The sequence below is a fragment of the Monodelphis domestica genome, chromosome 5, assembly GCF_027887165.1.
Source record: "Monodelphis domestica isolate mMonDom1 chromosome 5, mMonDom1.pri, whole genome shotgun sequence".
Classification (NCBI taxonomy): Eukaryota; Metazoa; Chordata; class Mammalia; order Didelphimorphia; family Didelphidae; genus Monodelphis; species Monodelphis domestica.
Window position 1 is genome coordinate 278826426 of NC_077231.1, and position 105573 is coordinate 278931998.

Consider the following 105573-nt stretch of genomic DNA (forward strand, 5'->3'; position numbering starts at 1 on the left):
ATCATTGTTACTTGGGAAACTTTTGTACAGTATTTTTTTAAAAACTGTGGTCAACCTTATACTTTTGACATGCAATTCATTTAAATTATGCTTGAGTATTAAGAGATTGTTAATAAAGGAAAGAAAATTAAAAAAAAACACACACATTTAGGCTCAGAAGTTGGTCATCTACTCCTCATCCCCATCATAGCCAAGCCAATGGCTTCCCTTTCCAGTGAGTAAGGGCCTCCTCTGCCTCTCCTACCAATGCTGGGCCACTTCTCACTCCTTACTGATTCATTCATTTCCTTTCTTTCTCTCCAGATTCCTCCTGAGGTTTCCCCTTCCCTAGTCCAAAATCAAATCTTTTTTTGTCTCCATCATGCATTACAGAACCTCTTGCATAGTAAGCACTATGTAAACATATATTAATCAAAGGCATGTCCAAACTTGAAAACATTAAAATCAAAACAAAATAAAATGAACTCAAACAATAAAAAGATGTCATGGAGTTTTACCAAGCACCCATCCTACCTGTAAATCAATGACAATTGTGGGTGGGAACTGGGAGGAATTGGGAAAGTGGATTTCTTCACACACATACAAATACAAAAAAAAAACACAAAAAACTTTGTTCAGTGAACCCACTAAAGCCAAGAGAAATATTGGGTCAGGAGAGAGCAAAAGCTGCAATTAATGGAGGCTGCTGTCCATCTCTGGAGCTTCTTAAGAACACAGGAATTTAGCCAAGTTAAAACACCAATACTCTCAAGTATCTTAGAAGCTCCAGATACTTAGAGCCATAACTTAGAAGTGTGTTTTGTGGAGGGGGGCAGGACAGCAGCAGGGGCTCCTATTTCTCCTGAACAGAGCCATGGCTACTGCTACTTCCCAGATGGTGATACCTCTGGACCCCAACACACCTAACAAGGGGCAGAATTGGAAGCACTCAGACCTTTCCTATTCTGTGTCAGACCTACCTTTTGGACTTAGGATATGGGATTTCCTGTGCAGGTCCATGATGTACAAGTTGCCCTTCAGGATGCCATATCTAAGTCAGAGGTGAACAAAGGATACTACCTCCAGAATCTTGAGGGAGAGATTTCTAACTCCAATGGCACTCAGTCAGTTGTTGCTTTTGGGAAGGCACCAGTGATCAATGACATGCTCCCCCAATTGGTTCAGACCAGCCCTCACTACAAACAGAAGATCCTCCCTTTTGTTCCTTCTGGAGAACAAGAGAATGCAAAGAAGGAGAGAGGTGTCCATATAGAATGAGAAACCTCAAGACCTAAAAGATCCTTTTGCTCCTCAGAATATAAGAGATTGCCAATTGTGGGCTTCAGGATCCAAGTGGCAGAGAAGCTTCTAAAATGGGCTCCAACAACGCTTTGTCTGAAGGTATAATTTGCCAGATACTGAAGGAACTAAGTCAACTTTACAAAAAAATCAAGCCATTCCCCAATAAACAAATGGTCAAGGGACATGAATAGGCAGTTTTCACAGAATGAGATCAAAACTATCAATAAGCACATGAAAAGGTGTTCTAAATCTCTTATAATTAGAGAAATGCAAATTAAAATGTTGAAGTACAATGTTGAAGTACCACCTCACATCTAGCAGACCGGCTAATATGGCAGCAAAGAAAAGTGACATATGTTGGAGGGGATGTGGTAAAATTGAGACACCAATGCACTGCTGGTAGAGTTGTGAAGTAATCCAACCATTCTGGAGGGCAATTTGGAATCATGCCCAAAGGGCTTTAAAAGAATGGCTGACCTTTGATCCAGCCATACCACTGCTTGATTTGTTCCTTAAAGAGATGAGGGAAAAAAGACTTGTACAAAAGCATTCATAGCCACACTCTTTGTGATGGCAAAAAATTGGAAAATGGGGGTGTGTCCATCAATTGAGGAATGTAATGGACTTCTCTATTAGCAGCAATGCAATGACCCAGAGCAATGCAGAGCAACTTATGAGAAAGAACACTATTCATGTCCAGAGAAAAACTATGGGAACAGAAATGCAGAAGAAAAACATAAGATCATCACATGGTTAAATGGGGATATGATTGGGGTTTTGGCATTAAAAGATTGCTCTACTTTCTAGATAAGTCCAGCGGTCTCTGAAGGTCTGGGCTTACTGTGTCCAAATGTGATGATTCCAGTCAGATAATGGAGATGAGGAGCGCTATGTGTTCAGTCTCACATGCGTAGGCCTCACATAGACTTCTGCCATTGCACGGAGGCTTGTTTATTATATAGGTTTATGATTTCATATGTCTTTGGCACCCAATCAATTTTCTACATGCATGGTCTTCTCCATTTAATTGGATATATCACACATTAACAAATCAGTCAACAATCTTGTGATGTTACTACAACAAAGGATTCTGTTTGTGATGGAGATGAATAACAAAACATTTCATATCTATGTTACCTTTTGAACTCTGTACTTAAAGCAGAATAGATTTGGGGTTTTCCTCAATTTACAAGTTGTGTTTTTCTTGTTACTTTAAAGCACCTGTCAGTGTTGCCTGGTTTCAGTCCACCAAACAAATTCAGTGTGGTAACCGTAAGGAAAGATTTACTATAATGCTCAAACATTTGGCCAGTGTTGACTGTGGGGCCTTCAAGCTTATCTGTGCTTAAAAATAAAGGAAAACCAATGGCCAGTCTTCCCACAAAACAAAGGATGACTCCATTCCAGAAGGTTCTTCCTGAGTTTTCCCCTACCTAGAACCTCAGCCAAAGCAAGTGAGACAGTGATTTCTCACAGGAGGGTGGTCCCAACAGCAAGGTTTAGGATAGGAATCTTGGAGCAAATAGTATTGCTTGAACCTAGTCCTGAAAGAAACTAGATTTTCTACAGGGCAGAGGTGAGGAATTAGTGCATTCCAGGTCAGTGCAAAGATACTAAGATAGAAAGTAGAAGAAAACAGGACTAGAAAGTGGGTCCAGTTGACTGGAATGTAAAGGACATGAAGAAAGGAAATGTAACAAGAGCCTGGAAAACCAGGCTGGAGGTCCAATTGTGAAGGCCCTGAAAAGTGAAATGGCGGCAAGAAAGAGAGAGGCTACCACTTGAGAAAGCTCATTCTTTTTATGAATTATTGGAAATTCCCCCTCTTCATTTACATGGATCTTAGGAGAAGCAGAAATTGGCTTCCTTGTCATTTGTGCCCATTGGTCCTAATTTTACACTCAATCCAGACTCCTTTCCAAGCTCCAACAATTCCCTAAAAGGCAAGAGATTTATGTAGGAACTGACCAAACATCAAGAGAAACCTTTGGAGAAGATAAGAGAATAATAAAAGAAATGGGCACTGATCTAATTGCTTTTTACTATTATATGAAAATTATTTTATTCATGGTGCAAAATCTTTTTTGCCAGTCTCTCTAATAAAGGGTTCATTTCTCAAAGACACTGAGAAATAATACACATATATAAGAATATAAGTCATTCCTCAATTGATAAGTGGGCAAAGGATATGAGCAGGCATTTCTCAGGCACAGTAATTAAAGCTCTCTTATAGTCACACCCAAAATGCTCTCAATCACTGTTAATTTGAGAAAAGAAACTGAAAACAACGCTTAGATCTCCCCATACCTATCAGATGGGCTGTTAGAAAAGGCAAAGGACAGAACTTGGAAGGGATGTGGGAACCTTGGGAGACTGAATCATTTCACAACTTCAACAATGAATCAGTCATTCTGAAGAGCAATTTGGACTGATTTGCAAAGAGCTGTAAAACTCAAACATTTGACTCAGCAATACCAGTAATAGGGCTGTATCCCAAAGTGCTAAACAACAGAAAGGAGAAGGACCCATGGGTACAAAAATATGTCAAGCTGCACTTTTTTGGGGGGACAAAGAATTAGAAAATGAAGGGATACCAATGAGATGATGGCTGAGTGAGTTATAGTATATAATTGTAATGGAAAAGTATAGTGCTTTTAGAAATAACAAGTGGGGAGTGGGGGGGGGCTGGGTAGATCAGTGGGTTCAGAGCCAGGCCTAGAGATGGGAGGTCCCAGGTTCAAATCTGGCCTCAGGCACTTCCTAGCTGTGTGACCCTGGGTAAGTCACTTAACCCCCAATTGCCTAGCCCTTACCGCTCTTCTGCCTTGGAGCCAATACACAGAATTGACTCCACGACAGAAGGTAAGGGTTAAAAAAAAAAAAGAAACAAGCAGGGTGTTATGGGTAAATAATAGCTGGTACATTGAAACCCAAATTATTGATAAGCTGTTATAAATATAATTGAACTGACAATACATTGATTGCTGGTAAAAGTCACAAACACTTTCTTTGACCAAAAATCCCTGCTCCTACTGAGACAGGATAAATTCAATAAAATCCTTAGCAAAAGGGGGAACTCAGGAAATCTGGAAAGCCTTACATGAACTGAAATGGAATGAAGTAATCAGAACCAGGAGAATATTGTACACAGTGACAAGAATATGGTACAATGAACAATTGCAAATCACTTAGCTATTCTTAGCAATACAATGATACAAAATTATCCCAAAGGACACACAGTAAATTATTTTAAAATTTTACAGGCTTTCAAGTTGCTACATTTATTATGGGTCTGCAGTATGGCCCTTCTCCCATCTTGGGAACTCTGAGCTCTCCCTCAGATTATTACTCCCATGGAGGTTGCAGGGGGTATTACAGGGGAAAGGGCAGGGAAAGAGTACAATGATCCCCAGGGCCTCTAAGTGATGTTCCCTCCCATGTCCTGTTTGTAGGACATTCAAGGTTGTTTTGGGTGCTTGTTTGTCATTTTTCATCTTGCAAACCAAGGAAAGAAAGCCATAACATGCTACAGCTGAGCTCAGGTGCTCCCTACTCCCCTAATTTCAGACAAGTCCTTGTCAGCTAGAAGTAGCTAAGAAAGCACAGACTTACATAATACTTTTCTAGATTCTAGATACAAGGTTCCAAAGCACCAGAGAATTTGGAGGACTAATATACTGTTTAAGGGACTGAGGACAGGGGAGTATAGTTGATTGGCTTTACAATGGCTACAAAGATGAGGAGTCCTAGACAGGATTATCAGGGGGAGACAGATGCTTTACAAAGGATTCTGGGCTACCATGGTAAAGGGCTTTGACACAATGGGAGAAACTACTGGGACCAAACAGGTTACTTAACACCTCCTGATAGGATTTGCTAGCTCCCCTAAACTACTTTAAGGTCTATTGTTAAACCAAAACTTGTGAAGTTGGGATTTCCATCAGGGCAAAACTCATGTGACAAGGTCAAACTTGAGGTCTTCAAGCTAAACTGAATTTGGGGGGCTTTCAGATTCCACATGGCTACAAGTTGGGGTGTCTAGGTTCCACATTGATACCCTTTACCACCACCAATGTACATTACAACCTCTTTAATATATTTAATAATCACTTCCAGTGAATGTCATTGAAATTACATTTTCCATGAGCTTAGAGGAAAGTTCAGATGCACCAGTGTCTCTCTGCCATACTGGGAGGTTAGGGTTTTAAGTCAGAGATGCAGTAAATGTTTGTGTTTGGGATTCTACCAGATAGTATACCAGTAGAAGGTAAGAACTTTGTTTCAGTGTCCCAGTTTTCCCTGCCTCCATTGGTTGTAGCTCTCTGAACTTTAGAAGAGATGGTTGGTGAAGGATTTTAACTTGCTTCTTGGCAAGTAACCGCTCTCCATGATTCAAGGGGACTCCAAGTCTGGGCTCCTGGAGTTACCAGGTTGATCTGAAGAGGCTAGAAATTTGGAGCTGGGGAAAAGTGATTTTGGAACTAATTTTCAGACTACATTACTGAGTGTAATATGAATAATGGCACACTGCTGACCATCCCTTTAAGTGGTCAGGCTATTTTTTCACATTTTTATGTGTGCAACTTTATTTTCTTTCTAAAGGAAGTTGAATTAATTGTTTAAAAAAAAGGAGAAAGCAAGATGGGGAGATTTGGCTAAATGGCAGTTAGAGAAAGACCTTGGGGTTTCAGTGGTTGTTGAAGTCAGATTCAACATGATTTGGCTAATATAATCTTAGGTGACATTAACAGAAGCATCGTTCAGGAATGAGGACAAGTCAGAACAAAGAATCTTTAGTATAGTTTACATGGGACATTCCTAGTACACAAAAGCAACCTTAGAAGTCGTTGGTTTTACATTCTATCTGCTGCTAATTAGGTGAGAATCACACCTCCCTATTGACTTGTGTTTTGGAGTTTAAAAAAACAAAGGAGGGTGAAAATTCACAACCCATCTCTCTTTCAGCTGATGGGAGTTGTAAAGAGCTTACTACCTAGTGTCCAAAGTGACTTTCCCAAAGGTCACAGGTGACCACTTGTGAACTCCCTCCCACTGGTGAACTCCAGTGGTCTCTTACTACCTCCAGGATCCAGTATAAAAAGAGGCATGTGGCAGTTCCAGTTTAGAGTTGTCTGGGGTTTCTGAGCTAACCAGAGACTACTGGAAGCAGTTTCCCTGGGATTCAGGGGACAGAACCAGCAGATTGGGGCCAGCTCTGAAGGAGTTATAATCCCTCAAGATTAAGCCTTGAGTTTGAGAAAGCCCAAGATGGGAGAGATCTGGCTAAATGGCTGTTAGAGAAAATCTTGGGGTTTCAGTGGTTGTTGAAGTCAGATTCAAAATGACCTGGTTTACATAATCTTGGGCAACATTATCAGAGGCATAATGATCAGGATCAGGGACAGCTCAGAAAAAAAGAATTTTTAGTGGAGTTTACATGGTATATTCCTAGTACACAAAAGCAACTGTGAAGATAGAATTAACTCTCCCTTTGTCTATTTGAAGTTAATGAAATCAAGAACTTAAAGTACCCCTGTTTAGCACCTAGCTAACCATTAGGAAAGAGTTCACACCTCCAAAGATCACTGCCCTCCCCTGGACAGTGCTAGGCAATTTGGGAGGCTGTGATTGGTTTATGTGAAGAAGGGGAGAGATAAGAAATGATGTAGGAAAAGGGGGTACAAAAAGAGACCAACATGGTCTGGTCTCTTTCCTTCCTTGGATTTTGAAGAAACTCTTCCCTTAGATTCTGTGTTGGTGAGTAGAGCTGAAGATACACTCTCTTCCTTGGAGTCTTGCTGCCATTGGTGGAACTTTGGCTGAAGACACCATCAAGATTTCTGGCAGAAGACTTCCCCAGCACTTCCACCTGGAGATTGGGACTTGAGGGAGCCCCTGCTGGGGGCTAAGCCTGACTTCACAAGAGCAGCACTTAGGCCAGTAGGCTAGACAAGGCTCTGTATCCTTCCTACATTTCCCACTTTGAAAATCTCTACCTTGTTGTAAATAAAAGCTGCAAACAGTCATTTTGACTTGGGGCCTAATATCTTATAAACGGTGACCACTTTTATAACTCTCATATTGAGCCAAACCTAATTTACTTTTGTTGTGTATAGATTTGTGTACAACTCTATAAGAAGTAATTGACTTTACACCATAGCTGCTGGGCTTTGGGTGAGAATCACACCTCCCTATTGACTTGTGTTTTGAACTTTCTAAAAAGGAAGGTTGGAATCTCTCTCTCTCCTCTCTCTCTCTCTCTGTCCCCTCTTCCTCCTCTCCCTACACCCCTTTCCTCTACCCCTTCTCTCCTCTGTTTCAGCTTACAGATATTGTAAGGAGTGTACTGCCTAGTATTCAAAGCTAATTTCCCAAAGTTCACAAGTGTGAACTCCTACTTGTTCACAACTTGTTCACAAGTGTGAACTCCTACTTGTTCACAACTTGTTCACAAGTGTGAACTCCTACTTGTTCACAACTTGTTCACAAGTGTGAACTCCTACTTGTTCACAACTTGTTCACAAGTGTGAACTCCTACTTGTTCACAACTTGTTCACAAGTGTGAACTCTTACTTGTGAACTCCAGTGGTCTCTTACTACCTCCAGGATCCAGTATAAAAAGAGGCATGTGGCAGTTCCAGTTTAGAATTGTCTGGGGTTTCTGAGCTAACCAGAGACTACTGGAAGCAGTTTCCCTGGGATTTAGGGGACAGAACCAGCAGATTGGGGCCAGCTCTGAAGGAGTTATAATCCCATCTTGGAAAACATGGCAGCCTCTGCTTTGACCAGAAAACAATGGATCCCCAAAGTGGCTAAGGTGAAAAACAAAGCCCCTGCTGAAGTGCAGATCACAGCAGAACAGCTTTTAAGGGAAGCTAAAGAAAGAGAGCTTGAGCTTCTTCCACCCCCTCCTCAACAGAAGATCACAGATGAAGAAGAATTGAATGATTATAAACTAAGGAAGAGAAAGGCTTTTGAGGACAATATAAGGAAGAACAGAAATGTGATGAGTAACTGGATCAAATATGCACAGTGGGAAGAGAGAGTAAAAGAAGTTCAAAGGGCCCGTTCCATATATGAGCGTGCCTTAGATGTAGACTACCGCAATATCACTCTCTGGCTAAAATATGCAGAAATGGAAATGACGAATCGCCAAGTCAATCATGCCCGGAATATCTGGGATCGGGCCATCACAACTCTTCCCCGGGTCAATCAGTTCTGGTACAAATATACTTATATGGAGGAGATGTTGGGAAATGTTGCTGGAAGCCGGCAAATATTTGAACGCTGGATGGAGTGGCAGCCTGAGGAACAAGCCTGGCACTCTTATATCAACTTTGAACTGAGATATCAAGAAGTAGATCGGGCACGTAGCATTCATGAGAGATTTGTCCTTGTGCATCCTCATGTGAAGAACTGGATCAAATATGCTCGCTTTGAAGAAAAACATGGCTATTTGGCTTGTGCAAGAAGAGTGTATGAAAGAGCTGTGGAATTCTTTGGAGATGAGCATATGGACCAACATCTCTATGTGGCCTTTGCAAAGTTTGAGGAAAAGCAGAAAGAATTTGAACGGGTGCGGGTGATCTACAAACATGCCCTCGACAGGCTTTCACAGCAACAAGCCCAAGAACTCTTGAAACATTATACAACCTTTGAAAAAAAATTTGGGGATAGGCAAGCTATTGAAGATATTATTGTGAGCAAAAGGCGATTCCAATATGAAGAGCAAGTAAAGGCCAATCCATACAATTATGATACCTGGTTCGATTACTTGCGCCTGGTGGAAAGTGATGGGGAACCAAACACTGTGAGAGAGGTGTACGAAAGAGCCATTGCCAGTGTGCCACCCATCCCAGAGAAGAGATACTGGAAGCGCTATATATACCTCTGGATCAACTATGCACTTTATGAGGAGTTGGAGGCAAAGGATCCAGAGAGGACCAGACAGGTATATCAAGCCTGTTTAAAACTGATTCCACACAAAAAGTTTACATTTGCCAAAATGTGGCTACTCTATGCCCAATTTGAAATAAGACAGAAAAATCTCCCATTAGCCAGAAGAACTTTGGGAACTTCTATTGGCAAGTGTCCCAAAAACAAACTGTTCAAAGTCTACATCGAATTGGAGCTGCAGCTTCGAGAATTTGATAGATGCCGGAAACTTTATGAAAAGTTCCTGGAATTTGCGCCAGAAAATTGCACTTCATGGATCAAATTTGCTGAGTTAGAGACAATTCTCGGAGATATGGAGAGAGCTCGGGCAATATATGAGTTGGCCGTTAGCCAGCCATGCTTAGATATGCCAGAGGTGCTTTGGAAATCGTATATTGACTTTGAAATTCAACAAGAAGAATATGAAAAAACCAGAAGTCTTTACCGCAGATTGCTGCAACGAACTCAGCATGTTAAGGTATGGATCAGTTTTGCCCAGTTTGAGCTGTGTGCAGGAACTGAAGAAAGCTTAACTCAATGCAGACACATATATGAAGAAGCCAACCAAAGGATGAGAAACTGTGAAGAGAAGGAAGAAAGGCTCCTGTTATTAAAATCCTGGAGAAACTTTGAATATGAATTTGGGACAGAATCTCAAAAGGAGAGAGTAGACAAACTAATGCCAGAGCAAGTGAAGAAGAGGAGAAAAGTTCAGGCAGAAGATGGCTCTGATGCTGGCTGGGAAGAGTACCACCATTACATCTTTCCAGAGGATGCTGCTGACCAGCCCAACCTCAAATTGCTGGCAATGGCCAAACGATGGAAGAAAGAACAGCAAGAAAAGGATGCTACAGAGCAGGACCCAGGCAGAGGCAGGGAAGAAGAGTGAAACTTGACTGTCTCCATGTTGGTGAATTTTGATGTTTTTATTTATACAAAATTTCTACTCTGCAATCATTGTGACTTGGGAAACTTTTGTGTGATATATTTAAAAAAATATCTGTGGGGAACTTTGTGCCTATGATATGCTATTCATTTAAATTTTGCCTGAATATTAAGAGATTGCCAATAAAGGACATAATTTTTTTAAATGTATTTGGGCTCAGAAGTTAGTCATTTACTCCCTATGCCCATCACAGCCAAACCAATAACTTCCCCTTTTTTTCAGTAAGAGCCTCGTCTGCCTCTCCTACTAACATGTGGCCACTTCCCACTGAATCATTACTTTCCTTTCCAGCCCTCCAGATCTCTCCTGAGATTTCCTTTCTCCTATTCCAAAACCCAAATCTGTTGTGTCTCCACCATCTAGGACAGAACATCCTACACAGCAAACACTTTGTAAATATATTTGTTAACCAACAAAGGCATGCTCAAACTAGAAAAAAATAATAAAATAAAATTAGCTGAAGGGATAAAATGATGTCACTGAGACTTACCAAGCACCCATCCTGCCCTTAACCAATGACCAGAATGGCTGGGAACTGGGAGGAGTCGGGAAAGTAGATTTGTTCAAAAAGATGGAAAAGTCTTTTTTCAGTGAGCCCACTAAAGCCAAGAGGAATGTTGGGACAGGAGCATGACCAAAAGCCGCAGTTAAAGGAGGCTGTGTTCTGTGGAGCTTCATAAGAACATGGGCATCTAGCTGAGGTAAGGCTCCAATTCTCAGGTATCTCAGGAACCAGCAGCAGGGGCTCCTACAGCTCCTGAACAGCACCAAGGCCACTGCTGCTACTTTTGAGATGGTAACTTCTCTGGGCTCTGACACCTACAGGAGACAGAACTGGGAGGATGAGGACTTCCCTATTCCGTGTCAGACATACCTGGAACCAAATTCCTACACCGGAATGACTAAAGAAAAGTGTGGAAAAGAATGCAGAATTTGTGCCAGGCCCTTCATAGTCTTTTGCTGGTGCCCCAATGTTGGTGTACGTTTCAAGAAGCCTCAAGTGAGTGGGCCAAGCCCGCAGTCCACTCAAAAATTTGTGTCAGTCCTGCCTTTTGGACCCAGAATGTGGCTTACCCATGTAGTTCCATGATACACAAGTGGCCCTTCAGGATGCCATACCCAAGTTGGAGGTGAACAGAGACCACTACCTCCAGAACACTGAGCCAGGGATTTCCAACTCCCATGGCCCTTGGCCATTTGGCACTCTTGGGAAGACTCTAGTGACCAGTGACATGCTGCTCCAATTGGCCCAGACCAGCCATACCAAAGGAATCGTCCTCACCTTTGTTCCTTCTGGGGGAAAGGAGGATGCCAAAGAGGAGAGAGGTGTCCATACCTCTCAAGAAACCCCCCAGATCCCATGGCAGAGAAGCTTTTAAAATGGGCTTCAACAATGCTTCATCTGGACCCACCAGCTGATGAGACCATCACCACACTCTATATTGGGGGGCTGCAAGATACCAGTGACACTGATCTCAGAAATCACTGGGAGCAGTTTGGTGAGATCCTAAAGGTAATAATTGGACAGCAGCAACAGTGGACTTTCATCCAGTTTTGTTGCCAGGCAAGCTGCAGAGATGACTGCTGAGAAGTCCTTCAACAAACTAGTTGTAAAGGGGAGAAAGCTTCCTGTGAAATGGGCAAGATCACAGATAGCCAGAGGAAAAGGAAAGGAAAAAGAAGGAACCACAGACTCTGGAGGAAGCTGGAGCTGGTTCCAGGACTTCCTGGAGTTCTTCCTTCTCCTCTAGTAGAGGCTAGTTATTTTCATCTCCCATCCACTTTATCTCCAGCAGGAGTTCATGTTGCCCTGCCCCTCCTCCTCAGATTGCACCCCCAATCCCACTAGATTTTAGATCACACATATTCCTCCCAATGGGACCATCACCTCCCTTCATGCCAGCTCCAGGACCCTGCCCCCCCACTGTCCTTCTCAGGATTGTAAGAGGGAAGATTATGAGACTGGCTATAAATTAATTATTAAACAAAAGGTAGTAGATGGAAAAATTGGAGAGATATACAGGTTACTTTGCTGTTTGCTCCATTTAGCTTGCTATTCTGTGACCAACATTAGGACCCCCTAGCAATGCTCACAGGAAAGTCCAGCTAGCAAGAAACAAGGAAGAGAAGAGTGAAAATCAGCTCAATTTATTAACCTTTTTCTGCACCCATTAACTCTCCCATATCAAGTCTTGGGAGCCAACTGGCTTTCTAGTTTGCCTGGGCTGCCCAGAGGGGACATTCCAGGGGGCATCACCTTGTCCCCATCTCATGATCTCTTGACTATTGCTGTCTTTTTCCAGCTGCCATTCTATCCTCACGACTCAATCCACTCAGTGATTTCCTTTACATAATCCTCCCTTCTGGGTCAATTTCAGGCCCATGCCAGACATGCAGGTAGCTGGGAAACCCCAGGAAGTGGGGAAGGTAAATTTCCTTGTCACAGAGTCTCCAGAGGATGGGGACTCATACAGGAAAGCTAAAGAATCCCTAATATCTTGCTATAGTGGTTAGGCTCTGAGGCAGAAAGGTGTTTTAGAAATGGAATGTTCAAAACTTGGAGCAAATATATTTTTCTCTTTTTAAAGATTTTATTTTACCAACTACATGTAATAATCCAAATTTTCTCCTTTGCCCTCCCTTCCCTGAGATGGTAAGCAATGGGATATGGGTTATATATGCATCATCATGTAAAACGTTTCCATATGATTTATTTTTAAGAGAATACTAAAAAACCAAAACTCCAAAATAAAAACTGAAATAAACTAAAGTGAAAAACAGTGTGCTTGGGTCTGCATTCCATCTCCAACAGTCCTCTCTGGAGGTGGAGAGCATTCTTTGTGATAAGTCCTTCAGAACTGTCCTGGATTACTGGATTGCTGAGAGTAGTTAAGTCTTTCACATTTGATCATCCATTGACTCTGTGCAATGTTTTCCTGTTTCTTCTTATTTCACTCTTCATCAGTTGATGTAGGTCTTTCCAGATCTTTCTGAAACCATCCTGTTCATCAGGTGAAAGGGAATTCTTTAATCTCTTTGTCTATTTTGAGTCAATCAAGAACTTAAAGAACCCCAACTTCCCACTAAGTAAGAGAGTTCACAAGTCACTGACCAGAAAAAGTTCACACCTCCAAAGGCCACAAGTAGTAATAAGTACATATTATTTAACAAATGCATTAACAATTTATTATTATCAAAGTCAGCAGTGTAGCCATATGTTTCTCTTCTTTACCATGAAGCAAAAAAGAGGGTCAGGGTGAGTTTGGAGCTTTGAGGAATCCTTGGGAAAAGTGCAATTCTAATTGTATGTATTTCTTTGTGTGTCTGGGGTTGGACAAACTTTGACCTGGGAGCCAGCAAACATTTGACAATATTTTTAAAGTAATTCTTTGACTAGTACTGGTCATTCGGGAGAATCATTAAGAATGCTTTTCCTGTTATCATCTATTGAAAACTAACTCCTAGATACCTTCTTTGCTTTCTTATCTTTCCCTTATTAAAGGAACCTCTGCCAACAACAACTTCTCTTTGGTCTTCAGAAAGCTCCTACTTGTAGTCTACCCTCCAAAAGGGATTGATCTCTTCACTAAACTGTTGTGCCTGCATGACAAACTCATTCCTCCTTTTTGATGGAGACCATTTTCATTGTGAAATGGATGAAACCATTGTTTGTAGGGGGAAAGTTGACTTAAGGAAGGGTCTTTGTTTCAGTAGCCCCTTCATGTGTTTCTATCTAGTTTTCTACTGGGGCATGGGAAGCTATTATGCTCCTCATTATAGAAATGTTGCTTACAAGTAACTGAACTGTAGACAATTGAAACATGTAAAGGAGATGAGAACCATTCTAAATTTTAGAATTTCTTAAAGAGTAACTAAGAATCTATCCACATCCTCCCTTCAAAAAAAAAAATTGGAAGTGAGGTTGTCCAGAGTTTTAAGTTCTAAAAGGTAACAGAGTAGCTTCTGGTTGCCTTAAAACTCATTCAAGCAATGCCCCTGGCACCTAAGCAGTACAGCAGGAACCACATAAGCTCAAGGCCAGTGGTGTCCAAAGAACCATGACTGAGGTTCCCTGAAAGGACAATCTGGGCAAGAAGGTCCTGAGAAGATTGGATTTGGCTCTCCTCTGATTGCAACAAAGAAGCTATTTAGCTCTTCTTTTATATTGTGTGAAGATTAAGTTGTAATCCCCTGTCTATTTTTAGATTTTAATCCCTAAAGTGTTAACTCAGTATTTAAAGTAGATCTACCCATTTTAACCACTAAAGGTGTGAACTAACAACTAAAGGTGTGAACTAACCACTAAAGGTGTGAACACCAATTTCCTACATTAAGTGGGAGGTCTCTGACCCATGTGTGAAAGAGTGGGCAGTCCTTGAGAGGAGTGTCTGCTGTGATTGGTAGATGCAAAGTTTAGAGGAGGTGACACGAGAGGAAAAGGTCTTTAAATAGTGGAAACAGACAGACATAGATTCAGTCACTCGGAACTGGAGTAAAGACAGACACTTGAAGAGAGACTGGGAGAAGATCCAGATTTGGGTAGATACTGGAAGACAGACACTCAGAGTGAAGACACTTGGCTGTGGAACTGGACCCCAGGAGCAACTTATACAGGATAACAGACCTCAGACTGCTTTCCTTTTAGGTGGTCACAGTGGTGAGTGTAAAGGCTGACTTCCTTGCCCTTTCTGGAGGTATGAACCTCTGAGAAATAAAAAAAAGTCATCGACTTGAGACTCCTTTCCCCTGACTGGTGTCTTAGAATTTCTAACTGGTTCAGAGGAAGCCAGAGCTTTTTCTCTCTCTCTTTCTCTTCCTTAATATCTTCTCTCAATTGTAAAAATAAACTACCACAATTCCATTTACTTGAGTAATTCATTTTGGGATTTAGAAATTAAATCCCTGGGGACCACCAATTAAATATTAAATCCAACCATAAAGTTAACATTTTGGTGACCAGGATGGGACCAAATTTTAATGAATCATATGGCCCTGGAGCACAAGGTTTTGCAAATTCACTTAACAGAGCATCTGGACATTATTTTGATGAAAAGAATCTTCGGGGTCCATGGTTGGGAAACTTTGGTAATCTGCCCACACCAATTGCAGTGGGAAATATTCAGTCATCTCAACAGGTTCTCTCTGGTGTTACTCAGCCTGTAGCTTTTGGACAAGCACAACAGTTTTTACCAGTTCATCCACAGAATCCTGGTACTTTTGTTCAGAATCCAGCAGGCACTCTTCCACAAGCATATCCTGATAATCACCTCAGTCAGGTTGATGTCAATGAACTGTTTTCTAATCTGCTAAAAGCAGGAATACTTAAATTATCTCAACCCCATTCAGCAACAACTCAAGTAAATGAAGGTACTGCACAGCCTCCCCCTAAGGAAGAAGACCAAGGTGTTCCTGACCTCACTAATTTCAAAGTTGAAGAACTGAAACAGCATTATGATAGTGTTATAGATAGACTATATACTGGTATCCAGTGTTCTTCTTGTGGAATGAGGTTTACAACATCACAGAATAATGTCTATGCAGACCATTTGGACTGGCATTATCGACAAAATAGAACTCAAAAGGATCTTAGCAGAAAAGTTACTCATAGGAGGTGGTACTACAGTTTAACTGACTGGATAGAATTTGAGGAAATCGCTGATTTGGAGGAATGTGCAAAGAGCCAGTTCTGTCAAAAGGGACATGAAGAGGTTGTGTTGAAAACCCAAGAAGCTGCTAAAGAAAAGGAGTTTTGGAGTGTCCCTGCTGGACCAGCTGGGGTGGTAGAGAGCTGTGAAATATGTCAGGAGCAATTTGAACAATACTGGGATGAAGAGGAGGAAGAATGGCATCTAGAAAATGCTATCCAAGTAGGTGGATATATTTACCATCCATCATGTTATGAACATCAAAATACATCTTCATTTGATTGTACACCATCTCCCAGTGATCATCAGGGGAGACTGTGAAGAGTGGATTTGGCTCTCCCCTATAACAGTGAAGGTACTTAGCTCTTCCTTGATTGTGAAGATTAGATTAGGGGATTACAAAGTGTTAACTGAGTATTGTGATAAAGGATGAAAAGGTTAATTGTATTATAGTGTATGTTCATATGTAAACCATGCATAAATATGAAGTGTATGTGAGTGCATATATGTGCACATGTATAGCTTACATGTAGATATGTACTATGTGTATATATGTGTGTAAATTATGTACATAGCTCACTAATATTACATGTATTTGCATAAGTGAGTTTAAAGTTTGGTTTGATTCTCATTGTAAACCTTATGCAGTGTTGTGTTTATTGTATTTTTCAAAACATTTTTCTCTAAGATGAATGTTAATGTTTTGCAATGACAGTACAGCTACAATGACAGTAGCATGTGACCAAGGCTCACATGGGGGAGCCTGCACCTTGGGATCTGGCAAGATTCTATGCCCAACAGTTTGTGTTCTCAGTGGCTGCTCTCCTGGAAGGACCTTGAAGAGGATTTTGCCTGTGATCAATGGAGGAAGGAGTTATTCTGGATCTGGCTGCTGGCAGCATCAGTCTGGACTTACTTGGACATCTAACAACATAAGATCCTGGCCCTATTTGATTTGGACTCCTGGTGTGAGATTGGGATATTTGGGAAGCTAATGTTTTAGTTTAGTAATATAGCTTACTTAGTTATAATCTTTTAAATTAAGCATAAGAATATTCCTAAACCTTTATTCCTTTCCTACCCTTTCCAAACAATAAATCAGAACATATATGTTTTCCTCTTGTGTTTCCCTTACCCCAAATCCTACCTTAACAGTTTGGCTGAGCCAGCTAGGCTAAAGAGTGTTTATTATATAATAATTTTTTTTAAGTATAAGGCAACATTCTACTCTGTATTTAGCTAGCTAGGAGATTAGGGATTAGCTACATAAAATTCTATGGACTTGGCTTGTGGAAGGGGGTTAGTGAAGCTGCACCACAGACCCCCAGAAGCCATATTGGAGCAGTCATCCTTAGTAAACCTTTTTGAATTTTGAAATTTATTTTTGTTTTCTTTGTTATATGTATAAGTCACACTGTAATATTATTTCTAATAATTTTACCATGCAAGCTGGCGTGTCAGTAGACATGTTTAGCAATATGCTAGTGATATTTTTCAACTATGATGTATTTTCCATATTTTATATTTGTGTCATTCCCTAGTTACTGCCATTATGTTTTTACTATGGATTGTATGAAGCCATTGATGGATTTAAAGCTCTGTGACATTATGGCATATGTACCCCTTGCTATGATCTGTGGATGTATTATTCAGGAGTCATCAGATTTAGTTTTGGGATGTCCATTGACAGTATTTTGTTCACATAAAATAGAAGCACTAATGAGGAAATTTCGTACTCAAGCATATTCAGACCAACGGATATCTAAGTATGAAATTATACTTCTAGGTAGTGAAAACATCCCGTTGAAAAGGTGTAGTGTATTAAACCCAGCTATACTTCTTCCTCATTTGCCAAAGCAGGGCGAACCATTACATAACTGTGAAATTTGCGGCCAGAAATGCCCCAGTGTATATTATGAACTTATCAACTATAGAATCTAATGATCTAGAAAAAGCTCATGTAGACTCAGAAATACAAAAATGGAAAGAAGTTTGGAGCAAGAAAAAAACGTGTTATATAGTTAGTTAACAGATACAGGAAAGCCACTGATACCAAAGACCTGCATACCTATTTGTATCAAGCCATTCACACAAAAGGTCATTTTGGTACTCAAGCTGTAATTGACACCATAGAGAGAAAATGGGTTGCTCCTGGAATAAGTACTATAGCAAATAAGATCTGCTCAAGTTGTTTTGTTTGCCAAAAATTCAATCAAGGAGCATTCAGACAGAAGGGTTTAGGTGGTAGACCTTTAGCATATTAACCATTTGAGAGTCTGCATATTGATTACATCAGCATGCTGGAAGATACAAGTTTTCCTTGGTAATTGTTGAGAGATTAACCAAATGGCCTGAAGCTTTTCCATCAAATACAAATACAGCTAACTTTGCTGTGAAAGTGTTGATTAAGGAAATTATACCTAGATTTGGAGTACCTTTAACAATAGACTCCAACAAAGGATCCCATTTCACTCAAGACATACTGAAAAGAGTCTATGAAAATCTAAGAATAACACCCAATATCATGTGCCTTATCCCCAAAGTTCAGGGCAAGGGGAGTGCATGAATAAGGAAATAAAGACTATGGTGGGGAAGCTCTGTGCTTAAACTCATCTCAAATGGCCAAAGATTCTTCCCATAGCTTTGTTTTACTTACATATGAGGCCATGAGCAGATTTACATATATCATCCTATGAAATGCTCTTTGGACATGCTCCACTATAAGCAATAACTTGTAAAATAGTCTATACATCTCTCTTAGGAGATTGTCAACTTACTTCTTACTTAAGTGCTTTACAACAAATACTAGAAGAATTACATGATATGGGAGGTATTAATTCAAACTGGCCCTTTGGATTATTCTCTTTATAATTATGAACCAGGAGATATGGCATATGTAAAAAATTTTGCTAAAACATCAGCAACACAGGAAAATTGGTTAGGTCCTTATACTATTGTGTTGGTTTCTCCATCTTCAGTAAAAGTTTTGGGTAGAGATTCCTGGTATCATTGTTCACATATAAAATTAGCACATGGTATAATGAAAATGTACAAATCATTGAAGAAGAAGAGATTGCAGGAAGATAGAATCATCAGTCAAATTGAGTCTGCAATCAAAAAGATCAGTAAGGAGAGGACCATTCCTGCAGAAAAGGATAGAACAGGACAAGGCAGATGAAGAGGAGAATTCAGGAATTAATGGACATTGTTAAAAGACTGAAAACATAAATTTAAAAGACTTTGTAAAATTTGCAGTGAAGAAGATTACAGGATAAATGGACTAATTAATTTATACTTTGGGTAATGTATTATAATATGTAATGACATAGCATTTATTTACATACACACACAAATACATTTACTACTATGGAATTGCCGAAAAATATTCAAGGAGGAGGTGAGAAGAGAAAGAAAGATTTGAAGTAGGGGTATGTTGCATATACCAGTAACATAACTCATATAACAGTAACACTGACATTTAAATAGCAAAACAACGTGACACAGCAAAAGTAACAACATAAAACAAAACAGACATGGTTAGGTTATATTGAATCATTTCTTAAATAAGGGAAACAATGTATAGTTAGGCTACTAACAGTGTTATGATTAGCTATAGATGTTATTTACTAACAAAACATAGTTACACATTTAGATTTAGTTTAGGTACAGACATTTAGTTAGAAGTATTTTGAAGATACAGATTATTAGTTAGGTAAAATTAAGATAAGAAAATTAGATACTGATACACTAACTCATACATTACACAACACAAACACATGATATCACATATCAATCAAAATTATAAATATGTAAAGAGGGTGTATAATAGGATTGTAAATTGATTGTATTATAGTGTTTATATGTAAGCTATGTGTAAATATGAAGTGTACATAAGAGTATATATGTGCATATGTATAGCATAGCTGTATATATTACATATACATATAGTACATATATACACGTAAATTATGTACATAGCAAATATTACATGTATTTGCATAAATGAATTTAATGTTTGGTTTGATTTTCATTGTAAAACTTATGCAATGTTGTGTTTATTATAATTTTCAAACATTTTTCTCTAAGTTTAATGTTGATGTTTTGCAATGGTAGTACAATGTTCTGTTCTAGCTGATAAGCGTATTTTAAGTTTGATATTTGCATGGAAGTTATGTTCACCTTTTGTTTGATGTTATTTGCTGTTTTGATTTTGCTTCTGTTTGACTTTTGCACTTGTTCTTTATTCACTTTGTTTTCCTTTTCCTTTTTCCTTGTTAAGATTCCTAGAATAGGTTAGTGTTAGAGTAAGATAGTTGAGCGAAGTTTGTTTGATATTTTGGGCAGATTTCTGGGTTTAGGTAACTGGTAAGTATTTTAGATTGTGCACAAATTCAAAAATAGTGTTTCCAACACGATTTTTTATTTGTGCAAAAGGGGGGAATGTGATAAAGGATGAAAAGTTTGCCATTTGCAAAACTGTTGCAAAAACTGAGAAATGCAAATCTGAGTGAATGATTGAGAGTAGCATGTGACCAAGGGTCAAATGGGAGCCTGAGCCCTGGGATCTGGCAAGATTCTATGCCCAATTGTTTGTCTTCTCAGTGTCTTCTCCCCTAGAATGACCTGGTCTGCTCTCCTGGAAGGACCTTGAAGAGGGTTTTGCCTGTGATCAATGGAGGAAGGAATTTTTCTGGATCTGGCTGCGGGCAGCATCAGTCTGGACTTACTTGGACATCTAGCAACATAAGATCCTGGCCCTATTTGATTTGGACTCCTGGTGTGAGATTGGGATATTTGGGAAGCTAATGTTTTAGTTTAGTAATATAGCTTACTTAGTTATAATCTTTTAAATTAAGTATAAGAATATTCCTAAACCCTTATTCCTTTCCAAACAATAAATCAGAATTTATGTTTTCCTCTTGTGTTTCCCTTACCTCAAATTCTACATTAAAATATTTAAAGTAGATCTCCTCATTTTCACTACAAAAGGTAACTAACTACAAAAGGTGCGAATACCCATTTCACACATTGAGTGGGCAGTCCTGGAGAGGAGTGTTTGCTGTGATTGGTAGACATAAAATTTAGGGGAGGTGACAAGAGAAAAAAGTATTTAAATAGAGGAAACAGAGACACTGGATATTCAGTCACCCGGGCTTGGACTGGAAGATCACTCACTTGGAGTTGGACTGTCCATATGAAGTGTAACCTCAAAGACTGTCAATCAGGAACCTGAAGAAACTGATTGGGGATTTGATATAATATATGAGCTTCAAGGACCATCTCCCCCATGGATTGAACCTGCAGTTTTATTACTATTAAAGAATTACTAACACCTCTTCTCCCAAATTTGAACCTCGCCTGTACCCTTTTCTAAAATATCTAATAAAATTTTGCCGAAGTAAAATAAAATCTAATAGAGTGGCTTCTGGTTTCTAGAGACCATAGAATCAGTATAAATCAAGACATCATGGTTACAGAAAATCTGGGAAAGACTTGTATGGACTGATGCAATGACAAATGAGTAGAACCAGAAGGAGTGGTAGTGACAAACTACCACTATAAGAAACATATAAGAAACTTCTCTGAAGGACTTAGAAACTTTGATCAATGTCATGACCAACCAGGATTCCAGAGGACTCAGCAGAAAACATACTCCTCATCTCCACAAAGAGAGGTGATAGACTCAGGATGGTGATAGAGGCAGAGATCTTTTGTTGAACATGATTAATACAGAAATATATTTGGCCTGACTATACATGTTTGTGAACTGTTTTGTTTTCTTTGGTTTCTCAAGGATGGAGAGAGGGAGGGATGGGAGATAGTGACAAGGCAAGTGCTCAGAGCTAAAAAGAAAATAAAACAGAAATAAACCCATTCTTGATTGTTTATTGTATATACTGTATGCTGTGCACTAAGGATACCTGCTGGGAGCCATAGGCCACGACGCCTTGAGAATCACGTGTGGTAACTAAGGAGGCCACAGAGAGGCATTTGGCAAGATGTGTTGGCCCACTCAGTCCCCCTTGAATGACCTCTCTCATCAATATCCCTTACCTAACGAATTGACATGATTATTATTGCCCCTAGTCTCAGAAGGAATAATGCAAGAGCAAAATACCTATACCTTAATTCTCTAAAACATCACCAAAAGATCAGACCCTCGAACCCAATCCCAAAGACTATCATGGGTTAACTTTTATTTGGGTACGTAATTCCCAGCAAAACTGCAGCTACAAGTCAAGCCCAGAACTTTACAACTCACAGAAACTTATTCTCATGAAGCCAACACACAAATCATAAAGGTCCATACAAACTGTACAGGTACACTAAGTTTCAACATGCCTCTGTGATTCGATTTCAGAAACCAGTAACTCACCAGTGGGGAAACTCCCTAGTAAACCCTGAAAAATGATCAGTCTAATATTAAATCTGAGTTATGTTCCCACTACCCCTCAACCTCAATGATGATTGTTCAATTGTCTTTTAAGAACTTCTGATTAATTATTCCATTTTGTTAAAAGTAATAAGTAAATTTCCTTGATTGTAAACTCAAAACTCCTCATAGGGTAAGAAAATTCAGCCATCTGTGACACAATCATTCATCTTGTGTGGAAGCTTTATGCTGTCAAGAATCTGTAATCACAATACAAGAATATAGAATGTTAATTAACTGATTTGTTAAAAGTTAATATATCACTTTTCCAATTATCTCCATGTAGACATGTGTTTAGGTAATGTATCTGTGTGCCAAGAAAATGGGCATAAAAATAAACATCAAGCCTGGGGATGGCAGAGCAGGTATCAGATGCAAAGCATTCCCATGACCATAAAGATACAGCTGTCTTTGGTTTGTTATTTTTTTTGACTGATCCTTCTCCACCTGTCAGGAACCCCTGGAGTCGGGAGAGAGGCTGGACCTTGCCCATGGCAGATACCCATGGAAACCAATGGCCCAACTTACTACCAAAGGAAGACACCATCCCAGAAATTTCTTGCCTGTTTTTTCCCTCCCCAAGAACATCAGCCAGGGCAAATGATGGTGATTTATCACAGGAGGGTAGTCCCAAGAGCAAAGATCAGAATAGGAATCTTGGAGCAAGTATTGCTTGAACACAGACCTGAATGAAGCTAGACTTTCTACAGGGCAGAGGTGAGGAACAAGTGTCTTCCAGGCCAGTGCAAATATATCAAAAAGGGAAATAGAAGATTTATGCCAGGCAGAGAAAGTCATCCTCTTGGCTAGAATATAATGAAGGAATAAGGTGTGCCTCCAGCCTGGCCAAACAAGCTGGAGGTTCAATTGTGAAGGCCCTGAAAGGAAACTCATGTGTATGGTTTCCAAGATGTAAGAAAGTTTAGGAGGCAGTTAGGTAGCTCAGTGGATTGAGAGCCAGGGCCTAGAGATGGGAGGTCCTAGGCTCAAATCTGACCTCAGACATTTCCTAGCTATGTGATCCTAGGCAAGTCACTTAGCTCCCATTGCCTAGTTCTTATCACTCTTCAGTCCTGGAACCTGGAACCAATACACTGTATTGATCCCAAGATGAAAGGTAGGGGTTTAAAAGAAAAAGAGTTTAAGTTTTTGAACAGGAAAGGACTCCCTTCTGAGAAAGCTCATTTCATTTATCAGCAGCATTAATTGTTGAGAACTTTTTCCTTTGTTTATAGGGAATTTAGGAGTAACAAATTTGCTTCCTGGTCATTTGGATCCATTAGTCTGATTTCTGCCCTCAATCAATCAACAAATATTTATGAAGCACTTTGTGTCAGAGTTTTTTCTAAGCTCCAGCAAAATCCCACAAAGGCACTGTGCTCAGTGATGTTTATGAATATTGTCTAAAGACAAAATAGTCAATTTTGATCAAGTGTAAACCTTAAAATTTCTTAGACTTATGAATGTTGGAAATTTCCCCCATATGGGAAATTTCATGCTTGAGAAATTACCTATTGATAGTGGGAACTCTGTTGGAATGTGAAACTCCTTGGCATGGGAGGATCCTTCTCCTCCCTACTAAAGACTACTTTAGGACAGAAACCTTTTGCTAAACAATGGAAAGGGCTTTGACCTATGCTCAAGCATAGAACAGGAAGTTCTTTGAGTCATGATTGATTTTAGAATTGATACAATAGAGATACTTGGAATGATAGAACCAGGTCTTGGAACTTCCAATCTCCACCCTACTCAGGGTAACAGGATTTAGGAAGGGCTGCAGCAAAGCTCAAGATTTAATTATTTGAGAATATGACCTTCAACAGACATATGCAAAGAGGACAGACCCCTGGGCAGTCCTGGGTTAAGCTAGAGCCACCATTGGCACAGGGGAGAGAGCAACAGTGATTGGTAGATGTGAGAACTGAGGGGAGGGAACTTAGATTTTTCCTTAAAGATAGAGGGTCTGAGGACTCAGGGGATTCTTGCTTTCTGAAGATTCTCTTGGATGGCTTTTCTCTGAAGGAGGCTGGGGACTTCCTGTGTGGAGGAAAGGTGGTTGGAGCCTGGTGCTTTGGAGTGAAGGATCCCTGAGACTGTTTCTCCATTTTGGTCACGTGAGTGATAGGACTGATCTCTTTTCTTTGCCTCAGCTATCTAAGGGCTTGGGCCTTTGGCCAAGCCTAAGCTTGGGAGGAGGTTCTTGAGGATTCTCTGGAAGGGACTGAGGTTGGAGATGCTCTGGAAGGATTCTCTTGGGAGGAGGCTCTCTTGAAGGTTCTTGGGAGGAGATTCTCTTGGGGACTCAGGAGGAGATTCTTGTGGAGACTGAGGTTGGAGGTTCTCTTGGAGACTGAGGTAGTCTTGGGAGAAGGATTTGGGGAGACTCTCTCTTTGAGGAAGGACGCTGGCCTGGTGTTATTAGAAGCCTTACCTAGACAGATCTTGGGTGAGTGATAAAACAAACTGATTTCTCTCTTAGGACTGAGGTCTAGGCCTTATTGGCTTGAGGCCCTTCATACTTATTCCTTTCTTACTTTCTCTCTTTTTCTATTGATTAATCAGTGTATTATAAATTAAATTTCTCTTTAAACCCAGTTGGCTTGGGCATATTCATAATTGGGGAATATATTCCCTGGCGACCATCTTATATTGATAAACACAAGACACTGTAGGAAACATTTCAGCGGTCATAATTGTTTCTCTTTTCCCTGTCTCTACAGTTTATGACTCCCACTCTCTTATCTACAACAATTTAACCCCTCCAAACTAATTTAATTCCTACACAAGTAAACAGGGGAAAAAGCTTGGTTCAAACAAAACCAATCCTTTTAATATCAGAAAGGAAACAACTCACTGGGGGAAAGATCTTTGCATCAAGTTGCTCTGATAAAGGTCTAATACATCAGATTTGTAAAAAGCAGATTCACTTCTCAACAAGGGTCATTCTCTAAAACTGAAATGATCAAAGCATATGAACAGAGGAGGAGGATTGGGGCATGGATGCTGGCAGAGGCTGTGTCTAGTGAGCTCCATCCTCTTTTCTCTTCAACTTTCTGCCTCAGACTGAAGAAGCAAATTGGGCAGATTCCAAAACCAAAAGTGCTGCCCATGAGGGAAAGCCAGGGACTCTGCCCCCACTTCCATGCCCAAGGATCTTATCTTGATTTGGGTTGATAAATAAAATTCTCCTGAACCAAATAAAGGAAAGCAAATGGACTTATAAAACAGTGAATACAAGCAAAGGAAAGTTGCAATCTAAATCACCCAGAAGCAGCCTTTGGAAAGCTACTTAAGAGGGAGGAAGGAAGGTCTAAAGTTTAGGGAAAGGCTTCCCCACTTTGCCTCATATTAGAGAATCTACCTGCCTGCTTTGTGACCAATCACTTCAAAGTCAGATCTTGTCAAAACCCACAAAGACACAGCCCATATTCCTAGGGTTGGAGGTGTGTAGGCATGGGGTCATGGACAGTGAACCCCTCTATCTACTGAAAGAAGCTCACAAATATGGAGCTCAGAAGCTAAAGTAGAAGACAGCAATTTATTCTTTCAGGAAAGGGACATTTGCCAGCTTCTGGTGCCTAAAGAATGTCAAAGTATTGGGGACAACTGGGCAGCTAGGTAGCTCAGTGGATGGAGAGCCAGGCCTAGAGATGGGAGGTCCTAGGGTCAAATTTGGTCTCAGATACTTCCTAGCTGTGTGACCCTGGGCAAGTCACTTAACCTCTATTGCCTAGCCCTTACCACTCTTCTGTCTTGGAGCCAATATACAGTATTGGCTCCAAGACAGAAGATAAGGGTTTTTAAATTAAAAAAAAAATTAAAGTATTGAGTCCAAAGATCCAATTTATAGGCTCTCCAATCAAAAGACTCCTCCCCCTCCCACCTTTTGAAAGGTGTCAAAGATAACTGGAACAAAAGATGAGTGAACAAAAAACTGGGTTGTAGACATGCTGGATTGTAGAAAACAAGATTTGACAGATTGCTAGTTACTCTCCCCCTCAGGGCTTTTGGGGTATATGGGGTGTTCAGGGAGGGGTACTATCTCTGGTATGGAGGACTTGTCTTGCCCTTTTAGAGCAGCTCTCCAGCCTCTGACCCCCACCTGACACCCAGCTTTCACTTGTGGCTCCTAGTAGCTGCTAGCATGCGGCAGCGGCCACACCCCGGGCAACGGCTTCGACAGGCCGGCTAAACCTTGTGAGGGTAGCCATCGGGTCGTAGACCCCTGGTGAACCAAGGCTTTGCTCACCCAGCATGTGAAGACTGCTTCAGCTGAACCAACGGAGGAAACCAATAAGAAGGTTCAACGGCTGAGATGGCGACGCAGCAAGGCACTGTGGAGTGCTTAGGGCATGTTGGAGCCCAAAAGACAACACGGCCATCCAATGCAGCTGAGGAAGTCTCCAGGTGTAACGACTTTTTGTGCCACTGGACCCAGGCTTCCAACACTGAGAGAGTGGGACTGTCTGTGCATCGACTTTTCCACTTAAATCTCCTTCACGCACAAGTGTCTTTGTGCACACTCATCTATCATAGATGAAAATGCACAAAGTCAATCGTCATTATCGGTTACCGAGAGACTACTACAGGGCTTTTGACTATGACTGGCCAAGGTTTTTGTTTTTAGAGGAGGAGCTGTGTTCTAAAAGGAAGGGAAAGTACTAGAATCTCTTTGGTACTTAGCACTTCTTAGGAGAGACAGATTTGATCCCATTCAGAGGGAACAACAACATATCAAATCCAATCCCCTCATTTTCCAGGAAAAGCAGGGATTTTCAAGGGAATATTCCTTTTGAAGTCCTTTTTCAGTCATATTTGACGTGACCCCATTTGGGATTTTCCAATTTGTTATTTCATTTTCCAGCTCATTTTACAGATAAGGAGACTGAGGCAAACAGGGTTAAGTGATTTGCCCAGGGTCCTATAGCTAGTGAACGGGGCCAGATTTAAACTCAGGAAGATCCATCTTCCTGACTTCAGGCACACTATCCCCTTTGCACTCGGTGCCCAGTGCGAGAACTGCCTCTTCCCTTATGTATAAACACACCCACTGCATGTGCCCACTCTAGAGGAAGATATGCCCCAGCGTTCCCTGTGCCCTGCATGCATCTCTCCACGTGAGTCCCTATGTGCCTACTCACTACTGATGCTGTGTGTTTGAGAGAATGCACCACAGGCTCGTGGAGGCTACATTTTGTTGCTTCTATTCCTATGTCATTTCATTCAGTGCCTTTGGGGAGTTTATGTGGTTTTCGGAGACTGGAGCCTCTGGTGGGAGGGGCAGTATTAGGTGCGCATTAGCGCCATCTGGTGGCCCAGTGAGGACTAGCATCTCTTGTGGAAAGGCCAGCATTGTATGCACTATGGTGCCACCTAGCTGTCTAAGGAGGACTAACATCTCTGGTGGAGGGCTGGTGTGTGCACTATGGCGCCACCTAGCTGTCTAGGTTGGACTAGCACTCCTGGTGGGAAGACCAGTGTTGTGTGCACCATGATTTCCTTCAACTCCCCCCAGTGGCTCCAAGAAACTGTAGCATGTGTACCAGGCACACTAAAAAAAATCTCCGGGGATGAGCTAAAACAAGTGGAGGGTAACTGATAAGCCTCAAAGTGTCAGTTAAGGAACATCTACTCCAAATATGTGAAGACTTCTATCAGAAGGGGGTGGAGGAGGAGAACAATTTTTTCCAATGGCTATGAAGGTGTCTGAAGCAGGCACTGTGGAGGGCTTAGAGCTTGGTCTGACATGGAAGACATCAAGTTAATCCACTACATCCTAAGCCATCACCAGTTGCCCTGACTTTTGTCTTGCCACTGGACTTGGATGCCTGGAAGAGACAGTGAGGCTGATGACATTGTGCAACTCTGCCTCACTTAAATCCAATTCACTCAGAAGTCAAGACACCATCCCATAATGTCATTAGTCTTCTTCTAGGAAGGATGAACAGCAACAATGATTACAAACCCTAAAGCACTGGGGTTCTTAAATTGAAGGTCCATGAACTTGATCTTTTTATTATTTTGATAACCATATCCTTTATTCCTTTGCAATCTAAGGGAGTTTATTTCATGACTCAAAAATATTTTTTCAGAAAGGCTCCACGAACTGCATTAGACTTTCAGGGGGGTCCAAAAGGTTAGGAACTCTGGCATGGTGTAGGTGGAAAGTGGAAGCTTAGATTTGAATACTAACTCTGCCTCTTTACTACCCTTTTTCCCCTATGTTTCTTTCCCCAATTTGGTTTCCCTAAGAATAAGATTAAGAGGTATGGGGGGCAGCTAGATGGTTCAGTGGATAGAGAGCCATGCCTAGACCTGGGTTTAAATCTTGCCTCATAACTTCCCAGCTGTGTGACCCTGGGCAAATCACTTGGCCCCCATTGCTTAGACTTTACTACTCTTCTGCCTTGGAACCAATGCACAGTATTGATTCTAAGAGGGTTAAAAAGAAGGTTGAGGGTTGGTTGGTTTAATCTTTAAGGCCTCTTACAGCTAAAACTTAAGAAAATAGAGCTTTGTTTCCCTCCTCCCCCAGAGAAGTTTATTACCGTGGTTGCACTTCTCAATTTTGCCCACAGGTGTCACTGTGAGCAAGGATTAATCAGCCTCTGCTCCGCTGCAGCACTAAAGCTAACCCCGGAAGCAGATCATGTCTGTCTTTTCTCCACCCATTAAAAAAAAAAATGTGGCGGTTCTAATCTGCCGCTACGTGACCCGGGGACCAGGGGAGTAACCCGCCCGACTCAGAGATTTGCGCTGGGGACCAGGAAGAGCCTACAGAGGGCCAACGTCTTGGAGGGCATTCTGGGATCAGCCAGACCTAGCACCGCCGGCGCCCGAGTAGACGCGAGACTGGGGGTTTGATTGCTGGAAGAGGACAGATTTGCAAGGTAGAGGCCACAAAAGCGGATTTTGGGGGGAGGGAGGGCCGGGGTTCCCTGGAACCTCACTGTCTTTCAGCAGCAGCGGCCCGGGGGGAAGACAAGAGAAAGTTGGAAGATGGAGGGAGAAGAGCAGCCGTATCTGGGTAGCCGGTGAAAAGAACCTCTCGGTCGGTTACCTATCAAAGGTAAACAAGCACAGCTCACGTGACCTCGCCCCTCTCTCTCCCTGGCAACCCTGGACGCTGGGGTAGGGCTTGTAGTAGCAATGCCCCCATATCCCAGAGGAGAAAACTGAGGCTTCGAGAATTTAAAGGACGGACCCGGGGCTACCCACGGTAGGAAGTGTCTGTTTCCTAGAAGTTTGTCTCTTCCAAGTCTAGTGAGCAGAACGCGACCCTGGGAGTCCCTTCGGAAATAGTCTGAGCTGGAATTCCATTTGTTTTGTAAAAACCCTCACTCTCCGTCTTAGAAGCAATACTGAGTATTGATTCTAAGGCAGAAGAGCAGTTAGGGCTAGGCAATGGGGGTGAAGTGACTTGCCCAGGATCACACAGCCGGGAAGTTATGTGAGGCAAGATTTGATCCCAGAACCTCCGGTTCCTAGGCCTGGCTCTCAATCCACAGAGCCACGTAGCAATGCCAGCATTTATTAAGCGCCTACTGTGTGCCAGGCTCTAGTGAATATATAGTGGCTATGAAGACAGCAGCGTAAACCGACCGTGCACCTTGGAGTGTTTGTGTTCCCCTTAGGGAAACCACGTGGAATCAGATAAGTAAAATCTCCCTGAGGAAGATACAAAGTAAACTCTGAGCCGAGGAGAAAAGTAACCATTTAGCCCTTAGTCATTTCCTCCTCTTTGCAGCAGCGGCTGCCTGCTGGGATTCCTCCTTCCTCCCTGCTCCTGGGTCCCACGGATCGAGCCCTCGGGGGCTCTGCCCGCCTTCCCCCCGAAATCTGCCTGCCTCCGCTGGACGCAGCTGAGCGCCTTCTCTTCAATGATCCAAAAATCCCGAACCCCGTTACTGCAGACTCAAGATGTTGGAGACCGAGTGGAAACCCTCATGGTAACGCTGGGGGGACGGACGGGAGGGAGCTGTCCCAGGAGCCCTGGGGGAGGAGAGCGGCTCTCCCCATGGTCTTCCCCTGGGCGGGCAGATGCCGCTGCGGTGTGGGTGGGGCAGGGCCGTTCGGGTAGATTGAGCTGGAAGTGGATGTTTTCCCGAGATCTGGCTCGAAGCCCTGGGGTGGGTGGTTTGTCGGGGCTTTGAGAGTCGTCTGCGCGGATCCTTTGTGCGTGACTTGCCAGAGCAACTCTGAAAAGTGGCTTTTCTGCCCTTGCTGCTTTGGGGCAGGTTGTTAACCTGGTAATAAGGCAGAACTACTAAAGTTGTCAGCAAAGCCATGTCTTGAATCAGGAGAGGGATAGGTCCAACTTCTCCCGGGTCTACAGGGGCAAGGATAGCTTCCGGGAACCAGGGAACTAGGACGGGAAATTGACATTACCATGGCAACAAGGAAATGGGCGTGACCGAGATACACTGGCCAGATACAATCCTGCCTGGGAAAGGAGAGGACTACCTACAATGGCTACTAAAGGGAAATAGACAGGGCCTGGGCTGCCTGGGAAAGGGACTTTGATACAAGGGGGGGGGGGGGGAAGGGTACTTAGTATTTGCTTAGGTGGGCTAGCCCCATCTAACTTGGGCCATTAGGTATCCGAAGGTCTATTATTCAGTCTGAAATAGCTGTTTGAAACTTCCTTTGGGGTGTATTCTCACGGGAACAGGGACCCACTTGGGGTTTCCAGCTTTCAAGGAGACCAAGCTTGGGGGTCTCCAGATTCCAGGTTGACACCCTAGTTTTCCCCCATAGAAGGGGAGGGAGGAGACTGAGAAAACCAGTACTGGCTTTCAAACAGAGCTAGTCATTAATATTTAGGAAGGGGGTCATAGGAAGGAATAAATATTTACAGAGTGCCTACAATGTATCTGGCCCTGGGCTCAGCATCTGTTTTTTTTTTTAACCCTTACCTTCTGTCTTGGAGTCAATACTGTGTATTGGCTCCAAGGCAGAAGAGTGGTAAAGGCTAGGCAATGGGGTCAAGTGACTTGCCCAGGGTCACACAGCTGGGAAGTGTCTGAGGCTAGATTTGAACCTAGGACCTCTCATCTCTAGGCCTGGTTCTCAATCCACTGAGGTACCCAGCTGCCCCCTCAGTATCTGTTTTACAAATAGCTCACGGGATCCTCATGCCAGTCTTGGGAGGTAGTTGGTGTTATTCTTAGCCTTATTTTTCATTTGGAGAAACTGAGGCATACAGAGGTGAAGTGTGATGCCCATCGGGAAATTTCCAAGCCTTGATTTGAATTGCTGTCTCCCTGATTCCACCTGCAGGGCTTTATCCCCTGTCTCTGTCTAACCACAAAGTCCTGAGTAAATAAAAAGGTGTGCCTTGGAGTTTCCTGGCCAGAAGCTTAGCTTGTTGGTTTAGACTCTTCCTATGGAGTTGGGGTCTACCACTTGACTAATAGTTTTAGAGAATTGCCCAGGGGCACATAAGATAAAAGGATTTGCCTATGGAAATGAGAGGATCCTAGGGTTTTCTTTTTTTAAACCTTTACTTTCTGTTTTAGAATCTGTACTAGGCAAACTGGGTTAAATGACTTGCTCAGGCTCACACAGCTAGAAGTGTCTTGAGGTCATGCAGTAGTCCCCAAGGGGAGGAGAGGAAAATTGAAGTAAAGTAGATAAATGCCTGTCAGCATTTTTTAGGAAATAGACCTGACTTCCCTCCCCCACCCCCCCCACCCCCAGGTCGAGCTGCTTATGCAGACAGCCGACCAGTCTCTACTTAGCTTGGGGAGGTGAATTAGAAAGGGCAGGAGACAAAGGAATTTCAGAACTATCAAAGAGGTCAGGATGGAAGCAAGATAACATATGGCTGACTAGGGCTAAGTGTCTAAGTGCATGTGAAAATAAACAACCCCTAAATAAATCTGAGGATTGTCCCCCCATCACTGACTTCACATTCCTGTATCAACGTTTGTTTTATTGTCATCGAAGAACCTATATGTGAAAGGAAATAACTCTATCTTGTATCCTATATAAGCTATCCTGTAATGTCAGTCTGATGCAGCTTCCACTAGGGAAGTCTGTCCCAGCTGGTAGATTCTTTATTCTTTATTAATAAATCACAGTTCCAATAATTGAAATTCTGGGTGTTTGGACTCACTTTATGAAATGCCCCACTTCAGTCAGATTTGAACCTGAGGTCCTCCCAGCCTCAGACCTGGTGCTCTCTTCTCTGCTTCAATCATGGAGTTTTTGGTAAGAGCTGGGAAAGACTGTAGAACCCATTCTGGCCAACTTTATCCCTTCCTCCTCCTTCTTTTTGTAGAGGAGGCTAAAGGGTTAATTGAGTTGTCCCGTTTCACACAGGCTGGGCAGTAATGGAGGAAGGTTTGAACTCAGGTCCTTTAACTGGTAGGTGGCACAGTGATTTCTGGAGTCAGGAAGACTCAAGCTCAATTTGGCTTCATTCGCTTACCACATGTGTGACCCTGAGCAAGTCATTGCACCCCTACCTCAGTTTCCACATCTGTAAAATGAGCTGGAGAATGTCGAACCAGCCCAGTATCTCTGCTAAGACTCCAAATGGGGCCATGAAGAGTCAGATACAACTGAGCAACAACATAACTTTTATATTCACTGGGAAACCAAAAAAGTTCTTGTAAATCACTAAAGAGGTGATCTGGAACTGAACCCACACTATCCTCAAGGTATGCCTGTGATTTTGAAGTGCTCTATAAAGCCGTGAGACCCTGAACAAGTCTCTTAAGAATCCACTTGCCTCAGTTTCCTAATCTATAAAATGGGGATAATAATCACATCTGTCTCCCAGGGTTGGTGTCAGAATCAAATGAGATTTTTTCAAAAGTGCTCCACACATCTTTGTGACTTTCGTCAAGTCACCCTCTGCCTCAGTTTCCTCATCTACAAAATGGGGATAAAAAATAGCACCCACCTACCAGGGTGGTTGTGAGTTTGTAGACCCTGTAGTACACAGTAAGCACCAAATAAATGTTAGCTATAAATGCTATTAAAATGATGCCAGAAGGACTTGAACTCGGGATTTGTGCCTTTTCCTAGTTCATCTGGGAGACTTGAGTACACAGCCTGACGCTCCCATCCCCCATTTCATCAGTTTACATCCCTTCCCCGTCCAGGTCTTAGGCCACGCCCCCCGGGCCACCCCTTGCCCTCGGATTGGCCGGTTTGGCTTCTGTCTCCTTATTGGCTAGGGCAGAGGTGGGTCTGGCCACTGCGTGCTGGGCCGAAGATGGTTCTGGAGCTCTTGGCTGGGGTGGGTGTGAAGGACTGGGACCCCAGGTGTGGTGGTAATGGTGGGGGGAGTGGGAAGGTACCCCCCCACCCCTATTTCCCTCTCAGAGAGGCCGGGGGAAGGTCCAGCTGTGAGCACAGGCTCTGCGTGGGGGAGGAGCACACTGAGGAGAGGCCGCTATATAACTGGCTTATCTATACCGGAACTAGATGTGTTGGTTACTTTGGCCGCTAGGTGGCGCCACATTGCCCAGAGCGCCGACCTGAAGGCTACACAACTCAAATTCAAACAAATCCTGCCTCAGACTAGCTGACTGGGCAAATCACTTTGCCTCTGCCTCAGTACCTCCTCTGTGAAGGACCGGAAGTGACAGACCACTGCAGTATCGTTACCAAGGAAACCCCAAATGGGGTCACCACGAGTCCTCCACAAACAAACTAGCAGAATCCAGAGCAGCCCCAGCCCTCCGGGCCCCTCACTCTCTTCAAGACCTAGCTCTAGGCCCTCTACCTCGGGAAAGACTTTTACTCTTCCCCCAACATCGGAACCTTGTATCTTGGAACCAAACTGACCGTTCCAAGGCAGAAGAGCAGTAAGGGCCAGGTGACTGGGGCCGGGACTTGCCCAGGGTCACACAGCTAGAGTCCAACCCAGGACCTCCTAGCTTGGGACCTGGCTCACTATCCTCTGATCCACCTATCTGCCCCCCTCCCCCCATCTCTATAGTGCTTTGACGTCTTGCTAGGAGTTTCTCATTTTATCCTCTCCACCATCCTGGGAAGTAGGTGCTATTTTACAGATGGGGAAACTGAGGTACAAGGTAAGTGATTTGCCCCCGGTTACATAACTAGTGAATGTTTGAAGCCCCATTTGAACTCGGGTGCTCTTGGCCCCAGATCTGGGACTTTGTCCATTAAGTCTCTTCCTAAATCACTTGTAAGAATTCCCATTCATTGAGGTTTTGGTTTAGTGAAGATTCACTGCAGTGAGGCTACCTAAGGCTTTTGCCTCTGAAACCTTTGATAACCTTTTTTTAAGCATCAAAATAGGAATAAAAATCTTAAAGGTCTATATAAAACATGTTATGGTTATAAACTATTAAAGGAGGCAGTGGCTGATTTGGAGGCTGCAGCTGAAGCCACTGGAAATCAATGAGGAGGAGCTGGCCTTTTATTTTTTTTAAACCCTTACCTTCCCTCTTTGAGTCAATACTGTGTATTGGCTCCAAGGCAGAAGAGTGGTAAGGGCTAGGCAATGGGGGTCAAGGACTTGCCCAGGGTCACATAGCTGGGAAGTGGCTGAGGTCAGATTTGAACCCAGGACCTCCTGTCTTAGGCCTGACTCTCAATCCTCTGAGCTACCCAGCTGCCCCTATTCTATACCTTTAAAAAGTGAGGAAGGCTCAGCCTGACTGACTTGCCTCTGATTACAAAGATTTATTCCATTCCTATATGATCAGGCCATTGGTGCAGATTCAAATGTGTCACAAGGCCTTCTGAACAGACTTCAAAGAGAATGACCTGGTCCAATAGGTCTTTGGATACAATCTCCACACCATTAGTCAGTCCCCTGAAGACAAAAGACCTCAATACTATTACTGGTTCCAAGACAGAAGGGCATGGGAGTTAAGTGACTTGCCTAGGGTCCCACAGTTAGGAAGTGTCTGAGGCCAGGTTTGACCCTGGGATCTTCCATCTCTGGGCTGGCTCTCAATCTACTGAGCCACCTAGCTGCCCCCTGTAACAATACTTTCATAGACTTCCAGAAATACCATCATCTCTTTCAATTGGCTTAGCATTTAGCTGCATAAGAAGCCAACACTCTTAAATCTTTTGTCATGATCATATGCACTTTTCAGAATATTTTTCAACATAGTAAGGCATACATTTGCATGAGAAGTGACACTAGGTGTCTAGGACACTTCTACCTGGGAATCTATAATGTCTTGAGGCAAAAACTGTTGCCCAGAATCACCCAGGTACTGAAGAAGCAGAAGGGTTACTCTGCGGTACTGGGTGGACCTCGATGAAACTGGATCTTCATCTCTCATCTCATCCTATTGGGATTGAGTTGTAGTGAGCATAACAGGCTCATTTCATCCCTCAATGTCTGCACTCATCTTTGAATTTCACCAAAAGGGAGCCATCCTGGACCTCCAGATTCTCAGCCACCAGCTTCCGACCTGAGCTGTCACCAGGGTGGAAAGAATAAGGCTTTGTCCCAGAGTACCGAAAAGAAGATGTTAACAGCACTTGTTATTCAGAAGCATAGAAACAGCAGAGCTTAGCCCTCATTTAAGCAAAAAAAAATTTTTTTTTGAACTGGACTAGTATATGGAATTCCCAGTAAACCAACAGTAAGTGTAAGTTCTAATCCTGAGAATTTAGCATCATGTCTGTCCCACGGTAGACATTACTTAGTAAATACTTGTTAATTGGCCAATTGAGGGTCATGAAGCTCCCACTACCTGCCCAGTGCCTTACAATTTAAGGAGCCTAAGATCACAAATCCAGTATGTCAGGAGAACTCGAACTCAGGTCTTCATGACTCCAAGGTAAGCCCTCTCTCTGTCATGCTATATTTCTCCATTCAACAAAAATAATTGGTTAAATTAGGAAACTACGACATGGAGCTTTGGGGTATGTCTCACTCCTCTCATTTCCCCCTACCATGAGAGTGTTCATCACCATCCCTACAAGTGAGAGAATGCCCTTCACCACTTATCCTGGGCACAGGAGGTAAAAACTCCCAGCTAAAGCTCTGATTTCAACGTTAAATTTCTTCCTTACTCTACAACTCCCAGTAGGTTGTAGTAATCCCTTCTGAGTGATGATCCCAGGGCAAGAGAACCAATTAAGCCCACCCACCCAGGAAGAAAAGAGAAGAGGCCAGCTTGCCTCCCACACTCCCTGGAGGATCTCTCTGCCAGCTGTAATGAAGGATATTTCTCAGGAGTTGCCACTAAGTGAAAAGTCATAAAAAATGCAAAAAGCAATGTGTACACAATCCTTAAGTGCAGTTATTCATCTCTTCCTTCTCAGGCTCAGGAGATATTTAAAAGTTACATTTTATCTTCACCACAACCCTGGGAGGTGGGTGCTATTCCTGTTTCACAGATGAAGAAAGTGAAGGTTAAGTGACTTGCCCAGGGTCACACAGGTAAACTCTGAGGTGACATCTGAATTTAGTTTTTATGGCAATTTTAGCCACCACCTGAGCTCCCTCTGTAAACAGCTGATGGAAAAGATGTTTCAGAGCTCAAATAAAATGTTTTTTTCCCCCATCCAAGTTCACACACACACCCTGAAATATGTGTGGACCCCAGAGTTAAGAGCCTCTGGTGTAGTGCCTTGCACACAGCAGGTGACTGCTAAATGGTTGGGAAATTTAATGTAATCTCAGTGTTGGGAAGAGGAGTGATTTAGGAAGAGACTTAATGGACAAAGTCCCAGACCTGGAGTCAAGAGCACCAGAGTTCAAATGCGGCTTCAAACATTCACTAGTTACCTCTCTTCTGCCTTGGAACCAAGGCACAGCATTGACTCCAAGACAGAAGGTAAGAGTTTACAAATAAATAAATAAATGTATAGAATAGTTAGTAATGCCTATAGTAGCTACACAATTATCATAAGATTCAATAGACATTACAGAAAGCATAGGAATGTTTGAGAGGCAATACAGCATAGTGTAGCCAGTTGTCTGGACCTGAAATTAGGAAGATTGGAGTTCAAATCCTACCTCATACATTTATTGGCTGTGTGACCCTGGGTGAGTCATTTAAGCCTCTGCTTCATTTTTCTTAGTTGTAAAATGGGGATAAAATAGCCTCTGCCTCTCAGGGTTGTTGTGAAAGTATTTGTGAAGCACTCTGGCTGCCTTAAAGCCAATACGTGACTGCTAGCCAGATTTAAAGACTTTTGCCTGTGTTCAAGTTCTCACTTGGGTTTTTATTAGTTGTGTGATGATGGATGTCATTTAATTTCTCTGAACCTGTAAAATGATACGCAGATGGCATTGTGCACCAATGACTTGACTACTGAAGGAAGGAGCCCCAAGTACACTTCTCTGCTTAGGTTAAAAACAGCTTTAATTTGTCATTTTTGAGCATTAATACAGAAGTCTCATCCATAGTTCTCACGATTAAGCTGGATTAAGCTCAATCATGTGTAGCCTCATTTGTTCCTGCAAGAGTGAGTGTTCCTAGCCCATTATATTAGAGCGAATAGCTGATCAGAAGAGTAAAACATGTTGTGGTCCCCCTTATCATGATGGGTCAAAAAAGTATCCTTTGCAAGCCTAAAGACAGGAGGTCCCGGGTTCAAATGTGGCCTCAGATGCTTTCTAGCTGTGTGACCCTAGTGGGCAAGTCACTTGACTCCCATTGCCCAACCCTTACCAGCTCTTTTGCTTTGAAACCAATATACAGTATTGATTCCAAGATGGAAGGTAAAGGGTTTTTTGTTTTTAAAGAGTTTCCTTTGAAGGAGGGTTGACCTGGCTTTGGTAGCTGGAGCTAGGGGGTTGGCAATGTTAGAAATAGTTAACTCATAGAATGACTTGACTATAGGGGGTGACTGATCTAATTTAGTACTTGTGATGGGAGAAGGGCGGAGATTTTTTGGTGGGGTTATTATCGAAGCAAGAAGTAATGACGATGAAGGGTCTGTTGCTTACATTGAGATGGATTTTTTTATGATCTCAAAAAGTGATTGTGGGAGAGGGTATAAGAATGAATCTTACGTACTTTGGGGGGAGTAATAGAACACAGCAGACTGGCCCTCAGGAAACAAAGTTCTGATCTTCTATTCCTATTTAAGTTCTTGAAATAACATAGGTAATGTTTTTGGAAGAAGATTCAGACATTAGTTTTGGGGGAAAGATGAGATTGAGTTCCTCTGGATTTGCCTGCTGACTTGGTTGGTCATTTGTATCCTGATGTTAAATTGTCTTTCAGTTGCATCCGGTGATAAAGGCCTTTCTGTGTGGTTCTATCAGTGGAACCTGCTCCACTCTTCTCTTCCAACCTCTGGATCTGCTTAAAACCAGACTGCAGATTGTCCAAACAACACAACCTGGGTAGGTGCCCCCCTGCTAACTGCCTTTGGTGTTAATTATAGACAGTTCTTGCTTTAGGTTGCCTGGCCCTGTCTTCTTCCTCCTGCTCTCACTTCTGTCACCAGCCCTCTTCCTCCTTCCATGGTCAAGGAGTCCCCTTCCTGCTTCTCTCCATTCCTCATCCTCATTTCCTCAAGTTGGTCAGTTATGTGGAAATCGCTTTATGTCTGCCAAAAGATCCACGTAAGTAAAAGTGAGAACTGCCTATATCTATAGAAAGAAAAGACTGATGAGTTTTAAAACCTCTCCTGTTCCAGAAGAGTGGTGAAGGCTAGGCAGTGGGGGTAAGTGACTTGCCCAGGTAGCCCAGCTAGGAAATGAAAGCTGTACATTTTCTAGAACTTTTTGCTGACTGGAAGTCAGCTGGACTTTGATACCTTTGAGCGAACTCTTTCCTTTTGAGTTCGTTATAGCTCTTTTATATCAAGGTGAATTGTTTTTCTTAGTCTCTCACTCTTTAGATCAACAATGGGAACATTTTAATGTCTTTCCATCTTATTCCTTAGCTTAAATTTCCAGTTTCTTTGTCAGCTGAGCTACTTCACATTCAAGGTTTTTTTTAATCTGGCTCCCAGTAAATATTTAGTAAATGCTCTTGGCTCTGTTGAGCACTAAAAGCTTTTCAGCAAAACTCTGCAACCTCGCTTTCATGTCTTGAGAAAACACTTGGGGGCTCCTATCATTGTTTGTTTTTCGATGTGGGTTCTTTGAACACTAGTTTTCTTCACTCTGTGCCTGATTCCATTTACTCCAAATAGTTCTGTGTTTTTCTCCTCATCTTTGATGTTGGTATCCTTGGTTCGGATTGTCACGATCTTGTTTTCTGTCTTTTTGTCTCATCCTTCAGGTCAAAACACATCGGGATGCTCTCTTTGTTAATCAGAGTTGTTCGCACAGAGAGTCTGCTGGGACTGTGGAAAGGAATGTCTCCAGTAAGCTCCCTATTGGCTTGGATCTGAACTCTCGTTTTTAATAATTAGACTTCTCTACTAAGCTCGTTGAATGTGCCTGTGAGCCAGAGGTTGGGCAGAGGTGGGTGGGAGCCCCTCTGGCCTCTTGGGGGAATCCCAGTTAACTGCTCTGCTGAAAAGCTGGCTTTTCCCCCGAGTTTGTAAACGTTGGTGCTGTGGGGTAGGCGCAGGACCTCCGATATCCTGGGTGTTGGGAACTGGCCGAGGAGCATCTCTTCTCTTCATTGAGATGGGCACCAGCTCTGCAGCATGAATTTGTCTGGCCTTCAAGGCCAGCTCTTTCCTTAAGGTGCTCTGGGTGTGTGATAATGCACGTGAATGTATGTGTGGGCACCACGGACCCATCCGGGGCAGCATCCAACCTGGCTGTCCCTCCTCCCCTGCAGTCCATTGTAAGATGCGTTCCTGGCGTGGGCATCTACTTCGGGACTCTCTACTTCGTGAAGGAGCACTTTCTCCTGGGGCAGTCCCCTACCGCCTTCCAGTCAGTCATGCTGGGCATCGGCTCCCGGGCTTTCGCAGGGGTCTGCTTGTTACCTGTCACTGTGGTCAAGACTCGGTATGAGGTGAGCCTTGGGCTTTTGAACCGTCTAAATGTTCCTGTGGATGACTGGGAAGAGGCCCGGGCACAGAGCGGGCCGGGCCGTCCCTCTCTCCGCCTCAGGTGCCCTTAGCTAGAACCCAGCCCAGGATGACAGGATTGGGAGAAAGTGAAGAGGACCGGGGTTTGAATGGAAGCTCTGCCTCTTAAGGCCTGGATGACCCCGGGCAAGTCACTACACCTTACTGGGCCCTCCATTCTCCTCTCTGTAAATGAGGGGGCTAGACTAGATGACTCATCTACCCATCATCAGGCATTATTTAAAACCCTTACCTTCTGTCTTAGAATCAATATTGTGTATCAGTTCCAAGGCAGAAGAGAGAGCAGGAAGGGCTAGGCAGTGGGGGTTAATTGACTTGCCCAAGGTCACACAGTTAGGAAATAGGAGGCCTGATTTGAACCCAGGACCTTCTGTCTCTACCCCTGGCTTTCCATCCATTGAACCATCTAGCTTCTCCCATCAGGTATTCATTATTAAGTGTCTACTGTGTGCTGAGCATTATGAATACAGACAGGAAATCATTCCTGCCCCTCAGGTCCGTGATGGGGAGACAACAGGCAGGCCTATGAGTGTATTCAAAATAAACACGAGGGTCTTTTGGTGAGGAAGGGGGGAGGAGGGGAGGGGGCAAGACCTGTGGCTAGCCAGCTTAACTCAGAACACAAGGCTGGTGATGTGGGTCTCCAAACCCTGTGATGCCGCCAGCAGTGAAGTCTAAGTAGAGGACCTCCTGTGTGCTCTGTAGAGTGGGAAATACGGCTACCCCAGCATTTACGGCGCTCTGAAGAGCATCTACCGCACCGAGGGGCACAAGGGCTTGTTCAGTGGAATGGCAGCCACTCTCCTCCGAGACGCCCCCTTCTCTGGGATCTACCTGATGTTTTACAACCAGACCAAAGGCCTCGTGATGAAAGGTAAGGCGCAGGGGGGCTTCCTCTCCTCCGGGGCCTTTTGTTCAGCCTCGCTTTAGAGTCTCCATTCTCGGGGTCACTTGAAGAGCCCTCTGGGTGGGACCTTTTAGTTCCTCTCAAGCTTGCTGGGGAGGTGGAGGCTGAAGCAAAGGCTGAGGGTGAGGGTGTGACAGGTGACTAAAAGTGGCCGTGAAGGATTCGTCTGGTTCTGCTCGTCCCAGCGGGCCGGCCTGGGTGGTGGGCAGAGGGACGTGCTCCTTATTGCCGAGGAAAGCATCCAAATCAGAGCCATCTCTGGGCGGAACAAGCCGCTCACTGTACCCTCTAGGCGAAGGTTTAGCGAGCCCTTCACCCAGGGGCTGAGGTCAGGCAGGGCTAAGAGTCTCCTCTGGACGCTCCCGGCTCTAGGATTCCTGGGGAACCGGAAGGGACCTGCGGCTTTGAGGAGGACAGAAAAGGGGGAGGCTCGTCTCTAGCCAAGGTCTCTGTAGTCATAGGAGTCTGTCTGGCCTGCTGTGGATTTGGAGCACCAACGTCTGCAGCAAAATGCCTTGATTGCATTTCCAGTAGCTGGTGTTGGGGCTCCCCTGAGGGGACCCCCTCACCCAGGACACACATGCTTGTTCCCCAGGGCCCAGAAGAGGGGGAAGGAAGGAAGGAAGCCTTGGATGGTGCTTATCTGTGTCGAGCAGGATTTGGAGCTAAAGGCTGTGTCCCTGGACCAGGCCTACTTGGGAACTCCTAACGCACAGCTCCTCACCTAGTGGTGTTTCAGGGCCAGTGTGGGAAGCAGTTTTTGTAAACCGCTCCTTTCCTCCCTAGAATGGATGCTGGTTCCGTTCTAAAGCCGAGGAGCCAGAAGGGCTGGCAAGGGGGGTGAAGGGACTGGCCCAGGGTCACACAGCTGGGAAGTGTCTGAGGCTAGCCCTGCCCCCAGGACTGTGGTCTCTAGGCCTGGCAATCTATCCACCCAGCTCGCTCCCTCTGTCTGTCTGTCTGTCCATCCGTCCCTCCTTAGGAAGCATTTGTTAAGGCTTACATTCTGTCAAGGGATACACAGCATTTCCCCAGAGGAGCAACTGCAGGGAGCTTTGAGCTTCCGACTAGGGGATTGCTGGCCGTCAGGAGGGCTCCGATTTTGAGGGATCACAGAATTTCAGGGCTGGCAGGCCCCTCCGTGGCCCTCTAGTTGAAGCCGTGCCTCAACAAGAATGCTGCCTCCAGCTGGATCCTCACTTGGCCCTCCAGAGTTTCCTGGGAGACTGAGGCAGCCGCCCCACTGCGTTCAGCTTCCGGGAAGTCTGGGCTTACTTTTGAGCAGCTTTACCCTTGGCTCCCAAGTCTGCCCTCAGGGACCAAAAGAGTCTGATCCCATCACCCTGCCCAGCGGCCCCTCCCTCTGCCCTTCCCGCCCTCCTTGGCCCCCAAGGCAAGCTTTCCTGACCGCCTGTGCCCTAACTTGACTCCTTGCCTTCTTGTGGATGCTCCTAAAACTGATACCTGCAGTATTACTCCAGGCTAGCCTGACCGGGATAGAGCTCAGCGGGTGGGGGGCCGGGATCAGAGACTGAAAGAAGGAACAAAGGAAGGCGAGTGCTCAGAGATGGGCCAAGCGAAGAGGCCGCGAGCAGGCAATATATACCCGCGGCGCCCCTCCCCGCCCCTCCCCCCCCCAGGCTTTGACCCTCAAATCCAAACACCTGAGCTTCCAACCCAGCTCAGCTGAGGCAGGGCAAGGGCCGCTGCTCACTGCCCCCCTGCCCTGCATCAGCCTCCCACCCACGCCCGGCCCGGAGTCCTCCCCCAACCCAGAGGTAACAAACCCGCTTTTATGAGCTAAGCGCTCCGCCTGAGAAGAGCACCGTCACTTCTGCGCCCCCCAAATGGGAATTCCAAATAGGAAGCTCCACCCCTTAGCACATTGCGCTAAGCTTCCTGGACTACTGAACACATTGTTGGCTCAGAAGGAGTGTGTTCAAAGTGCAGCCATTTTCAGTTGTGTTCAGCCCTTTATGACCCCTTTTGGGGGTTTCTTGGCCAGGCTCCTGGAGCCATTTGCCACTTCCTTCCCAGCAGCTTTTCAGATGAGGAAACGGAGGCCAGCAGGATGAAGTGACTTGCTCAGGGTCACAAAGCTAGGAAGTGACTGAAGCCAGATTTGAACTTGGGAAGAGGAGTCTTCCTGACTCCAGGCCCAGTGCTTTACCACCTAAGGAGTTTGGGGGTTCGCTAAACTCTCCCAAAGGTTTTTCACAGGGAGGTCCCTCTTCAGGGTGTCCTAAGAGTCTTGGTGCGGCTCAAACTCAAGTGCAGGTCCATAAGTGGATCTCTATGAAATGATCCCTCATCGGACGTGTATCAACATTCTGGCCTTTTGAAAGATTTTGGGCGTTCAGTTCTGTGATCCAGTTTGTCAGCTCTGCTCCCTCCCCCCAGGCTTATAGAAAGTTGTGGAGCATTCCAGCTGTGCCTTTATTGAAGCCTTCGGCCCAAATGTTTCCTAGTCCTGGCCGGTGCTGACCCAGTTCGGAACCTGTCTCATCAGCCCAGCATCCAGCCAGCTTTCTCGGTCTTTTCTGCAAGGTTAGATGAAGGGTCTTCACGAGAGAGTTGAATGCTCTTCTCAAATCTAGCTACAGTCTAGGTGTGACATTCCCATGACACCAAACCCCAAAGTAAAAGGGAATGAAGTCTGAGGAAACCAGGCTGTATCCTACAGGGATTGTGGGACTAGCAAAGGGTTATGATGAGGAGCCAGCATTGGGCAGTGAGAAGGAAGGACTGTTGTGTTGAGAGAAAAATGAGGCTTTGGAAAGTGGGCTCTGGCCTTCTCTGTTCTCCAGTCATAAAGCACAGCATATGAATGCTAGCTAGTACGTGGGGAGCTTGGGGTTCTGAGCTGAAGAAAACCTTAGAGATGTGGTGCAATTCCTCCCCTCAGTTTATAGATGAGGAAACTGGGCCCCCAAGAACAGTGACCTGCCCAAGGTCACATGGGAAGTAAGGGGCAGAGGTGGGGTTCGGACCGATGTCCTCCAGTTCCAAGTCCAGCCCATTTTTCAGGACATCCTGTTACCTCTCTGCGTCTTCATTTTATAGTTAGGAAACTGAGACTCGGTGACTTTAGGAAAGATATCTTGGCCTCAAGGGACCTCATCTGCCCTCTCTTTTTTGAGTGAAATAAAATCTAAGAATGGCTTTTGAGCCTTTGTAGTAAAAGATAATAATTTATTCTTTGAACTAGTGCTCCTACCTAGTAAGTTTTTTGGTGAACACAAGGAAAGGCAAGACTTCTCATGCTGTTGCTTTTTAAAAAATCCTTCATTTGTTTTATTTTGTCTCAGGACAAAAATACAGATCCTTCATACTAGTCAATACCTTCAAAGGTTCAGCCTTTGGGATTTTCTTTTTCCTTGATGCCTTCTCTGTCCCCATCCTCTTTAGCCGGTTACCAGTGGTCTCACCTTTCCCCATCTACTTTGTGTTAGATTTATTTGTGTCCACCTTTAGTTCCTCTAATGGAGTAAAAGTTCCTCGAGATCAGGGATTTGTGTGTTTTTGTCCTTGTACTCTGCTTGGATAGTGGATGACATGGCAGGTACTTAATAGTTCTTTGAATTAAATTTTCTGGATTGCTAATCAAGAACTTTACAGAATAAGCAGAAATGCCTCATTTTTCTGTCACTAATCAAAGAGTAAACTTTCTTTTGATGGCTTTATGAATTCCAAGGGCACCATATCGGTAGTAAATTTACTTTGGGGGGCTGGTTGAGAAATTTTCAGGGAGGTTACTAGTAGAGAATATATCTCTGTTCTTACAGGATCAGAGACTTTAGAGAGCCTCTGGTCAAACTCCTCATTTTACAAATACGGAAACTGAGGCCCAAGGAAGCTCTAACTTGTCGATGCCATATGTGTTAGAGGTGGGATTTGGACCCAGATCCTTTTACTCCAGAGTCAGCACTCTTGCTGTGATGAACACTTGAAAGACTAACAGTGCAGTAGAAATAGCCGGTTATCACAATATTGTGAGGGAAAATCAATTCATAAAAGAAACAGCTTTTGAGAGATCTTCTTCCAAAGTCCTTGAAGACTTTTTGGTTTCAGAGTCAAGGTACATACTGAGCTTCTCAATATAGCCTAAACCTACTGAAATTTAATTTCTTTCATTGGCATAAAGAGGTGCCCATTAGGCAAGTTCCTTTAGAAACAAGAATCAGTGTGTTCTTGCAGGGAATGGGCAAATTATACATGACCAGCAAATCCTCTACCCGCTTAGGAACTGAATATCTAGCTGAATTTCCAATTTAAAAAATCCTAATTTAGCCAATTATATGGACCAAATCATAGCTTTGGATGAGTTAATTGGGGAAGAAATTGTGACACGTGCTGCTGTTGTTGGGGGCAGGAGTGATGGCTCTTTATAAGGAGGGAGACATGATTTGGTGCTATTAAAAAACCCTCAGTGCCATTGACCTAGCTCAAACCAGTTGGTGACAGAGGGAATACATGGGTTTCATTGTGTTTTGTTGTTTTTTTTAATAACAGGCCATGTTTCTAATTTGCTTCTGAAATTAATCACAATTACAGTCTCTGGTTGACTTGGAATCCATAGTTTGTAGTGCATCGAAAGAAGTGGTAGGAATGGGAAGGTTGGTGCATCCTTAGTTGGTGAGACCTTTTCCAGTGAATTTTGCTTTTGTCCTATTTCAGATGACATGGATGCCACCCTCGTTCCCTTCATGAACTTCAGTTGTGGGATCTTTGCTGGCATCCTGGCATCATTGGCCACGCAACCTGCAGATGTTATCAAAACCTACATGCAGTCGTCACCGGAGAAATTCCGGAGGATTGACCAAACTGTCATTCTCATCCTCAAAGTAAGGCTGTTGTGGCTCGTCATTGGGCATTGCTTTGTGTCTCCATCTGACCTCCAATCTGGGGAAGTCTTGGTTTGCTCCTATAAAAAGGAGAAGAGGAATTCTTGTGTCCCACACCTCAAGAGCTATGAGAGGCAGGGCTTTGCAAACTAAAGTTCCCCAAAACGGGAAAAGCTATTTTTGCTTTAGGGTTTAGAATTCTGGTGAAGAGAATTGTTTGGGCCTATCTTAAGGTAATATCTATAATGTCTAGATGTCTGAGTAAGGATAATACGTGAAAATAGGGTGTCCAAGAAGCCTCAGCACTGAGACATCCGGGCCACCCTGTATAGTATAGACACCCAAGGCACAAAAGGACCCTAGTGCTGAAAAGGACCTTAAAGGTGCTCTAGTCTAATCCCTGCCTTTTACAGATGAGGAAATGGAGACTTGGGTTAAGGCTTACCCAGCATTTCATAGGTAGACAATGTCTGAGATGGCACTTGAACCCATCGCCCAGGCTCCCAAGTCTAGTATTCTCTTCATTGTAGCGTGCTGTAATCATGGTAGAATTTTGCTCTTAGTATCAATTCTTTCTTCTTTCAGGATTACGGGCCATTTGGATTATTCTCGGGTTGTATTCCTCGTGCCCTTAGACGAACTCTGATGGCAGCAATGTCATGGACAGTCTATGAAGAGATGATGGCCAAGATGGGTCTAAAGTCCTGAAAGAATGGAAGGAGAAAGGATGGAATGAGCCTATTTCCACGACCCCGTCCCCATTGAATGATGAGAGTTTGTTTTGGGGAGAGATGAGGTTTCTAATCCAAAGGTCCAGGCAGAATTGCTTCACCTTCTGCAGTCAGTATATAAAGGAAATGGAAGTGTTTGACCATTTGAAGCACTCCAAGGGGCCCATCTGTCAATAAACTGCCGTTAGGTTGGGAATGGGGTAAAGATTTGTGTATACCATGCCAATCTATCTGTTCAAGGCACCTGGTGTCCAGAAAACATTTATCTAGAGTAATTCTACTTTAGCCGCCTATGTGCATCAGGATAGGCTTTGGAGACGTTAGTGGGAGAAGCACTTGTGATATTCAAGACAGCCCCATCTCCTGTTTTCTTTGAATTATAATTTACTAATTTATTGAGGATCTGATGAGTGCAGTGATTATCTCTGCTTTTGTCCATAGATCTTTGCTATATAGCAAATTTTGGTTTTTGGCAAACTAAGATAGAAAAGAAATCCTTGATGTAATCGAGGGCTTAATACTCGTTCTGAAGGATGAGCAAACTTGGTTTCCTATTGAGTCAATTCACTTATGTTTTGGCTTAGAAAGAATATGTTATTTCTGCCTAATCTCCAAGCTAGTCTAATAAGCTGCTTTGATGTTTTCAGCAACCGAGGTTGGTATTTATACATTATAATCAAGCACTTTATCATTCATATTATTGAAAGCTGTTTTGACTATATGGCTAGCATCGCCTGCTTGTCTTAGAGTGATAAGAAGAGGCCTAGAATGTGGTGATGAAACTACCTTCTGACTCCCTTTCAAACTGGGAAAATTTTTTTGTGTTTGGTACTGTGAACTTGCCAAAGCAATAGATCCAAAGACCCCTTTCAAGAGGGAAGGCAGAAAGACTCAGTATTGTTATTCTAAAAGCATCTTGGGGAAGGCCCTTCACAGAAATGCTCCCTCTCTGCTCCCACTGGACCACTCGGCTGCTTTTGCAGGTTTGCTAAAGGCTTAACTCGGGTCATTTCCTAAATTTGGGGTTATTGAAGGACACACAAGACAACTGGATTTAATTCTTTAAAGATCTAACCCATAACTTTCTATTGTGTTTCTTGTTAAGTACCTTTCCCTGATGAATACCCAGTACTTTAGGGATGGAGGGGAAAGAAGTAGTAGCTTTTTCTACCTGAGGACACCAGTGTGTTATTTTGTCAAATCTCCTAATTTCAGAATATTGCACAAGTCTCTACAACCACATTCCTTTGTGTGTCATGTCATTAGGAGAGTAGCAGTAGGCCCGGCTCTGAAAATCATATTGTAATCAGAAAGGCAAAGGCTTGTGGTTTGTTTTGTTTTGGGGGCCTTTTTTAAAAAATCTTTGACTTTTATCTTGGAATCAATACTATATTGGTTCCCAGGCAGAAGAGAAGTAAGGGGTAGGCAGTGGGGGTTAAGTGGTTAAGTGACTTGCCCAGGGTCACACAGTGAAGAAGGATTTTGAGTTCAGGTTCTATCCATTGAGCCATTTAGCCACCCCCTACTCTAGGTGTTTAAATAAAAAGCAATTTGCTCTTATGATGCCATTTTAATTTTTTTCACTAATTTGGACAAAATCAGATTAAAGAAGACAGGATGTGCCATGATTCCAATTTTGACAAATGTCACGAGCCCTTTGGGCGACTAAGACTCCTCCAAGCCTACATTAAATGTACCTCCTGTGATCAAGCAGTTACTTAATGGGTCTCCCCTTCCTTTTCACTAAGGAGTGTTAGTATGTGCTTCAAAGCTAATTTGACCTGACCTATTGTGGTAAAGTTCTTCAAGGCTTGTATTAAATATTTTTAAGCCCTCCAGAGTTCATTTAACCTGGGAGAAGATGAAAGCTAGCTTGGGAATCTGATTTCTATTTCTTGAATATGCATGATTTCAAATCTGATAAAATGTTAAGGGGCTTTTTAAAAAGAGTCCCAACTCTTTGTGTTGCTCATGTTTCTGACATTACGGCAAAATATAACCTACTGGAAATAAGAGAGATAAGAAATGTAAGAATTTATACAATGTGAGAAAGAGCTAACATTGGGCAGGTGCTGAGATCGCTATTTCTCCTATCCACAAAACCCTAGCATGGGGAAATAAAGCTTTGAGTAGTCCATGATTTGACTATTAGAATTAGTTGGAGTTTTGTGATTTAAAATGATCCATCTCTTCCTTTCAGGAAACTCAGCAAGAGCAGGAATCTGTTAGGTTTGTTAATAGTTAGATTTCTCTAAAAAAACATCTAATTTTGAGAGTCTTACCAGGTTAAGGAAGGAAAAGAAGAAATTGACTTTTTAAACACTAAAAATGCCCCTTGCATATAGCTGGCACTATATTGAAAATAGCTAGGAGGAGTCGGCATTGTAGGAACTTCACAACACTGGAAGGATGACAGATACATGTGCCTTGCCCAGGCTATCGTCCTATTTTGGGGATAATTGACCTCAATTGTACCCCTTATCAAAGAGTTTAAGGGAACTGCCTTTGAGAACCATTGACATGAGGATATATAGAGATTTTTTAATCCTTACCCTCGTTAGTATCAGTTCTAAGAGAGAAGGGTGGTAAGGGCTAGACTTTGAGGGTTAGTGATTTGCCCAGGATCATACAACTAGGAAGTGTCTGAGATCAGATTTGAACCTAGTACCTCCAATACCAGGCCTGGCACTTTATCCTCTGTGCTACCTTTCTGCCCCTTGATGTCAGGATTTTAAAAAGAAGGGATTTAGGGGATCATTGATGGATTTTCCCTTTTGCTATACAAATTAAATATCTAATTGTAGATAAATGGTGAAAGAATTCCCTTAAGTGTTTATTTGGGTATTATAGACCAATTTGTCAGAAAGAGACATCTTCATTTCTAAACCTCCGCTCAGGCTGGATGAATTGATTTGCCCTTATGGGGACTTCTTGGACACATGGCTGGTAGCTTTGTCCTGAGCCCATCTAAGAGTGTAAGACTGAACCTGCCTCAAGAATGGGAAATGCTTGTTGTTTTTCCCTTTCAATTTCCTAGTTGTATTTTAGCATTAACATTTTGAGAGAGAAAACAGACTAGGTTAGGGAGAATTGGAAAAAATAAATTTTCACATGCTGGTATCTCTAATAAAAACATTGGTGAAATTGTACATGGGTATAAGAAAGGAACCATCAGTTTGGGGGGGGGGGGTGAGGTACAGGCTTCCTGCCAGACTATGACTTGGGTATTTAGATAACTTTGGGATTTGGGGAGAAATCCCAGGGGAGGGAGGAAAGCGAAAGGTCCCCAGCAGAATTGAGTGGAGTTGGCTTATCACTCCAGGAGGCCTTTTCTTTTGGCTGTAGCTGATCTCTGTAGGACATGCCAGAAGAAGAGTTCAGCCTTCCTTGTACACACTCCAGCTCTAGCTCTACTCGGCATCTTTCTTGAACTAATTGAAGTGGGAATTTTACTCTTAATGCAGGATAAACTCCTATATACGTTCCTCTCTTGTCACTGAAAAAGGTGATTTTTGAAGTTGTGTTTTTTTTTTTCTCTGATATTCTTCTGGCTCTGCATGGTGGTGGTGGTGAAATGGTCCAACATTTTACAAACCTTTTCATTTACTTCTCAGTGTTCAAATTAATCCAGGGTCAACACGTGTTCAGTCATAGTCTCTAAAGTCTCTGGCAGCAGGACTTAATAGTCTTGCTTCTGGTCTATTAGCCAGCCCAAATATTTAGGAATCAGCTTTTTTAAGTCAGAAAAGCAGCTTGCTGCCACAACTCCATGACCTGACCTTTCCTGTCCTGTCCAGCCCTTTCCCCAGGGGTCAAGCCTAAACCTCAGCAAGAGAGTTAATTGAGTACTAGAGGCCAAGAAGCCCACGTTGCTTGCTGATGATTTACAGTGTGAGAGACTTTTCATGTGATCACTATTATAATATGAGAACCTAAGTAATCAAGGGGGAAGGAAACATCCACTGGGATTTTGTGTAAAATGACTTGAGTATCTGCAGGCACTATGGTGAGGATGCTACGTGCTTTGGGTGGCCAGCCCAGCATAATAGGACAGAAATATTTGTTTTGTTGGCCTTGTTATATTTGTTGTCAGTTATAATGCTATACCAGTAGTGTATTTGCTATAGGAAAGGCCTTTCAGCTCCCATAGAATTTTGAAGTATTAGGAAATAACATGACGTAAGATGCTTCTGAATTTTACAGCCCAGCTTTTGGGTCTTTAGCACTACCCTACCAATTTCAGTAGCGTTTGTTTTAGTACTTCAGATGGGCATTTGCTGTTTGTCATCCAAAGTAAGCCTCAGGAATCACTAAAAGTTCAGATTTTAATTGGTGAATAGAAGAATCTTGCCATTGAAAGCAAGCTGATTTTTAGGGCCTACTTTGCTTTGAAAAAATGATAATCAAAATACACGAATACTTGAAAAAAGCAAGTCAGAACTTAAGTTTTCATTTTTCACAGATAATACGTACTTATGTATGTATACATAGCTACATATGAATGTCTTTGTATCCAGTAATAAAATGTTGGCATTATCATTTATGACCACAGTTTGCCCTTTGACTTTTAACATGCTGAATCTGCTTATATACAGGATGTATGTATGTGTGCAGCCACTTACAGACATGGGTGTATGTCTGAGGAAGTTACAGAAATGAAAAGAAAATAGGTTCACAGATGCCTGTATTTTTTCCAAAACTTTTTTTTTACTATTTAAATAAAAGTTTGTGAATTAAGAAGTGATAGCATTAAAAAAATGGTGCCTGTTTTCAAATTGAAAGCCTATTTTGAAGTTAAATTTAAATTTATTTTAGTTCTTGATATCTTTCTAGTTTTGAATAAATATACTTTTTTATTTGCTGTGTTGTGTCCTTCTTCCAATCTGAGAACTTCTCCCTTGCTTACAATATCCATGCCAATTTTTTTTTTTAAGTAAGAGGCATAATTAGGTAGATGAGATATGAGTAAAGTTCCTGATAAATAAGTTCTTCTGAAGTTTCTGGATTGTTGGAGGTCACAAATGCTCATTTTGATCCTGGTTTCATGGGTCTTTTAATATCCACATATTCAATCACAAAGGAAAAGTCTGGTAAGTTGTTTCTGCCATCGATTCTCTTCAATGTCCCTTACATCTCACAATATCAAAAACATTTTTCTCATTTAGAGACTTAGGATGCTTGTCCAGGCTGTCCTCGGGATCTGTGCTGAAGCCCTCTTCATCATAGGAAATTCCTATCTGGAAATGAATGTGCTCTAAGCTTCAAGGAGTTCATAATTCCAGTTTGGGCTTCCATGATCTTATTTGACCCTCAAAACAACCCTATAGAAAAGTAGAGCAAGTTTGATTCCCTGTTAAAGAAGAAAAAAAGTCAGGTCCCTTAAGACTAGAGCTGCACTGGGCCCCTTCACTCCCCCCAACTGAACTGTTCTCCCCAGAAAACAATTTGCTTTTATTGTGCCTGTTTCTACCTTATGGTCACGTATGGCTCAAACCCTCAGCAACTGGAGACCTCTCCAATTCCTCTCTTGCTTTTAGTCCTATCTTTCTAGCTTCTATCTTTCATTTCTTAAAACATTTATCGAACCCATCTTTTAAGAGGTAGTGGTGGGGACAACTAAGGTGATTCAGTGGATTGAGAGCTAGCCCTAGTGATGGGAAGTCGTGGGTTCAAGTGTGGCCTCAGATACTTTGTAGCTGTATGACCTGGGGCAAGTCACTTAACTCCCATTGCCCTGCCCTTATTGATCTTCAGCCTTGGAACCAGTACTCAGTGGTGTAATTTGACAGCAAAGAGTGAATGACCGGAAGTCAGGAGGAAGGCCCAAATTTGACTACAACCTCTTAGCACGTCTGTAAAATGGGAACAGTAATAGCTCTAACGCTTACAGAGTTGTCCGTGCTGATGGCCTTTGTCAGCTTTAAAGGAAGATGTCTGAAAATATTCCCACAGAGCTCACCCTAGTCTGGTCCCCTTCCCACCTCCCAATGATCACAATGGCCTTATTACTGCACTTCCTTTATTATTTATTCCCTGTCCCCCACCTTTTGGTCACAGTCCCACTGTCCAGCCACTCCCCCAGGGGATCCCCATTGCCCAAAGGATTCTAGGGGACCCACTCGAACTCAGTTTTTACGGAGGAGAAAACGGAGGCTCACGACCACTTGGCCAGCATGGCACAAGAAGTAATCCATCAAGCCGGGCGTTATCCTGGATCCTCCCTACAGGGAGGCGGCAGTAATAGGAAAGCCCAGAGATCAGCGCGGTCTAACTGCTTATAAAAAGAGGAGGCTGCACTGGGGCATCCGAAAGGCCCCTCCCTTCCATCTCGAATATTCCAAAGGAAGAGGGCAAAACGCCTCAGGCACCTGCCTGAACTGCCCCAACCCTCCGCGCGAAGTGGAGTAGGAAGATGGTACTCGAAAGAGAGAGGGAGGGAAGAGAGTGTGAGAGAGAGATGGAGGAGGAGGACTGGAGGGGGGGAATGAAGGGATGGAGAAATGGAGGCTGAGAGGAGAGGGTGGGGAGAAAAGACGAGAGATGGGGCCGAGGGAGATAGGAGAAAGGGAGGGAAAGACGGGCAGACAAACGGACACGCGGAGGGGAGGAGCGCGCCAATTCCCCCGCAGCCCAGCTTCACCCCGGGGGCGGGGTCCGCGCCGGCTCGCCCCTCCTCCCCGCGCGGACCGCCAGCCTCCGAAGCGGGGTCTCTTTCACTTTCGCTGCAGCTGCCGCTCCTGGCCCTGCCCCCTTTTCCGTCCCGCGCCCGATCCCCCCACCACCCTCTCCCCCGCCAGGCAGCCAGGCAGTATGCTGCAGCCCGACATGGAAACGTTCAAGGCCCAGGTGGTGAGCACGCTGACAAAGCTGAGCCCGGAGGAGCTGAGGCGCTTTGGGATCTACTTGAGGAACGTCGGGGAGGAGCCCCGAGTCTCCAGGCACGACCTGGAGATGGCCACAAAGCCGGAGGAGCTGGCCGATCTGCTCCTGAAGCGCTACGTTATGACCGGGACCCCCCGGGTCCTTGTCCAGGTGCTTGGGCAGGTGCCCCGTAAAGACCTGGCCCTCGAGTGGGGTAAGGGGGCGGCACGGCACGGGCTTGCCTCCGGGCGATGGGGGTGGGGCGGGGGCGGGGCTAGCACCATTAAAAGAATAATCTGGCCTGAACCACACTGAGCTCTTGAAGTCACCCTCTCTTGCGTGAGCCCGGTTAGACCCCTGCTAAACTAATGGGACTACTGCTCCACTTTAAGCTATTTAGCTCCGTTTTACAGACGAACAAACCGAGGCTTAGAGGTTAAGCCTATCCATGGTCACCCAGCTAGTCAGCTTCAGGGTCCGTAAGGATAAGGATCAGAGCCAAGACTTGAACCCCAAGTGCCTGGGATCCTGGCGCAATGAAGGGGATTGTTAAATTGTCAGTGTGAACATTTACACTGCCAAGCCAGATCTAATTTATTGTTTGTTGATTGGCGCAGCTTAAGAAAGCGATGGAGAAAATATTAGTAAGGCTGCTGAAACTTCAGTGTCCAGTTGATGTTTGCTCCTTCCCTCGAGGTGGCTGTTAAGCATACTGCTTGAACTCGGGTCTTTTATTTCCCAGATGTCCTTTCCATTTTAGATTTCCTGAGCTTTGAGACGCAGGAGCCCAAGTAGATGTAGTAAAGCCCACCGGGTCAGGATGGGTGTGGGAGAGCAGTCAGTTCTTGTGAGGCTTGGCCCAAAACAAGGACTGATGACGGGTGGAAGTCCCGAAAAGGCAGGTTTCCTACCCATCAGCTCTCCGGAGAGGCTTCTCTTCACTGGGGGTGGGGGGTGGGGCTTCAGTTATGACCTGCATCACGGATATTGTAGAAGAAGATTCTTGGTCGGTTTTGGATTTTACTAGAGGGCTTCGGAGAGGGTCTGTGAAGACACTCCCTCCATCCGGAAGCTGGCCAATGAGAAGAGAGTCAGCTGAACATTAGACGGGGAATTGAACATGGGGAACCAGTAGATTTATTATGGGAGTAGAAAATGAGAAAGATATAAATATAAAATGAAGGGAGCAGAAAACCTTTTGACATGAACCTTATTTTCCCTTTTACCACCTGTTTTCTCAATGTGTCTTCGTTCCGCCTTCCCACCGCACTTATTTTTCTGACCATACAGGGTGGAGGGGAGTGGGGTTGGCGGGATGGATAATCCTTGTAGATTCTTGCTACTCTGTAGCAGGAAACATTTTTCATCTTGAGGAACTCAACCAGCAAAGACAGTTGTGGGTGAGTATGGCTGAACTAGGTTTACAGCTCCTGTTCTCTTCATCTTCATCTCTTGGCTTGCCTGGCTTCCTTCAGAGATCAGCCAAAGGCACCCCTTCTAAAGGAAGTGGGCTCCAAGCCTCCTTCATCTTCGGGTCTTGTCTGATGTCATCTCCTATTTAGCCCGTTTCCATCTTGGACATTTCTGTTTGCATGTTGTCTCCTCCATTAGACCGTGATCTCACTGAGGGCAGGGATTGTCTTTCACTTTTGTATCCCCATTGCCTGGTACATAGTTGGCACTTAATAAATGATTCCAGGATTAACTATCCCATTACCAATTTAAAGAAAGATGGAGTTTGTAAGTAAGAAAATAGAAATTCTTTCTTTGAATTTTTCTTTCTTCATTTATTTATTTGTCCATTCATTAATTTGTGTAATCTGTCTACATCTATCTGTCTGTCTGCCTATCTGTCCATCAGCTATCTCTTTTTCCCATTATAAACCTGTATAGACAGCAAAGCTTTAGAACAAAAGGCCTTTTCTGACTTTATGAAATTCATTTCTTCTTGTAGCCTAATCCCTCTCCCCTTAGCCTCACCCACTCTCCCATTTACTTTCTGCATTTAAATCTGTGGTTTACTTCTGTCCTGCCTTTTGTCTCCTCCTTCCCTCCTCCCACTTAGCATCCAGCAAATAGACAAAAGCAATAAAACAGGCATGGAAATGAAAACAAACCAACAAACCAGATCTTAATCGATCAGTAAATATTGACTAAGTACCTGCTATTTGCCAGGTACTGTGCTAGAGGCTGGAGGCACAAAGACAAAAAGTGAAATAGTTCCTGCCTTCAGGGAGCTTGGCATATAGGCAGAGAAGTATAAACACGAAATAAAATCAGAATCTATGCACAGTGATTTTGGAGACCACCATAGTTGGTGGTGGGGGAGTCACGAAAGTCCTCATGTGAAGATGAAGCTTGAACTGAACCTTGCAGGAGACCCAGGATTCCAAGAGGCAGAGATGAAGATAGTATAGACCAGTACAAGGTGGAACATTATTATGGGTGAGAAGGTCCATGTAGCTGGACTAGAGGGAGCATGGAGGGAAATGGAGTGTAGTAGACCTAGAAAGATAGGTTGGGTCCAAAAAGTAAAGAGCTTTAAATAAAATAAATTGGATCCTAGAGGTAATAGGGAGCCACTGGACCTTACTGAGAAAGAGTGGAGCTGTACCTTAGGGAAATCCCTCTGGCTGGTATGTGAGCAATGGGTTGGAGTAGGAAGAGACTTAAGGAAGGGAGGCAATGGCTTATGTGGGACTAGAGGTGAGGAGAGAGACTAGAGCCAGATAGGGAATCTGGGACTTATCTGCACCAGGATAATGACTAAATCCTTGGAAACCAATGATGTTACTAATTAAGGGAATGGTAGCTGTACTCTGTGTCAATCCATCAATTAAAAAGAGAGGGGGAGAGAAGAGAAGAGGGACCAGGACAGAGCACTGGGATGTACCAACCATAAGGGAACATAATATAGATGGTGGTTAAGCAAAGGATGCTGATAAAGAACATTCAGATAGGAAAGAAGAGAATCAAGAAAGGCAGCTGTTTTTAGAGTGGTTAGTTCCCTGGGACTATTTAAAGTTCAAATCCAATTTCAGACACTTATTAGCTAAATCTCTCTTTGCCTCAGTTTCCTCAGGTGAAAAAAGGAGATAACATAGTACTGTTTTGCAGGTATGTTATGAGAATCCAAGGAGATAATACTTGTAAAAAGTGTCTGGCCCATAGTAGGCATTATATAAATACTTATTCACTTTCTCCAGAATCCCAAGATCCCTTAGAGGAGAAAGCATCTAGGAGGAAAAGATGGGGATCATTATTAAAGTCAAGTACTATAGAGTGGTGAATAAGGATAAGGGTTGAGAAGGGGTCCATCAGATTTGTCGATGAAATGGTCATTGGCAAATCTGCAGAAAGCAGTTTTTGTTGAGTGATGAGACCATAAGCTAGATTGCAACGGTTGAAGAATGAGAGGAGAGGAAGTAGAGGTAAGTAGAGTTCATGAAAGGAAGGAAACCAGCTTTTATTAAACATTTGCTTTGTGTTTGTGTGAAGCTGATTATTGATTACTGATTGATTAAGAGTTTTAGTAATCATTGTAGCTAAAGTCTAGCATTTAGGTTTGGGTTTATTTTTGGATCTGGGAAATTGGTTGAAGAGTTTGGAAGAGATTAGGTAGTAGACTGCATACAGCTGAGACTGGACCTCTAGGCTCTTGAAGGAGATAAAGAAGATGGTTGGAGGATGATTCAACTTGGTCAGGAGATGTTTTTCTTAGCACTAGTTTTCTCTGGGGTGGGGGTGAGGAGTGGGAATTGGACTGGACACTTTTTCAGAAGCTGTTCAATTCTGGGTTTCCCCTGTGGGTTCTAGAGATCCCCTGCCCCCCCTTTTGCAAATCAGCAAAATGATAGACCAGTCAGTCTTAGTTTAGTTGGTACCGGTGGACCTTATGTAATGAACTCAAGTAACCAAACTGTAAAAAAGGCTGTTCTGACTATCAAATGTGTCTTTGATCGTTGAGTGATCATTGACCTCTGCTATTGGTAATTGCTATCCTTGCTGATAAATAGATTGTGCTCTGACTTTTGTGTCTCATTTTCTCTCTTCATTACAGATTTTTATCGAGACACTGGGCACTGTTTTAAGCAGTTTACAAATAAGATCTCATTTGGTTGTCATAGCAACCCTGGGAGGTGGGTGCTATCGTGATCCCCTTTTTACAATTAAGGAAACTGATGCAGACAGAAATTAAGTTACCTGTACATGATCACACAGCTAGTAAGGGTCTGAAATTGGATTTGAATGCAGGTCTTCCTGACTACAGTTCTAACTCTGTCTTCTGTGCTTCCTAATGGGAGCGATTTTTAAAGTTAAATATGAGGCAGTTAAATATGAGAGAGGATAGGAGGAAAAATGATAGGGAAGGCTGGAGGAAAAAAGGAAAGCAGCCATTGTGGTGATTGGGGAGAGTAAAAAGATTACCTTGCTCTAGTGAGGGCCCTTTTGAGATTGGGAAGGTTAAATCTTTAGTGGATCCCATTAGTTCTGTTGGAAGACATCTCTCAGCTGCTTCCTGCTGCAGTTCCTGCTAAAGAGGGAGATGGGAAGAGTCATCCAGGTGGAATTTGGCTAGGTGGGAATGGTGATAGGACAAAGGGAGCAAAGGATCTGAGAGCAAACATGATTGATATGTTAAATTGACTCACACAAGAGCTGAGATTAGGAATGGAAGAAAAGTGAAGCCAATGCAGTGGCCATGGCCTGGGAAAGACCTATCTTGGATCCCAGTGGCAACAGAGATGTTTTTCAGGATATACTGACTGCTCAGACCTAGTTTGGGGTCTAGGTCAGACCTAGCTCAGGCTAGTTTGGGGGACCTTCTGTTAGGGACAGAGAGAAATAATTCATAGGAAAGCAATGAGTAACTTGATTCTTTGTTCTTTTTTTCCATCCATTTTTCCTGAAAATAGAAAGTATGTCAAGGATGAATTTGAAGAGACCATATGAAGATGACAGTTCTGAATTGGTAAATTCTAAATTTTTTTCTAGACCTGGAAAATGTGTCTTAACAGCCAATTGGCTTCTTATTTAGGCCACTGAACTAGCAACTTAACCTAGCTATAAAAGGGGAGATTTATATGTTATTTCCCTTCTTTATTCAAAAAACTCCATTGGTTCCCTAATCCTTCTGGGATAAAATATAGTCTCTTCTGTTTGGCATTTAGACTTTTTTCACAGTTTGGCTCCAACCTAGCTTTTCAAACTGATTTCATATTATTAAGGAATGCCAGAATTGCTTTCTTATTCACTCACACTGATTCTGTATCCTAGTGGTCATCAGACCCTGATCCTTTTGGTGGTGGCCACCTCTGGACTGACATGGGTAGAGGAAAGAATAAGGAAGGCCACTTCTGTCCAGAGACTTAAGTGACGTGTTCTTCTTGTTGGAATCATCAGGATCCATACCTCCAGAGTTGGGGAGATTTGGGGGACTACAAAGTACCTTAGTTCTCTGGTTTAATTCAATTAATTTTTCCAAAGTTTCTGATTTGTAGAAAGAATTAGAAATATCCAGCAAGTAAGGAATCCATAATATTCTATTTTCTGTTCCCTCAGAGGGTTACCTGGTTCCCAGATAGACCCCAAACAAACACCCACTTGGTTCAGAGTGGTATAAGGTTCATTGGTGGTGTGATTCTGGTGTTTTGCATGGGGTAGTTTGGTTAGAAATGACCCTCCCTGCCTTACTGGTTCTATGTACTTCAGAATGAGTGATTTGTACTCTTAGATCTAGTCTGACAGGGAACATATCAGAGACTTATAAATGAAACTAATTTGTTACAAGTACATACACCCCCTCCCCCCTACACCCCTGCCCCAAAGAGAGACGGTCAGTTTTGGGCTGACCTGAGAGTCCATCACTGACCAGGGCTAGATGGACCGCAGATGGGCCTGTGTGGCCAGGGTGTTGTGTTTCCTGCTACATGGACTGCATTATCATTATTAATTTTACTTACAAACAGGATCGCTATAACATGGACCGAACACGAAAGGCCTTTGTGATGTGTGTGAAGACTGGCAGACCAGGGGCTAAACAGGATATAAGTAGAATAAAAAACTGGCTTGAAAAGTGCAAGTTTGAATATACATATTGTGATGATCCTGATGAAGAGGTAAATGTTAAGACACAACCCTTAGGTTGGTAACTGATTTTTATGGCCTCTTTTCTTTTTTTTAAAGAGATAGCCATGAATACCACCCGACCCAGCCATGAATGGACTCTCCCTTTAAAAACCCCGACAAGAGAATCTTCTGAGAGGCAGGAATTACTAATGAATTTCATTTCATTCCTTTGGTTTATTTGGGGTTTAGCCTCATTTTGTTCCCTTTCACCCTACCCGATACTCTCTGCCTGGGAAAAACAGCTCAGGGAAGTCCTGTCCCCTTGCCCTAGAGACAATTGCTGGTCCTACTACTCCTCATAATAATTAATATTGAGTTTTTGTACATTTATCCAATTTTATTTTTGTAAACAAAACTTAGAGATTAGATTTCCCATATATAACTTGAAAATTCATGATGAAATTTATATTAGGTACTATTATATTGTTTTATTATTTTATTATTTATTTTTATTTTTATTTATTTTTTATTATATTAAATATATACATATATATACACACATATAATAATATAATATATTATATTAGGTGCTATATGCAATCCCCAAAATAATCCCAGAGTTCTGCAATTATAATAAAAAGGAAATATTTTTTCCTCCTGATTTTCTCTTGCATTTTAAGCTTATTCCTGACTGCCAGAGTCCTTTTCAAAACTGCCTACAAAGATGATGGCATCTTAGAAATTCACTTCTTTTTAAGGGTCTGTATTTTATGTTAGAAGATAAGCAATCAGTATCACCACTGGAGTAAAATGAGGGAACTCTGACAATTATGCACATGGTTTTAACTCTGTAATAAATGTATTTTGCAATGCTATTTGCCACAGGAGTTATTTGAGAAACTAACACAGTTTCGAGATGGAATAAATGGAATAAAAGAAGAAGTTAGCTGCTGCCTTGTTACTCTTATGGCCCATGGAGGAAAAGGCCATATAAAAACAAAATCTAATGAAAGAGTCAACTTATCAGACATTTTTGAAATGTTCAACAATGAAAACTGCCCAGCACTTCAAGAGAAACCAAAGATCTTTGTAATCCAGGCCTGTAGAGGAGGTAAGCAGAAGGACAAAGAAAATATCATAAGTGGTAGGGAATTCTTGGGCTTTCCTGTAAGCATTTTCTTCTTGTCCCTGAGAAATTCTGACCCTTTCCATCAGAGAATGACGTGATTCTTTCCCTGTTGCAGATCTTCATAGCTTAAGAAGAAATACTCATTAGCTGCACCTTTACCTCTATAAAAATGTTAAATTTTGGGGGGCAGCTGGGTATCTCAGTGGATTGAGAGCCAGGCCTAGAGACGGGAGGTCCTAGGTTCAAATCTGGCCTCAGACACTTCCCAGCTGGGTGACCCTGGGCAAGTCACTTGACCCCCATTGCCTAGCCCTTACCACTCTTCTGCCTTGGAGCCAATACACAGTATTGACTCCAAGACGGAAGGTAAGGGTTTAAAAAAAAATGTTAAATGTTTATATTTCTAGGCTCAAAGTACCATGATGTTATAATTCTACAAATTAAGAATGTCTTGGGCCTTTTAAGTAAATGGATTCAAGCTCCTATTATTTCTAATTCCAAGGCTTTACTGTTTTTCCACTGTCATACTCTCCCCTTCTCCTTTTTTATGTGTTTGCCAGTGGCCCTGTCCTCTTTGTCGTATCTGGGATAATTTTCTGTGGTTTCTCAGGGCCCAGTTAAATGCAGTGGAAAAGGCTCTGGATTTGGAAACAGAGGATCTGCATTTGAATCCTGGTTCTGTCATTTAAAATAATTACTAATAATAACTGACATTAAAATATGTTTATAGAGAGACTTACTGACTTCTTTGTGACACTGGACAAATCATGGAACCTCTCTAGGGCTTAGTTTCCTTATTTGTAAAATAAGGATTGTCCCTAAAGCCCCTCCTAGCTATGAATCTATGATGTTAGGAGCCGATTAGCCTCCAATATGATGACATGGCCTACCAATTCTGAGCACTGTGGCTGTTCCCACAGGTGAGGTTTGCGCCTAGGTTGGGATCTGGGTTGGATAGCTATTGTGGAACTGTTGGGAGCCCAGGATTGTGAACCACCCCCCTCTCCAGTGTATTTGCAGTGACATGGGCTTGTTTAGGATGTGTTTGTTTGGCATTCGTAGCCAATTACTAGATGATTGTTTGTTTCACTGTCCATTCACCTCTTCTCTCAAAAACAGATAAAAGAGATGGTGGCGTTGTTCAAGCCGATGATGAACCAATGGAACTGGATCTTTCAGAGAAAAAGCGACTCCCCACATCCAGTGATTACTACATCATCTATGCCACCCAAGATGGTAAGGCTATAAATGTACGTGTGGCTAAAGCAGATTAATTCAGCTAAGTGAAAGTTATCATGACTATTAAAAATCCATTTCTGGGCGGGAATATAGGTGGCTCAGTGGATTAAAAGCCAGACTCAGAAATGGGAAGTCCGGGGATCAATTTGGCCTCAGACACTTCCTAGTTGTGTGACCCTGGGCAAGTCACTTAATGCCCACTCTTGCCTTGGAACCCATACGCGGTATTGATTCTAAGACAAAAGGTAAGGGTTTTAATTTTTTTAATCCATTTCCGGTGATTTAGGTTTCACATTTATAGTAAAAACTTATCCTTGTTCATCACATATACACATAGATCACCAAGGACTAGAAATACTAATTTCATGGATTATCTTTCCTAATACATCATTGATTCAATCTACTAGGATTTTGGTCTTTTGGTCAATCATTTGTAGTTAGGTGGACTCCCACTGGCTCCATATTGTTTGACATCTCAGTCCCTCATTTGGATGAAGGCAAAGATGGCATGCTTATAAAATTTTCAGATGACACCCACTGAGAGGGCTAATCAATAAGTTTCACGTCGAATCATAACCCAAAAAGATCTCAAACAGGCTAGAATGTTCATCAGAATTTAGTAAAGCGTAATTTGACATTAAGTCAAAGTCTTAACTGAGCCTCCACACTTAAAATATAGGGGAGATTTGGCTGGAGAGAAATACAATTGCAAAAATATCTGGGGATTTCAATGAACTACAAGCCAAATAGGAATCAACACTGTGCTGTGGGAGACAGAAATTGCATTAAGAGAGGATGTCCAGAAATTGGCTAATGATCATCCCATTGTCCATTGCCAAAGTCAGACCACGCACAGCTGGAATGTTGGGTTCAATGTTGAGTACCTCATTTAGGAAAGACGTGGATAACCTGGGGAGATTAGGAGGAGAGCAACCAGAATGGTAATATAGCTTGAATATATCCTCTCTCTGAGCCAGCCCATTACATCTGCTGTCTCCCCCTGAACCCTGCTTTGAGGAGGGGGTTCTCCCTTTCCCCATCTCTCTCTACCTCGCAGTCCAAGCTTCCCTCATCCGGGGTACATTCCCTTCCCGCCTCTTTATATATTTTTTAAAACAGGATGTTTAGTTTGGCAAAAGAGAAGATTAGGGGTCACATGATAACTATTGTCAAGAATCTGAAGGACTATCATGTGGGAAGAATGATTAGATTTGTTAACCTTGGCTAAAGGGCAGAACTAGGAAGAGTGAGTGAAAGTTGCAAAGGAGTAGGTCTAGGCTTGATGATGGGGAAAGCTTCTAATATTTCGAATCAGTCTAAAGAAGACTGGTTTGGGAAGTGGTGGGTGCCTTTATGTTAGAGACCTTCAAGTAAAGCTTTGGTGAGCATTAATTTCTTGACCATATGGTAGAGTAAATTCTTATTTAGGAATGGGTTAGAGAGTGCGGCTCTTAAAATTCTGATAGTGTGGCGGGGCTCTAAGAAGGGTAGAAAATGCGGGGAGGCATATGTGGGTTACTGTTAGTAAGGCCTGCCTAACCGTTATTGCTGTCCAAGGGGAGAATTGGCTACCTTAGTAGTAGCTTTTCCCTTATTTGAAGTTTTTAGGTGAAGTCTAACTGCGCTTGAGGATGTCCTATAGGACATCCTTCTGACTGGGAGCAGGAGGAGGCTTTGAAGACTAGCCAGCTACTTTACAGGTCTATTTGAGACCCCGAAAGTTGCACGTTTTTGGCTGGAACATCATTGGCAAAACAGAGCCTAGGCTTTATTTAGATAGTATCCGGAGACCCCCAGACTGTTTTGCTGGATCCCAAGAAGCTTTTCCTGGTTCCTGGCCCAGTGTAAATTATTTACTGATCTCATCCTCCATGGATTCTTTATGGGTCAGGCATCGAGACCACCTGGCTAATGAGCTGGTAGGGCGAAGGGCCCAAGGAACATATTTGGGAGGCAGCAAAAGTGTAAATACTAGACACCTCAGTGAAAATGCAGAAATGGCCTTGTGTTTCCTAGAACAAGGGCATAGCTTGCTTAATAAATGGGTTTTCTAGATTTCAGATTGTGATTTTTTTAAAGGACACTTTAATAAAAAATATAAACAACATTCTCATTTCTCCACTGTTAGATCATGTTGCTTTCCGCCATCCACGTGATGGTTCTGTGATGATTCAAGCCATAGATGAAGTCTTTCGGCAACATGGCAAGAAGTGGCATATTGCAGATTTTTTTACTCAGGTGAGTATTCAACAAATGGATTCATGCTCCATGTTATGCTTTTTTCCCTCCACCATTTAACAAGTGTTTATTTCAATTCTGTTAGAACATTTCCTAGAATTCCCTAAGTAGGATGTGTGTGTGTGTGTGTGTGTGTGTGTGTGTGTGTGTGTAGGGGGCACATACATGTGCACTCTGACCTGAAGTCTTTTTCCCCCTGAGATGGTACCTTCTTTTTCCAAACTCTTTTCTCAAATTATTTTGTCTCTTTGGTAGATTTTAAACTACTTTGATTTCAGGGATTGTACAGCTATTGATACAGCTAGTAAACAAGGGGCTGGGCTGTTTATTAAAATAGTAATTTTTTAGTTTTTCATGCTCTCATCCTTCTGTATCCTATTGTTGTGGGGGGCTTAAGGTGAACCTCATGGGTTCAGGAAGGGTACCCTTTGCAAGAATGCAAGACTCCAAAACTTAGCTTAAAAATAAAAAGAGAAATTTATTATTTTAGAAGGTACTGTTGAATCTGATCAGGAGGACAGCCTAGGAGGGAAGCTGCCTCTCAGTCCAGTCCACATCAAGTGTGGGGTCTTTATTCCCTTTACTACAGTGAAGCCTTGATAGGGAGTGACCCTCATCCTTTAGGGGACAGATGGATGTCTGAGATCCAACCAGATGGTATCAAGGCATAGCCTGAAGGTGTATCTCTCTGTCCAACTCAAATCTAAAGGACAATGCAAGAATATTCCTCTTAGGGTCTTATCAGGAGTCACAAGAATATAAGGGAGCAAAGGAAGTTCCTGTTTACAGTTTGGCCTAAAATACTTCTAAAACTTGGGGTACAATGTCCCATGCCACTTTCAGCTTTGAATTTTTGCCCAGGAATGATAATAGATTAACCTGGAAGCAGGAGCTACGACTCAGCCCTCACATTTGGACTGGATGAAGAGAAAGCAGTGTCAAGTTTATTGAAATATCTTCATTATCATCATTTTTTTATTAGAATGATATTATACATTGCTATTATACTGTACTGGAACATTGTTCTCTCTCAGCCAATTCTAGAAAACTGTTCCAGGCTTCAAATCAAGATTGTGGGTTGGTAGAGATGACATCTCTGTTCCCTCCTCTCTGCTATGCTATAACATGTCTCTCTGTCTTCCCCCCCACCCTCCTCCTTCTCTCTCTCTCTCTGTGCTCTCTCTTTCTCTGTCTCTCTGTTTCTCTCTCTCCCCCTCTCTCTCTGTCTCTCTCCCTCTCTCTGTCTCTCTGTTTCTCTCTCTCCCCCTCTCTCTCTGTCCTCTCTCTCTCTGTCTCTCTCTCTCTCTCCCTCTCTCTCTGTCTCTCTCCCTCTCTCTGTCTCTCTGTTCTCTCTCTCTCTCCCTCTCTCTCTATCTCTCTCCCTCTCCCCCTCTCTCTGTCTCTCTGTCTCCCTCTCTCTCTGTCTCCCTCTCTCTCTCTGTCCTCCCTCTCTCTGTCCTCTCTCTGTGTCTCTCTCTTGTGTCTCTCTCTCCCTTTCTCTCTCTGTCCTCTCTCCCCCTCTCTGTCTCTCCCTCTCTGTCTCTGTCTCTCTCTCTGTGTCTCTCTCTCTGTCCTCTCTCTGTGTGTCTCTCTCTCTGTCCCTCTCTCTCTGTCCCTCTCTCTCTCTCTCTGTCCTCTCTCTGTCTCTCTCTCTCTGTCTCTCCCTCTCTGTCTCTCTGTCTCTCTGTCTCTGTCTCTGTCTCTGTCTCTGTCTCTGTCTCTCTCTCTCTCTCTCTCTCTCTCTCTCTCTCTCTCTGTGTCTCTCTGTCCTCTCTCTGTGTGTCTCTCTCTCTGTCTCTCCCTCTCTGTCTCTCTCTGTCTCTCCCTATCTCTCTCTGTCCCCTCTCTCTCCCTTTCTCTCTCTGTCCTCTCTCCCCCTCTCTGTTTCTCCCTCTCTCTCTGTCTCTCTCTCTTTCTCTGTCTCTCTGTCTCTCTCTGTCTCTTTGTCTCTGTCTCTCTCTCTGTCTCTTTGTCTCTCTCTCCCTCTCTCTCTCCCTCTCCCTTTCCCTCTCCCTCTTCCTTCCCCTCACCCCCCTTCATTCCAAAGTAGTCTCTTTTGCATTCCCTCCTCACCACTGCCTCTTGGAATATCTAGCACTTTCTAGGTTTAGATCTGATTTATCCCCTATACCCAGATCTTGGCTCACCTAGTTGTTAGGTGTTAGTACTCTCCCCTCCCTCTCACTTTGCATACCCTCTGTATATAGTTATTTGTGTACCTATTGTATCTCCCTTTAGTGTGTAAACTCCTTGGGGGCTGGCAGCCTGGGTTCTTTTTTTTAGCCTCCAGTTTCCTCCTGACTGAGCTGGTTTCCTGGAGCCCCCTGAGGTGAGGGCTTTGTGCTTGTTCTTTTTTAAGCACCTACTGAATGCTGATAGGCATGCTGATAAGCTTTGGGGATACCAAAAGAAGCCCCTCCTGGAGCCCAACTATGTAACTGCTAAATTGAATTTGACTCCTTTCTTTGAGTAATTGATGCTTTTTTCCTTGTAGGTGAACAATCTAGTGGTGCACACGGACTTTTACATAAATAGGAACCCTGCAAAAGTAGTCCTTGTCATGGAGTCTACTCTCACTAAAGCTGTATACTTTTGACCCTCGGAGGAGGAGGATCTTAATTACAGAATGACTTGCTTATGCGTTTACACGGTGCCTCCCACTTTATAAAACACTCACTGGAATCTGCTGCCCAGCCTTCGAGGATTGTGAGTGACAACAGGATTTGCAGTACAGACAAACCCCTCCCCTATTTTTAAAGTTTTTTTTTTAATGCCAAAACATGGACTTTCTGATTGTTTTTTTTTGTTGTTGTTGTTAAATAGTTGTCATGTTTCCAAGTTATTTTTTAAAATAATTACCTACTACTTGAATTTTTCATTTACTTTTATTTTTAAAAAATTCAAGCCATTATTTCCTCAGTCATTTCAGTTTCTACCTGTTACAAGCCCAGGAACTCATTGTCTAATGAGAGAGAATTAAATAAATCTGCGTGTTGTGTCTCTATATCTATATACACGTGTCAACATATACACACATGCATATATACACACGTACATATTTACACACACAAGGCATTTCTGCCATTAAGCCTTAAACCTACACAAAGATCTTTGGGATACCCTGCTACATAAACACAAATATGTGGAAAATGGAGGATAAGGAGAGAGGGAGAAATGAAAGGGGAAAGATATATATCTATATATCTTTATGGTATATGTCCAAGGCAGAATATTGGTAAGAGCTAGACCATTAGGGTTGTGACTTACTCAAGGTCCCATAGCTAGGAAGGGTCTTGAGACCTGATTTTAACCCAAGTTTTCCCAATTCCAGGCCTGGCTTTTTATCCACCGAGCCACCTAGCTGCCTTAATGGAATGTAATTTTTTTTTTCTGTGATGGTTCCTGCTTCCTTTAATTAATTTTGTTGGGAGTGTAATCTTAAAGGAAAGGCAGGCAAATTAACATTCATTTGGTATTTGGTTGGACTGCTAGGTGGAACAGTGGATAGAGTACCAGGTCTGGAGTCAGGAGAATCGATCTGGATTCAAATCTGGCCTCAGATATTTCCTGGTTGTATGATCATGGGCAAACCACTTAGTCTGCTTGTCTGTGTCCTCATCTATAAAATGGGGATAATAATAGCACCTTAACTCTTGGAGTTGCTGTGAAGCTCAAATGATCATATGAGTAAAGCACTTAGCACAGTTCCTGGCACATAACAAGCACTAGATAAATGTTAGCTGTTGCTATGGTTTGCAAAGCCCTCTCTATGCAGTGGCTCACTTGATCTTCATAACTAACCATCTTGTGAGTTAGGTTACTATTATCTGGAGGTTCACACACCTAGCAATTTTCTCACTCTTTTAAAAATCTAATTTTTACATTTTTTAATATTTCAAGTTGCAAATTTTTCCTTCTATCCCCTCCCCAGTCCATTGAGAAGATAAGCAATATATCAATTATGTGTGGAGTTATGCACATGAAATCATACAAAATATTTCCATATTAGTCATGTTGCTTAAAAAAAAAGATAAATAAAAGTTTAAAAAAATATATTAGTTACACTCCAAGTTCTTAGTTCTCTCTCTGGAGGTGGATAGCATTTTCCCATCATGGGTCCTTTGGAATTGTCTTAGATCAGTATCTTGATCAAGAGTAGCTAACTCTTCCACAGTTGATCATCATTGCAATATTGCTGTTACTGTGTACAATGTCCTGGTTCTGCTTACTTCACATTGCATCAGTTCATGTGAGTCTTCCCAGGTTTTTCTGAAACCATCTTCCTTATAATTTCTTATAGCATTCCATCACAATCATGTACCACGAGTTGTTCTTCCATCCCCCAATGGGCATTCCCTCTATTTCTAATTGTACTTAACTATTTTCTAAGGTCTTACTCAGGTCCCATTTCTTCCATGAAAGTTTTCTAGGCAGTTTTCTTTTGGGTCCTTATTAATACCAAGTATTGGTTCTTAAGAAAAGAGTGGTAAGGACTGGGCAATTGTAGTTGAGTGACTGGCCCAAGGTCTCAGATAGGAAGTTCCAGAGGACAAATTTGAACCCAGGACTTTATTCACTAAGCCACCAAGCTGCTTATTTCTTTAATTTCTGATAGCAAAATTTATTATTTCTTATATACTGTCTCTTACTCCCAAATTATTTTTTAGATCTTGGAAATAACTGAAGCCAAAGAATCATCTTGTTTAATCCCTTCATTTATATAGATTAGTATACTGAGACCTGGAGATCACAACTAGTTAGTGATGTAGTTAAGATTGGACATGAGTTCACAGGCTTTTAAGAGCTTTGAATTCTCCAAAGAATCTGCTGAAGTGTTAGGTAAGATATTCCAATTCTACTAGTAACAGACCTGCCAACTAATGTTTTTGATGAAATATTGACATATTTAGGGAGAAGAATGTGATGTAGCTAAGAGATGTATAAAATGGTCCACTGAACTCTGATTATTGTCATAAAAATGATTCTTTGGTTCTGCAACATGACATGAACCATTAGCCGTCTTTGTACTTTACTCTTTTATTTAAACAATATTGGGGGCAGTGGAAAGCCAGCCCTAGAGACAGGAGGTCTTGGTTTTAAATCTGGCCTTAGACACTTCCTAGCTGTGTAACTCTGGGCAAGTCCTTTAAACCTTAATCACTTATTCCTTACTCTTCTTTTGCCTTGGAACCTATACTTAGTATCAATTCTAAGTCAGAAAGTAAAGGTTTAAAAACAAAAACAAAAATCTCAATATTATGATTAATCAGGAGCATAAAATGTAAAAAATAAAATTTTATTGCTCCTCTAAACCTTAAATGATACAACTGACAAATATTAATCACAGAATTTCCTAGCAAGGTATTAGTGAGCCCTAATTCTTTCTTCATTTTTATTACCTTTTGATTGTATGTCACTTTTTTTCTGAATATATTTCTCTCCTGTAGTTAGTAGATTGCCCTTTGTAATAAAAAATAAAGAATAAAAAATTTAATCAAAATAACTAACCTATTATCCAAGTCTGAGATAATATTCAATGTTTCATATCCATTGGCCCTAAACTCTGCATAGAATAGAGGAAGTTATGTTTTTTCATCTCCTTTCCAGGTGCAAATTTTAGTCATCTTAGTTATACCCCATTTCTTTTTTTTTGTCCTTTCCTTTGCTTTTTGTAATGTGTATATTGTTTTTCTGGGTCTGCTTACTTCACTCTGCATCAATTCATATAACCCTTTTCATGCTTCTCTGAATCCTTCATGGTTATTATTTCTTATGGCTCAATATTCCATAACATTTAAGTACCATACATTGTTTAGTTCATCTAATCCCTTGGATAGCTGCCTTGTTTCTAGTTCTTTGTTTGTCCCCGATTTTCATAAAGTTTGGTAAAACTAGACTGAACTCTGGTGCTTTTTTCATTTCATTTTTTAATGTCTCTTCCTTTTTTTGCTTTAGCATCATGCAAAAGGGTAAAGATATGCTCCGATAGTTAAAAATTACACAGAAATTATATCCAAGCTTGAACTAAAGTGATAGTAATTGGGAAAAAAGGGTCTGATACAAGATTGAAAGGAACTAGTGTTGAATTAAATGTGGGATAAGGGTAGGAAGAGAAGCTTTTGATTTGTAAATCTTTATTTTCACATTTTATTTGTGCAATAATATTTGGTATTGAAATATAAAAGAGATGTTTCTATCTCCTTCAAGTACCCATTGTTGATTTATAATCATCAAAAATCATGGGTGGGCAAGCTTGTAATATACAAAGGTCTTTTCTCAAAATTACCTCCCCCATATATTCTAATAATCAATGATTCTTTTGGGTTAACTAGCTTTTCTAAAATGCAAATATCTCTCTTGATGCCTTTTTTTTTCTCAAGAAATGATGTAGGGAGATTTCTGTGTGGAACCTCCTTTAACTCAGATTAGTAATTTCTCAGATACTTAGTGTCTCAGAGAGTTTCCTGATACCATCAAGAATTACTCTAATGTAATTGCTAAGGAGGAGGCCCTGTAGAAATTCAATTTTTGGGAAAGAAGGCAGTTCCAGGATGGGAAAAATATAATTTTGGAGAGGACAGACAGAGGGTGTAGGAAAGAGCCAAATATGTTCACTGCATCAACACTGGGAATCCCAGCACTAGAAAAAATTTAAGCATTTTATTTAGTGCCTACTATGTGCCAAGCACTTTATAAATATCACTTCTGATCCTTAAAACAACGCTATGAGGAAGGTACTATATATATATATTCTTTTACAGATGATGAAAACTTAGAGATGGAATGATTTCCGAAGCTCATATAGTTGAATGCATCATTGGTGGGATTTGAAGATGAAGCTCTCCTTATTTTAAGTCCAACACTCCTTTGAACCACACTGACTCTGTATCACACTGCTCAATCATTGCTTGTTGAATGAATCTCTGCTGTGACAAAAATTCAATCTGTCTCTAACTGCTATTTGCAGGTTTTTCCTGTTAAGACATAACTGGAGTTATTAAACTGAAAAGTTGATGGGCAGCATTAGGGCTTTGTGATGTTACTTTCTCTATGAATGAGTTACAAGACTCCTTTCCCCCTCACCACCCCCCGCCCCAATTCTTCAAACATCTTCTCCTCTGGCCAATTGGTTGTCTGTGAACAAGACAGAATTTAAGTTCCTTGGGGGGCAAGGGCTGCTTTGTCGGTCTTTGGATTCCCAGAGTTGGCACACAGTAGAGCGTCATAATTTTTCTTTTTTCTTCCTCTCTCATCTTTCTTTCCTTTCCTCCCTCCCTTCCTTTTTCTTCCTTCCTTCTTCTTTCTCATATTTCTTTCCCTTTCTTCTTTTTCCCAGTTCCACCAGAGACTTAAATGAATTTAATTCTTAAATCAATCCTATGTCCCTCCCTCTACAGGACAGAATGCTGCGCATGCGCTCTGGCTGGTGCCCGTCTACTCAGATTCGTGTTTAGGAGGCGCACGCGCATACCCGGCGTCTTTCGGTGAGGAAGGGAGCAGGCGCGTCCCTTTCCCGTTGGCCACTTAACGAGAGTCGCTTTATCCCGGTCTTCCTCAGGACCTTCGCTCTGCTCTGCCCCGCCCCCTTGCGACTACAAGTGGCCAAAGAAGAGCTTGGCGACAAGGAAGTACTTCCTGCCCTTGCCCCGCCCCCTGGCTGACGGGGTTATATAAGGACGTCATTTCCGCCCGTGCTCCCTTTCCGCGGTCCCCAGAAGAGGGTTCCATACGGCGTTGTACTCGGTTAGTGTCCGCGGGTTCATCACCGCGTCCCTGCGGCTGCAACCGCTATGGGCCGAAGGAGGGGCGGGAGGCGGGAGGCAGGAGGCCGCGGGTTGGGGGGGTGCAGCGCGCTGGTCCGACCCTGACGGCGCGCGGGGCCACAGGCCTCTGGAGGGCCGGTGCACGTGGCGGCCTCCCCGGGCCTCGGCCCGCCAGGCCGCGCTCCTTCCTGCCTTCCGTGTGGAGGTTCCGGCGCTCGCGCCTCTGCGCGGAGGGAATGAAGGCTGGGCCTGACGAATAATCACGCTGCGTACATGGGACTCGTGCAGGAAAAAGGTCCCTCTCCCCCTATGTACGATCCGAGTATTCCCAAGGACCAGACATGGCATCCTCGGAGGAGGGAGAGGACTTGTCCAGGGTCCCAGAACAGGACGCAGGGCAGCAGGGGTCCCATGGTCTCCTCTGACACCCACACTCAGTGAATCTTCTGTGGACTAGCAGAGCAGCTACTGGTCCTCAACCAATAGCAAAGGAAGTTCACTGAAGCGTTAGGGATGAGCCTGGAGAACCTTCTAATTGACGTAGGTCCGTGTTTAGTGTCTTAATAGAAATTAAGTGGTCTTTTGTGTTAGGCAAATGGTTTTGACTTTGGGGTCCCCCTGGCATACCCGACGTGGAGAATCACCGAGAGTAACTGTCAGGAAACCTACCAGCCCTACCCTTTAAGCTGAGTTGCCGGGGCGAAGGCCATTGCCGGGGGCGAAGGCTGTTGCCGGGATGTGTCTGGAAGGATTTGAACCCCTGACCTCCTAGTTTGGAAGCTGCTTTCCAAGTTTATACTTTTTGGCTTATTTAGGAGTATGGCAATTGAACAGGAAGGATGGATTTTTCAAAAGGACACCCAAATGCCACAAATTCTGATTGTTTTCTGCCATTTCAGGTTTCCGTCGTAACTTTAAAAGGAAACTTCCACAATGTCCGGAGCCCTAGATGTCTTGCAGATGAAGGAGGAGGATGTCCTCAAATTCCTTGCTGCAGGGACCCATTTGGGTGGCACCAATTTGGACTTCCAAATGGAACAGTATATCTACAAAAGAAAGAGTGATGGTGGGTCTTTGACGTTAAAACAAGTGCTGGACAGGTTGGGAAGCCTACTTATTTCTAGTTGGTCGTGTGCCTGGGGACAAGTCAAGAAAGTGGCTGGGGGAATTGATGCTGGAGGATGATTTTGGGAGGGAGCAGTTCTGAGCCATTTAAGGATATTTAACAGGATCCTGAAAAGATAGGCATAATAAGCTCACATTTAATAGAGTGCTTTAAAGTTAACAAAGCACTTTGCTCACAACTTTGTGAGGTATGTGCACTTTCCCCATTTTGCAGATGAGGAAACTAAGACTTAGAGATCAAGTGACTTCTGATCACATGGTAAGTAACTATTTCCGAGTGAGGATTTTGGCCCAGGTTTTCTTGCTCCGAATCTGTCATTCATAGGCCAAACCACTTTTCATTCTGTGTATTGTATATATCTGGGAATTAGTGATTTAAGGATTCCCAGAATTTTCAGAATTAGACTGATAGGTCTAAGTGTATCACCATGTTGTGGAACTTATAAGAAAGATATGTTAAATGGGTTCACTTAACCTAACTATATATAATCACATGAAATCAATAGTAATTTTGTTGGTTACCCTCTGGACCATACTATCCATGGGGTTTCCTTTTTCTCCAGAATAATATAATTTAGCACTAAACAAAAGAAAAGGCATTGCAAATACTAAGTATCTTCATGTTTCATTCTTGACAGTATAATTTTACAATTGGTAAATTCATAGTCTGATAGTGAATCTTTCCCACCTTGCCTTTTAATTGTATTTATCTTTGCATTTGGGTTGTTGAGAACAAAGATTTAAGTTTCTACTATGGACCAATGCCTAATGTAATTGCTCTGCAAATAATCTGATCCTCACAACCCTGTGAGGTAGGAACTATTATGATCCCCATCCTACATTTGAGGAAACTTAGGCAGGTTAAGTAACTTTGGCCAGGGTCACATGAGACTTCCAGCCTGGTTCTTTCTAACTCCCTTCTGCATAAAGATACTCTACTAGCATTTTTAAAAATGGTGAACTTTTTCCTATTCTAATCCCTCGAGATGAAACAAATTATAAATATATAACTGGAATTAAGAGATTTGTAGATATTTAACGTAATAGAGGAAGCAACTTTAGAAGGCAAAAGTTTTGGTAATCTAGGTGATCAGAATTTGAGTCAAGTTGGTAGAAGTAGGAAGGGAAAGGAAGGAATGAATGCAGAAGATTCCATTGTTGGGTCAATTCTAATCTGCACATTATTAAAACCCAGAGTTTAGGCCAGTTTTGGGCCAATGAACTTCTGAGTGTCGGAAGTGTGCTACAGTATGTTGGGCAGGATTTTCGCTAACACCAGTAGAGCTTGTCTCTGTGACTGGAGTTTGATAGTAGTCACTGCCACATTTCTGATTTTAGGTGGTGTTCTTAGTGTTACATTTTAAGTTGGTTTTTAGAACTTTGTTCTGCCCGCTATAGGCATCTACATCATTAATTTGAAGAGAACTTGGGAAAAGCTTCTGCTGGCAGCTCGGGCCATTGTTGCCATTGAAAATCCAGCTGATGTGAGTGTCATCTCATCTAGGAATACTGGCCAGGTATGTGAATTGGGAAAATTTTTCATGTTGAGACTGATAAAGTCACATTTGTAACTCTTAAGGTATGCTCTCATTTGATCCTCCCAATTGTCCTAATAAAGTTGATGGTAAGAGGTCATTCAATTTTGCAGATGAAGTGATTGAAATTCAGACCGGAATCTGCCAGGTCTAAATGTAGAAATTCTTAAAAAGCATTTCCTGACAGTTATGTATCTGGGATTTTTATTGATAATTGGTTTAATTTAAAGTATTTTTAGAAGTTGGTTTGAATTTTATAAATTGAGTACAATCTTTGTATGGAATTACCTGCTACAGTGAATGAATTCATAAAAGTATAAAAAGGTAAGCAGAAACAAGCTACTTAAGGCATACATCTGTGATGTTTTCCAGTTTATATGGGAATTTCCAGAAAAATATTGTTAAACTTTTAACAGGAGCCAATTTCAAGGTATGGGCAGTATGATTTAAAAAATATTTTTTCAGTAATTTATAATGGCTTTGCAGTTTTGTATCAAATAAGAAAGAAGCACTGGAAAACTTTATACATGTATTATGAAATTTATTATAATATATTATATGAAATGTATTATGAAAGTTGTACAGATAGATATGTAATAATAAACATCTGTTATTAATATGCTAATGACTGCTCATTTAATGAGAAATAAAAGTAATTTATGAAAGAAAAAAAAGATCTCTGGGTGCAGGTCCAGCAGCAGTCTTTGCAGGACTAATGCCTTCTACAAATTTGGGTCTTTCATGTCTATCAAAGCTAGCTGGGAATCTGGTTGTGTACAAAGTCAATATGTCCATTGCCTGAACTTGCTGGACAGTTTTTGACTTCCATTATTTATAATTTTTAAGTCATCTAGATGGTGGTTTACTGTCACAGAACTGATTCTAGTGACATAGTAGTCAGTTCCTTTTTTTTTTAACCTATAATCTAACATTTTAGAATCAATACTGTGTATTGATTCCAAGGCAGAAAAGTGGTAAGGGCTAGGCAATGGGGTTTAAGTTGACTGCCCAGGGTCACACAGCTAGGAAGTGTCTGAGGTCAGATTTGAACCTAGGACCTCCTGTCTCTAGGCCTAGCTTTCAATTCACTGAGCCATCTCACTGCCTCCCTCCTAGTTATATGTTCATGATAGAATGAAACATCCATTTCAGCCAAATTTTATCTAGTTCTCAGAAAGCATGGAAAAGTTAAGAAATTTATCATTGCTTGTTTTTTTACTCAAAAGATATTCTCAGTGGAATATATTCTTTGATGTGAGGCTTAAAAAAATTTTTTTTTGGTGAGCATTCTCTAAACTTGCCTCCCTTTTCCAGTAGAACAATTTAGAAAATCATCCCAAAAAACATAGCCCTACAAAACATCTTATTGGATTTCCAGTCTATTTTAAGTGGCAGGATGGATAGTGTGATTAATCTTCAATCCTGGGGACTTAAAGATTTAACATTTCTTGCATTGATTAGTTTTAAAATTTAAAAAGTTGTTTTTCTCTAATTGTATACATTTTTCTTCTGCTTATATCACTGTCCCAGTTCATAGAAGTCTTTCAATTTCCTAGGAAATTGTCTACATTTTGTCACTTAGGGCACATAATGTGAGGCTTTCTACATGATAAAAAGAAATGGAGAAAAATAGGAGTATATTCAATACCAAAAACAACCTTGTTCATAGAATTGTTGGACACTTATCTGTCCTTACAGTGGAATATAGTCAATTTACTTGTAATCCTTTGGTTCATCACTTTTGTCCTCAGCGAGCTGTTTTGAAATTTGCTGCTGCCACTGGAGCCACACCTATTGCTGGACGCTTTACACCGGGCACCTTCACTAACCAGATCCAGGCAGCTTTCAGGGAGCCTCGCCTCTTGGTGGTCACTGATCCTCGGGCTGATCACCAGCCTCTTACTGAAGCATCGTATGTTAACCTCCCAACCATTGCCTTGTGCAACACAGACTCCCCACTCCGCTATGTGGACATTGCCATTCCATGTAACAATAAGGTATCATCAATAATCTCTCCATCACTTAGATTTTCCAGTGAGGTCTTAGAGAAGGGAGTACACATCCATATTGTGACTGCAGGCACTTTGCTAAATTGTCATTAGCATCTTAGGAGTACCAGAAATGAATTAGCTCTTGGGAAGAGCTCATTAGGTGTCACTTTGCACACTGTTAGAGCTTGGAGCTGAGGCCAGTTACTGGCTGATGAACTCACAAGTGTAGGTTGTGTGCTATATTAATGGCAGGTTTTTCGCTAACACCACAAGGGCCTTTGTGGTCCAATGAGTGGAGTTTGATAGTATTCCATGCAACATGTAATTACATTATTTCAAAGGAGATAGAGTAAAATAGGCACTAGAGAGGGTCTTGGGCAACCTGTGATACATCAAGACCTGAAGTGCCCAACTTTTGGGTATGTTATATAGTGAAGACTTTTTTTTTGCACTTTAAAATTATTTTATTAGTTTTTGCTCCTTTCTTATTAAAAAGGTTCCTTATCCCGACTATGAATTTGCAGATGGATAGCAGGTTGCTTTAAGGTTCAATGAGAGGTCCTTTCTGTACAACACTGAGCTTTGAAACAAACCACAGGTAGATGTTAATTTTTTTGTTTTGTTGTAGAAGCTAGAGAAAGTATGACAATAGGTAGTTATGAAGTGAGGGAGCTGTCATAATATTTGCATGATTATATTTGACTATGTGACTTTTGCAGGGAGCTCACTCGGTGGGTCTGATGTGGTGGATGTTGGCCCGTGAAGTCCTGCGAATGCGTGGTACTATCTCCCGTGAGCACCCATGGGAGGTTATGCCCGATCTCTACTTCTACAGGGATCCAGAGGAGGTATCTTTGGCCATTTTCAATGTGGAAATTGATGATGTGTATAGTATTTGGACATAATTAGGTCCTATAATTTACCCTGAACAAAAATGATTTTCTGAAATGCACATGCTGTGTTTCTGCACTATAAGGGGAGAATTGGTTAGCATAGTGAGCAGTTCTTTGGGAGGACAGCATGAAAGGAAAGGCTGTTCCTCCATGGGGGCAGCATGGGTGGAAAGGCTGTCCCTCAGACGACATCAGTGTATATATTCTTTAGATGCTATGTCCTGGTGTGGACGTGACCTAGAGTATTAGTCCCATAGGCATTTGGTGGGGTGAGGTGGTCATTGTGTTCCCTGTGATTTTTACTAGATTGAAAAGGAAGAGCAGGCCGCAGCTGAGAAAGCAGTGACAAAGGAGGAGTTCCAGGGTGAATGGACTGCACCTGCCCCAGAATTCACTGCTACTCAGCCAGAGGTGGCTGATTGGTCTGAGGGAGTACAGGTTCCATCTGTGCCCATTCAACAGTTCCCTACTGGTAAGTATGGGGTAAGAGGATATAGTTTGTATTAGAATATGGAGAATGGAGTACACATCCATATGTGCACCAACAAAGTGAAGTGTTATTTCCATGAGTTGGGGAGAGTGGTTATCTGTTTTAAGAGGCTTTGAAAATATGGCCATAGATATGTGGTTCACATATATGCTATTGTGCATATTTTTCTTTAGATAATATTTGTTGAACTAAAAGGTAAATGGCACAGAGCTCATGATTTTTTCTTTTCTATTTTTAGAAGATTGGAGTGCTCAGCCAGCTACTGAGGACTGGTCTGCAGCTCCTACTGCTCAGGCTACTGAGTGGGTAGGAACTACCACAGAGTGGTCCTAAGTTTTATCCCAGATGCTCTTAATAATGTTGAAAAAATTATGACTGAAAATAAACATCAGTTTCTTACATTCTTGGTCTCATTTCATCCTTTATATTGATTATTCCAATTTTTTGCCTCAGATTTTTATACTTTAGAATGCTGAAAGACTCTTGAACCTTTGTCCATCTGTCATAAACCTATAGAATCTCCTTGGTATTCCTTTGTCCAGGATTAACAGTAAGGTCAATTTAATGATTTGTGGAGAAGACAGTGCTAGAGAGATTTTGGATCTATCGTGGACACTGCAATATCTTAAATGTAATTGGGCTGTGGATTTCATCTTTTCTGGATTGATATGCTAGTACTATTGATTTGGACCATATATTGAATGAAGTTTTAGTGAATTTATACTGCTTTAGATCTGAAAAGGAATCCATTAGTCTACCTTATCTTAAGATCCTATTCACTTAGTGAAGGATTCAGTACAGTGTGTTTGAGTCCGTAGAAGCTACTTAGTGGTTTTTAGGAATATCAACCTGACTGCCCTTCAGGGAGCAGGATGTCAACAAGAAGATGCCTAGCCCTGAACTGTAAATTACCTTTCAATCCAATAATTCTTTGAACTTTTATTTTTTTAAATTAATTTTTAATTCAGTCTTATTCTTCAACTATTAAATCCATAGTTGTATGTAATGCTTTCTTGGTTCTACTCATTTCACTTCATTATCTCATGTAGTTTTTTAAAAACCTCATTACAGTGCAGTAGTAGTCTATCAAAATCGTATAACATTTTTTAGTCATTCCCCAATTGATGAACACCTCTATTTCCAGTTATAGCTCTGGGTTGTAATTCCAAATTGCCCTCCAAAATAGGTCAGTTCACAGTTCCACCAGCAGTGTATTATTAATCTCTACTTTTCCACATTTCCAACAACTGTTAATTTGTACCTTTGTCATTTTAGCCAATCTGGTATGAGATGATATCTCAATTATTTTGGTTTGTGTTTTCCTAATCAGTAGTGAGTTAGGGCATTTTTTCCAGATACCTATATTTTTGATTTATTCATCAGAAGACTTCATATCTTTTGCTCACTTATCAATCTGGGATGGCTCTTATTTTCATAAATTTGGCAAAGTTCCCATTTTAGGTATGAGGCCTTTGAAGAGACTGAAAATCATCCCCCAATTTTATGTTTTGGCAACAACTCTATTTGTATGAAAAACTCCAATTTAATGTCTTCAAAACTATGCATTTTAAATATTAAAATGCTTTTCATCTCTTGTTTACTTACTAAGACCTGTTCTACTCATAAATCTGATAGGGAATATGTTCCTTGTTCTAATTTGCTTTTAATTACCTTTTATGCCTAGATCCTGTATCCATTTTGATCTTAGTGAATGGTGGAAGTTTTAGCAATTTTTTGCCAATTTTACCAGTACTCTGGATCTATATTTTTGTCAAATACAAGGTTACTATAATTTTTTTATAATTGTCTCTTCTGTTCCACTGATCTACCTTTCTATTTTTTTAGCCGGTAACAATTTTGATTACTGCTTTATGATAGTTTAAAAAATGGCACTGCTAGACTTTCCTTTGCATTTCTTTTGTTATTTTTCATCTTCTGTTCCTCTAAGTGAATTTTGTTATATTTTTTAGCTCAAGATAATTTTTTGGCATTTTGATTGGGATAGCATTGAATAAGTGATTGGTTTAGGTAGGATTGTCATTTTAACCGTTCCTGAACAATTAATATTTATTTAAATCTATTTATGTAAAAAGTTTTATAATTTTTTTGTCAGTTTCTAGGTTTGTTTTGGCCGGTATACACCCAGGCATTTTATTCTGTATGGTTATTTTAAATGGAGTATCTGTCTTGTAGGATTTTGATAGTAATAGGGACTTTTGTAAGGGGGGATAGAATTAATAACTAGGAGATAAAGGGGGAAGGGACAAGGGAGGGACCCTTAGAAGGGGGGTGTTGGTATAGAACTAGAAGGATAAGGGGAGAGGATGAGAAAGAAGTCAAGATGAATAGAATTTTAGATGGTTAAATATGACATCTGTAGAGAAGTGAACACAAATTGAAAATATACTTCATGGTAGATGGTAACTTAAACTGCAGATCAACTTTTTCTGGAAAAGCAGAAATATTAAATGCATCTTTTTTAGGCTACAATGCAATAAAAATTGTATATAGTAAGGGACCATGGAAACAAAGCAAACTAGTTGGAGACTAAATCTTAAAGAATGAGTATGTTAAAGAACAAATCATAGAAACTTAAATAATTTCATTAAAGAGGATGATGAGACACCATACCAAAATCTATAGAATACAATATTTTTAAATGCTTATATTACTAAAATAGAGAAAGAACAGATCAGTGCACTGGAAATGCAGTTAGGAAAAGAACAAATTAAGGATCCCCATCTTAAATACTATATTAGAAATCCTAAAAATTAAAAAGTAAGATAATAAAACTGAATGTAAGAAAACCACTGAATTCTAGGAGGTGGTTATGTGAAAAAAGACCATTGGTTAATATGGTTTAAAAAAAGAAAACCAAATCACTAGCATTAAAAATGATGTGGATGAATATACTACCAGTGAAGATAAAATTAAGCAGGAGTTATTTTGCTTAATTATGTACCAAAAAAATTTGTAAGTGAAATGAAAGAACACTTAAAAGAAACTTCCTAGGTTATCAGAAGAAAAAATATAGTATCTAAATATTTTTTATAAAAGAAATTGAACGGGCCAGGAATGAACTTCCTAAAAAAGCATCAGGATCAGGTGGTTTCACAAATGAATTCTGTACATGTAAAAGTCAATTCCAACAATAATAAAAGTTATCAAAATACTTTTATGAAGCAAATATGGTACTGATTACCTAAACCAAGAAGAGCAAAAACAGGAAGAAATTTAAATAAATATGGATACATAAGTCCTAAATACATCACTAAGATTATACTTTGTAACCAAATAGTATTTATACCAGGAATACAGGAATGGTTTAATATAAGGAAAAGGACCAACATAATTGATTATATTAATAACAAAGGTAGTAACTGATTATATCAATAAATGCAGAAGATGCCATTGATAGAATATAACACTTATTAAAAGCACTGGAAAGCATAGGTATAAATGGAGTTTTGTCTTTTTTTTTTCTTTAGAATATTTTTCCAAGGTTACATGATTTATGATTCCCTCCCCTTCCTGAGCTGATGAAAAATCCCAGAGTTGTATGTGTTTCATTGTAGAAAAACCTATTTCCATGTTACTCATATTTGCAGTAGAGGGATTCTTTAACATCAAAACCCTAATCATATCCCTGTCTAACCACATGATTGATCTTGTGTTTTTCATTTGGTGTTTCTGCTCCCACATTTCTTTCCCTGGATGTGTGGATAGTTTTCTTTCTCCTACTTTCCTTTGAATTGTCCTGGGTCATTCATTGCATTGCTACTAGTAGAGAAGTCCATTACATTCGATTGTGCCACAACGTATCAGTCACTGTGTACAATGTTCTGATTCTGCTCCTTTCACTCTGCATCAATTCCTGGAGGTCCTTCCAGTTCACATGGAATACCTAAATGGAGTTTTTCGTAAAATTAAATGAAGCATTTACCTAAAACTGCCTGCAAATATTATTTGTAAAGTGGTGATAAGCCAAAAAGCCTCCCCAATAAGATTGAGAGTTTAACAAGGATGCTCATTATCAACAATATTATTTAACATAGTATTAGAAATGCTAGCAATATAAGAGGGGAAAAGAAATTGAAGGGATCAGAATGGGCAAAGAGGTAACAATACCTTTTTTTGCAGATTATATAATGGTATATATCAGTGGTTCTCAACCTTTCTAATGCCATGACCCCGCAATACCCCCAAACCAAAAAATCATTTTGGTGGCTACTTCAAAACTGTAATTTTGCTACAGTTATGATTCGGAATGTAAATACCTGATATGCATTATGTATTCTCATTGCTACAAATTGAGAAGTTGAGAACCACTGGTATATATGGAAAATCCTAGAGATTCAGTTTCATGAACCAATAGTTTTATTAAAGTAGCAAGATATAAAATAAACTCACATAAATCATTAGCATTTTTATATAGTACTCATAGACCTTTCATTTAAATATATATTTTCATGTCTTTACTTTTATTGTTTTAGTCAGTTCTTAGAATCAGGAGTTCTATGAATTTATAATTTAAAAAAATCACAATGTTAAATTTGTCAGCCTCCAAGTTTTAAAACTAGTGGCAATATAAAAATTACATTTAGCAAATCAATAATGTTAAGTTAATGATAAAATATTCAATAAAGGCAGAAATAACCCAGGAAGTAATAGTTACATGCAATTAATATATTTCACATACAAATAATATAGGTAAATTAAATATTAAAACTTAGAATGTGCCAGGCATTGTTCTAGGAGCTGACAATACAAATATAGTGAATGAAACAATCCCTGTTTGATGGGGGAATTGGAAAAGAAGGGGTTGAAAATGAAACACAGTGCCTATAGGAAAGAGAAATGCAAAACCCTTCATGGAAGTCCCTACTTGCAGTGAGTTTTAGTATTGACCTGCATGTATAGCCTATAGATCTTTCTCCCTACTACTAATACAGCCAAGGGGTATATTTTTATATTTCTTTTTAAATTAATTGTAACATATCTCATTAATCAACATGTTCTATGTCTGTACCCTAGTTTATTTCATAAAAATATTGGGAAAAGGTTACTTCGGAATAAAAAGAATAAACTGGAGAAATTTTCTATAGGATTTTACTTCTATATCATCTCTGTCTATCCATCTATCCATCCATCCATCACAATTCACTCCTCATCCATCCCCTAGCTTAAATAAACATCAAGTTTATTGACAATGCTATTTATTAACAAGTAACCAACAGTAAGGAAACACAGGATTATTTATAATATTGGTTATGAGAAATATACCCTAAATCATTTTTAACCATCATAATAATTGCTGACTTTTCAGTTGTTCAAACAGTCCTACCATTTTGTTTCAGATTTACCAAAGTCTTTTCTCGACAATTCTGTTTTTTTTTTTAAAATATGCACTAAACTTAATATTCTTAGGAAATAACTTCTCTTAGTATGTTTTCCCCCTGTATTTTCTTTGGACATTACAGTAATAGTACTCAGAACAAGTTAAACTCTTTCTTCTATAATAGACAGTTAAACACTGTCCAAGGTTCTGTGGCTTCTCAGTGTTCCATCAGACTAATAACAGTTATCATCTGTGGGAGAGGCTATTGAAATTGGTGTGAAGCATATGTGTTACACACATACATACAGACATACATGTATATGTGTATAATAGTCATTTTGGGGGGATGGGGAGTAGAATATACTATAAGGAAAACTTCAGTTAGATTGATCCTATAGGGAAATGACCTGCCTTGGAAGCAGTCAGAACAAGATGCCTACTATGAGAATTCCTCAAGCAGATGCTGAATTTGCATTTATCTGGGATGTGGTAATGTAGATTGTAGTTCAAGAAGAGGTTGTCTAGACAGTCTCTAAGGTCTCTAACTCATTGCTCAGAACTTCTGGTCTATGTTTATATGAATGGGGGACCTCTTAAAGACACGAATGAGCTACCCCTTAGGGAAATGCTGAACTTGGCTTGATCCTGACTCTTCTGGAGAGGATCTTCAGTTCTTTTGAAATCATTAAACCAGCAATAAACATCTAAAGACAAAACAGGGTTATCATATAAAGGAACTTGTTATCATATAAAGGAACTCAAGACTAGCAAGGAATAATTATAGCCCATCTTCCAGTGACTGCCATTCCATCCCTCACCCTCTGCCCCTCTCCCCTTACAAAGATTCAGTTACAGTGCAGACAAAAAACCAAACCCAAACAAGAGTCCAAACCAACTCATGACACAATCTAGGCAAATTCCTGCCACATATACCAGGGTCCTGAGTCCTGAGGGATCCCAGGGTCCTGAGATCCATGGCAGCTTCAGTTCTTGTTCCACAGGAATAAAGATGGGGTTGGAGTGAGGTGTCTTGGAGAATGAGTTTAGGTCTTAGTGAGGTGACACATAGACAGGCTCCTTAAAATGATGGTCTCAGAGAGAAAGTCTCCCATCAGGAGGGCAGGAACAAAGGTTAATCCTCCTTGTTTGGATAGTAATTTCTCTATCCTGGAGTGCTTAAGTAAAAGGTAAGGCTGATTACTTGTCAGAGATGCTTGGAGGTAGGTGAGGGAGAGGGGGATTGGACTAACGACCTCTATGGTTTTTATGGTGCCATGATTATATGTCTACAACTTGAGGCAGAGGAGAGGGAAACATGTGCCTTGAAGGAAGGTCATGGTTTGTAGCAGTCCCTTGATTGGAATACTTAGCGAATCAGGACAGTAGCCCAGAGAAATGCAATTGGATGTCTCTCCTTTGTGTTAATCTTTTGGGTAGACAGTTTAAAGGATTGCTCTGTAGAAGGAGAGTCCTACTGTGTGTTTCTCTTGTATTTCACTCATGGATTGATCTGTACAGATGCCACCATGGAAGATGTCTTTGGACCTGAAAGGGGAAACTTGTAGAAATCCTCTCTCCAAAAATCGAGAGGCAAAGTAGTAGTAGTAATAGGAGGAGGAATAGTAAAGATGATAACAATTCACATTTATGGAGTACTTTAAGGTTTGCAAAAAACACTAATTCATTATTGCATTTAATTCTTCCAACACACCAATGGGCAAGTTGCTATTATCCCCATTTATAGGTGAGTAAAGTGAGGCTGAGTGAGAATAAGTGATTTGCCTAGTATAGAAGATCAGATTTGAACTCAAGACGTCCTCCCTCTAAATCTAGGACCTTGTCTTTCTTTTCCTTCCTTCCTTCCTTCCTTCCTTCCTTCCTTCCTTCCTTCCTTCCTTCCTTCCTTCCTTCCTTCCTTCCTTCCTTCCTTCCTTCCTTCCTTCCTTCCTTCCTTCCTTCCTTCCTTGCTTCCTTCCTTGCTTCCTTCCTTTCTTCCTTCCTTGCTTCCTTCCTTGCTTCCTTGCTTCCTTGCTTCCTTCCTTGCTTCCTTGCTTCCTTCCTTGCTTCGTTGCTTCGTTGCTTCCTTGCTTCCTTGCTTCCTTCCTTCCTTCCTTGCTTCCTTGCTTCCTTGCTTCCTTCCTTCCTTCCTTCCTTCCTTCCTTCCTTCCTTCCTTCCTTCCTTTGTAAAAATTTAATTAATTTAGAAGATTTTCCCATAGTAACATGACTAATGTTCTTTCCCTCTCCTCCTCCCATCCTCTTCCCATAGCCAACGAGTAAATCCACTGGGTTTACATGTGTCATTGATCAAGAACTATTTCCATATTATTAATATTTGTACTAGGGTGATCATTTAGAGCAGTGGTTCTCAACCTTTCTAATGCCGTGACCCCGCAATACAGTTCCTCATGTTGCAGTGACCCCAAACCAAAAAATTATCTTGGTGGCTACTTCAAAACTGTCATTTTGCTACAGTTATGATTCAGTATGTAAATACCTGATATTCATTATGTATTCTCATTGCTACAAATTGAGAGGTTGAGAACCGCTGGTTTAGAGTCTACATCCCCAATCATATTCCCATTGAACCATGTGATTAGGCAGTTGTTTTTCTCCTGGGTTTCTACTCCCACAGTTCTTTCTTTGGATGTTTTCTCATAAGTAGGACCTTATCTTTCCATTATGCCATCCTTTTTCTCCCCAAATTCAATACTTTGTCTAGTACACTATTCTGTTGTGTCTAAAGATGATCAGCCTCTCTTCTGATTTTCAAGAAAGGATAATGAGATTGGTATATGGGGTCCCTTTCTCAGGAGACTTAATTTTCACGTGTGTGAGATTTTATATATAATATAAATTATATAAATGTGTCTTAAGAGGAATTAATTTGGACTATACATTCATTGATTTCCACAAACTACAAACCTCTTTTTTGAGGTTTTTCTTTCCAGAATTGAACCTTAAACCATAGAGTTTTTTCTGTTTATAAATTCCTTGGGAGCTATGAATATAAGGTTTCTCCAAAGCTGTTTTTATTCCAGATTCCATTTTTCCCCCTAGATGGCAATCATATACCTTAATATAAAAAATAAATGTATAGGTAGCATAGATATTTGCCAAAAGGGTATGGATTTGAAAGGATATAAGAAGCTTTCTCTTTTTCCCACTTCCACAAAATCCCTCATTGCTTAAGATTCCATCCTTAGATCTTAATTCCTAGAGCTGTAAGTTTTAATACTTTTAAGAATTAAGTTTTGTGCAGGATGGAGAGAGCATGGTGGGAACACAAACCTTGCCTAATTCACAGTGTTTTGTCTTTTTTAGAAGCTGGTGGGGGTTTCAGGCAATGTGGTACAATGGTTAGAGTGCTGTATTTGTAGTCGGAGGACTGCCTTGAATCTCTTACTAGCTGTGTGAGCTCTGGCAAATTCCTTAATCTCTCTGGGCCTTTATTCCCCCATCTGTGAAATGAGGGGGTTCAATTAGGTCAGAATCATCCCTCTCATTACCTGCTGAGTCAAGGTCTCCAGTAAGGTCTGAACCAGGTTAAAATGGAATCGGAAAATATTTAAGAAAATAAATAGAAGTATAATGCAACAAAAATAGTGTGAATTTGTGGCTTTAAAAGTCAACATGCAGCTAAGAATTTGACATCCGGGGATCAGGTCATTTCCAAGGCAGCTTCCAGCAGCTCTCTAATTCTATGATTCCTCGAGCCCTACCTCTAGGAACTGGAAATCGAGTTTGCATCATCTTGTAATGCTGGATCCTGATCAGCAGAGGGCGCTGCGAGCACACTTTTAATCTCTGGCGTGCACCCTGTGGGCAGAAACAACCTGACACAAGACATCCTGATAGCAACGCTGGTAAGGATTGGTAGTTATACTGTCTATCTGCATGTCACTTTTCAAAGCACAGTTATCTCATTTGGTCTGCACATTACTCCTCTGAGGCAAGGCACAGAAGCTTGGGTTCTTTTCAGTTTTACCAATGGAGAAACTGAGGCACAGAGAAATCGAGTGGCTTGCTCGAGGCATCACAGAATGTGGTGGAGTTGGGATAGGACCTGAGGTCTTCTGATGCCAGTGTCCTTCCTACCATTTTTTTTTAAACCCTTACCTTCCTGTCTATGTATTGATTCCAAGGCAGAAGAGTGGTAAGGGCTAGGCCATGGGGGTCAAGTGACTTGCCCAGGGTCACACAGTTGGGAAGTGTCTGAGGCCAGATTTGAACCCAGGACCTCCCGTCTCTAGGCCTGGCTCTCCATCCCCTGAGCCACCCAGCTGCCCCTGACAATGGCTTCTTAACAGTGAAACGGGCATCGGATAGGACACTTGTAGGCTTTCACATGCCATGAGTAAATCAGTTGTCCAGCTCTCCGGATACATGCTAAGTAAATTAAATATCTGGCCCTTGACACGGCAAAGACTATAAACGTCTCTTTAAGCCTCCGAGTTACAAACCGTGGAAATGATCTCCTGTAGGGACGTTCTTTAATTAGAGAAACGACATTTTATTTCCAGGTTTGCATCCTGCGGCAGTGACAGGAATCGCCATCGCGGCGACACTCTTAGGAGGCGTAGCCGCACGAACCGTGCCTGCCGAGGACCTAAGCAGCTCTCATTCCAGGAGAAACGAATTCACATCTTATTAAGGCCCAATTGGATTGTGCCCGTCTCCTGCCTCCCTGAGCTTGGCTCTGCTCCTGACCTTTGGCTGCTTTGCCAGGCTTCACTAGCTCTGAGCCAGGCCAAGCTGCCTTTGCTTGGGAGCTTGGGCCCTGGGCCTCCAGCCACTGGCCCAGGGGCCCAGCGGGACCCGCAAGGCGGGGCTTCTTCTGCAAGAGTGTTTTTTTCTAGCTTGGGATCAGTTTCCTGTCGAGTTAGTGTGGACAGCCAACTGCAGCCATCCGAGGCAGAAGAGCCACAATGAACTAATCATGCGAAAAAGAGGCTCTTATAAAAGGAAGACGAAGGTAAATGTGAAGAAAAACAAATCATATCCTTAATGGAATTTCCTCGGTGCCTTTCCTCTGACCGTCTGTCTTAGAATCAATAAAAGGATTGAGTCCACGACAGAGAAGTGGTAAGGGCCAGGCAATTGGGGTTAAGTGACCTGTGCAGGGGCACACAACTAGGAAGTGTCTGAGGCCAGATTTGAACCCAAGACTTCCAGCCTCCAGGCTTGGCTCTCCATCCACAAGGCCACCTAATTGCCCCCCATGATATTTTTAACATTCCTTCCTCATTAAGTCATTGTTGGCAATTTGCTAGAACTTACTTGTTAGCACCCTCCTTGTATCTCTCCATGGCCCTTTGGGTAACCCAAGATTCCTAGGAAAGGTGTAAAGATGAAATAAAGCACAATTACTGCCTTTATGGAGCATGTAAACTAACAATACACATACAGAAAACTACAATTAAAAAAAAGATCTAGAAAAGGTACAAATTAAAACATTTATTCTATTTTTGTTGATTGTTTTAATTAATTAATTGATTAATTAAGTAATTTTAAAATTAATTGGTTCTCCATCCACAGAGCCACCTAATTGCCCCCCATGATATTTTTAACATTCCTTCCTCATTAAGTCATTGTTGGCAATTTGCTAGAACTTACTTGTTAGCACCCTCCTTGTATCTCTCCATGGCCCTTTGGGTAACCCAAGATTCCTAGGAGAGGTGTAAAGATGAAATAAAGCACAATTACTGCCTTTATGGAGCATGTAAACTAACAATACACATACAGATAACTACAATTAAAAAAAAGATCTAGAAAGGGTACAAATTAAAACATTTATTCTATTTTTGTTGATTGTTTTAATTAATTAATTGATTAATTAAGTAATTTTAAAATTAATTGGTTCTCCATCCACAGAGCCACCTAATTGCCCCCCCCCCCATGATATTTTTAACATTCCTTCCTCATTAAGTCATTGTTGGCAATTTGATAGAACTTACTTGTTAGCACCCTCATATCTCTCCATGGCCCTTTGGGTAACCCAAGATTCCTAGGAGAGGTGTAAAGATGAAATAAAGCACAATTACTGCCTTTATGGAGCATGTAAACTAACAATACACATACAGATAACTACAATTAAAAAAAAGATGTAGAAAGGGTACAAATCAAAACATTTATTCTTTTTTTGTTGATTGTTTTAATTAATTAAATTTTTTTTTTAACCCTTACATTCTGTCTTGGAGTCAATACTGTGTACTGGCTCCAAGGCAGAAGAGTGGGAAGGGCTAGGCAATGGGGGTCAAGTGACTTGCCCAGGGTCACACAGCTGGGAAGTGTCTGAGGCCAGATTTGAACCTAGGACCTCCCATCTCTAGGCCTGGCTCTCAATCCACTGAGCTACCCAGTTGCCCCCTGATTTATTTACTTTTAAAATTGATTGATTGATTTTCCATGGTTACATGATTCTTGTTGTCTCCCTGCCTCCTTCCCTCCCCTCTCCTGGAGTTGACAAGCATTTCCACTGGGTAATACATATATTGGATTGATTTAATTTAAAGATTTAAACATCTGACCTGGAATCAGGAGGGTTCAAACCTGGCCTCTGTCCCTTCCTAGCTGTGCAATCCTGGGTAATTTACTTAATCTCATTTCCTAGAAGGGAGAAAAAAGATTTAACTATCAATAATCACAAACATGTCGCTGAAGTCTATGTAAACTTCTACCACATATCAGAAAGATCCCGAAAATCTTACCGGCAGCTTGTCGTATTAGGACTTAGAGCTGCAGTTGGGACCTCTTGTATATAGCGATGGGTACACTCCATCCCTACAGTTGCACTCCTCATACAGTGTCTGCACCGCACTGGTCCATGAAGCTTCTCTCCATCTACAGTCACATGATGAGTCTTTGGGGGCAGCTGGGCACCACACACCCTGGAGTGGTGAGTTTCAGTCTCAGCCCGACTTCTCATTTGCTGTATAGCAGCTGTCTCTGTGACGCGGAGATAACAGGACACTCCGTCCCACTTCACAGGAACGCTGGGAGACATTCAGAGCAAAACTGGCAGCTTCTTAAGGCAAAGTCCACTGACAAAGGCCAAGCCATAATTAGTTTGAGTTCAAGCCAGATTGTGGACCCAGTTTTCTCCCAAGGACACAAGAACACACCTGCCTCGTTGGTAGTCCCCATTCAGCCTTTTGTCTCCTTTTTGGTGGCATAATAGACGTGCTGTTCTGCTTTTCTAGGTGAGTTGGAGGTCTCCCTCATCATGGCGGGGTGCTATATCTTTTTCTGCTATTAATCATTTTAAAATAAGATTTTATTTGTGGAGCTAGGTGGTGCAGGGGAGAGAATATTAGGCTTGAAGACTCATCTTCCTGAATTCAAATTTGACCTCAGACACTAGCTGTGTGCCTCTACGCAAGTCACTGCTGGTCTCAGTTTCCTCATCTGTAAAAATGAGCTGGAGAAGGAAACAGCAAACCATTTTAGTATCTTTGCCAAGAAAATCCCAAATGGGGTCATGAAGAGTTGGACATGACTCAAATGACTGAACAACAGCAAGTAAATAGAAACCTCATCCCTACGCTATACATTGAACCCTTCCTTAAAATCAACAAATCCCAACATATACAAATCCAAACAAATCCCAAAATAAAAACTCTTGGTACAATGACTACATCTGAGGAGGTGCCCCATTCTGTCCTACTATCTCCTGCCTCCTTCTCTTCTTTAAAAAACAAACATTGGGGGCAGCTGGATAGCTCAGTAGATTGAGAGTCAGGCTTAGAGACAGGAGATCCTAGGTTCAAATCTGGCCTCAGACACTTCCCAGCTGTGTGACCCTGGGCAAGTCACTTGACCCCCACAATGTGTAGTATTGACTCTAAGATGGAAGGTGAGGGTTTAAAAAAAATAAACACTGCTCCCTCTTAAAAACAAAACAAAACAAAAAAACCAACAAACCCAAAAGAAACTTTACTTTCTGTCTTAGAATCTATTCTGTGTGTTGGGTCCAAGAAAGAAGAACAGTAACAGTAAGTAAGAACAGTAGGCAGTAGAGTTGAATGACTTGCCCAGGGTCTTATAGGTAGGAACCTGTCTCGCTTCTTTGAGGAAGAAGGTAAGATATATTATGTGGTCTCTGGGACCATCATTGGTTTTTCAGTGACTCAGAATTTGATGTTTCTTGATCTTTTCTCTTTTATTGTTGTAATCAATTGTAATATTGTTCTTCCTTCTGCCTATTCTGCCCTTTACCAGCTCATATAAAATCTTGTTTTGTTCCTCTGGATTTCTTATATTCCACAACTGATCTCCAAACAAGTTCTTCTATAATAAATTCCTCAACAGCCAAAGAGATGCTGGACACAATGGCGTCAATGCCAACCAGTGTTTTATTAAATTATAATTTATTTATTATTTATATATATTATATATATAATTATATATAATAAAAATAATAAATAATTATAATTATATTTATATATAAATATTATATAGATAATTAATTAATGTTAATTAAGAGAGAGCAAAGTCTCTGCTGAAGAGAGTAGTTAAAGATGATCAAAACCTTGACCCTAAAGATCTTCTCCCAAGGATGAGAGACAGTCTGAAATGAAAGAAAATATATTCCTCAATATGTGTGATCGGATTGCTCTTTTGTTGGTCATTGAGATAAATGGCACATGCTTGATATCTACAAAGCTTGATGCTTTGTAGAGAAAGGGGTTTCCATCAGGATGAACACTAGGTATGTGAGGGAAGGGAAGAAAATAAACATTTATACGTAGTGCCTACTCTGTGCCAGGCACCATGCCATTGCTGTCGTATCCAACTGGGGCTTTCTTTTCTCACCCTTACTTTCTGTCTTAAAAACAACTCTAAAACAGAAAGGCAAAGAAAGGGTAGACAAATGGGGGTTAAAGGACTTGCCTAGGGTCACACAACGAGGAAGGGTCTGCAGCCAGATTTGAACAGATGTACCTTAGTGAAGACATACCAGGACGATAAAGAACACAACCAAACCTTCACTCTACCCATTAGGAATTTCAGTTAATTCGTTCTACCTCCGCCATTTGCATCATCAATTACACACAAAACATGGGAATGATACTGTCCTCTATCCCTGTCTTGTAAGAGGTTTTTTATGTAACCGATTGGGAAATCCTTTTGTTACAAAGGAAACTGTGCCTTTCAGATGCTAGGTGGCATCTATGATATCACAGCCTACTATATCTCGTTCTGTTTGGGCGGAGAGTCTCAGGCCAGACGCTTAGAGGGGGAATTAGGACTTGTTAATGGGAAGACAACCTTATGGAGCCCAATTAGGAAGACCCTGGAGGGAACTGCAGGGAACTGTTTTTAGCAATCTTGCAGGGAGGACATTTGAAATGACTCAGCTGGAGGGGAAGATTGTTGGAGCTCTAGCACATGATGCTGGTGCAGCTGATTAGAAATTGGTGATGCAAATGGGGGAGGGAGAGCAAGTTAACTAAAATTCCTCATGGATAGAGTGAAGAATTAATTGTATTCTTTATCATTTTGGTATGTCTTCTCTAAGGTACCCGGGTTCAAATGTGGCCTTGGACACTTCCCAGCTGTTGAGCTCTGGGCAAGTCACTCAATCCCATTTGCCTGGCCTTTGCTTTTCTGTCTGAGAGTTGTTTCTAAGACAGTGTTGTTCCCTTGTGCTTGACTTTTCATGATCCCATTTAGGGTTTTCTTGGCAAAGATACTAAAGCAGTGTGCCATTTCCTTTTCTAGATGAGAAACTGAGGCACAAAGGGTTAAGTGGTTTGCTTAGGGTCATTCATAGTAAATGTCTGAGGCCAGATATGGACACAGAAAGCTGAGTTTCCCTGACTCCAGGTCTGGCTCTTCTCACCCCCTAGCCGTCCAGATTACAGAAAAAGTATTCCAAACTCCCAATTAAAGAGAATGTTTGGGGGAATGAGAAGGGAAATTCTGAGTAACTAAATTTTCTGGTTAACCATTCATTAGAAAACTGTAGTTGAAATTCTTTCTAAAGTATATTAATCTGTTTTCCTGCCTGAGTAAATTCAGTACATTGAATTTAATCTTACTGATTGAAGATTCCCTTCATGAGCCAATGTATAGTAGTGGCTAGACACTATATTTGGATGGGTTCATGACCCATCTTTGATATTTACTACCTGTGTGCTCTTGGAGCAATAATTTATAATATTTGGGCTTTAATTTGCTTTTTTTTTTTTAAATTAAACCCTACCTTCCATCTAGGAATCAATACTGTGTATTGGTTCCAAGGTAAGGGCTAGGCAATGGGGGTTAAGTGACTTGCCCAGGGTCACACAGCTGGGAAGTGTCTGAGTAATTTGCTCATTTATAAGAGGAATAGGGTAGAGGAAATGTCCCTGAATCTGTTATCCTATGAACAGCCTTATTTCATTGTAGATATCAAAGGTACAAAAAGCTGGACTGAAGTACTACTTCTGTGACAAAGATGAACATTCTTTTAAAATTGAATCTTGGGAATTATTTTTTAAATTTGTTCCCTTTTCTTAAAACTCATGGACAATAAAATTCCCATTTATTGACGGCGTAGCAGCAGTTGAGGTTTTGGTTAATTGAAGATTCACTGCAGTGAGGCTACCTAAAGCTTTTGCCTCTGAAACCTTTGATAACCTTATTTTTTAAGCATCAAAATAGGAATAAGGAAGCTGCACTGAGCTAGTAGAATGAAAAGCCTGGGATGAGAGAAGAATAAAGAGTTGGAAAATCCATGCTCCAACCCATTTGGAATCTCGAGAAGTAGAATAAGGAGCAGGTAGGAATAGAGGGTGCCTTTGTGAATTCTCACTGCTTGCAGTTCTGGGTGAGGCTTCATGCCTTAGAGACTCCTGGATGGTTCAATCATTTTTGTGTCGATGTGAAAAGCAAGGCTTTTGAGTACGCAAAGCTTGATGGATGGTAATAGGAAAGCAGAAGGATTGAGATCTGGCCAGTTCCTTCTGACTGACAACAGACTCTTGGCTTGGATCAGTGATATGGAACCCAAGAAGAAATGGGGTCCACTAATCTGTATATGAGGTTCCCTGCAAGGGGATCCATTGACCTAGTTTGGAAATCTAAGGTTATCCATGTTTTATTTACTTTGTTGAATTTCCCAATGATAATTTTACTTTGTCATATCCCAATAACATTTTAATCTGCTCCCAACATTTGGAAGTGTTGCCCACAGAGAGTTTGACACCTGTGGCTTAGATGACAGGAAAGCCTGCTAGAATGGGTCAGGTAGCCCTAAAAAGTTTATACGCATGAAGATCAGGAAGAAGAGATTGTGGGCCTATATGGAGGCTGGTTTCTTTGAATTTTCACTCATTCATTCATCAAATATTTACTAAGTGACTACTGTAGGAAGAGATATTTCCACGGAGTAAGAAAAATATACACTTATCAGAAAACTTGGTTTCAAGCTCTAGCTTTTTGCATTTACTAGCTATGTGAACTTGAGAAAAAAATCCCCAATATCTCTGTGCCTCAGTTTTCCTCTCAGATCAATCAAATGTTTTAAGTTGTCCCTATTTCACATAGTTTGCAAGATCAGTTGAGAAGTTGTTTAGAAGAATATTTTTTTTACCACAAAATGGGGACAACTTAAAACATTTGATTGTCATGTAAAACACATGTAAAAATAATTGGTCATTGTTGTAAGAGCACATTCACACAAAACCAAACCCCCCAAATAGAAACCTAAATACACTGATGTGAAAGATAGTCTGCTTTGATCCATATCTATCCAATTCCAATGATTCTTTCTCTAGAGACCATCAACTCTTAGGATCAGGAAAAACCCTGTTTTTAAAGAGTTAAAACTCTAATGGGGGTGGGAAGTAGGGATATAGCATTTATATAGATGAATTATAAAAAAAGATAATCTGAAGAGGGGGTGAGTGTTAAGTACTTGGGGAACCCAACTACAGTATATTTTGGCATAGGAAAGGAATCTTGAAGGAACCTACGAACTCTTAAGGGAAGGGAGTTTAGGAAGGGATACATTGCAGTTATAGAGGAGACAGTTTCTCAAAAATGCAAAGAGATGGGAGATGAAATTTAGGGATCCCTAAGTTTAGGGAATCAATTTGGCTGGAGAATAGAGTGTTACAAGGGGAGTCACATGCAAAAAGTCTGGAAAGGGAGACTGGAGCCACAGATTTTAAATGCTTTTTATATTGAGGAGTTTGTATTTGATTCCAAAGGCAATGGGGAGCCACTGACAATTTATGAGTAGTTCAGGGACATAGTCAGACCTGTATTTTAGGAATACTTATTTGTAATCATTCAAGAGGATGGATTAGAGAAGGGACATGGAAATCAATTAGAAACCTTTTGTAATAGTATAGCCAAAAGATGTTAAGAGCCTGATCTAGGATGATGATCATATAAGTGGAAAGAAGGGAACAGAGATGGAAGAGATTATGGTGTAGAATTAATAAAACTAATTAGATATGAATGAAATAAATGAAAAAGTGTTTGATAAATGCTTACTTTGTGCCAAGCATGTGCTGACCTTTGTTTTAAAGATTCTTCCAAGGACAAAAGTCTTAATTTTTTTATTGTTTTTATTCTGAATTTAATGAACACCAAAAAAAAGAGAGAACATTTCTCTATATGAAGTAGAGTAGAAATAGAGGGTGTTATATGACACCAAGAATCTTTATTATGTACAGTTTTTAAAGTATATAATCAATTTGCTATATTAATTTAAAAGTTATTTTGGTGGTCATTTCTGAAATACTCTTTTCTATGCATTTTAAAATTTAATAGCTTTCAAAAATGACAATGTGGAGATAACATATCCAAATTTATGGAATGTAGCCAAAGTAGTACCTACAGGGAAATGTATTTCTCTAAATGCTTGCAGCAATAAAATAGAGAAAGAGCAAGTTAATGAACTGGATATGCAACTAAAAAAATAGAAAAAGGGCAAAGTAAAAATCCCACCAAATTGGAAATCATCAAAACCAGAGGAAAGATTAATAAAACTTAAAGTAAGGAAACTAATGAACTAATAAAAAAGAAACAGTTGGTTTTATGAAAAAATAAGTAAAATAAACTTAGTTAACTTGATTTAATAAAAGAAGAAAACCCAATTATCAGTATCAAAAATGGAAAAGGTGAAATTACAACCAAATGAAGAATAAATTAAAGCAATTATTGGAGGTCATTTTGCCCAACTATACGCCAATAAATCTGACAATCTAAGTGAAATAGATGAAGTTACAAAAATATAAACGACCCAGATTAACAAGAGAAGAAATAGAATACTTAAACAACTCTATCACAGAAAAAGAAATTGAATAAACCATAAAAGAACTCCCTAAGAAAGAGGTCTCAAAACCAAATGTATTCACAAGGAAATTCTATAAACATTCAAAGAACAACTACCTCTGATACTATGTAAACTATTAGGAAAAATAGGGGAAGAAGGAATCCTTCCAAAATCTTTTTCATGACACAAATATGGTACTGAAACCCAAACCAGGAGGAGCTTAAACAGAGAAAGAAAACTATAGACCAATCTCCCTAAAGAACATTGCTGTAAAAATTTTAAATAAAATACTGCAAAGGAGATTATAGTATTATATCACAAGAATCATACATCACTATCATTTGGGTTTTATATTGTGAATGCAGGTATGGTTGAATATTAGGAGAACCATTAGCATAATTGGCCTTGTCAGTAACAAAAGCAATAGGAACTATAGGATTATTTCAATAAATGCAGAAAAAGCATTGACAATATAAAATTCCTATTCCTTATAAAAACATTAGAAGGCATTGGAATAAATAGAACCTTTCTTAAAATAAGAAATGGCATCTATCTCAAACCATCAGCAGGCATTACCTGTATCAGGGATAAACCAACACACTTCCCAATAAGATCAAGGGTAAATCAAGGATGCCCATTATCATTACTGTTATTTAGTATTGTACTAGAAATGCTTGTGATAGCAATGAGTAGAAAAAGAAACTAAAGTAATTAGAAAATTCAATGAAGGAAAAGTTATCACCCTTTGCTAATGATATGATGGTAGCCTTAGAGAATCAGCCAAAAACCTAATAAAATATTTTATAACTTAAGCAAAGTTGCAGGATACAAAATAAACCCACCTAAATCATCAGCATTTCTTTTTATCATCAACAAAGTCCAACAGCAAGAGATAGAAAAAGAAATTCCATTCCATTTAATTCCATTTCCATTTTAAATAACATTAGACAATATGAAATACCTGGGAGTATACCTTCCAAAAGAAACCAGCAACTATATAAACACAATTACAAAACACTCTTCACACAAATAAAATCTTATCTAAACAACTGAAAAAATATTAACTGCTAATGGCTAAGCCACCATAATAAAAATGACAGTTCTACCTATATTAATTTATCTATTCAGTGCTATTCTAAATACAAAATTCAAGAGAAACATAAAAACTTAAATAAGAAAGAGAAAAAATTTAAAGGATTAAATAAAACCAAATTGTTTATATTCCTATATGGAAAGAAGATATCTTGAATTCTTAAAAATGTTATATATATATATATATATATATTATAATATGATGTATATATATATACATATATATACATAGAGGTTGTGGTAGTAAGCTTTATAGGATGATACATTAAAGAAAAATCTAGGGGTGAAAAAGTGGATTTTACTAAGAGAAATGAGAAGGGAAAAGCAAAATCAGATAAATTACATCACATAAAGGGGTATGGGGGGACAGTGGAGGGGAGGATTAAGGTGGTGATGGGTAATACTTAAAGCTTACTCTCATTGGAATTGGCTGAGAGAGAGAAGAATAACCAGACTTATTGGGGGTACAGAATACAATCTTACCCTGTAAAGAAGTAGAAGGGGAATAAGAAAAGGGTGGCGGGAAGGGGAATAATATACAGGAAGGCAAAGAGGAGGAGTGATTAAAAGCAAAATACTGGTGTGGAGGGAAAGAGTGAAAGGAGAAAGGACAGGATTAAAAGAGGAAATCAAGATGGAGGGGAATATACAGATGGTAATCATAATTGAATGTAAATAGGATGAACTCACCCATAAAACAGAAGCAAATAGCAGAGCAGATTAAAAACCAGATTCCTACCATATATTTACAAGAAACACATTTGAGGCATATAGACATACACAAAGTAAAAGTAAGATGCTGGACAAAATCTATTGGGCTTCAACTGAGACAAAGCAGGAGTAGCAATCATGATCTCAGACAAGCTAAAGCAAAAAATAGATCTGATCAAAAAAGATAAGGAAGCTACTTACAGCTTGATAAAAGTTAGTACAGACAATGAAGTAATACCAATACTTAATATATATGTACAAAATGATATAGCATCCAAAGTTGTTTTTTTTAAATCCTTACTTTCTGTCTTAGAATCAATACTGTATATTGGTTCTAAGGCAGAGGAGTGGTAAGGGTTAGGCAATGGGGGTCAAGTGACCTGTCCAGTGTTACACATCCAGGAAGTGTCTGAGGACAGATTTGAATCCAGGACCTCCCATCTCTGGGCCTGGCTCTCAATTCACTGAGCCACCTAGCTGCCTTCTAGCACCCAAATTTTTAAAGGAGAAACTAAAGGACCTTGAGGAGAAAAATAGATAATAAAACTATACTAGTGGGGGACCTTAACCTTCCCCTATCAGAACTAGACAAATCTAAGCAAAAAATAAATAAAAAGTAAAGGAAGTGAATGAAATTTTAGAAAATTTTGACTTAATAGATATCTGGAAAAAAATGAATAAGGATAAAAAGGAATATACCTTCTTTTCATAAACACATGGTACATTTACAAAAATTGACCATGTACTAGGGCATAAAAGCTTTACAACCCATAGAAGAAAAGCAGAAATAATAAATGCAACTTTTCCAGATCATAATGTAATAAAAATTATAATCAATAAGGGTTCATGGAAAGTCAAATTAAACCCATATAAATCACCAACATTTCTATAGATTTCCAACAAAACTCAGGAACAAGACTGAGAAAGAGAAACTCCATTTAAAATCACTCTAGACGATATAAAATATCTGGGAATCTATTGGCCAAGACAAACACAGGAATTATAGGAACACAATTACAATTTCCACACAAAGTTAGATCTAAATAATTGGAAAAACATTAATTGCCTATGGTCAGGCTGAGCTAATATAATAAAAATTACAATCCTATGTAAATTAATTTATTTATCAGTGCCATATCAATCAAACAAAACAAAACAAAACAAAACAAAAACAAAACTATTTTACAGAACTAGGAAAAATTATAACAAATTTCATCTGGGAGAAAAATAGGTCAAGAATATCAAGGGAATTAATGAAAAAAAAAGTGAAGGATGGTGGCCTAGCCATACCATATCTTTAACTGTACTATAAAACAGTAATCATCAAAACAATCTGGTATTGGCTAGGAAATAGAAGGGTGGATCAATGGAATAGATTAGGGGTAAATGACCTCAGCAATCTAGTTTTTGATAAATCCAAAGATTTCAGCTTTTGGCATAAGAACTTATTATTTGACAAAAACTTCTGGGAAAATGTGGAAACAGTATGACAAAAATTAGGTTTAGATCAATATTTAACACCCTATACCTATGATGGTGAACCTATGCATGCATGCCAAAGATGGCATGCAGCGACTTCTTTGTGAGTACACACCTTAGCCCACCAGAGTTAGTTACTAGAAAGGCAGAGGGACTCAGGTGGAGCTTCTCCCTGCCCTGTACCATACCTCCTTGTCCCTCTTCCCAGCAGCCCAATGGCTGCTTCCTCCCTCCCCTGAGTAGAACATCTGGGCCACTCCCATCCCTTTCTCCCTCCCCTGTCTAGGGTAAAGTGGTGGTAGTGGTGGTGATGGCACTTGATCTTGGTGGGGGGAGGGATGGCAGCACAAAGTCTATGGGGATGGGGCCTGGCACACAGTCTTTAAGAAGTTCACCATCACTGCCTTCTACCAAGATAAGATCAAAATGCACATATGATTTAAACATAAAGAGCGATATTGTAAGTAAATTAGAGGAACATACTTGTCATATCTTTGGAGAAGGGAAGAATTTATGACCAAACAAGTGACAGAGAACATTATAAGATATAAAATGAATAAATCTTATTATGTTAAATTTAAAAGTTTTTGTATAAACAAAAACAATGCCACCAAGATTAGAAGGAAAGCAACAAAGTAGGAAAATTTTTTATCACAAATTTCTCTGATAAAGATCTCATTTCTCAAATATATAAAAAACTAAGTCAAATTTCTAAGAATTCAAATCATTCCCCAATTGAAAAATGGTCAAAGGACATTATGAATAGGCAGTTTTCAGATGAAGAAATCAAATTGATCATAATCATAAGAAAAAGTGTTCTAAATCCCTCTTGATTAGAAATATGCAAAATAAAACAACTCTGAGATATCACCTCACCCCTATCAGAATAGCCAATATGACAGTAAAGGAAAATGATAAATGTTGCAGAGGAAGTGGCATAATTGGTACACTAATGCATTACTGATAGAGTTATGAACTGATCCACTCATTCTGGAGGGAAAATTGGAATTATGCCCAAAAGAGCTATAAAAGAATTGATCCAGCAATACCACTACTAGGTAAAAAAAAATGGGAAAGGATCTGTTTGTACTAAAATATTTATAACTGCTCTTTTTGTGTTGGTAAAGATTTGGAAACTAAATGGATATCCTTCTATTGGGGAATGGCTGAACAAATTGTGGTATATGCTTGTGATAGAATATTATTGTGCTATAAGGAATGATGAATGGGATGATTTCAGAGAGAGCTGGAAAGACCTCCATGAACTGATGCAGAGTGAAATAAGCAGAACCAGGAAAGCATTATACACAGTAACTATAATATTGTGGAATGATCAAATGTGATAGACTTTGCTACTAATACAATGATCCAGGACTATTCTGAGGGATTTATGAAAAAGAAAGCCATACACCTCCAGAGAAAGACCTGTGTGTTGTAGTAAGAATGCAGATGAAAACATATAATTTATCACTTGTATATTTAGGTATATGTTTTTGGGTTTTGGTTTTATAAGATTATTCACTTAAAAATGAAAAATATGGAAATAAGTTTTGCATGATAATACATGTATAACCTAGAAAAAAATTTAGGGTTTTGGGAGACAGCACATTGTAGTGGAAAGCGCATTGCCTATGGACTTAGGTACAAATTTCAACTCTAATGCTTATTCCTTTTATGACCCCAGGCAAATTGATTGGTTTTCTTGATTTTCTCATCTGTAAAATGAGTGGAGTTGGATTAGGTCATCTCTGAAGTACCTTCCATCTTTGAATCTGTGATTCCCATAACCCTTGACTTCTAGTATTTTTTCAAATGATCAAAAACAAACAAACAAACCCAAACCCTTACCTTCTTTCTTAGAATCAATACCATCAATATCAGTTCCAAGACAGAAGACAGGTAAGGAGAAAGTGATGGGGGTTTACTTGACTTGCTCAGGATCACACAACTAGGAAGTGTCTGAGGACAGATTTAATTGATTTCTAGTATTGATAAAGAACTCTATGCATTTCTAATAAAGTATTTAATGGTTTATTAAAATTGAGCATTAATATCAGCATCAGTCACATATTTTGAAATTATTTACATTTAATTAATTAATTTCAATGCATTAAAACCTTAATTTTTCAGTCACTTCATCTGTTTTCAAAAAGATTCTTTACATCCATTCTCATTTTGTCTTACATAGTTATGGTTAGACTCTACTGTTCCCCCATCTCTGCTCTTTTTCTTTCCTTTCCTTTCCTTTCCTTTCCTTTCCTTTCCTTTCCTTTCCTTTCCTTTCCTTTCCTTTCCTTTCCTTTCCTTTCCTTTCCTTTCCTTTTCCTCTTTTCTTTTCTTTTCTTTTCTTTTCTTTTCTTTTCTTTTCTTTTCTTTTCTTTTCTTTTCTTTTCTTTTCTTTTCTTTTCTTTCCTTTTCTTTTCTTTCCTTTTCTTTCCTTTTCTTTTCTTTCCTTTCCTTTCCTTTTCTTTCCTTTTCTTTTCTTTCCTTTTCTTTTCTTTCCTTTCCTTTTCTTTCCTTTTCTTTTCTTTCCTTTCCTTTCCTTTCCTTTCCTTTCCTTTCCTTTCCTTTCCTTTCCTTTCCTTTCCTTTCCTTTCCTTTCCTTTCCTTTCCTTTCCTTTCCTTTCCTTTCCTTTCCTTTCCTTTCCTTTCCTTTCCTTTCCTTTTTAAAACCCTTACTTTTCATTTTAGAATCAATATTGTATATTGGTTCTAAGGCAGAAGATCAGCAAGGGCTAGACAATGGGCGTTAAATGACTTGCCTAGGATCACACAGCTAGGAAGTATCTGAGGTCAAATTTGAACACAGGACCTCCTGCCTTTGGACCTGGCTCTCTATCTATCCACTGAGCCACTTAACTGCTCCCTATTTTTGCTTTTTTTCACTCTGCATTATTTCAGAGAGGTCTTGCCAGATTTCTCCATTTTCTTTGTACTTCTCAGCTTAAATTGCTTTATCATATCCAATACAATCTATTTAACCACTTCCTTTTAATGTTGGATAGTGCTTCATGTTTTACAGACTTCAGTTATATTCCTTTTGCCTTTCTAGATTGTGATCCAAATGTTTTTAGCCTCGTCTTTTTTTAGCTGTTTGGTTCATTTTGAACTGTCGTTCTCTGTCATATGTTCTATTAGTACCAGGTCTGACCTTTTTTCTCACTGGCTGTTTCTGCAGCAGAGGACTCTGTGGGACCAATGTGTCCACCTTTGTTCATGTAATGAGTCCAACTTAGGGCTCTAATGTCAAACTCGTGAATCAGAACCTAATGATGATTCATTCTTCTTCTTTTTTAAAAAAATATAATGAAAAAATCCCTTCTCATAGATATAACTCTCATTCCAAAAACTTAAAAAAAATCAATGTAGGTTTTATTTGTGAAAGGAAAAGTACATATTGAAGCTGGAAAATAGGAAATCAAGAATTTATTAAGCAAAAGTGAGAAAAGTGAATGAATCCAGGCAAATACATTAATTTTGGAGGTCAAGCCCAAATGACTCCATTTCCCTGTAAATGACTTCAGTGACAGTGAGTTATTGACTTTAAAATATAGTTGGATGGCAAGGATGAGGTAGGGGGAAGAGAGGCTAGACATCTCAGTAGATAGACAGCCAGGTCTAGAGGTAGAAGATCCTGGGTTCAAATTTGACCTCAGATACTTCCTACCTGTGTAATCCTGGTCAAGTTACTTAGCCTGCATTGCCTGGCCCTTACTACTCTTCTGCCTTGGAACCAGTACATAGTATCAACTCCAAGATGGAAGGTAAGGGCTTAAAAAGGATATAATTGGATCCTGTGAAAATAGGTAAAAACTCTCTGAATGGGAGATTGATCCCTCGCTCACTAATATGAATACCAGTCAAGGTGAACCCTCAGCTACATGCCTTCACTGCAAACCATTTTCTTGGGCCTCGTTTTGCTTAAGAGCAAAATAATTTCTATATTTTTTAAGGTCGCTAGATCTTCATTTAATAAACACATACATGTGTTCAGCACTGTGCTAGTGCACTGATGGAAATAATGAGCAAAAATGGAGATGAGAAAGAAAATATTGAGCTGAATATGGTCAAGAATATGAAGTTAAATCAATGACTCTGATCAAGCTTAAAACTTCTTATTTTTTAATAATTTTATTTTTTATTTATTTTATTTTTATTTATTTTATTTTTAATTTTTAAATTAAAAATTTATTTTAAATTTTAAATTAAAAAAAGGGATTTTTAGTTGCCAAATTTTTTAGGAACTTGGAAATGTAAGTGAGCTTGGTCTCTAATAGGTGCTGTGTGATGGACTTAGTAGCATCCCATTTAAAACTTGCTGGTTATGCTCCCTACATATCAGGGCTCCTGGACCATGCCCTGCAGTAGGGAGATCCTTAGAACCTTTCTTGGTCCTCTCATCTTTCTAATTTGGCTTTGCAGTGCCAGCAGCCTTGCATCCTTCCTGCTCTTCATCCCTTGATAGAAATGAGTGGGTAAATCATAATCTTGCTGGACTTTAGTTTCTTCACCCACAAAATGAGAGATCGTACTAACTGATCTTTACGGTCTCAAGTCTGTGAATTATGACCAGTTGATGTTACTCTAAGGCAAATTTGATGTGTTTTTTTTTTAAACTACCATAAGATTTTGGAAGTCTGCTACTCTGGGGATTGGGGGAAGGACAGCGTAGCTCATTTAAGTGATGATTTAAGAGAGAGACCTTGGGGAAATGGGTAGAGTTCATGACAAGCAGGGAAAGGCTTGATCATTTGTTGAGCTCAGCCCATGCTAGTCATCTTTGCTTGGGAAATGAGCTGAGAACTGAAGGTGTCTGTCCCTCTGAGAGTAAACAGGAACTTGAGTCAACAGTCCTAAAGGTGACACTCACACACACACACACACACAATATTAGAAACCTTGTTAGGAAAAATTATGTTTACTCAAGCTCTGAGTACTTATGAGGACGATAGTTCAGCTTGCCAAATAGAAGGTATTGCTTATTGCTAGGTTAGGACTCAAAGTTAGAAAAGAAGGATGCCATCCAAAAGGTAGCTTGGACCTTTTTCTGTCCCCTTACCTCTGGCATAAGGGTTACATTTGCCTTACAGCATTCAACACATTGAAGGAATAATTTTTGAATGCAGGAAAAATTGGGAAAAAAATTGCAATGGTGGGGGTGAACTCTTAGGTCATTCCAGTCACCTCCTATTCTTCCTGACCACATTTGGGATGTTTCTTGGTAAAGATATTGGAGCGGTTTGCCACTTCTTTCTCCAGTTCATTTGACAAACGAGGAAACCAAGGCCAATGGAGTTAAGCAACATGCCAAGAGTCACACAGCTAGGAAGTGTCTGATGAGGTCTGATTTGAACTCAGGTTTCCTTGACTCCACTGGTCCACTGTACCCCCTGCTCTACTTAGCATTATCCAATTTATTTCAAAGAGCCAGCCTCAGGCATATTTATGAAGTAAGTCGATGAATATTTATTAAGCATCTACTATATGTAAGATATTTGAGACAAAAATGAAATGATTCCTGCCCTCAATCAGCTTATGTTCTGCTGTTGACATGTTGACATGCAACATATGCAGAAATGAATATAGTTTGATGAAAATTAAAGGAGAGAATACTAGTGACTGCTGGGGTAGGGTTGTGGAGAGAAGTAGAAACCAGGGAAATATTCCTGAAGG

General features: G+C 41.0%; 4 protein-coding genes, 2 long non-coding RNA genes, 2 other non-coding genes and 1 pseudogene across 16 annotated transcripts; 7 read left to right on the forward strand and 2 right to left on the reverse strand.

Moving 5' to 3' along the window:
- The first annotated feature begins 8047 nt into the window (after nucleotides 1-8047).
- Nucleotides 8048-10105, forward strand: LOC100028830 (crooked neck-like protein 1). Its single transcript, XM_016425507.2, has one exon. It carries the CDS (start codon nucleotides 8048-8050, stop codon nucleotides 10103-10105), a length of 2058 nt encoding a protein of 685 aa, XP_016280993.2.
- An 850-nt stretch (nucleotides 10106-10955) lies between these two features.
- On the forward strand, nucleotides 10956-12139 carry LOC100028848 (pre-mRNA-splicing factor RBM22-like; annotated as a pseudogene).
- A 16705-nt stretch (nucleotides 12140-28844) lies between these two features.
- On the forward strand, nucleotides 28845-51538 carry SLC25A38 (solute carrier family 25 member 38). 7 transcript variants are annotated; one of them, XM_007505040.3, is made up of 9 exons: nucleotides 28845-29130; nucleotides 29204-29309; nucleotides 29988-30189; nucleotides 38422-38543; nucleotides 39430-39514; nucleotides 39940-40119; nucleotides 40901-41069; nucleotides 45780-45946; nucleotides 46532-51538. In XM_007505040.3, the coding sequence occupies exons 3-9, from the start codon at nucleotides 30121-30123 to the stop codon at nucleotides 46652-46654; spliced, it is 915 nt and encodes a 304-aa protein (XP_007505102.1). In that variant the 5' UTR covers nucleotides 28845-29130; nucleotides 29204-29309; nucleotides 29988-30120; the 3' UTR covers nucleotides 46655-51538. The 7 variants fall into 7 exon arrangements, with proteins under 7 accessions (XP_007505102.1, XP_007505101.1, XP_007505100.1 ...); XM_007505039.3 differs by having other exon boundaries at nucleotides 28890-29459; XM_007505038.3 differs by having other exon boundaries at nucleotides 28890-29309.
- Nucleotides 51539-52988: 1450 nt separating this feature from the next.
- Nucleotides 52989-67223, forward strand: LOC677869 (caspase-15). 2 transcript variants are annotated; one of them, XM_007504458.3, is made up of 8 exons: nucleotides 52989-53092; nucleotides 53475-53752; nucleotides 58455-58510; nucleotides 59508-59657; nucleotides 60493-60718; nucleotides 61856-61972; nucleotides 64104-64213; nucleotides 66708-67223. In XM_007504458.3, the coding sequence occupies exons 2-8, from the start codon at nucleotides 53488-53490 to the stop codon at nucleotides 66807-66809; spliced, it is 1026 nt and encodes a 341-aa protein (XP_007504520.2). In that variant the 5' UTR covers nucleotides 52989-53092; nucleotides 53475-53487; the 3' UTR covers nucleotides 66810-67223.
- Nucleotides 67224-70854: 3631 nt separating this feature from the next.
- Nucleotides 70855-71814, reverse strand: LOC103099924 (uncharacterized). The gene is made up of 2 exons (XR_473530.2): nucleotides 71685-71814; nucleotides 70855-71187 (listed from the first exon to the last, which is right to left on the reverse strand). It is a non-coding gene; the product is annotated as an uncharacterized LOC103099924 (long non-coding RNA).
- RPSA (ribosomal protein SA) lies at nucleotides 71682-78411 on the forward strand. Its single transcript, XM_001368920.5, has 7 exons — nucleotides 71682-71956; nucleotides 72876-73042; nucleotides 74500-74618; nucleotides 76388-76633; nucleotides 77347-77475; nucleotides 77827-77992; nucleotides 78249-78411. The coding sequence occupies exons 2-7, from the start codon at nucleotides 72910-72912 to the stop codon at nucleotides 78341-78343; spliced, it is 888 nt and encodes a 295-aa protein (XP_001368957.1). The 5' UTR covers nucleotides 71682-71956; nucleotides 72876-72909; the 3' UTR covers nucleotides 78344-78411.
- Nucleotides 74275-74429, forward strand: LOC130454818 (small nucleolar RNA SNORA62/SNORA6 family). Its single transcript, XR_008912615.1, has one exon. It is a non-coding gene; the product is annotated as a small nucleolar RNA SNORA62/SNORA6 family (small nucleolar RNA).
- Nucleotides 76795-76950, forward strand: LOC130454817 (small nucleolar RNA SNORA62/SNORA6 family). Its single transcript, XR_008912614.1, has one exon. It is a non-coding gene; the product is annotated as a small nucleolar RNA SNORA62/SNORA6 family (small nucleolar RNA).
- Nucleotides 78412-81167: 2756 nt separating the features above from the next.
- Nucleotides 81168-90311, reverse strand: LOC103100205 (uncharacterized). Of its 2 annotated transcripts, XR_008912458.1 has the most exons (6): nucleotides 90059-90311; nucleotides 89879-89957; nucleotides 89306-89355; nucleotides 88965-89017; nucleotides 88629-88681; nucleotides 81168-81914 (listed from the first exon to the last, which is right to left on the reverse strand). It is a non-coding gene; the product is annotated as an uncharacterized LOC103100205 (long non-coding RNA). The 2 variants fall into 2 exon arrangements; XR_008912459.1 differs by lacking the exons at nucleotides 88965-89017; nucleotides 89306-89355 and having other exon boundaries at nucleotides 90059-90191.
- Nucleotides 90312-105573: the final 15262 nt, after the last annotated feature.

Coding starts and splice junctions, on each gene's coding strand:
- SLC25A38 (XM_007505040.3), top strand. CDS start 30,121: ATGATCCAAAAATCCCGAACCCCGTTACTGCAGACTCAAGATGTTGGA. Junction 39,515..39,939: donor TGTGGAAAGGAATGTCTCCA/GTAAGCTCCCTA, acceptor CCTCCCCTGCAG/TCCATTGTAAGATGCGTTCC. Junction 40,120..40,900: donor TGGTCAAGACTCGGTATGAG/GTGAGCCTTGGG, acceptor TGTGCTCTGTAG/AGTGGGAAATACGGCTACCC.
- LOC677869 (XM_007504458.3), top strand. CDS start 53,488: ATGCTGCAGCCCGACATGGAAACGTTCAAGGCCCAGGTGGTGAGCACG. Junction 58,511..59,507: donor AAGATGACAGTTCTGAATTG/GTAAATTCTAAA, acceptor ACTTACAAACAG/GATCGCTATAACATGGACCG. Junction 60,719..61,855: donor AATCCAGGCCTGTAGAGGAG/GTAAGCAGAAGG, acceptor TCTCAAAAACAG/ATAAAAGAGATGGTGGCGTT.
- RPSA (XM_001368920.5), top strand. CDS start 72,910: ATGTCCGGAGCCCTAGATGTCTTGCAGATGAAGGAGGAGGATGTCCTC. Junction 73,043..74,499: donor CTACAAAAGAAAGAGTGATG/GTGGGTCTTTGA, acceptor TGCCCGCTATAG/GCATCTACATCATTAATTTG. Junction 77,476..77,826: donor TCTACAGGGATCCAGAGGAG/GTATCTTTGGCC, acceptor GATTTTTACTAG/ATTGAAAAGGAAGAGCAGGC.
- LOC100028830 (XM_016425507.2), top strand. CDS start 8,048: ATGGCAGCCTCTGCTTTGACCAGAAAACAATGGATCCCCAAAGTGGCT.